At 43.4% G+C, this 144179-nt stretch overlaps 2 protein-coding genes and 1 long non-coding RNA gene across 4 annotated transcripts; 2 read left to right on the plus strand and 1 right to left on the minus strand.

The window, feature by feature from the left end:
- The first annotated feature begins 31094 nt into the window (after positions 1 to 31094).
- LOC120988534 lies at positions 31095 to 32596 on the plus strand. The gene is made up of 2 exons (XR_005776143.1): positions 31095 to 31400; positions 31901 to 32596. It is a non-coding gene; the product is annotated as an uncharacterized LOC120988534 (long non-coding RNA).
- A 1287-nt stretch (positions 32597 to 33883) lies between these two features.
- Positions 33884 to 100908, minus strand: PTPN11 (protein tyrosine phosphatase non-receptor type 11). 2 transcript variants are annotated; one of them, XM_040416046.1, is made up of 16 exons: positions 100775 to 100908; positions 90693 to 90815; positions 88240 to 88434; positions 85543 to 85735; positions 79449 to 79565; positions 78764 to 78877; positions 65602 to 65698; positions 63174 to 63253; positions 62913 to 63071; positions 61003 to 61134; positions 58311 to 58465; positions 57197 to 57264; positions 53863 to 54014; positions 48779 to 48903; positions 38387 to 38486; positions 33884 to 36040 (listed from the first exon to the last, which is right to left on the minus strand). In XM_040416046.1, the coding sequence occupies exons 1-15, from the start codon at positions 100786 to 100788 to the stop codon at positions 38417 to 38419; spliced, it is 1794 nt and encodes a 597-aa protein (XP_040271980.1). In that variant the 5' UTR covers positions 100789 to 100908; the 3' UTR covers positions 33884 to 36040; positions 38387 to 38416. The 2 variants fall into 2 exon arrangements, with proteins under 2 accessions (XP_040271980.1, XP_040271981.1); XM_040416047.1 differs by having other exon boundaries at positions 38382 to 38486.
- A 24-nt stretch (positions 100909 to 100932) lies between these two features.
- RPL6 (ribosomal protein L6) lies at positions 100933 to 106996 on the plus strand. The gene is made up of 7 exons (XM_040416048.1): positions 100933 to 100986; positions 102354 to 102662; positions 102738 to 102836; positions 102934 to 103077; positions 105429 to 105477; positions 105703 to 105887; positions 106798 to 106996. The coding sequence occupies exons 1-7, from the start codon at positions 100948 to 100950 to the stop codon at positions 106948 to 106950; spliced, it is 978 nt and encodes a 325-aa protein (XP_040271982.1). The 5' UTR covers positions 100933 to 100947; the 3' UTR covers positions 106951 to 106996.
- Positions 106997 to 144179: the final 37183 nt, after the last annotated feature.

Genomic DNA, 144179 nt, shown 5'->3' on the forward strand with positions numbered 1-144179 from the left:
TGAGAAAGAATTTCAGCAAATCCATGGATTACAGATTAGAACACTTTTTATGTTTTATTTCTGATGTGCGACTTTTTTAAAAGTTGCATTTTCACACCAGGCAACCACCTGGAGTACTTTAATGAACCATGGCAAAACCACATATTGGGCCAAAGTTAATAAAACTGAGCGACATCTTCACAGGCACAGATGCATTCAGCAACTCCAGTTAAAAAAATAGCCTCAAACATATCTACAATGATAAATAATGTTTATTCCACACCTGGATGAATTTTTGGTAGTAGTAGATTCGATGAAGCAGCTAAACATTCACCTAACAAAAGTCTGTTGTGTCTCCTCACTGAGGTGGAACATAAATTACAAAATGTTAAAATTTATTCCTTCGAGATCTTGCCTTTTTCTAGGGATGAACCTCAATTCTTCCTTCCAGACCTCATTTCTTTCCCTGACAAAACAAATCTTAATCAGAGAAAGATTCATGGATCTTTTTCTCTCACTCTATTTGATTCAGAACAGCAATGTCACTTCTGAGTCTGACAAACTAAAAAAAGGTCTTTCTTGGTCCTGCACTTAGGTTCTCAACATCACAACAGACACGAGACCTCTGGGGTAGGGGGCTCACTTAGGTTCTTCTCTCCTACTGGGGAAATGTTCAGAAACTCACGCAAGGGAATCCTCAAACTTGAAAGGACTTCCAACTGTCTTTCAAGTGCTCTCCATTAGACAGTGGACCCCTACATCAGGATTTATTCAATACAAATACAGTATCTTACATCAACAGACATAGGGGGATCAGGAAAGCTTCTGCATCCAGGCTTTGATCATTCATTTGGGAGAAACTCATTTTGTACTTTTTCACAAATATAATGTTTTATGTCAGGGAGTCATTTTTTTTTTTTATTCGCTGTCATCATGAAGTCAGAATTTTTATATAGAGGTTACAAGGCAAAAACCAGAAAATCCCTTAGACTCCACACCCCAGTTTAGCCTGTGCCAAGCTGACTGTGGATCAACCATTACAGCAGATTAGCAAATCATTATACATTGCCTGCCATTGACTAGTGATCGAAAAATACTGGTAATCAATACAGTACACCATATACACAACAGCAAAACAGATGCAGGCCAACATAAAGCCCAGGAGTAGTAAGCACAAATCTATTGGTGGTGCTTAGTGCATAAGGTTGAGCTGTAGATGAAAGGCATATCCCATGCAATTAAAAGGATATGGACACCTTTGTAAAAAAAAAAAAAATTGCACTAAATAATTTATTACGTGGAGAAAATCATTTCTCCAGTTGGTTGTATTTATCTTTCTTTTTTCGTTTTTGTTCTACAGCATGCTGTGCTTCCTATGCAGGTGACGGATTTTCTGTAACTCCTCCCGGCTCCACATGGGAGCGCGCAGTGTCTCTCTTTCTCCTAAACAGAATGGCTGAGGGTGCAGAGTGCTTGAACACGACACTCTGCTTGAAACAGCAGATATAACCCCTTCCATGCCATGGTCCTTAGGGACCACTGTATGGAAGGGGCTAACCATCGGGCTGCTGCTCTGCTGTGGCAGCAGCCTGATATTTCAAGGGTTAACCCCCTCCCCTCCACCTACTCCCTCCACCCTATAAACGCTGCCGGACACAACACAAACAAACTGCCCCCCACTTGTACTTTGTGGAGCGGGGATCGCGTGGTGAAGGCAGGAGCTAAAGGCAGGAGCCTGATCAGGCTAAGTGTAAATGTAAATACACTGCAGTACACTATACAGTGTACTGCAGTGTATTGTAATCCATCAGACCCGCTCAATCTTCAAGAACCAAGTGGGTCTGGGGCAAAAAAAAAAAGTGTAAAAAAAATTTGAAAAAAATTTATAAATTAAAAAAACTAACTTCTTCCTATATCCACACATATAATTAGTTAATAATGTAAAAAATAAAAAACAATAAACATGTTTGGTATCGCTGAGTCCATAACTATCTGATCTATAAAAGGATCACGTTACTTTTCCCGCACGGTGAACGTCGTAAAAATGTTTTCGTTTTTTTTAAACTGTGCCAAAATGCTATTTTTATCACCTTACATAAAAAAGTGTAATACAAAGCAATTTAAAAATAATCATATGTGCCCCAATATGGTACCAATCAAACTGTCATCTCATCTAGCAAAAAATGAGACGCTATGTACCTAAGACAATCGTCCAAATTTTTTTTAAAAATATGGCTTTCAGAAAGTAGAGACACAAAGTAAAAAAATTTTAAAAAAAAATGCTTTGTGTAAAACCAAAATAAATAAAAAATGCCCATATTGGGTATCGCCGCATCTGTAACAACCTGATCTATAAAAATATCACATGATCCAACCCGTCTGGCGAACGCCATAAAAATAAAACTGTGCAAAAAAAACCACATTTATCACCTTAAATAAAAATTTTTTAATTCTAAGTGATCAAAGTCATGTGCCCCAATATAGTACCAATCAAACCGTCATGTCATCCCGCAAAAAATGAGACCCTACTTAAGACAATCACCCAAAAAATAATAAATAAATGGCTTTCAGAAAATAGAGACACAAAAAGTTATATATATATTTTTTTTTTTATTCTATTATTTTGTTAAACCCCCCCCCCAAAAAAAAAAAAATAGACATATTAGGTATTGCCGCGACCATAATGACCCGCTCTATAAAAATATCACATGATCTATCCTGCCAGGTGAACATTGTAAAAAAATTTTAAATAAAACAGCAATTTTGTAAGGTATCTCTTTTTCTCAGGAGGTCGCAATCACAGACTTCTCCTCTGACAACATGGTTCAAGTCCAAAAGGTGCTTTATTTTGGCACTTCAGCACCATCACACACCTACCAGTAAACACAAAAATAAACACCTGCCCATCTGGGCTCTACCAATTACACGTGTTGTCTCTACCTCACCTATAGAGCGCCGTTCACACTAGGGTTGTTGCGGGTATCGAAATTTCGATACTCAATCGATACTTTTAACCGGAATTTCAATTTTTTCGATACTGGGCTGCACTGCTGCGCAGTCTAGTATCTCTGAACATGAGCGCGCTGGTGTCGGCGTGCTCATGTTCTCTCAGCAGCACAGGGGAAAAGGAAGCAGTCTCTCCCTCCGCCCTGTGCCGCTGCTGCTGCCACCAATGAGGAGAGAGGGGCAGAGGAGGAGCTGGTGCACTGTGCCACCAATGATAAGGACTTTTCCTGGGTCCGGACTTGGTTAAGTATTAGGCTACACAGAGCGGCGCCCAGAGATGTCCCAGCACTTACTATTATTCCTGGGCGCCGCTCCGTTCGCCCGCTGTGCACCTGTGCCCCATTACAGTCTCCTGCTCCATATGCTAATTACTATGGAGCAATGGGGAGGAGACATCAGCTTCTCTAGTGGGCATTCCTTCTCCCTGCGCTGTAGCGCTGTCCAATCGCAGCGCAGGGAGAAGGAACGACAACTAGAGAAGCTGATGTCTCCTCCCCATTGCTCCATAGTAATTAGCATATGGAGCAGGAGACAGTAATGGGGCACAGGCGCACACCGGGCGAACGGAGCGGTACCCAGGAATAATAGTAAGTGCTGGGAGATCTCTGGGCGCCGCCCTAATACTTAAAGTCCGGACCCATATAAGGTGGTCTTTAACCTTGAATACAGGAGGCAGGTGCCGGCAGCAGAATCGCATAGTCGGCACCCTGCCTCTGACAGGGAGCTGCGATCAGCAGCAGTTAACCCCTCAGGTGCGGCACCTGAGGGGTTAACTGCCGCTGATCTGCTGCTGGCCCCCGCTTCCTGTATTAAGGGGTAATTATCAGGCTTCCTCAGAAGGTTGTTTTATCCCTCCTTGATTACAGCAGCAGGCCTCACCTGCGATCACCTCCAGCAAAAGACAATACATGTAGTGGAAGGGTGTGGACTGGCAGATTCCACTACCAAACCTATCCCCCAGTACACATGAAATCCAGCCCAGAACAACATCTAGACAAAACTGTCTCAGCAAACTACACTTTGCCGAAACCACTGCAGCTTTCTGGATTTAAGTTATCTCACCCAGCTGAGGTATCTGGGTGAGATATACACGCCTCCCAGCACTTATACTGTATATATATATATATATATATATATATATATATATATTATATATATATATATATATATATATATATAAAAAAACCACTGGCAGCACCACCCTAAAGGAGTGTGGAAAAATAGACGGGTGCAATGTCCAAGTACGGCAAAAGGTGCTTACCCACTTATAGAAAATAAAAATCGGACTGCACTCCAAGCGTTTCTTCAGAGAAGTTTGTTTTTATTCACCCATATGGTGGCAAAAGCGACGTTTCGGCTCAAGCAAACTTCTCTGAAGAAACGCTTGGAGTGCAGTCCGATTTTTATTTTATATATATATATATATATATATATATATATATATACACACATACATACACACATACACACAACTACCTCTAGCAAAAGATTTATATACTGCAGGAGTAACCGTAATATTATATACAGTTGCAAGAAAAAGTACAAACCGGATTCCAAAAAAGTTGGGACACTATACAAATCGTGAATAAAAACTGAATGCAATGATGTGGAGGTGCCAACTTCTAATATTTTATTCAGAATAGAACATAAATCACGGAACAAAAGTTTAAACTGAGAAAATGTACCATTTTAAGGGAAAAATATGTTGAATCAGAATTTCATGATGTCAACAAATCCCCAAAAAGTTGGGACAAGGCCATTTTCCCCACTGTGTGGCATCTCCCCTTCTTCTTACAACACTCGACAGACGTCTGGGGACCGAGGAGACCAGTTTCTCAAGTTTAGAAATAGGAATGCTCTCCCATTCTTGTCTAATACAGGCCTCTAACTGTTCAATCGTCTTGGGCCTTCTTTGTTGCACCTTCCTCTTTATGATGCGCCAAATGTTCTCTATAGGTGAAAGATCTGGACTGCAGACTGGCCATTTCAGTACCCGGATCCTTCTCCTACGCAGCCATGATGTTGTGATTGATGCAGAATGTGGTCTGGCATTATCTTGTTGAAAAATGCAGTGTCTTCCCTGAAAGAGATGACGTCTGGATGGGAGCATATGTTGTTCTAGAACCTGAATATATTTTTCTGCATTGATGGTGCCTTTCCAGACATGCAAGCTGCCCATGCCACACGCACTCATGCAACCCCATACCATCAGAGATGCAGGCTTCTGAACTGAGCGTTGATAACAACTTGGGTTGTCCTTGTCCTCTTTGGTCCGGATGACATGGTGTCCCAGATTTCCAAAAAGAACTCTGAATCGTGACAGTCTTCCATTTTGCCACACTCCATTTTAAATGATCCCTGGCCCAGTTAAAACGCCTGAGCTTGTGGATCTTGCTTAGAAATGGCTTCTTCTTTGCACTGTAGAGTTTCAGCTGGCAACGGCGGATGGCACGGTGGATTGTGTTCACTGACAATGGTTTCTGGAAGTATTCCTGAGCCCATTCTGTGATTTCCTTTACAGTAGCATTCCTGTTTGTGGTGCAGTGTCGTTTAAGGGCCCGGAGATCACGGGCATCCAGTATGGTTTTACGGCCTTGACCCTTACGCACAGAGATTGTTCCAGATTCTCTGAATCTTTGGATGATGTTATGCACAGTTGATGATGATAGATGCAAAGTCTTTGCAATTTTTCGCTGGGTAACACCTTTCTGATATTGCTCCACTATCTTTCTGCGCAACATTGTGGGAATTGGTGATCCTCTACCCATCTTGGCTTCTGAGAGACACTGCCACTCTGAGAAGCTCTTTTTATACCCAATCATGTTGCCAATTGACCTAATTAGTGTTAATTGGTCTTCCAGCTCTTTGTTATGCTCAAATTTACTTTTTCCAGCCTCTTATTGCTACTTGTCCCAACTTTTTGGGGATTTGTTGACACCGTGAAAATCGGAATCAACGTATTTTTCCTTTAAAATGATACATTTACTCGGATTAAATGTTTGATCTTTCATCTACATTCTATTACAAATAAAATATTGACATTTGCCATCTCCACATCACTGCATTCAGATTTTATTCACAATTTGTTTAGTGTCCCAACTTTTTTGGAATCCGGTTTGTATGTGAACCCTTTGGAATGGTATGGATTTCTGCACAAATTGGTCATAAAATGTGATCTGATCTTCATCTAAGTCACAACGATAGACAATCACAGTCTGCTTAAACTAATAACACACAAATAATTAAATTTTACCATGTTTTTATTGAACACACCATGTAAACATTCACAGTGCAGGTGGAAAAAGTATGTGAACCCCTAGACTAATGACATCTCCAAGAGCTAATTGGAGTGAGGTGTCAGCCAACTGGAGTCCAATCAATGAGATGAGATTGGAGGTGTTGGTTACAGCTGCCCTGCCCTATAAAAAACACACACCAGTTCTGGGTTTGCTTTTCACAAGAAGCATTGCCTGATGTGAATGATGCCTCGCACAAAAGAGCTCTCAGAAGACCTACGATTAAGAATTGTTGACTTGTATAAAGCTGGAAAGGGTTATAAAAGTATCTCCAAAAGCCTTGCTGTTCATCAGTCCACGGTAAGACAAATTGTCTATAAATGGAGAAAGTTCAGCACTGCTGCTACTCTCCCTAGGAGTGGCCGTCCTATAAAGATTACTGCAAGAGCACAGCGCAGACTGCTCAATGAGGTGAAGAAGAATCCTAGAGTGTCAGCTAAATACTTACAAAAGTCTCTGGCATATGCTAACATCTCTGCTAGTGAATCTACGATACGTAAAACACTAAGCAAGAATGGATTTCATGGGAGGATACCACAGAGGAAGCCACTGCTGTCCAAAAAAAACATTGCTGCACGTTTACAGTTTGCACAAGAGCACCTGGATGTTCCACAGCAGTACTGGCAAAATATTCTGTGGACAGATGAAACCAAAGTTGAGTTGTTTGGAAGAAACACACAATACTATGTGTGGAGAAAAAGAGGCACAGCACACCAACATCAAAACCTCATCCCAACTGTGAAGTATGGTGGTGGGGGCATCATGGTTTGGGGCTGCTTTGCTGCGTCAGGGCCTGGACGGATTGCTATCATCGAAGGAAAAATGAATTCCCAAGTTTATCAAGACATTTTGCAGGAGAACTTAAGGCCATCTGTCCACCAGCTGAAGCTCAACAGAAGATGGGTGTTGCAACATGACAACGACCCAAAGCATAGAAGTAAATCAACAACAGAATGGCTTGAACAGAAGAAAATACGCCTTCTGGAGTGGCCCAGTCAGAGTCGTGACCTCAACCCGATTGAGATGCTGTGGCATGACCTCAAGAAAGCGATTCACACCAGACATCCCAAGAATATTGCTAAACTGAAACTGTTCTGTAAAGAGGAATGGTCAAGAATTACTCCTGACCGTTGTACACGTCTGATCTGCAACTACAGGAAACGTTTGGTTGAAGTTATTGCTGCCAAAGGAGGTTCAAGCAGTTATTAAATCCAAGGGTTCACATACTTTTTCCACCTGCACTGTGAATGTTTACATGGTGTGTTCAATAAAAACATGGCAACATTTAATTCTTTGTGTGTTATTAGTTTAAGCAGACTGTGATTGTCTATTGTTGTGACTTAGATGAAGATCAGATCACATTTTATGACCAATTTGTGCAGAAATCCATATAATTCCAAAGGGTTCACATACTTTTTCTTGCAACTGTATATATATATATATATATATATATATAAGTAGAAAATATGGGCAGCACTCCAAAAAGTAAAAAATACAGAAATCTTTATTTACCCCAGTGGGAAATGCGATGTTTCGGCTCTAGACAGGAGCCTTCCTCAAGCAGTGTACAGAGACAAAATGCCAAGAATATATTGCAACATACTCATTCATTAAAATTGGCAAAACATGTGCAATTAATTCATAGTGATTAATAACAATTCTCACAAAATATAAAATGCAGACATTTGACAATGTGATTCATATTGAATATAACCCATATTGTATATTTCCCTAGTGATACATTCATGACTGCATATAAGAAAAACTTCCATACAATATTAATTACGATAAATATCATGATCAGTGTCATGTGTGAATAATAATCAAAAAGTGCCAAGTGCTTACTAAGAGGTGTTGCGATAATAAAAGTCTGCAGCACTCCTTAAAAGATGAAAAAAAAATTCTATTTATTCACACATGTCATATAGCAACGTTTCGGTTCTCTCTCAGAACCTTTTTCAAGCCAAGTTGCACAATCCTTATGTCATAATGTATCATCTACAATGGCTCGAGTGTCGCCAGACACAAGGGTAGCAGCAATTTGTGCGCCATCCACTACATACCTCAGGTGATCATTCCTGAGGTCACTCTAAATTCTATGTTTAACCCTTTAGGTTTGAGTGTATCCAAGCGATGGATCCACCTCAATTCGCATTTTTTTTTTTAGGAGGGACACCCTGTCTCCCCCCCTCTTTGGCATGGCCACAAGATCAGGTATCATAAACCTAAGTTGCTGTTCTTTATGTTTTTACTCACTGAAGTGTTTAGATACCGGGAGGTCTTTCCTCTCATTTCTAATACTAAACCTGTGATTGTTTAAACGTGTCTTCACGTCTGTGGTTGTCGTCTGTTGCAGGCGTGGGGTGCAGGGCATGCGCGTGTTGCAGTGTTGGTCCGCCCTGGGTGCCGGGTTTGTGATGCGCTGCGATGCGATGGTGGCGCAGGCATAGTGAACAGGGAGACACGCCGAGTTGGGGGAACGCTCCATCTTTAATGTAGCGCTGTGAGAGCATGCTGCGAGATTGGCCTGCCTCTAACACCGAGTGATGACGCACAGTATGAGGGCAGTGCAGGCGCATTGTACAGAGAGACATGCCGAGATGGGGGAACGCTCCATCTGTGATATAGTGCTGTGAAAGCATAAGGTAACTGAATTTTATGGATTCCTGTGTTGCGGTTTTCTTACAGGTGTAAATTATGTTGGAGCAAGCCATGGATGTTTTAATCACTATTTGGGAAAACATGAGTATACAGTACATGAAGGCTTAGCACTATGAAATTGAAGACAATCACGAAAATGTGATACACTATACCTGAGGGGATCCGATGGTTGCTGCACTATGAATTGTCACAAGAGAATGAATTGTTTTGTATGGAGTTTTTATATGCACCAGTATGGAATTAAACCGGAAATTAGCACCGATTACTTCCTGAAATGTTCCTATATATGCACAGTCACTTTATTATGTGTTTCACTTGGCTTGATAATGGCTCTGTGAGAGAGCTGAAACGTTGCCTGTATGAACATGTGTTGAATAAATTTTGTATTTTTTCACTTTTTATCGAAGGAGCGCTGCGTTACATTTATTTGGATTGTGTTTGGATCCCAGGACCCAAGGGAAAACGCTGGCACCTGAATCATTTGCATCACTTGAAGTGAGGAGTGCTGCCCTGCCATCCTTTGGATATATATACACACACATATATATATATATATATATATATATATACACACACACTGCTCAAAAAAAAAAAGGGAACACAAAAATAACACATCCTAGATCTGAATTAATTAAAGATTCTTCTGAAATACTTTGTTCTTTACATAGTTGAATGTGCTGACAACAAAATCACACAAAAATTTAAAATGGAAATCAAATTTTTCAACCTATGGAGGTCTGGATTTGGAGTCACACTCAAAATTAAAGTGGAAAAACACACTACAGGCTGATCCAACTTTGATGTAATGTCCTTAAAACAAGTCAAAATGAGGCTCAGTAGTGTGTGTGGCCTCCATGTGCCTGTATGACCTCCCTACAACACCTGTGCATGCTCCTGATGAGGTGGCGGACGGTCTCCTGAGGGATCTCCTCCCAGACCTGGACTAAAGCATCTGCCAACTCCTGGACAGTCTGTGGTGCAACGTGACGTTGGTGGATAGAGCGAGACATGATGTCCCAGATGTGCTCAATTGGATTCAGGTCTGGGGAACGGGCGGACCAGTCCATAGCATCAATGCCTTCGTTTTGCAGGAACTGCTGACACACTCCAGCCACATGAAGTCTAGCATTGTCTTGCATTAGGAGGAACCCAGGGCCAACCGCACCAGCATATGGTCTCACAAGGGGTCTGAGGATCTCATCTCGGTACCTAATGGCAGTCAGGCTACCTCTGGCGAGCACATGGAAGGCTGTGCGGCCCTCCAAAGAAATGCCACCCCACACCATTACTGACCCAATGCCAAACCGGTCATGCTGGAGGATGTTGCAGGCAGCAGAAGGTTCTCCACGGCGTCTCCAGACTCTGTCACGTCTGTCACATGTGCTCAGTGTGAACCTGCTTTCATCTGTGAAGAGCACAGGGCGCTAGTGGCAAATTTACCAATCTTGGTGTTCTCTGGCAAATGCCAAACGTCCTGCACGGTGTAGGGCTGTAAGCACAACCCCCACCTGTGGACGTCGGGCCCTAATATCCCCCTCATGGAGTCTGTTTCTGACCTTTTGAGCAGACACATGCACATTTGTGGCCAGCTGGAGGTCATTTTGCAAGGCTCTGGCAGTGCTCCTCCTGTTCCTCCTTGCACAAAGGCGGAGGTAGCGGTCCTGCTGCTGGGTTGTTGCCCTCCTACGGCCTCCTCCACGTCTCCTGATGTACTGGCCTGTCTCCTAGTAGTGCCTCCATGCTCTGGACACTACGCTGACAGACACAGCAAACCTTCTTGCCACAGCTCGCATTGATGTGCCATCCTGGATAAGCTGCACTACCTGAGCCACTTGTGTGGGTTGTAGACTCTGTCTCATGCTACCACTAGAGTGAAAGCACTGCCAGCATTCAAAAGTGACCAAAACATCAGCCAGGAAGCATAGGAACTGAGAAATGGTCTGTGGTCACCACCTGCAGAACCACTCCTTTATTGGGGGTGTCTTGCTAATTGCCTATAATATCCACCTGTTGTCTATCCCATTTGCACAACAGCATGTGAAATTGATTGTCACTCAGTGTTGCTTCCTAAGTGGACAGTTTGATTTCACACAAGTGTGATTGACTTGGAGTTACATTGTGTTGTTTAAGTGTTCCCTTTATTTTTTTGAGCAGTGTGTGTATATATATATATATATATATATATATATATACACATACATACATACACATATACACACACATATACATACACATATATACATATACATATACACAATGGCAGCACAGCAGGAGGTGGAGGCCAATGTATCCGGCAACAAATCCAGGACAATGTAAAAAGAAAAACACTTTATTCATTCCTGTGGTCACAACTAGTGTTGAGCAAACTTGTTTTCAAGGTTCAGGTTATCTAAGAATTCTTAAAATTAGAATTTTGTGAAAAGGTTCAATATTCTAGGCTCAAAGTGTCACACTCTAGTCAGCTAATTAATCCATACCCCCTGAGCAAAGGGTACCTCAAAATTGAGGCTTTGGGGTTTCATAAGGTGTAAGCCATAATCATCCAAATTATAACAAATAAAGGCTTGGAATATCTCACTTTGCATGTAATGAGTATCGCATATGTTAGTTTTACCTTTTAAGTTACATTACTGAACTAAATAAACTTTGCACAATATTAAATTTTTTCGAGTTTCACCTGTATAGTCATTTTTTAAACTGGTGTAAAGCAGAACGGACTCCTCCTTTCATTTTTGACAGCTCCATCTGAAAATGAAGGTACCAGGGAAATTTGAACTCCTGACACCTGGTTTACAAGACCAGCGCTCTAACCCCTGAACTACGGAGCCATCTGCTGATAAGAAAGGAATCTCATTCACTTGTAGGTGAACCAGTCTCTAGAGCCTGCTGATGTAACGTGTGCTAGAGAGAAGCCCTTGTATATGTCAGCGGCTGAACACGGCGTGCCTCCATTATACACCAAGGAAACTTGTATCCAGTACTGGTGCCTGTATTACTGTCCATAATATATATATATATTTAATGTGTGAAGACAATGGTCTGTGGTGCCAGCGCTTGCTGTAAACATAATTTTACATTCTATTACTACGGCTAATGGAGTTTAGGCTAAAGGCTGACACCTGATGTCTGACCCCTGACAGCTGATGGAATTTAGGCTGAGGGCTGACACCTGATGTCTGACCCCTGACGGCTGATGGAGTTTGGGCTGAGGGCTGATGGAGGAGGTATTTTTTGACTGACTTCTGAGGAACGAGGGAGTTTTGGATGAGGAACGAGGGAGTTTTGTCTGACGTCTGAGGTAGGAGGGAGTTCGGGCTGACGGAGGAGGACTGATGGAGTTTTGCCTGACGGAGGAGGGAGTTGTGGATGATGTCTGAGGATGTCCTAATATGTATGCCGTACATGTGAAATTAACAGGAATGCTCACAGAGCCTCAGAAGAGATAAAAGCAGTAAGCAAAACTCATAGAAGAGCATTTCTGAGAGCACATGAAGCAAAGCTGATACCAGTAAACTAACAAGGGCAATTTTATTATGTGCTGCATTACGATAAGATATTGGGGTTTTTGATTTTTAGTGCACAAAAGGTGTCCATAGCCTTTAAGACAGGCACAGCACTCATTAAACTTGAGGTCTTGATTTTCAAACAATCCATGTCCAAACAAAATACACAGCAAGGGATAACAGCAGAGCTCCTTCTCTTAGATCCAGCACGACAGCTGATTCACATCACATCATAGGGCTTCATCCAGATGCCTGGTGTATTGGCTATAGATCATGTGAGGCACTTAGAGAAAGTGTTGTGTGATGCGAAATGGCCATTGTATTGGTTTAATTGGATGCAGCCCAGGTATTAACTATTTGCTGTGTATTCAATATGGATTGACTGAAAATAAAAACATGAATGTTTTTCTTTACTGCATGTGATGTGACATTGCTTTACATTGTTATACCGACAAGCACTTTATTAGATATGTACGGTAGATACCCATGTCATGCCTGGGGGTCTTTGTTTGGACCAAGTACATTAATGAGCCGACAATCTTAGATGTTGCGATAAGAATTTATTGCAGCATCTTAAAGGTTTAACCCTTTAAAGGGGCCTGCCATATTTCACCTTAACCTGTTTAGGACATAGGGCGTACCAGTACGCCCTGATGTCCCGGTACTTAAGGACACAGGGCATACTGGTACGTCCTATGTATTTCCGATCACCGCCTCTCAGCGGGCGGTGATCAGAACCCGGTGCCTGCTCAAACCATTGAGCAGGCACCTTGGGTAAATGCGCGGGGGGGGGGTCCCGTGACCCCCCGTGTCAGCGGTCAATTCAGATCAGCGGTTTGAGGCTTTTAAAAAAAATTGGTAAAAATTAGGAAAAGTAGACATATTAGGTATCGCCGCACGCGTATCAACCGGCTCTATAAACATATCACATGACCTAACCCCTCAGATGAACACCGTAAAAAATAAAAACTGTGCTAAATAAACAATTTTTTTGTCACCTTACATCACAAAAAGTACAACAGCAAGCAATCAAAAAGGCGTATGCCCACCAAACCAACCTAACCAATGCCTACCAATCTAACCGTCACCTCATCCCGTAAAAATGAGCCCCTACCTAAGACAATCGCCCAAAAAATAAAAAAAATATGGCTCAGAATATGGAGATACCGTATAAAACAAAAAAAATGGTGTAAAAAAGCCATTTTTTGTCACCTTACATCACAAAAAGTGTAATAGCAAGCGATCAAAAAGTCATACGCACCCCAAAATAGTGCCAAACAGTCATCTCATCCTGCAAAAATCATACCCTACCCAAGATAATCGCCCAAAAACTGAAAAAAACTATGGCTCTCAGACTATGGAGACACTAAAACATTGTTTCAAAAATGAAATCATTGTGTAAAACTTACATAAATAAATAAAAATTGTATACATATTAGGTATCGCCGCGTCCGTGACAACCTGGTCTATAAAAATACCACATGATCTAACCTGTCAGATGAATGTTGTAAATAACAAAAAATAAAAAAACAGTGCCAAAACAGCTATTTCTTGTTACCTTGTCTCACAAAAAGTGTAATATAGAGCAACCAAAAATCATATGTACCCTAAACTAGTACCAACAAAACTGCCACCCTATCCCGTAGTTTCTAAAATGGGGTCACTTTGTTGGAGTTTCTACTCTAGGGGTGCATCAGGGGGGCTTTAAATGGGACATGGTGTCAAAAAACCAGTCCAGCCTTCCAAAAAACGTATGGCATTACTTTCCTTCTGCGCCGTGCCGTGTGCCCGTACAGCGGTTTACGACCACATATGGGGTGTTTCTGTAAACTACAGAATCAGAGCCATAAATAGAGTTTTGTTTGGCTGTTAATCCTTGCTTTGTAACTGGAAAAAAAATAATAAAATGGAAAATCTGCCAAAAAAGTGAAATTTTGAAATTGTATCTCTATTTTCCATTAATTCTTGTGGAACACCTAAAGGGTTAACGACGTTTGTAAAAATCTGTTTTGAATACCTTCAGGGGTGTAGTTTCTAGAATGGGGTCATTTTTGGGTGGTTTCTATTATGTAAGCCTCACAAAGTGACTTCAGCCCTGAACTTCTAAAAAAACTTAAGCCTTTTAACGTCCCCCAAAAATAAAATGTCATTCCCAAAACTATCCTAACATGAAGTAGACATATGGGGAATGTAAAGTAATAAATATTTTTTGTAGGTATTACTATGTATTATGGAAGTAGAGAAATTGAAACTTTTTGTTTGGCAAATTTGGTATTTTTTTTATAAATAAAAATGATTTTTTTTTACTCCATTTTACCAGTGTCATGAAGTACAATATGTGACGAAAAAAGAGTCTCAGAATGGCCTGGATAAGTCAAAGCGTTTTAAAGTCATCACCACATAAAGTGAGACTGGTCAGATTTGCAAAAAATGGCCTGGTCCTTAAAGGGGTTAAGGACCAGACCATTTTTTGCAAATCTGACATGCGTTACTTTATGTGGTGATAACTTTAAAACGCTTTTACTTATCCAGGCCATTCTGAGATTATTTTCTCGGCACATATTATACTTCATGACAGTGGCAAAATGGAGTCCAAGTTTTTTTAATTCTTATTTATAAAAAAAAATACCAAATTTACCAAACATTGTAACACTGTCTTGTGTAGGGGCTTATTTTTTTTAGGAATGAGATGACTGTTTGATTGGTAATATTATAGGGTGCATATGACTTTTTGATCGCTTGCCATTACACTTTTTGTGATGTAAGGTGACAAAAAATGGCTTTTTTGACACCGTTTTTATTTTATTTTTTTATATGGTGTTCACTTGAGGGGTTAGGTCATGTGATATTTTTATAGAGCATGCTATTACGGACGCAGCAATACCTAATATGTCTACTTTTTTTATTTATGTAAGTTTTACACAATGATATAATTTTTGAAACCAAAAAAATCATGTTTTAGTGTCTCCATAGTCTGAGAGCCATAGTTTTTTCAGTTTTTGGGCGATTATCTTATGTAGGGTCTCATTTTTTGCGGGATGAGATGACGGTTTGATTGGCATATGGGGTGCATATGACTTCTTGATCTCTTGCTATTACACTTTTTGCGAAGTTTTTTTTTTTTTCTTACAGTATTCACCTAAGGGGTTAGATCATGTGATATTTTTATAGAGCAGGTTATTACAGATGCGGCGATACCTAATACAGTGGATCTAAAAAGTCTACACACCCCTGTTAAAATGTCAAGTTTCTGTGATTTAAAACAATAAAACAAATTATTTCAGAACTTTTTCCACCTTTAATGTGACCTATAAACTGTACAACTCAATTGAAAAACAAACTGAAATCTTTTAGGTGGAGGGAAGAAAACAATGTGGCTGCATAGAGGGAAGAAAAAAAATAAAAAAAATAAAATAATATGGTTGCAGTGCACACCCTTAGGCCTCATGCACACGACCGTTGTGTGCACCCGTGGCCGTTGTGCCGTTTTCCGTTTTTTTTCGCGGACCCATTGACTTTCAATGGGTCCGTGGAAAAATCGGAAAATGCACCGTTTTGCAGCCGCATCCGTGATCCGTGTTTCCTGGCCGTGAAAAAAATATGACCTGTCCTATTTTTTTCACGGCCAACGGTTCACGGACCCATTCAAGTCAATGGGTCCGTGAAAGAACACGGATGCACACAAGATTGGCATCCGTGTCCGTGATCCGTGGCCGTAGGTTAGTTTTTATACAGACGGATCCGAAGATCCGTCTGCATAAAGCTTTTTCAAAGCTGAGTTTTCACTTCGTGAAAACTCAGAACCGACAGTATATTCTAACACAGAAGCGTTCCCATGGTGATGGGGACGCTTCTAGTTAGAATACACTACAAACTGTGTACAAGACTGCCCCCTGCTGCCTGGCAGCCCCCGATCTCTTACAGGGGGCCGTGATCAGCACAATTAACCCCTTCAGGTGCGGCACCTGAAAGGGTTAATTGTACTATCATATCCCCCTGTAAGAGATCAGGGCTGCCAGGCAGCAGGGGGCAGACCCCCCCCCCCCCCTCCCCAGTTTGAATATCATTGGTGGCCAGTGCGGCCCCCCCCCCCTCCCTCTATTGTAATAATTCGTTGGTGGCACAGTGTGCGCCCCCCCCCCCCTTCCTCCCTCTATTGTAATAAATCGTTGGTGGCACAGTGTGCGCCCCCCATTCCCCCCCCCCCCCCTCTATAGCATTAACAATGTTGGTGGCCAGTGTGCAGCCTCCCATCTCCCCCCCCCCTCCCCCCCATCATCATTGGTGGCAGCGGAGTTCTGATCGGAGTCCCAGTTTAATCGCTGGGGCTCCGATCGGTAACCATGGCAACCAGGACGCTACTACAGTCCTCGTTGCCATGGTTACTTAGCAATAGTACAATAGTAGAAGATTAATACTTACCTGCTGCTGCGATGTTCGTGTCCGGCCGGGAGCTCCACCTACTGGTAAGTGACAGTGACAGGTCTGTGCGGCGCATTGCTAAATGAACCGTCACTTACCAGTAGGAGGAGCTCCCGGCCGGACACGAACATCACAGCTCCCAGGTAAGTATGAATCTTGTACTATTGCTAGTAACCCGCTGCCACCAATGATCGGGGGGGGGGGGGGGGGGCGCAAGATGGGAGGCCGCACACTGGCCACCAATGTTGTTAATGCTATAGAGGGAGGGGGGCCAATGATTGCCACCAACGATTTATTACAATAGAGGGAGGAAGGGGGGGGGGGAGGCGGGGGGGGGGGGGCCACACTGTGCCACCAACGAATTATTACAATAGAGGGAGGAAGGGGGGGGCGCACACTGTGCCACCAACGATTTATTACAATGGAGGAAGGGGGGGGGGGGCCGCACTGGCCACCAATGATATTCAAACTGGGGAGGGGGGGGGTCTGCCCCCTGCTGCCTGGCAGCCCTGATCTCTTACAGGGGGATATGATAGTACAATTAACCCCTTCAGGTGCGGCACCTGAGGGGTTAATTGTGCTGATCACGGCCCCCTGTAAGAGATCGGATGCTGCTAGGCAGCAGGGGGCAGTCATGTACACAGTTTGTAGTATATTCTAACTAGAAGCGTCCCCATCACCATGGGAACGCCTCTGTGTTAGAATATACTGTCGGAAATGAGGTTTCACGATCTAACTCATATCCGACAGTATATTCTAACATAGAGGCGTCCCCATGGTGATGGGGACGCTTCAAGTTAAAATATACCATCGGATTGGAGAAAACTCCGATCTGATGGTATAAAAGGGACTCCGGACTTTACATTGAAAGTCAATGGGGACGGATCCGTTTGAAATGGCACCATATTGTGTCAACGTCAAACGGATCCGTCCCCATTGACTTGCATTGTAATTCAGGACGGATCCGTTTGGCTCCGCACGGCCAGGCGGACACCAAAATGACTTTTTTTTCATGACCGTGGATCCGCCAAAAATCAAGGAAGACCCACGGACGAAAAAACGGTCACGGATCACGGACCTACGGACCCTGTTTTTGCGGACCGTGAAAAAAAACGTTCGTGTGCATGAGGCCTTAAACTAATACTTTGTTGAAGCACCTTTTGATTTTATTACAGCACTCAGTCTTTTTGGGTATGAGTCTATCAGCATGGCACATTTTGACTTGGCAAGATTTGCCCACTCTTCTTTGCAAAAACACTCCAAATCTGTCAGCTTGCGAGGGCATCTCCTGTGCACAGCCCTCTTCAGATCACCCCACAGATTTTAAATCGGATTCAGGTCTGGGCTCTGGCTGGGCCATTCCAAAACTTTAATCTTCTTCTGGTGAAGCCATTCCTTTGTTGATTTTGGATGTATGCTTTGGGTCATTGTCATGTTGAAAGATGAAGTTCCTCTTTCTAGCAGAAGCCTGAAGATTTCGTGCCAATATTGACTGTTCATAATTCCCTCTAGTTTAACTAAGGCCCCAGTTCCAGCTGAAGAAAAACAGCCCCAAAGCAGGATGCGGCCACCACCATGCTTCACTGTGGGTATGGTGTTCTTTTGGTGATGTGCAGTGTTGTTTTTGCGCCAATCATATCTTTTGGAATTATGGCCAAAAAGTTCAACCTTGGTTTCATCAGACCATAACACCTTTTCCCACATGCTTTTGGGAGACTTCAGATGTGTTTTTGCAAAATGTAGCCTGGCTTGGATGATTTTCTTCGTAAAAAAAGGCTTTCGTCTTGCCACTCTACCCCATTGCCCAGACATATGAAGAATACGGGAGATTGTTGTCACATGTACCACACAGCCAGTACTTGCCGGATATTCCTGCAGTTCCTTTAATGTTGCTGTAGGCCTCTTGGTAGCCTCCCAAACCAGTTTCTTCTTGTCTTTTCATCAATTTTTTGGAGGGACGTCCAGTTTTTGGTAATGTCACTGTTATTTTCTCCACTTGATGATGATGGTCTTCACTGTGTTCCATGGTATATCTAATGCCTTGGAAATTCTTTTGTACCCTTCTCCTGACTGATACCTTTTAACAATGAGATCCCTCTGATGCTTTGGAAGCTCTCTGTGGACCATGGCTTTTGCTGTGGGATGCGACTAAGAAAATCTCAGGAAAGACGAACTAGAGCAGCTATTTGGGGTTAATCAGAGGAACTTTAAATGATTGCAGGTGTATGCTGACTCCTATTTAACATGATTTTGAATGCGATTGCTTAATTCTGAACACAGCTACATCCCCGGGTGTGCACACTTATGCAACCACATTAGGTTTTCTTCCCTCCACCTAAAAGATTTCAGTTTGTTTTTCAATTGAGTTGTACAGTTTATAAGTCACATTAAAGGTGGAAAAAGTTCTGAAATGATTCATCTTTGCCTCATTTTTTTTACAGCACAGAAACCTGACATTTTAACAGGGGTGTGTAGACTTTTTATATCTAATATATGTCTACTTTATTTTTTTTATGTAAGTTTTACACAATGATATCCTTTTTGAAAAAAAATAAATCATGTTTTAGTGTCTCCATAGTCTGAGAGAAATAGTTTATTTTTGGGGCGATTGTCTTAGGTAGGGGCTAATTTTTTGCAGGGTGAGGTGACGATTAGATTGGTACTATTTTGGGGGGCATATGCCTTTTTGATTGCTTGGTGTTGCACTTTTAGTGATGTAAGGAGACAAAAAAAAAGTTGTTTTTTTAGCACAGTTTTTATTTTTTTGACGGTGTTCATCTGAGGGGTTAGTTCATGTGATGTGATGTCTACTTTTTTTATTTACATAAGTTTTACACAATAACAGCATTACAGTTTTACTGTCTCCATATTCTGAGCCAAATTTTTTTTTCTTTGTTGGGCAATTGTCTTTGGTAGGGGCTAATTTGCGGGATGAGGTGACTGTTAGATTGGTACTATTTTGGGGGGCATACGCCTTTTTGATCGCTTTGTGTTGCACTTTTAGTGATGTAAGGTGAAAAAAAAATGGTTTATTTAGCATTTTTTATTTTTTTACGGTGTTCGTCTGAAGGGTAAGGTCATGTGATATTTTTATAGAGCTAGTCGATACGGACGCGGTGATACCAAATATGTCTACTTTTCTTTTTTCCCCTTTTTTTTCTGAAAAATGTTCCCTTTATTTTGGCAAAAGGATATATTTTTTATTTTATTTTTTAAACTTAATTTTTTTTTTTTACTTTTTTTTTTACTTTATGTTTTGTCCCACTCTGGGACTTCAACTTTTAGGGGTCTGATCCCATTTACAATGCATGAAAATACTTCTGTATTGTGATGCATTGGCTGTAATACACTAATATACTTACAGCCTTCCTGCATGTAAGATCCAGGGGGCTGCCTTCCATGCCATCGGGTCACAGTCACAGCAGTGCGGGGACCCGATGGCTGCTTTCGCCCTGCACGGACATCGCACGTGCCGCCGTCAGCGTTGACCGCGGCTGTGCAGGGGTTAATGCGCAGGCATCAGTGATTTCACCGATGTCGGCACATGCAGCAGGGGTCCGGCTATCAGTGAATGCCGGACCCCTGCCACTGATCGGGTGGGCGCAGCTCCTGCACCCGCCCAATCACCTTGACGTACATGTATTTCTCTGGTCCTTAAGTCATGGCCAGAGATGACGTATATGTACGTCATGGGTCCTTACGGGGTTAATAGCGGAGATCCAAGGTTTCTCTGTTCCTGGCTGTTACAGGAGTCTGGCTGTAGACACTGTTCAGCCCCTCTACTAATAACACCAGCACAGCTTCTGTGAATGTGCAGTAACCATGACATACGTGTACGGCATAGTGCCTTAACTGAAGGCATTCCATGACATACCATACATGTATCTAATGGTCTGGCAAAGGACGTTTGGGGGGGGGGAAAAAAAAAAAAACACATGTCCATCAAGTTCAACCAAGTGATAGGAAAACACATGGATTAAGGGATGGGGAGTGGGTAAACTTTAGAACTTTATTTCTCCCTATTAATCCAGAGGAAAGTAATCCCCCCCCCCTTCTCAAAACGTGAGCCAATGTGCCCCAAAAATGGAAAAAAAACCAAACAGCTTTCCCTGCTGATCCCTTTTTATATACACTGCCCAACCCATGAGCCTACCAAGGAATGAACCACTTTTAATAACATACCTTAGTTCTGCGTTTCTCAACTGCGTTTGTCACCGCATTGTCACTGCGCCTCTTTGTCAGATTAGGTCCCACTCAAAGAGGCGACCTTGGCGTGGTGAGTGGGCTTATGCCTTTTGATCAAAATGTACACTAATGCCTCTTGTACAGCAGGCAGTATGGGGGGCTGTACACTTTAACATGGCACTGAGAAGCGAGCTCAATTAGATCTAAGCATAGCATTGTGGATGTGCGATCCAGTTCTGTTTTTCTCCCCTTAATACATTTCTCAACTACAGTCCTCAAGTATACCCAATAGGTCATGTATTGAGGATTCCCATAACATTGTAAAGGTTAATTGGTTCTAGTGTATTAGTCACTGCCATAGGTGTTCTCCCATTAGGAGATGTTGGAGGTGCCCGAGGACTGAACTTAATTAACATTGCACTAGCTTATAATGTTCTCCAGAATGTTTGTTTCTGCAGGGAGAAAAAAAAAGCTAAAAAAACACAGCGTGGCAAAGCAATGTCCATGAAGTGGGGTTGCTTTCATACCAGACAAGAATCACAAATCCCAGTATTTCTATATGTAAACTATTCTTTAATGTCACATTGTCTGACAATTATACATGGATTACATCATTTTCAATTAACGTGGTCAAAAAGGCAATCATCATCTTTTTCCTGTTTTAACAGTAAATGTAATAAACACGAAGCTTGTCATTATTAACATTTACACAATTCACATCAGATTGATGACATCTCAAATGTATTCCTTTTAAAGGATAGCAATAATCAATAAAATATTACAATTCAACTAATACTCTGGTACAATACTTCATAAGTCATAAAAAAAAATTCTTAAAGTTGGTGTATATGTATTTCAGTCAATTTTTTGTGACAGACCATTTTTCGTTTTTTAAGAGAGGTTATACAGATGTGGCCTTTAAGCATGTTGTTTTCTAGGACTGGATAAACTACATGGACATATTGTAGAGAAGCCCCAGTATGCAACATGCATCAAAAAGATGGCATAACATAACATAACACTAGAAAAACAAATCATCCTTCAGAGCCAAATCATCCATAATAAAATATTTGTATGATACTTTACATTGTCTTAAGGAAAATCATAGTACATAAGAGAAAAACTCCAAGTAAAGAATATGCCACCATTGAACAGCAAAGTCCAACTAAGGTTTTTGGAACTTAGAAACTGGAAAAGGAAAAACATTGGTGTCACAAAAAGTTTATCAAACATTATTCTCGGTTACTGGTTAAGATTAAGAGTAATTTTCTTGCATTTGTCTCGAGATAGTTTCAAGTAATAACCAATGCCTTAAAGGATTTCTGCCTCCATTTACAAGCTCATATTAATACCATACATACAGATAAGAGACACATATTGACCTACAGATGTATGGTTAATCTGTGACCTTTGAAGAAGTGCTTTCAGATAGATCTGCCGTCATTACATCAACTTTCTTAGGTTTCAGAATTTTTATAGGCATAGACCTGGGTACGTGTACAGATCTATGCTAATCTGCTATCCAGCTAAGGTCTACAAGAAATGAAATTCAATTCGTGTTAATGCAAAATCCAGTCAAAATGCAAAGGGCGTATTATCATCAAATTTTTGGGAACAAGCATTCGTAGGAGTGCGTGTTCCCGATAATTGTTTTGTACAATCGAGCAGCTGGGCTTGTTTTAGCAGGATGAATGATGCCTGCCGAAAATGAATAGAACAGAATGCAGGAGGAACAAATTGTTCCGCGCGCATTCTGTTTGCATGAGCCGGTGTAATGTTATATCATCAATCGACGCTCCATTGCCTGTACATCGGGCAGTGTTATACCGCCTTTAGAGTAGCCTAATCGACCACAAAAGTGATCAAAAGAGCTCAAGTGTTATATACATTATTTTTGTTCTGGAAATCAGTGGAGGTCCAAGATCTTCTCAAATGTATCTATTCAATATCAGGAGATCATTTTGATCAGTTTTTCCATTTGATTGCAGTTTTGAGATTTTGCAGTATGAAATCTGCCCTTCGTGATCTAAAACCCTTAAGATGCCTTAACACACTGTTATAATGTGTACAATTTAACTACTTTATTATGCCACTAACAAATCATCTCAACGTAAAAATAACCATAGACAGCCACTTTAGAATTTCACAGTTGTAAGTCACTGTGGGTAAATTAATTGTCTGATGGTCTGACAATTAAACCGCCGACATTGGTGCCTTGCCTACCAAGTCACTACGATTACAATATCAAGGAATCGGCACATGTAAACACACACACAATGCAATTCTTTCAAGACCCACAGTGACGAGTCACGCGAGCATAAATCCCTGAATGGTACACAACTGCTAAACTTGTAAAGGCACCCTTAGCGAAAAATATCACATAGTATGACAGCTTGCGGTCCTATAAAAAGAGGAACAACTGCAAGTTTTTAATGGTTAAGCAACAAATTTCAGCAAAAGTGTACTTTAGTAACAATGGAATTACCAAAACGGTGTACCCAATCTGTACACAAATAAATTTTACAATATGTATTGTAGAATTTTACCGAAAAGGTATTAAGTAATAAGGAAAGATAAAAGTCCAACAACACCAACTATAGACAAAAACAAAAATACAACTGGTCTTAGTTAAAGAGTTGTCCAAGTTATGTGAAAAACTTCCCAGTGTCCCTAAATGGGATAAAATAAGAAACACATACACACCACTTAAAGAGGACCTGTCACCAAAAAATGCAATGCAATCTGAAAGCAGGATGTTATAGAGCAGGAGGAGCTGAGCGGATTGATATATAGTTTTGTGGGAAAAGATTCAGTAAAACTTGTAATTTTTACTTTTACATCTGCAGCCCTGTGAAGAGCTATCGGTACAGGGAGGTGTTATCGGTGACTGTATGTACACTTATACACACAATGCTGTCAGTCACTAACACCGCCCTCCTGTACCGATTGGTTTTTCTACTTTCTCTGAACAGCTAAAGCGACTTTCACATTAGCGTTTTTTGCAGATCCGTCATGGATCTGCAAAAATGCTTCCGTTACTATAATACAACCTCATGCATCCGTCATGAACGGATCAGTCTTCTATAGCCATGACGGATCCGTCATGAACACTATTGAAAGTCAATGGGGGACGGATCCGTTTTCTATTGTGTCAGAGAAAACTGATCCGCCCTCTTTGACTTAGATTGTGTCCCAGGACGGATCCGTCTTGCTCCGCACCACATCGGGGACAGAAAAAAACCCGCAGGCAGCCTCCAGAGCTTAATAGTGACTGAACGGAGGCAAACTGATGCATTCTGAGCGGATCCTTTTCTATTCAGAATGCATTAGGGCAAAAGTGATCCGTTTTGGACCGCTTGTGAGAGCCCTGAACAGATCTCAGAAACTGAAAGCCAAAACGCTAGTGGGAAAGTAGCTAAAGATATTAATCTTTTCCCACAAAAATATACCTGTATATGAATCTGCTCAGCGCCTCCTGCTCTATAGCATGGCGCTTTCAGATTGCACTGTATTTTTTGGTGACAGGTTCTCTTTAACCTCCACTGTTTCTAGCCTGCAGCAGTGGCACAGCTGTATAAGGTAAGCGACCTCTGCAGCCAATCACGTGCCATATACAGCAACGTTAACACTACAGCTTGCAAACTGAAACCAGAGCTGAGGACCAGGGCAGCAGCAGTGGTGCTGGCAACAGTGGGGGACCAAGTGGTGACCATATATTCTTTTCGTTTATCGTATTCAGGAACAGAGGGGAGACTTTCATACAACTCCCTTTAAGAAGTAGTTTCACACAGTAACTATATTTTTCTGCCAGATTTTGCCTCAAACTATGGTCATGGAGGACAACTTGGCCAGTTGGTATAGCTGTCGCACTGCGCAACATTTAGAAATGCCACTTTCTTCAGGCACTCTCAGTGACAAGGAAGGTTCAACTTCCAAACCATGATTTCCTCAAATTACAGCAAAAAAAAAAGAAAATTAAAAAAAGAAAAAAAAAAGAAGAGAAAACACGAAGAAAAAAAAAAAAACATTTAACAGGCCAATTTCCACTTTAAACCAGAACACCTGACAGCAAGCTGTATGCAACCGCACACATGCTGCTTGTTTAGCCCGATTATAGGTATTCCTGCCTGCATTACATTTCAATTGAATTATGAAATCCAGATTGTAAGAAATCTTTAGCAACTACTATACCATTAAATATTTATATTCCCACAAAAAGTCCTGGCTGATTATACTGCGACAACTGTACAGTTTTCAGCTCCATTTATTAAATATCTTTGTGACTTCAAACCAATAGATATTGAAGCTTCAGTCAATATACGCCTCTACTGCCAACATTCATCACAGTCATCACTTCTAGGCACTGATGTTGCAGGGGGTTGGCCACATTCTGGTTACTATTGATAAATGCGTTTTAAGATGACTATACTCATTTAGCCTTTGTTGATCTTTTCTGTGCTGTTTGCTAGATTTAATAAGCCATGTCCCCTTGTTGAGCAAATGTTATTTGCTGTCCGCACAGAGGTCCTGTCTATAAGATGGCTGATGACAGACATATCAAGTGACCAGACATCCCTCAACCTAATGCACTGCACGTGAGCAGATGGCAGGTGCAGTGTATATGAACGGAGGAGATATCACATGGAGGTGATTTGCCTGGTCACATGACCCTCCATCAGCAGCCATCTTATGGACAGGACTTCCGTGTGATATACAGGGTGGGCCATTTATATGGATACACCTTAATAAAATGGAAATGGTTGGTGATATTAACTTCCTGTTTGTGGCACATTAGTATATGTGAGGGGGGAAACTTTTCAAGATGGGTGGTGACCATGGTGGCCATTTTGAAGTCGGCCATTTTGAATCAAACTTTTGTTTTTTCAATAGGAAGAGGGTCATGTGACACATCAAACTTATTGGGAATTTCACAAGAAAAACAATGATGTGCTTGGTTTTAACGTAACTTTATTCTTTCATGAGTTATTTACAAGTTTCTGACCACTTATAAAATGTTTTCAATGTGCTGCCCATTGTGTTGGATTGTCAATGCAACCCTCTTCTCCCACTCTTCACACACTGATAGCATCACCGCAGGAGAAATGCTAGCACAGGCTTCCAGTAGCCGTAGTTTCAGGTGCTGCACATCTCGTATCTTCACAGCATAGACGATTGCCTTCAGATGATACGAGATGTGCAGCACCTGAAACTACGGATACTGGAAGCCTGTGCTACCATTTTTCCTGCGGTGTTGCTATCAGTGTGTGAAGAGTGGTAGAAGAGGGTTGCATTGACAATCCAACACAATGGACAGCACATTGAACACATTTTATAAGTGGTCAGAAACTTGTAAATAACTCATGAAAGAATAAAGTTACGTTAAAAACAAGCACCATTGTTTTTCTTGTGAAATTCCCAATAAGTTTGATGTGTCACATGACCCTCTTCCTATTGAAAAAACAAAAGTTGGATTTAAAATGGCCGCCATGGTCACCACCCATCTTGAAAAGTTTCCCCGCCTCACATATACTAATGTGCCACAAACAGGAAGTTAATATCACCAACCATTCCCATTTTATTAAGGTGTATCCATATAAATGGCCCACCCTGTAGAAGAAATCCCAGCAGTTGTCGTGTCTTGAAAGTATGCTGTTTTTTTATTTTATTGCATCAAATCAAATCGATATGTCCTACACCCAGGACGCGTTTCGGCAAGCATGCCTTCATCAACAGGTGAAAATAAACTCAGACAATACAGGTATATATAATGAAAGAATGTGCCGCCTCTCATGACGTCTTGCCCATAGGGGCGGAACTAATTAATTAAACCCATTGGATCCATACATTGGACACTTTGTATCCAAGGGGCCTAAATAGGGACCATGAGATTATGCATATTTGTCCTTCTATACACAACTGAGTTAATCATGTGATGGGTTTAATTAATTAGCTCCGCCCCTATGGGCAAGACATCATGAGAGGCGGCACATTATTTCATTATATATACCTGTATTGTCTGAGTTTATTTTCACCTGTTGATGAAGGCATGCTTGCCGAAACGCGTCCTGGGTGTAGGACATATCGATTTGATGCAATAAAATAAAAAAACAGCATACTTTCAAGACACGACGACTGCTGGGATTTCTTGTATATTACTAGAGGAGATTGCTCCTATCCCGTGCAGCGTGCATTGGGTGAGTGCTGGCTGATTCAATTTTAGGACTTCCGTGTGGACAGCTCAAAAAATTTGGCCAAAAAAGGGGCATATCTTACAAAATACAGAATGGTAACCAGAAATTGGCCAAGCCCTTTAACATCACTGCCTATAAGTGATGACTGTCCCTTGGTGATATAGAAACCTTGGATGGACACTGCAGAGGCAGTGTGAAAAGAGCCTAACACAAACCAATGATTGATGAGGAAGACTCAAGTATAATTCTGGTTGGTCACAATAAGTAGGGAATGTGAACAGATCAGAATGTTTTCTGTGGATAATATCTTCAAGAACGCTTCTACTCTATAAAATACAATTTCTACATTAGGCTACTTTATTATGCAAAGTTATATAACAAAAGCATCAAAATGTATTCAAGGGACCCAAACAATGAAATTTGAGGTAATCTCTTGGGTTGGCAATCAGTGGTGAAATATCTGGCTCTCTTCATTCTTCTAGGCTATAAGCGGATGACAAATTCCTACAGAGCTCAACAAAGGAAAAAGGGAGACTTGGTTTTGTTTCAGACACTTTCCAACACACAAAAATGACAAGACGTAGTTGGTGGTCCTCATCTCCTGGAGTCTATTGCTCACATGCTGCGCAGAACACCATTCATTAGAAGAAAATAAGTTACCCTTCTGAGTAATGATTTCTGAACTATACAAATGCTATTTTCTTATTTATTTTTGGCGCTATGGGATCAGCCAAGTTGTCAAAGGACACTGTAACTGTGTAGAGAATGAGTAATATCGTGGATAAGGTTGTCATTTGCTGCCACAAGGTGGGCCATCATGGGGGTGGCAGCCATTGGCACAAGTATAGACCCATACTATGTCTACAGCTTTTTCGTTGGGCAAAGTGTAATTCAATACAGACAGTGACTGATCTAAAAGTATCTGCTTTTCTATATGGTGGTAAGGTATACTAGGGTTGTATAATTAACAATAATAATACTAATAACAACCCTGGATAAAACGGGTTCCATTTTTGGTCTGATCCAGCACTTCTTAAGGCATTTAATAGAGGGCTATCTTGAGGTCCAGTGGTGGACAGGACAGTGCACAGGCACAAACTCTTATGAAGAATAGACTCACCAGAACACGGTCTACCAAGGTTTCATTCACAGAAACAAAACATCCAAATGCTGCTAAATTGTCTCATTATCTAAAAGCCATTAAAAACAAAGCTGATGTTGAGAATTGGAAGTGCTTTTTATTAAGGTAACCCAAATAGATACATAATACTGTCTGGAATTATGTTTCGTATATGCCATTCATCTAAAAACCTATGCAACCCTTCATACAATAGAGAATAGTCTCTTCAAAAATCAATGCATGACATAATACTACAGTCATCTACCGGCATTTTCAAGTTATAGTCCACATACTGTACAACACAGAAACAAACAAAAAAAAAAAAAGAAAAGAAAAATCACCCCAAGTTCCAGCATATTTATTTTGCTGTGAACAGTAGATAGGATTGTAAAGGTTGAAATGGTGTTCATATAAAGCGATTCTAATTTCGGATTCAGTAGGCAAGTATTTGTGATCAATTACATGGAAAGATTTATAAATGACATACCTTTTCCAATTCAGTCACTGGTAAAAAAAAAAGGAAACTTAGGAAAAACAGTGCAACCAGAAGCCAACTTAAAGGGGCTGTCCAAGTTTTAGTTTATTATTTTAAATTCTTCTCCTCCCCACCCAACAGCAGATGTGAAGGCAACTATACTTACCTGCTCCTCACAGCTGGTCGGTTCAGCCTGATATTCCCAAGATGCATGTTACTGCTGGATTACGTGCCATTTGGTTTTTTAGGATGTCACTGCTGAGGCCAGTCATTGGCTGCAGCAGCACACATGATCCGGTCCATGCAGGACATTTAAATACGGGGGCTTAAAGGTGCAGTCAACACACCCTAGGACCCATCGAGCTTAAAGCAAGCGACAGAGAGCAGATGAGCCTAGTTCCCTTCACAAGCCCTCTGCTGAGTTGGGGGGGAGGAAGAGGGGGTTAAAAAATAAATAATAATAGTGGACAACCCCTTTAAATGCCAACTCCTTGTTTAGTTACAAAATCATCATACTGGCCAGTTTAGAAATATTAATTATTGAAGGCATATGTTAACCATTGAACAGAACTTTAAAGGAAGTGTCTGGCCTAGAAGAACCTATGTTACTAACGTGTGCTCCATTAATTGAAAAAAAATAAAATAAAATGTCCACCAGTTTCCCATTCCTATATGTATTGATGCCCCTGCTGTGAGGTATCCTGTATGGGGAAAAAATAAACGAACCAGCACCTCCACAATAAGTGAATATAAGAACAGCTGTATTCTACCCAGCCCATACTGCAGGCTCACAACCTGGGAGAGGCATGTGTAGGATGCAGCTTGGTACTACTTTGCCCAGATTGTAGGCTGTAAGCCCAGGAGAGGCATGTCAGAGTAGGACCCATCTGATTAGAAGCGACCTTGACGACCGGTAGATGGGCCCGAAATATTTTTGATCAATTATATTCGCAAAAAGCTTCTAGCTGCATTTGCAGTAAGTATGACCCCCAAGCATTTATTCTTTTAGTGTTTGCTTATATCTTTGCGCAATTGACTAGCAGAGTGCTGTTACCTGTAGTTCTACGTATCCAAGTGTGTTTTAGCCAAGGTAGCGTGCACCTGCGTTCTTATATTCACTTATTGTGGAGGTGCTGGTTCGTTTATTTTTTCCCCATTGTCACTGCCACTAGGGGAGTGGCTCCCCCTGGTGGTGAGATTGAACCGTGCACCACCAGCCCATTTACCATGTGCTTTTAATTAGATAGCTTGTACAGCTGTATTCTACCCAGCCCATACTGCAGGCTCACAACCTGGGAGAGGCATGTGTAGGATGCAGCTTGGTACTACTTTGCCCAGATTGTAGGCTGTAAGCCCAGGAGAGGCATGTCAGAGTAGGACCCATCTGATTAGAAGCGACCTTGACGACCGGTAGATGGGCCCGAAATATTTTTGATCAATTATATTCGCAAAAAGCTTCTAGCTGCATTTGCAGTAAGTATGACCCCCAAGCATTTATTCTTTTAGTGTTTGCTTATATCTTTGCGCAATTGACTAGCAGAGTGCTGTTACCTGTAGTTCTACGTATCCAAGTGTGTTTTAGCCAAGGTAGCGTGCACCTGCGTTCTTATATTCACTTATTGTGGAGGTGCTGGTTCGTTTATTTTTTCCCCATTGTCACTGCCACTAGGGGAGTGGCTCCCCCTGGTGGTGAGATTGAACCGTGCACCACCAGCCCATTTACCATGTGCTTTTAATTAGATAGCTTGTACAGCTGTATTCTACCCAGCCCATACTGCAGGCTCACAACCTGGGAGAGGCATGTGTAGGATGCAGCTTGGTACTACTTTGCCCAGATTGTAGGCTGTAAGCCCAGGAGAGGCATGTCAGAGTAGGACCCATCTGATTAGAAGCGACCTTGACGACCGGTAGATGGGCCCGAAATATTTTTGATCAATTATATTCGCAAAAAGCTTCTAGCTGCATTTGCAGTAAGTATGACCCCCAAGCATTTATTCTTTTAGTGTTTGCTTATATCTTTGCGCAATTGACTAGCAGAGTGCTGTTACCTGTAGTTCTACGTATCCAGGTATCCTGTATGGTCACTACTGTAAAGAATCGTCCAAGCATATGTGACCTTGGTCATGGGCCATACCACTTCATTGTCCTGCTAGGACTAGAAGAGGCCAAAAACAGGACCGTGGAGAACTATGTTGTAGTTTGTTTTCTTTATAGGGCGCATGTTAGGGCCACAGGGGTTGTCGGCTCCTAGGCCGGACAACCCATTTAATATTAACATTTAAATATTTGAATAAAAGGGTGAGCAACTATATAAATGCAATACATAACTGGTATTAATCCTGAGTATTAGGCTAGATCGACAGCTGCAGTAAAGCTATCTGGCAGGCTGTACCCGCAAAAGGGACAGCCTGTTGGATACTGCCGTTCATCGCCAGGCCCCATTGACTATAAGTGTCGGGTTTCGGTCAGACATAAAATGGTGGGTGCACCAGTTTTTGTCAAGCTCCCATTATAGTTAATGGCGTCTAGCGGTGAACGGCAGTATCCGGCTAGGCTTTACCTGTCAATCAACTGTCCTTTATGCCCAAGGGGCGTCCTTTGCGCCGCATTTGTGCCCAGCCGCGCCCCAACTGCCGGATCCTTAGACAGGCCCATCTCATTAGAATTCACTTTAATGGGCGGTATTTTCCTCTCCCCAACATTCGAAGATCCCGCGCATGCCCAATACGAAGTTACGGTCATCGGCCTCAATAGGGGACGCAGGAGTGATGTGATCCTGGCGAGTGAGGGTGTCGGGCGCATGCGCAAGATCTCGGAATGTCGAGGACAGGAAAATACCGCCCAGCGAAGTGAATTCTAATGAGATGGGCGTGTCTAAGGATCCGGCAGTTGGGGCGCAGCTGGGCACAAATGTGGTGCAAATAACGCCCCGTGGGCATAAAGGACAGTTGATTATAAAGATTATTTTTCACGTTTTACAATGCGCACAGGGATAATACTTATATGAATTGGACACTTATTACAAGACCTAGGAGGGCATATAAAGATCTAATTATGCTCAGAAGGCCTGACAGTGTCCCTTTAAAGTCTTCACTCATTTAGGACTGCAGTCACAGATCTGCTGTCTTCTGAGTTCACATACTCACACATCCATTCTGTGGAACACTCTGTACTAAGCTCGCTAGGCTGGTTGACTTGGTAGTATAGCATCTGCAGGCAGTGTACTGTAATTTGATGTATAAAAAAAAGTCTGTGTTCCAGTGGCAACCAGCAGAAAATTAAACACATCACTGGACCATAAAACAAGCTATAAATCATAGTACAAGTATTATATGTCGATTATATGACAACTATAAAAGAATGAGTGCGAGTGTAACTACCCTTCCGTTTTTGGACTAGTCTTAACTAAAATCAGGAGACACTTCTGATAAAGTACTATATACATTCACCCCAAACAAACAAAAAAAAATGGCATGTACAGGTCTCCTTAGCCACCAATATAGGTGTAAAAGTGAAGAAAAAGAACAAACTAAAATAACACAAGGTAGGTACCCTTACATGACATAGCAATAAAAAGTCATACAATTTTTTTATATTGTTCACCAACCTTTTGTTTTATCGTCTCCACTGCTATTTTTTGTAATTTGTATTTGTATTTTTTTTAAGCCAAGGACTTTTAAGGTTTTGGTCATTAAAGTAAGAACATAAATGTAGTACCTTAAAAAAAAACTGCTGTAAAATAATACATGACAAGAGTATGCCTGACAACTTGGTAGATGGAACTTCTCAGAGATATCCCTACAGCTAGGTCAGTACATACGGTATCTGCACATCTAACCACTCACTTAGTTGACAATCATTTGATGAACACAGTCCTCCATTATCTATTCAGCATCTAGCCGCTACTGTCCAAGATGCTGTATGATGTCACTAAAATATAACGCATAGATTACCCACAACTTTTTTTTTTTTTTTTTACTATAGCTATTCACAGCGAGCATACCTTTCTTTGACAAATCATTCCAGTGCATGGAAAGCAATGGAATTCATTTTTGGCAAAACTTGATTTAAATGCAGTCTGCTAACATCTGGGAAGTTTGACACAAAAGCAGTAAAATAGGAGAAAGAACCACTTTGTTTTGATAAAGAAGCAAATAATATTAAACCTCAATATTAAAATATAGTGCTTTTCAGTATGTTTATTAGCAGTTCTAGCTATAAAAATTATTTGGCATTTCAAGATCACACATGATTTTTGACTGTTTTGGAGGCCAAAGATTCAATGCTCTGATTATGCCCTGTCGCGATATCGATTTTGTCAAACATATTGGGAATTTGTACTAACTATTAGAAACAGACTGATAATGACAAAAAGGTTGACATTGCGCCCACTATTGGTTAATTGTGGCACTGCTTTCCTTAGGGCTGCAGTTTTGGTAGCTCATGTGTAACCATTGTCTAGCCCGGAGGAAGCAACAACTGAAGACACTTACTAATACAATAAAATACCTCAGTCAGGAGATTCGTGCTGCCTAAGAACATTTATGGGGTCATTTATCAAACTGGTGTAAAGTAGAACTGGCTTACTTGCCCATAGCAACCAATCAGATTCCTCCTTTCATTTTCCAAAAGGAGCAGTCAAAAATGAAAGGTGGAATCTGATTGGTTGCTATGGGCAACTAAGCCAGTTCTACTTTACACCAGTTTGATAAAGGCCCCCATTAGTTTACAAATGAGCCAGGAACTGGGAACAAACAGTCACTGGGCGGCTCCCCACCGACCTCTTTCTTCTAGCTTGACTTGATTGACAGGTATCTACCTATTTGTGTATAGGGATAGACCTGTAAATCAAGGCAGCCTGGCGGATAGAAACCAGCAAAGACCCGCCCCCTGACTCTTCTCCTCATTCCTGCCTCATTTAAAAAAAAAAAGGTTTTCTCTCAGTTTTCAGATTAAAACATAGATTTCTGTAATTATGTAGCATGTCGGAACTTCATGCTGCCCATGGTTTGGGAAGCATGAATCTCCTGATATGGTTCCTTTAAGGGAAAGAGTACATCCAATCAATAGAAACTAGTGAAACCACAGGGACATGAGCTAATATATATATAAACAAAAAACTAAAAACTGACCAAGCTGGTTCGTGCTCCTTTCCTCCAAAATACAGGTAATTGGGACATTTCAAACATTCAGTAAAATGGTTATGGCTTAAATCTTGTGAATATATAAAACCTGTGCTGCTACATCAAGGATGAGATTGCATAAATGATTACAATATAGAGAATATCAGTATAGTCTCTCTAGGACAAAATATCAACCATTTGCACAGTCATCACTGACACATTCACAATTTCCTTGGACTAAACTAGTGACGCTGAGTACAACAGATGGTTGATATTTTAAGGGAGTCCAAGTAAGACCCTTTGCTTGGCATTGGCAAAACAGCTACTGAAAATGAGCTTGGGCAGGACATGTAGACTACTGGGCTCAGATCCAGTGTGTTGCCGGCACGCTTCATCTAAAGAGCATAGAAAAAAAGGCAAAATGGCAAAACAAGCAGCAATGGCTGACAAAGAGACAGCACTCTATGAATAGGTTAGTTGAGGAGGTTCTTATTTTTAGAGGAGTTTGCCAAAAGGGACTGATAGACATACCAGAAATCTGTGATCTTACACCAATGAGAGGGTTGGGCTGTCAAAAACGGATTAAGCAAAAGCAGGCACCTTTGGCAAACACCTTAAAAAAAAAAACAAGAGCACAATGAAGCACCTATAGAAAAAAAATATATTTGCAAGAGTGCAATATCCATCACGTGGGGCCACAGTATGAAGGGCCTCACTTAAATACTTTCTGACTGAAGATAGACTGTGACTGTAAAGGCACTTTAAAGGGTTTGTACACCCCTGGGGGCTTTTCGGGCAGACCCCTTAGGATGGGCAGTCCTGTGGGGGGGGGAATAATAATTACCTGATCCCTGCCACTGGATTCCAGCTCCTTTGCTCCCTCCTGTTTGAGGCGGGTCACATAGCCAGTGTGGCGGAGACCCAATAACCTGACGCTTGGGGGGACACGTCACCACTGCAGCAGCCACTTAACCCTCATCAAACAGGACGTCGAAAAGGGGAGACCAAAGAGCTGCAACAGTGTGGAAGGAGCAAAAGAGTCGGAACCCAGTGTCAGGAAGCAAGTATGATTCCCCCCACATGTCCAGTCACATTGTGGGGCTGCCCGAAAGGCCCCCAGGGGTGAACAACCACTTTAAGAAAATGGTTAATGAAGGACCTGCTAAGGGAAAGGTGCATAACAGATGCTTTATGAGGAGCGGCCCTTACTACTGAAAATACTGCTTTTGCACAAGTCAATTTCCAGAAAAATGCTGATTTAAGTAGTGGGTAAGGTAAGGCCTTCCTTCCCACTGGTTAGTCAATCAGACGTGAGATAAATGGGCTTGACTGTCTAGCAGTCCAAAATGCAGGACAGGTTTGACATTTAACCATTTGTAAAGTGCATGTCAATGCTTTCACTGTATCTCTACACCTGGCATACCTGTGCTAAGATCAGTATATATAGAATGAGCATCAGTTTCATTATAATGACTACGTTACAATTGGCACTAGGCATAAACATTTTGTCCATAAAATACTCCTGTCGGGCTCCCTGACCTTCTAAGAAAGTCTTTCCTAAGTCGGGACATAAAAGGAAAGCACCATTATACTGTGTGAGTGCAGATATTCACATTTAAAGCATATCCACATTAGCTTGGGATCTATATGAATGACTACACAGTTATGGAGACAAAGCAGAAAATGTAAATGGCTAATGACAATGGTCACAGTCTGTACTGCGGAGAGAAATTGTTCCCACTCTAATGTAAGCATTCACCTTATTACTTCACGTTGCCAATGAATAAAGAGCACCCTGGAGGCACTCTAAGGAGAGGAAAGAACGGGACAGCTTCAAGACAGTCTTTTTGATGAGCTCTACAAGCCAAACTTGCCGAGATAAAGATGCTTCATTGAGAAGAGTGAACCAGTTCGAAACTTTTGTGATACAGAGAGGACTACGGTTTTCCAAAAGTTCTTGAACAGTTAAGAGATTTTGACTGTGCAGACATTTCAGACCAATTGTGTAAGTGGGCAAAGCCAGGTCTTACATGTCCCCATCCTTCTTCACATTCGTTTGCAGTTTCTCAAAATTAGATTCTGTAGCAAAAAAAGAACATGAACGAACACCATAAGAATAACATGCACCAATACGTCTAAGCATTTCTATACAAAAATACAGTGGAAGGGTTGAATGTGGTGAAATAATTTTGTTAGCGCACCATGTTCTCCTCAGCCGGCACAGTGGAGAAGGAGGGAGTCCCTCCCCACCAATAAGATAGTACTGAGGAGGAGGGGAGGCGCTGTGGCCACTGTGCCACCAATGAACATAATTAACCCGTTAATACAAATGTAAGTGGCGGGTGCCAGGCATATCACACAGCCGCTACCCAGCCTCAATGACAGAGCACGGCAATCCCGCCAAACTGCGGCACCTGAGGGGTTAATTGACGCGGTTCGGCGGGATTGCCGTGCCCTGTTATTGAGGCCAGGTGCCGGATGTGTGATATGGCTGGCACCAACCTCTTACATTTGTATTAACGGGTTATATTCATTGGTGGCAAAGTGCGCCACCCATTACCCCAGTATTATAATAACTGGTGGCAGTGGCCACAGGGTTCCCCCCCTCCTCCGTATATTCTTTGGTGGCAGTGGGCACAGGCTTCCCTCCCCACCTCCTCAGAAATTTCATTGGTGGCAGTGGCAGCTTCTGATCGGAGCCCCAGCAGTGTAATCTGGGCTACGATTGGTTACCATGGCAGGCAGGACGCTACTGAAGCCATCCATGGAAAGCTCCCTGCTGCTGTGTGCACAAAGTCCAGGGCAGAAGGAACAGTAAAAAATCCTATTCACCCTAATACATCTCTATTAGGTTGAACAGGACAAGGGCTCTAGCAATTAGGGTCCATTCACACGTTTGCAATTCTGTTCCGCATTTTGCAGAACGGAATTGCAGACCTATTAATTTCTATGGGGCTGCACGATGTGCTGCCCGGTTCCGGAATTGCGGATCCGCACTTTTGGGTCCGCAATCCCGTTCCCGAAAAAAATAGAACATGTCCTATTCTTGCCCGCGAGTGCCGGCGATGTGCGGTCCGCAAAATGCGGAACGCACATTGCCAGTGTCTGTGTTTTGCAGATCCGCAAAACACACACGCATATAAATGCGGAAAACACAGCTTTTTTGGCGTTTTATTTTATTTTTTTGCGTAGTATTGAGTATCACAATACTTTTTATGGTATCGAAATCGAATAAAAATTTTGGTATAGTGACAACCCTAGTCCAGAGATCTCCACGTTCACAGCTCTAAATGCTCTGCTAGATTTTCTTCAGCCTGGCAGCTCAGGGGGCATGTCCTTTCTGCTGCAGCTCTCTCCCTGTTAGGGTCCATTCACACATCAGTACGTGTTTTGAGGAACCGCAAAACACAGACTTCGGCAATGTGCGTTCCGCATTTTGCGGACCGCACATCACCGGTATGCTCATAGAAAATGCCTTTTCTTGTCCACAATTGTGGACAAGAATAGGTCATGTTCTATTTTTTTGAGGAACGGAAGTGCGGATCCGCAAGTGCGGGTCTGGAAGTGTGGATCCGCAAATGCAGAGGCGGTCAGCACATTCTGGCCCCGTTGAAAATGAATGGGTACGCACCTGTTCCGCAAAATTGCGGAACGGATGGGGACCCATTTTGCGGACATGTGAATGGGCCCTAACTGCCACAGCTTCTAACAGAACATATGGCTGGTGGCAGTTAAAGATTTAAACTGAGCACGTTCGACCAGCTCAGTGAGACGGACAAAAAAATAAGGAAAAGAACAAACAGAAGTGAGTTGGAGTAAGATGTGCTAAATTTATTAAGACGTTCAGACTTATTAGTAGATTGCATCTAGCAGTCTGTGCGCTAAAGAATGAAATATATGCCACATATGAGCTGGCCTAGACTTTAGCTATAATTTATAGTACATCTGTTGGACTGCAGGAGGCTATGCCCCCAACCTCGGTAAGTCAAACTACTTGTTTTCAAAATTGACGAGAGGTGTAAAATTGAAAAATCATAAATTTTTGTTAATTGCACAAAAGTTGCTACCTTTGCACACCAATGTATATTTGATAAATTCCATCCAAAATGTACAGTAACATTTTTTAATCCAGCACAATAGTGAGTATATACATAAGTGGCACAATAGGAGATAAAATGAGGGGCCAATAACAAAAATATGCAACAGTCACTTTTTTTTTTTTATCTTCTTTCATAGCAGTCTGGACTCCAATCTTGTATGTCTGGTCTTGAGACCCGACGGAAGCACTTTTGCGCTGGAAACGAATGTCTGATTTCCATAATTTCTGGATAAATGTTTGCCAGATATAAAGAACTCCACAGTAATATATTTATAAAATTTGGCACATTAAAAGAAAAGAAGTAAAAAGAAATGCCCCTACATTACCAGTCTGTGGTGGAGGCGCGGCGTTCCACTTCATCTGAAGCTTTTTTGCTGTTGCATAAGACCGACATTTTCATAGACTCTACCAGCATCTTCTCGCATGCTGTAACAGGAAAAACAGACATCCAGGTGGTTATCCAACCAAAAGAGACCGTATGATATACTACAGTCATACATTATGGCTGCGACAGACCTCTAGGGGCTGAAAATCATTCTGAAATTATGTTCGTAATTACCAGATTAAGCATCCACACATCATTTCAGGAGAGAGAAAAATCATCATCTCAAGCCCTATTCATATACAAGCTCTATGCTGATGGTGAAACATCGTCTGAAGTTATTGTAGTAATTAGCAAATCATGCAGGATATTACTGATTATATAGATAGGCCACACAAATGACAGACATTCAAAAAAAAAAAAGAAAGAAAAACATCCTCTTTGGTTCAAATTCTCTTAAACATTTAAACGGGAAAGTTCAAGCCAGTAGATGTAGCCATTTTAGTTTTAATTCTGAGAGTTGCTGAGATGAAAACACAGGAGCATTACTTCATTTCAAGGCAAATTAAGTCTCTGTTTAATCCCAAATGTCAAGGGATTCACCTAAATAGGCTACAGCAGCCTCTTGTACTAAGCCTGCGGTGTATATTGCCTCATACGGAGTTGATAAGCTTCTTTGTAATGTGAACGCTTTTAGATTCTGCTGTAGTAGTGAAGACACAGACGTCTAAAAGGGAACGTGTCATCAGAAAATGAGCTATTGTCCAAATCTATAATGGAAGAAAACACTCACAATGAACTGTGGTTCCGTAGAAATATGCTCTGCTTTTATTGAAGCTGCGGCCAATGTTGATGTTACGTTTCGGCCAATTACAGCCTTTAATCAAACTGGTGCCGCTACGAGGGAGAAATAAGGATAATCTTGCAATATGGTTATCAGCGCGCTCAATTGTAGGCGTGCGTCTGCACGGCAAGAGGAATGTCCAAATCAAGATTTTATGTTAAACATATTCTTTAAAGAATTTTTGCTGTTGTAAGGCTACTTTCACACCAGCGTTTTTGCTGGATCCAGCAAAAACGCTTCCGTTATGAACGGATCCGGTTGTATTATCTTTAACATTGCCAAGACACATCCATCAAACTCCATTGAAAGTCAATGGGTGACGGATCCGTTTTCTATCGTGTCCGAGAAAACAGATCCGTCCCCATTGACTTGCATTGTGGGTCATGACGGATCCATCTTGCTCCGCATCTCAGGATGGAAAGATATCCGCAGCATGCTGCGGTTTGCGGTCTGGTATGAGAACGGAATGCATTTTGGAGCATTCCATTCTGTTCAGTTATGTTTTGTCCCCATTTACAATGAATGGGGACAAAACGGAAGCGTTTTGTTCCAGTATTGAGACCCTATGAAGGATCTCAATACCGGAAAACATTAACGCTAGTGTGAAATTAGCCTTACTTCTTCAAAACCATTTTGTTTCACTATGTGGTTTTAATAATTAAAAAAAAATTATATATATATATATATAATCATTGCCTTTTTTTGCATTCTGAATGGAAAGAGATCCGTTCCGGATGCATCAGGATGCCATCCGTTCCGTGACCCGACACAGTACCGCTGCAAGCTGCGGTTTTGTGTCCGGCCATCGAAACGTAACAAACCGGATCAGTCACACTAAAAACAATGTAAGTCAATGGTGACGGATCCGGTTTGTTAGGAGCCTAAAAAACAGATCCGTCACCAAATGACTTTCAATGTATTTTGTGGCAGATCCGGTTTGTTCCGTTTCTATTTCAAACAACCGCATCCTAACGGAACGGATGCATACTGATGTGTAATCAAAACAATCTCAAAACTGCTGGATCTTCAAACCTGAAACCAAAATGCATATGTGAAAGGAGCCTTAATCTGATATAGAGGAAGTAAATTGTCCTGAATCTGGCCAAGAGGGTGTAGTAGTCTTCATGGTTTCATTTTCAATTCCTCTTGAAAACCCTACAGCAATGAAACTAATGTGAAACTAAAAATGTATTGTGTGTTGACTACATCTGTAAGAAAGATAGCTAAGTGACGGAAGTTGAGTCAAGTCAGCTTTAGCTGTCCATGCATGAGATAGCTGTTGGGCTTGTTCGGCCAACTGACCTCCACTATACACATTTGTGGTTGATTTGGCTAAGCGTGTATGTGTTCTGAATGAGGAAAAGGGAACTGAATAAACCACTGCCAGACACCTCCCAGCGAATAAAAAGATCAGGCGTTTTGAAATTCAACAGCCTGATCCTCTTCTCCCCTGACAACTGCCACTGGGGAAGAGTCAAAAGGCCCCCCTCATAAACACTAGATGATCTCCGATCTCATTAGCTTTAGTGGGTTCATCTGATATACACATAATGTGGATGACCAGTTTAATAGGTATGAAAATAAGCAATGGCGTAACTAGAATTCATAGGGCCCCAAAGCAAAATAATGGAAGAAAATTAAAACAGCAGCATAAGTAGCAATACTTAAAAGGTATGCATAACAGCACTATAAATCAGAAAACCCACATTATAGCAAAAAGCTGCCATATTTTTATTCCCCATGTAAATCAGAAGGGTTGATTTCATGTCTTTAAGGGTCCATTCACACGTCCGCAATTTCGTTCCGCATTTTGCAGAACGGAATTGCGGACCCATTCATTTCTATGGGGCAGCACGATGTGCTGCCCGGATCCGGAATTGCGGATCCGCACTTCCGGGTCCGCAATTCCTTTCCCGAAAAAAAAATAGAACATGTCCTAGGCAAGAATAGGCATTTTCTATTAAGTGCCGGCGATGTCCGGTCCGCAAAATGCGAAACGCACATCGCCGATGTCCATGTTTTGCGGATCCACGGATCCGCAAAACACACACGGACGTGTGAATGGACCCTGAGAGTATTTCTCTCTCTTTAAGACCAAAATAGTGCAGCTAACAGATACAACTCTTGGGAGTGTCGCGCCAAGAAAAAGCTCCCAAGACTGGATTTATCTAAGGATCGACGGTAAGTGACTTCCTTACTTCAGGATTCTTGCTTTATTCTTATAATCAATAGTTATTCATCACTTATTCACTATTGCTTTATTTGCATATTATCCCGAATAAAATCACTTTTGTTTTCACTGCATTTGGTGGTTACATTCCTTCTCTCTCGCTACTAGTGCTGCAAAGAGAACTCTATTAAATCGAGTAATTCGACACAAAAAAATCCTCAATGCAAATTTTTTGCATCGAGGATTCGTTTGTGTCACGTGACCACGGAGCGGGAGTGAACCAATTGCAGGAGTAGGCACTCTCCATACCAGTAGGACAATCTCTCAGGCAGCTGCTCCCAGCCAATCCCAGCGCTTCTCTCATATACACCTCATGTGAGAGCAGCCATAACAGGCCCGCTGATTGGTTAGTGGTAAGACAAATGCTGATTGGCTATAAGCGAATTGGGGGCAGCCGGGAAGTGTAGTGGTTTCAGGTTAGTGTGGCTTGCTGTACGTTACTGGGGCTGGTGACTACCTGCAGTGCATCACCCTGTGTGCTGTGTGGGCCCTAGCTGCTGTCATGGGGTTGTCACTGTTACTGCCTGAGGTGATGCTTTCTGTTTGCATCATACAATAAGCTAATGTTAAAGAAGCAACCTGTGGCCTTAAGTGCACTACAAAGCCCAGCAAGCCCTCAGCTATTTATGCCATGCAGACACTGAATAGATATTGTATTGGGGGGGGGGGGGGGGGGGATTGTTGCCCCTTGCAGTATAATATCACCATTTGGCGGTATAATGTCATCTTGATGGCACTGGGGTGGGGAAAGAGCTGAAGGCACTGGGGTGGGATGGGAGAGCTGAAGGCACTGGGGTGGGATAGTGGAGCTGAAGGCACTGGGGTGGGATAGTGGAGCTGAAGGCACTGGGGTGGGATAGTGGAGCTGAAGGCACTGGGGTGGGATAGTGGAGCTGAAGGCACGGGGGGGGGATAGTGGAGCTGAAGGCACTGGGGTGGGATAGTGGAGCTGAAGGCACTGGGGTGGGATAGTGGAGCTGAAGGCACTGGGGTGGGATAGTGGAGCTGAAGGCACTGGGGTGGGATAGTGGAGCTGAAGGCACTGGGGTGGGATAGTGGAGCGGAAGGCACTGGGGTGGGATAGTGGAGCTGAAGGCACTGGGGTGGGATAGTGGAGCTGAAGGCACTGGGGTGGGATAGTGGAGCTGAAGGCACTGGGGTGGGATAGTGGAGCTGAAGGCACTGGGGGGAACTGATGCACTTGGGCTGATCGCACAGGGGGGAACAAAAGGGTGTTGGGGTCTGATGAGTTTTTATAAAGGAAAACAGTCTATTAATTCAGTTTTTCTTATAGAGTACTCGATTAATCGTAAAAATTAATCGGTAGAATACTCGATTACAGAAATAATCGTTTACAGCAGCCCTACTCGCTACGCTTTTGAACTCACCTTGAAATGTCCTAGAAAAAGGTACAATGTTCTTGAACCTGACTGGGCCCCCTCAACCTCTGGGCCCCATAGCGAGTGCTATGGCCGCTATGGCTATAGTTACATCCCGGCAAATAAAGATGGTTAGGGTGTTTGCAGCCTTGAATGTAGATCCCAGGACAAAACAAGGAGACCTTTACTAGATATCACTCTTAACCATGCTGGATAAGCACCAGAATGAAAAATGCCAAATCCTTTAGATCACATTTTAGCACTGATGAGTGTGCTGCTCTACAGAAAATACTGAAATATTCAGAATATTGTACACTAGTAAAATGTCAAGTTAGCAAATGTGGCTTAACTGGTAGCAAAAGCTCAGATGAGAAGTTGTCATTACCAACGAGTGTTTTAAGCCTTGTATTAAAATCTGCATGTGTCCAGGGCTTTCACTATCACCAATCTGCCTTTTACCCCATTTGTATAACAGGAGGGGTGGAGGACAGTAAATCAATGTGTAGTACATACTTTTCTTTTCCAGACTGGCAGACATGTAAGGAAGCCGTCTCCTGGAATTGAGTGCAACTAATTCACAAAAAAGACGGAAAATGTAGTTTCGGGGCGAGTCAGGAAACTACAAGGGATCTTGTACATGCAATATTTTAGCTACTGCAGCTTATTCTAAGAATTTGGTCAAAAACCACATGAATCATTGTATCATTAGGATGGAAGAAATCCTTTTTCGACACCTTAGCATACCCCATCTGTTGCCGATACACCACAGTTTTTCCCTGCGTCTGTTTAGCATGATGCTTTTATTTTTTAAGAAAGTCAGTCTTTTTAGTCTGTGTGCTGAGAGTCCACCGATAAGCACACTAGAAAAGATAATAACCGGGTTCCTCCTCTGTTGCTTCCCAGCTGAAATAGAATCTATAAACTTCCTTTCTCCTATATCGGGCAAACACAAGTGGCCCATTTTCACAGTATGGTGCTCAAGCTAAAAATCATCTGAAAGGCTTTCTAGCCTTATTTCACATTCTTCAAGAGCACGACTGTGATACAATAGCATCTCATGCCATGCTGCATTCCAAAACCAGAGCTTCATAAAGACAACAGCAATAAAAGAAGGCATACAAAAGTAGAAGCTACTTTAACAATTATATTAGAGACTTACATAATTATCAATCCCATTTTCTTTTCAATTTATCTTCATTGCTTATATAGCAGGAGATAATTTGTTACACAGTTAGCAAGCTTTCTTACTGTGATATTATAAGGTAAGGTCCCTGTTAATATGTTCCTAAAGCGAGAACTATGTCTGAACATCATTACATAAAAATTTTAAAGGCTATGTACACCTCTGGGGGCATTTTTTACTATTATTGCACTTTTTTAAATTGGTCTTCATTACAAATATGGAGCCCTTCTTTCTGTACAGGGCTGAGAGCTCTAATACAGTGATCTGAATTTTCTCTCTGCTCTGTCAGCCGGCTAATCTGACAGGCTCCTTATCTCTGCTCTCTGACATTATAAACACTCATTATAGCTCAGTTCTTATGTTACCGATAAGAATGTGATTCGAATAAGTGTTTATGACCTATTAGTAAATTAAAAATAAGGGTTATTAGATGACCGACACAAAGTGAAAGCAAAAAGTACGATCCCCACAGCTAGACAAACCGTAAACCATTTGTGACAGAACGGCTATGAGCTGAGCGCTGCGATTGGCCAGCGCTACAGCATAGGAGAAGACGCCGGCAGGATCAAGTGGGTGGAGCCTAACTACTTACATACCGGAGGCTATACCGGGCGAACGGAGCGGCGCCCGGGGATAACAGTAAGTGCAGGGGGATCCCTGGGCGCCGCTCTACACCTCTGTATAGTTAGTTTAGAGGCTTTCCTCTGGTGAAAGGTCCTCTTTAACGTCATTGAGAATCTTTGGGATGTGCTGTAGAAGGCTTTCTGCAGCAGTCAGACTCTACCATCATCAATGCAAATCTTGGTGAAAAATTAATGCAACACTGGATGGAAATAAATCTTGTGACATTGCAGAAGCTTATCAAAACAATGCCACAGCATATGCGTGCCGTAGTCAAAGCTAAAGGCGGTCCAACTAAATATTTTTGGTGGCGACTTTTTTTTGGACGGGCAGTGTATAATGTTAAAAGCTATAGACATTTCTGGGGGCATTTATGGCTGAAAAGCATTTTTGCAATGGGGTTTTGTTAAAGATGTTGCGCCATTTGGACTCCTGCAGCATTTAGTTATCGCATTACACATAACATGCTGCAAAATTATCTTCACGGTGAAATTGATCAGAGGGTTCATCTGATGGCTCAGTCTCTATCATTGCTCTCTCCTGAAGGATATTTTAAGATTTATGACCAGTTGAAAGTTCGGACATAGCCAGGCTGGAGAACAAGTCATCGGACAGCCAATGAATGGCATTCTGCAGCTTGCCATGTACTGAGATATATAAAAAAGCTGCAGATGGCAAGTGGTACACGTTTTTCAATAAAACCAAGTACATACATTTAAGTAAATAAATATGCCTAAAAGGTGCCCATGTAGCCTTTATATCAATGAGCTGTCTTTGTAACTAAAAGAGGTGATGGATCCCTAAGAGCGAGGGACACACTCCGCTCCGGCTGCTAGATGAGTGTCCTGTAGACAGCCAACTATTAAAGGAGTATTCCCATCTTAACCATTCATGACCGAGATCAAAATATCTATAGTATCTATAGTATGTGGTGGCCAGGGATGGTCAGGATTACAAAACAGCTGAGCTGGCTGGGCTGCTCCGTTTGCATAAGCCCCATAGAAGAGTCACACAGCGAGCTACGCTATATCTGTAACTCGAGAGCCACATAAACAGCAGAGCCCACTGTGCTACGCAGTAACTGTAGTCAATCAGAGTCATGGAAATAACGTAGCCGTTTACGTAAACCCAGCCACTTCTAACCCCCACATAGGACAGATATCCCAATCTCAGTTATGATCAGTTGAGATGGGAATACTCCTTTAACTTAGAAGTACCTAAAATAGCATTTTAAAGTGGGTTTTCTAAACCAGGCAATTACATCAACCTTTAATAGTCAAGTTTGGTACTCCACATGCCCACTAGTTATACTTTCCTTATTTTGGTGAACTATTACAGGAACACAGTAAGGGTCGGGTGTCCATTAATATTGCCAACTGCAAATCAAGATGACATGTTACTGTTGTGTTCAGTAGTTGACTGCTGGAGTGAGAAACGTGCAATAGCCTGCCATCTTTTCACTAATCTACACTGGACCCCCTTGTCAATAAGCTACTGTTGCAGACATCACTGGGCATTTTGACACGGTCTTACCCCTGCTGACATGTCTGTATTAGTAAATAATTGTATTCCGCATTACATGACAATTCTAGTGCGTATTTATTATTCCTCTAAGAATTTTATAAATGAATTGAAAACTGGATGTTGACACCTGGGGATGGGTCCTTGCATTTTCTGACACTGCGCAGTCAATGGCAGCAGTGTAGGATTGTGCAGGGAGACACAACCTTTTGACAAGGGAAAAGGTAACATCCAGTTGATAATTTATTCATAATCTTGTAACAGGAAAAATCGAGGAGTGGCACAACACAGAGTTACAAGAAAACATGCTGCAGAATTGTTATTATGGGGAATGTAAGAAGTAGTGACTACAAACATGTCAGGAGAGGTGACATGTCCTCTTTAACAGTGTAAGGCTACTTTCACATTAGCGTTTTTTGGCGGATCCGTCATGGATCTGTAAAAACGCTTCCGTTACAATAATGTAACCGCATGCATCCATCATGAACGGATCCGGTTGGATTATGTCTTCTATAGCCGTGAAAGATTGTGTCAGAGAAAACGGATCAGTCCCCATTTACTTACATTGCGTGTCAGGACGGATCCGTCTTACTCCGCACCACATGGCGGACAGAAATACTGTGCAGGCAGCCTCCAGAGCAGAATGGTGACTGAACAGACAAACTGATGCATTCTGAGCGGATCCTTTTCCATTCAGAATGCATTAGGGCAAAACTGATCCAGAGCGTTAGTGTGAAAGTAGCCTAATCAGATTTTATGCAAGTAAGGATTAGAAAGTATCATTAGGATTTTAATTTAATCAATCCATTGTATATTTGATAGTTATTACCTTCTTATTATATTGACCTAGAGACCGAAGCTCCACTACTCTCATACTGCCAAGGAAGCATCTGCTCAGCCAACATACTTTGAAGAGGCTTTACCACCATAGAAAGATGATGCCATCACTTTCTGATCAGTGGGGGTTCGACTACTGGGGCCTTCACTGCTTCTCAGCCCGTTCCCAGTTTCTTCCTGTACAGTGATGCTCTCAGCCACCTGCTGTGCAGAGAATTGAAGCACAGCTCCATTAACTAGTAGAGTAGAGCGGTGCTACAGTTGCCTGCAAACTGGATGGCCAGGAACCCCTTTATGCAGAAAAAAAAATTGGCAAGAGGACCTAAGATCCTTTCATTGTCATGATCAGCAGGGGTCTTAACACCTTTAAAGATGGCGCCCACCCCGGAGCAAAGCAAGCGCCATAGCTGCATAGTGTGCCTGCCGTTTCATACAGCTGCAGCTAATGTACGCAATCGACGGTAATACCAACTGCAGATATTTAACCCCTCAGATGCCATGGTCAAATATGACCACGGCATCTGAGAGGATTAAAACCCAGAAGTAACGCCTCCCCCTGGCGGAGATCGGGGAAGACGTTCCTTTACAGCAATGAGCCCGAGTCTGAACTAGGCTTCCAGCCTCATTACGTATCTATTACAGTTCAGACCAGCAAGTGGCAGTACTGAACAGTAATAGTGATTTCTGCATGGCCACCATCCATTCATCTCTATAGGGCTGCCGAAAATAGCTGAGCTGGCTCGGCTATTTCTGACAGTCCTATAGAAATGAATGGGAGCGCACCACGCTTGCACAGCCACCGATATATCATTCACTTCAATGGGGCCAACGGAAATAGCCGAGCCCTCCTTCACTTTGCCAGCTCAGTTTACGAGATAGATAGAGGTGGGACCCACACCTATCAGACAATGGGGGCATATACTTGCACTATGCCCCCATTGTCTGAGATGGGAATACCCCTTTAATATGTTTATATGACAATTCAGTAGGCTAAGCCTAGTTTCACACTAGCCTTAAAACCATCTGGCTGGCTGTTCAGGGAGAGGAACAGCCGGCTGGAGTTCATCATAGCCGACAGAGCACCGGTTACATCGCTTTTTGTCTGGCCGAATCCCGGCATTTATGCTGGGAACCAGTTGGATCCCCGCCAGGTCCTATTATAGTCAATGGGCTCTGGCAGGGAAAAGCACTATGCCAGATATGATGAACTCCAGCAAGCTGTTCCTCTGCTGGATGGTTTTAACGCTAGTGTGAAACTAGCTTAAAGGGGTTGTCTCAGTTCGGCAAATGACATTTATTATGTATACAAACTTCATACAAGTTACTTACTAATGTATTGTGATTGTCCATATTGCCTCCTTTGCTGACTTGATTAAATTTTTCCATCACATTATACGCTGCTCGTTTCCATGGTTACGTCCACCCTACAATCCCAGCAGCGATGGTTGCGCTTGCTCACTATAGGAAAAGGCACCGGGCTCTCTGGTAGCTGGGACCGTGGAAGTGCGCATAGGCCGGCACCTTTTCCTACAGGGTACAAGAACGGTCACCACTGCTGGATTACAGGGTGGTCATAACCATGGAAACAAGCAGTGTATAACGTGATGGAAAAATGAGTAAAGTCAGCAAAGGAGGCAATATGGACAATACCAATACATTAGTAAGAGCCTTGTATTCACTTTCTTTACATGATAAATGCTATGTGCTGAAGTGAGACAACCCCTTTAAGAACATATAGCCTAGTAAGCAATGCACACATATACATACACAGCTTAACTTACTCTGGAAGTGTAGGCGTTGGTAATGGTGTAGGGGTACAGGGTGGTAGTGGGCTCTGATCCCCCGCTGTCTGCTCTGAGAGGGAGTATTTTATATTTGTGTACTCGTGTCCTTTTCTCTTACTTTTCTGAAAAGAAAAAATATATATATATTTCCATGAAATATAAAATTGCTTTGAGCAAATACTCACTGTTCTTCAAACATAACCCCAGCCCCCGTATTTGCAGGATTCCATCATCACTTTATATTAGATTAAAGCTACAGTTGGTTTGTTTCAAGAGATAAGGCCCTGGGTGACTGGATGGGAGTTTAGGATGTGATTTTAATGTGAACATTTTGGGCCAGGGATCCCCCTATCTTTAGTGAAATGATGCATGTAGCCAGGGTTTATCTTTACTTACTTGCACAAGGAGATCCAGTATAAGCCCTGCATACAGGCACAAGATGCAGACTGAATGAAACCCAAGTATAAAAGGGCTTATTTAACCAAGCTCATTCCCCCTCTAACCGATGCAGCTTATTTGGGACTTTTGCTATTTTCAGGCATAATTTATTTTAACATAGAAGAAGCCACAATAGGGCTTGTATTTGCTGTGCGGTTGCATTTTTCATGGCACCAAGTTGAGGTATATATAATGTAGTGAAAAATGTTTATTTTGGATGGGGGTGATCGGGGATAAAAAAACAAAACATTTTTGGCATCTTGTTTTTGAGTTTTGTTCTTACGGCATTCAGACTGTGGATCAGTGTGATTACGATGATATCAATTTGCATAGGTTTTATTCTTGTTTTACTACGTTTGCACAATTACAAAACAGCCTTAATGGAGCAGTGCAAGAGCTTGTTTTTTGGCGGGATGAGTTGACGTTTGCATTAGATTAGACAATTGTGTGGTTCATGCAACTTTTTGATCTCTTTTTGTTCATTTTTTGGGAGGTGGAATAAACAAGAAACAGCAATTATGGCATTTTTAGGTTATTTAACAGTTCAAGTTTACTAACACGATCATTTTATAGTTAAAGTGGTTACGGACATGGCGATACCAATTATGTACAAATTTTCTTTTTATTCTTGAGCATTTTTATTGGTGAAAAGGATTTTTCATTATTATCTCATTTATTTAAATTTTTTAATATTTGGAAACTTTTTTACTTTTAATTTTAGTCTTCCTTGCTCACATAATACAATGCCAACCCTTTGTACTTTAGCTTAACGCTGACAAACATTCTATTAGGCAGTGCGTCTGGCAAGGCCTAATAGATGTACTGAGATGACATGAAAACCCAATGGGGGCCGGATGAGGTCACAAAGGGAGCCCACTGCTTCTGTCCTAACCACTTAGATACCGCACTTGGCATTAATCAATGCAAGTGGTTAAACATCCATTGGTGTTATCTCTGGTGGTGTGACTATAATAATGCTGGCACCTGCAAGTATGATGCGGGCACAGCTTTTGTGTCTATAACCACCATTCCATACTATTACATCATGGAAACTATATACAGTCAGGTCCATAAATATTGGGACATCGACAGAATTCTAACATTTTTGGCTCTATACACCACCACAATGGATTTGAAATAAAATGAACAAGATATGCTTTACCTGCAGACTGTCAGCTTTAATTTGAGGGTATTTACATCCAAATCAGGTGAACGGTGTAGGAATTACAACAGTTTGCATATATGCCTCCCACTTGTTAAGGGACCAAAAGTAATGGGACAATTGGCTTCTCAGCTGTTCCATGGCCAGGTGTGTGTTATTCCCTCATTATCCCAATTACAATGAGCAGATAAAAGGTCCAGAGTTCATGTCAAATGTGCTATTTGCATTTGGAATCTGTTGCTGTCAACTCTCAAGATGAGATCCAAAGAGCTGTCACTATCAGTGAAGCAAGCCATTATTAGGCTGAAAAAACAAAACAAACCCATCAGAGAGATAGCAAAAACATTAGGCGTGGCCAAAACAACTGTTTGGAACATTCTTAAAAAGAAGGAACGCACCAATGAGCTCAGCAACACCAAAAGACCCGGAGGACCACGGAAAACAACTGTGGTGGATGACCGAAGAATTCTTTCCCTGGTGAAGAAAACACCCTTCACAACAGTTGGCCAGATCAAGAACACTCTCCAGGAGGTAGGTGTATGTGTGTCAAAGTCAACAATCAAGAGAAGACTTCACCAGAGTAAATACAGAGGATTCACCACAAGATGTAAACCATTGCTGAGCCTCAAAAACAGGAAGGCCAGATTAGAGTTTGCCAAACGACATCTAAAAAAGCCTTCACAGTTCTGGAACAACATCCTATGGACAGATGAGACCAAGATCAACTTGTACCAGAGTGATGGGAAGAGAAGTGTATGGAGAATGAAAGGAACTGCTCATGATCCTAAGCATACCACCTCATCAGTGAAGCATGGTGGTTGTAGTGTCATGGCGTGGGCATGTATGGCTGCCAATGGAACTGGTTCTCTTGTATTGATGATGTGACTGCTGACAAAAGCAGCAGGATGAATTCTGAAGTGTTTTGGGCAATATTATCTGCTTATATTCAGCCAAATGCTTCATAACTCATTGGACGGCGCTTCACAGTGCAGATGGACAATGACCCAAAGCATACTGCAAAAGCATTCAAAGAGTTTTTTAAGGGAAAGAAGTGGAATATTATACAATGGCCAAGTCAATCACCTGAGCTGAATCCGATTGAGCATGCATTTCACTTGCTGAAGACAAAACTGAAGGGAAAATGCCCCAAGGAACTGAAGACAGTTGCAGTAGAGGCCTGGCAGAGCATCACAAGGGATGAAACCTAGCTTCTGGTGATGTCTATGCGTTCCAGACTTCAGGCTGTAATTGACTGCAAAGGATTTGCAACCAAGTATTAAAAAGCGAAAGTTTGATTTATGATTATTATGTCCCATTACTTTTGGTTCCTTAACAAGTGGGAGGCACATATCCAAACTATTGTAATTCCTACACCGTTCACCTGATTTGGATGTAAATGCCCTCAAATTAAAGCTGACAGTCTGCAGTTAAAGCTCATCTTGTTCGTTTCATTTCAAATCCATTGTGGTGGTGTATAGAGCCAAAAATGTTAGAATTGTGTCGATGTCCCAATATTTATGGACCTGACTGTAGTTCCTGCGAATCCATTTGACACAGTAGTACATTCACTGAGCATTAAACACTGTTCTTAGGGCAACATAAGGCAATGGTATTAATTCCAGCTCTGCCTCTGTTGAGTATATATGATGTAGTTTCTGAAATAATACCATTTACTAGCTGCAGTGTTCACATTGCGCTGTGAGGAAGCAGTCCTTGAATTGAGGAGCTTTGGGAATAACTACGCCCCCAGTGCTTGACAACTACCTCCCTTACTTTGAATATGAAGATTATCAGCTGGAGGTGGACGGAGCTATTCCTGAGGCTCCTAAATACCAAGACTACTTCCTTCCAGCTGAAGCTAAGAAACAGTACAAAGTGTTTAGAAACATTATAGACGCACATTACAGAGACAAGTGCTAGAATCAGCGTGCCGCAGTCAGAGTTGTGGTTTCTGAGAAAGGTGGTCACATTTTCTCTTGAAAGGGATTGCCTGGTTTCAGAAGTTAAAACCCCTGGGATCCGCATGAAATAAAGAACTGAAGCAGTGGTGTGGGATCTGTGAAGTAAGTACTTACCTGTTCTTTATTTTAGGCAGATCCTGGGGAATATTGACATATAAGTTGGCAATCCTAAAGGCAGGTTTAGACGGGCTGATGGAGCAGCCAATTGTCAGTTCATCAGTGAAGAACACGCCGTTTAACATACATCTCTTCCAGCTAGGGGGCCATTTAGTAAAGTCTTAAAATGGTTTTCCAAGACTTCAGAACTGATGACCTATCATCAGGATGGGTCATCAGTATGTGATCAGTGGGGGTCCAACACCCGGGGGCCCCGCCAATCAGAAGTTTGAGAAAGTGCCCGCGCTCCAATGTACGACCATGCTTTCTAAGCACAGCCCCGTACGTTGTATAGCGGCTGTGCTTGGTATCGCACCCAGAGGATAGGTCATCAGTTCTAAGGTCTCGGAAAACCCCTTTAAATGCCATAATTTAAGGTGGATGCCAAATTAATTTTAAATGTAAACTAAAAAGCATGAAATGTGTTACATAAAATGCTACAGAAGATCAATTTGCCCTTTAAATTCCTAGATGACACTAAATTCACCCTTCTGGAAGAGGCTTTCACATCTAGCAATGATAGTTTACTGTAGGAAGTACTGATGAGAATAATATATTTCTATATAAAGCCTATAAAGTTCATATATCTAGTAATTGGCTACTGGCTTGTCACTTAAAGGGGTTGAGCTACTAATATAAATGTATCCCGTCCAACAGATATCATTGTTAGATCCCTTTCCCCATTTTCAAACGTTATTAGCCTACCATTGCAACCTGTGGCAAATCAGTTGGTTACGTCCTGCATTGGAGCCTTACATTGTAGGATGTAGGAAGCCTCATTGGTAAGATCAAGGGGAATGGTTAGTGTCACAAGATCTGCTGATGTCAGGACCCATCTCACTGCCCTAAGGCATGATGGGACAGCAGTCACATGACAAACCAGAAAGTAAGATTCAAGCATGGGGGATTAGAGAAAACTGCAGATAAAGTGAACTTGGAAGAAAAAACAAAAAAAAACAAGGAGGAATGGGAGCTAGAGTAATTGATGAAAATACACTTTAGCGTTAAAAGTCGTTTATGGCCTGTAAGGATACAGGATTTTAGTGGTTAACTACACTGTCCAACATATCACTGCACTGGAAATTAGTCAGCTCAACCTGTGAGATCAAAAAGCTGATTCAGCTGATAAAATGGTTCATAGCTACAAATGAGAGATGACTAAGTTTCCAGCAGTAAAGACAGAACTCAGCGCCTCACTGGAGTTAGGTAAGTGGCCATTAATTTAAAAGTGCGGAACAAAAAGTTACCAAGATCTCCCAGAGATGGTACCCAGTCTTCGTATAAAATCTCTCAAACATACCGTAGTTAAATACATTTGCATTAGTGATATACAGTGAAAGTACACAAACAGCGATATAACATACCTGCTCCTCTTCGATTCTGCGTTGTAAAGTTTCTATGTAATGCTGTACAGCCATGTATATAAACCTGTATTGTGCTTCTGTCTGAACCATTCCTGATCTCTGGGATCTTACCATCTGAATAGTTTTGGGTACATCAATATCACAATCAACACCTAAAAAGAGATCAATAAATAAAAATCATCTGAAATAAAAGGGGCAACCTGAACAGATCAACCACGGCTCTAAGAGCCACTAAGGCTACATTCACACTAAGGAAACAACTAAGCAATGCTGGGTCTCACTGACTTAGAACGGCCCTTGCTGTGCCCTTCATTGTTTCCCATGGATGAACAGTCCTGCGTGCATTTATGCTGGACCTCATTGCGGTCAATGGGGATCCAGTGGTGAAGTAGAGGATGGTCGAGTAAGATCAGACAGGCTGCTCTGTGCCCCAATGGCCTGCTGGATCTCCTAATGGAGATGTGAACGAGGTGTAGGAGGTTAGGCCTTGCTAAAGGGGTATTCCCATCTGGGACATTTATAGGATATCACTAGGCTATCTCCTGAACAGGACTCTGAAGTGAAGAAAGAGTAAGCGCAGCCGCCCTCTATACACAGCTCTGGGACTTCCAAAAAACAGCCAAGAGCAGATGAATGGAGGAGTGACCTCTCTTGTATAACGTACTCTCTTTTTACTGCTCTGAAACTTCCAAAAATAGTTGAGCGTGCTCTCTCAGCTCCTATAGCAATGAATGGAAAGGATGCGGCACGTAGGTGGTGGATTTCGTTCACTTCAGGGCCCCATTCTGTGGACAGGATCTGCACCTTTCTGTGCCATATGCCATAAATGTCCCAGATGGAGCAGAAACTACGTTGGTTTAAACAGATGTTCTGGTTTTAGGCAATTAACTTTTCAGCTTTCCATTGTGCTTCAATTCCTCACCATTTTCGGGATTCCCTTTTGTTACTGCATATAACATTCCTGATATATGTTCTATACAAAACTAATCCTGTTCACAGAGGAGGTGTAGAGAATTATTTCCAGTGTAGTCAATGCTCTGAACTCTACATCCTGCGCTCTCGACAGTTTGCTCTGTTCATGTAGGTAAAATCGATCAGGACATAAGATTTGAGCTGCTGATTATGGCATATCCACGGATTGTTCCATAGATAGATGCAGGTAAAACCCAAAAACGTGGGAATACCCCTTTAACTGATAATTTCCTAACTGGATACAATTGTAGGAAAGGGTCTGTACAGTTTTGCAGGTCCTTGACACAAAATGTTTTCATTCATTAATGTAAAATAATTCATTTGGAATAAGGGGACTTTTTTTAAAGCTCCACTTTTAGGCCTCATGCACACGACCGTTGTGTGTTTTGCAGTCCGCAAATTGGGGAGCCGCAAAACATGGAATGCGTCCGTGTGTGTTCCGCAATTTGCTGAACGGCGCGGACAGCCATTGATATAACTGCCTATTCTTGTCCGCAAAATGAACAAGAATAGTACAGGTTATATTATTTTTTTTGCGGACCACGGAACAGAGCATCTTTTGCGGCCCCATTGAAGTGAATAGGTCCGCATCCAAGCCACAAAAACTGCGGCTCGGATGCGGACCAAAGCAACGGTCGTGTGCATGAGGCCTTACCTACATATAGATTAATATAAGGTTCCTATCACACAGCACAGAGACTATTCAGTCATCATTTTCATTCTCCAACAGTAGAGCATTCTGGGTAGGGGTTATCAGTTCTACATGCTACTTTTTAAGGCTACCTGCACACGTTGAGGTTTACGCACTTTTTTCTGTACAGATTCTTGTGCAGAAAAACCACAAAGTAATAAAATATAGGCAAAGTGTATGAGATTACGGACCTGCTGTACGGATTCTGAAATCTGCAGCATGTCAATTGTTTGCACAGTTTTTTTGGTGTGGATTTCACCCAAACACCACAAGTAACACCTGCAGATTTTGTTGCAGATACACATGGAAATTTGTGCCGAATATCTTTTTATAAGCCTGCATCCATGTGCAGGTACCATAAGTGGCATAGGGGTCTCCCTAGCATGAAGCGAATTAGGTGCATGTCTCAGCATAGTTTATCAAATGAAATCTCACGGAGCGGCCCGAGAATAGTGACCCCTAATGCCACACTCCAACTTAAATGTACGGCAAAAGTAGTGCTAAAATAAGTGGTAAATGTTCACTCCATACATATTCTGCTGTGCAGAATAAAATATTGCAGTCCACTCCATTATAGGGCTGTCCATCGCCTATGGCTCTCCCATCGCCTATACATACAAGCTCTGCTTGGGTCTTAAATGGTAAAAGGGCAGAAACCTCCCAATCCTCCTCTCCCCTGACATCTGCTTTGAGTAGAAGATGAGACCCCCATACACATTAGATAACTGACCAATCCCTGCAAATCAGCAGGTTCAGTTAAAATTAATCTAAGCCTGACTTACGAGAGTCGTCTGTATGTATTATCCCACCAGCGAGTCACATTTTAAACCAACTGGCTCCTTCAGTCGCTCAGCACAATGGCAATGATCAATCTAATTCGGCTGACCATGCCATACACACGTCATTTTACAACCTGGCCAATCACATTTTTGCAGACAGAAGTGTCCCATTAGCCATCATGAACAATCATTTGCGCTTTTTTTTCAAATGATGGTAGGTCAAAATGGCCAGAATCAGAAACCAGATTAAGGGGGTCATTTATTTGCGTTTTAGACGCCGGTCTTAATAAGCCCTTGCGCTGCCGGTGGATCCGCCGAAGTTATGAAGAGGCGCCGGCCTCTACATAACTTCGGCACATCCACCACCAGTCTAAATGTAAGACAGCTTCCTTGCTGGCTTAAATGTAGACCATTTCCAACACCTAAAACTCCAGCGGGGAAAAGTCGCAATCTGCGACAGACATACATACATGCACCAGAAAACTGGTGTATATCTAATCATAAATGACCCCCTAAGTGTTCAGGGAAATTCACTACTGCAGTTGGTACTATGAAGACTTCAGAGAGCAGTAAATGGTTCAGGTACTACAGGGATTTGTGCTAGTCCTAAACTAGGGGAACATGGGATATAAGGCATTGGAATTATCTTCAATAGAATGATGTGCCTGGAAGAACACTTAATCTGTTTTATTTGACTGCCATTCAACACTGACAAATCTGACAATGCATCTTGTCAGTTTGCTTTCCCGGGAAAGGGTTAAATGACGATGAAAGAAATCAGCTCTTCAAGATAGCAATGAATGCACAATACCCTCATATCTCTAGAACCATATGCTGAAGCCGCTAGTCCAAATTCCTGGTAGTGGCAGATAACGGCAAATTCCATACCTACCTTTCTCTCGGATGACATCGATGAGAATATCAATCACAATAAAAGTGCCTGTACGTCCTATTCCTGCACTGTTAATAAAGAAAACGACAGCGCGGTGAGCAAAAGACAGTCCCAAAGTATGAAAACACAGACTTTATTGTGTAGGCTGAATAGCATGGCATTCCAGTTGGCAGCATATAAATACACATTTATTACAGAGGATATGCCAAAATGATAGTCTGCCTCTACCGCACTAGGAAATATATGACAGGTACAATGCTGGCGGAGAATTACCTCCAGCCAACACGGGAGCAGCCAGAGTCCGATGTTCTCCCCGTCACATGTCCACAATTCATCACCCTGAGCGTATATCAAGTAAATGTAGCTGAAGAATACTGACCCAGAAAAAAAACTGGAAACGCTTACAGCTAGGCACATCTTATTCAGCGCTCAGATTGCTTTATGTACTACATCAGACCTATCTACTTAGTGTTGAGCGAAATGAGCTTTGGATGCTTCATCCGAAGTCGATTCGTTCAAAATTTCGGAATAATACTGTACGGAGATCCGTCTCTATACAGTATCAGAATGTATGGGCTCCGATGAGCCGAAGTTAGTTATTCACGAAGTCGCGCTTGACTTGGTTCAATAACTTCGGTAATTGATTTTTAAAGTGCAAAACCACTTGAGAAATTTAAACCGAACTACTACTTCTTATACAGGTCATACAAGATTAGAAAAGCATGACTGCTTCCTGCACCACGCAGGCTGAATGGTACTGCAGCTCATCTTCATTCACATCTACAATACCAGTCACCACCCATGGACGGCTGTGGCGCTGTTTCTGGAAGAAAGAAGCCATGTTTTTTTATAAACCTGTACACAACCTCTATTGTTGAGCGAACTTGTGTTTTAAGTTTGGCGTCTAAAGTTCGGGTTCGGGTTATCGAAGAATCGCGTTATGGATTCTAAATTCAGTTATGGTCCGTGGTAGCGGAATCCATAACGCAATAACTTCGATAACCCGAACCCGAACTTTAGACGCCGATCTTAAAACACAAGTTTGCTGAACACTACCTCTGAGCTATGCTTTGTTTCAATAAGAAAAGGAGGAATAGGTTAAGAAGCTAGTTACCTGCAATGCACTACTACAGGCCCTGGTTCAGGTATACTATCCTGCTTGTGATGAACTTCTTCTAAAAAGTCCAGGACACCCCCAGGATCTGTAGGTACTCCGTGATCTGGCCAGGTTTTGAAATGGTATTGCCATACAGTTCTTTCAGTGTTACCCTGGAGTATAAAAAGCAATAATACACTGAGAAGATTGGATTACCATACACACAAGAGAGCTCTCTCCTGATCTTCATTATCCTTATTTCCTCCAATACCAGCCATTGAGGGAGAGTGTCAGGAGACCCCATACACAATAGATGGTCGGCTGAACCTGCCAAAATCTATGGGTTTAACTCACATATGTCTAGTGTGTATTGCTAGCTTAAAGGGGTTCTCGGGGAATTTTTTTTTTTTTTTTTTGCAAGTGCCCCCAGTCTTCCTCCGTAACCAGAAGATTAAAACCTATCTGCTCCTCCGTGCTGGCTCCTGCATGTCCATGTTCTGGTCTCCGGACTGTTCACATCTGCCGCTGCACAGACATGGTCACATAATAACTGAGCTTCAGCTGTGATGTGCTGCTTGTGGCCATGACACCGCTGAAGCCAGTTATTGGGACCGGAACATGGTCAAGCAGGAGGCAGCACAGAGGACCAGAGCGGTGGGGTCAGAGGAGTATTAATCTTCTCTTTGGAGTAGGGTTGTACCGGGTATCGAATTAACAATACCCAATCGATACTTTTGTACCGGTATTGATTCGATAGCCAGATTTGCCATTTACCAATACTAGGCTGCGCAGTAGCGTAGCCCAATATCACAGAACATGGCACGCGCTGCTCTCAGCGCGCTCCATGTTCTCCTCAGCAGCACAGGGGAGAGGGAGTCACTCCCCCACCCCCCTGTGCTGCTGACGCTGCCACCAATGAGGAGAGAGAGGGGCAGAGGAGAGGAGGGCCTGTGGCCACTGCGCCACCAATGGATGATATGATGATAACTAATCCATTAATACAAATACAGGAGGCAGGTGCCGGTGGCAGAAGCACATAGCCGGCACCCGACCTCTATGACAGGGAGCTGCGATCAGCGGCAGTTAACCCCTCAGGGTTAAGCCAAAAATCTAACTTTTATAATATGCTAATTAGCCTCTAGGAGCAGGGGGGGGGGGGCGTTGTTCCTGCTCCTAGAGGCTCCGTTCTCCCACCTTTGACGCCTCCCTCCAAGTCCTGATTGACAGGGCCAGGCAGCGCTCGCATCCGTCTGGTAGCCCTGTGTTCTGGTGAAATCTCGCGCTGGCGCAGGCGCGGTGAGGAAGCTGGCAGCCTGCGAGTGTCTTTCCCAAACCGCGCCTGCGCCGAATGCTGAACTGCGCAAGATTTAACCAGAGAACGGAGCCTCTAGGAGCAGGAACAACGCCCCCCCCCCCCCACCCACCCACCCACCTGCTCCTAGAGGCTAATTAGCATATTATAAAAGTTAGATTTCTGGTGTAACAGGGGCATAGATAAAAGTAGGACTAGGCTAGTTAGGTTTAACTGACATTAGCACATTGCTAATGTCAGCTAGCTTAATAGGGTTAAATCTGGTGACAGAAACCCTTTGAGTATAAACCCCCATTCCCAATTTTACATATAAAATATATAAACAATAAATAAACAAAACATATCGCCACTTCTGAAAAGTACAAACTATTAAAAAATATCTCCTATGCGGTGAACGCCGTAACAAAAAAAAAAAAAACTGCACAATTCGCAATTTTTTGGTCACCTTGTCCCCCCCCAAAATAGGATAGGACTGTTCCATTATGGGCCAGACTGTCCATAAAATGCGGAATGCACGCTGCTTTTTTAGCGTTTTTTTTTTCCGCGTGGTATCGAATGGTATCGAGTATTGCAATACTTTTTTATGGTATCGAAATCGAATCAAAATTTTGCTATCGTGACAACCCTACTTTGAAGAGGCAGGCTGCAGGCATTAGATAAAAAGTCATTATTACCAAAAATGTGTATCTGATACCACCTAATGTGTATCTGAGGTTTGACCGACATTGCTTGGCCTATGTTGGGGAACACATGGATCAGCATTACGAATTTTAACATGCCCAATCCTGTGCTCTCAGAGGAGGTAATCTCCTGCCATTTCACAGCACATACACATTCGGCCGTACTGAGCGCTCAGGTGTATGAGCAGGCTAGGAGGAACAGCTGTTGGCCGACAGCTATTAAAGTGTATGGCCACCATAAAGCAGAATGGCGTTTTTTTTACTTATAAAATAAGCATCTAAAAGTAACTGCCTATGCAGAATGGTTCTCCTCTGAGTGGCACATGGCTAAAAAGCTTCACTTTAGTTTTTTTAGCCTCCACAGGAACTTGAAATTCTACTACACGCAGGAGTCTGGCTGGAGGGGTCTGAAGAGTTACTTTCGAATTCAAGCATGAATATAGAATTAGATGTAATTTTCTTTCACATGCCCCCAATACCAGTGTTTTGCACCAGGATACAAAGGACCCTGTTTAGGAGGTTCGATGGAGGCAGTAGAAGCAGGACAGAGGTCCCTTTTACAACGGTATAGGTAAAAGGGTTCAACAACAGACCTTTTTTCACAGGTTCTCCAATGGTAAAAGGGTCCGTAATTACTACCTTATTCTGTACTTATGCAAAAATGAGGCTTGACAAACTGCATCTATGATACAATAATCAAGAAAATAGCAATACTTACTTGCCCTACTTTTGAAAGTTTCAGCTCTCTTAATATGTAGTCATGTGCTGGTGTTTCTTTGACATTTCTCACCCGCATGACTCCATACTCCTTAAGTGCATGCTCCTCGGGCCAATACTTCACACATTTACTCTGAAAATACATAACCCAGCATTAAATTTCATCCTCGCCACAAAGACTGAGATTTACATCACTTTCTGGATATCAGTTCCTCTAAATGTCTTTTTAGATCAAGAGGGGAATCTGTTTTTGATGGCAAGAATATCTTGGTCTGCTATCCTTACCCCAAAAGATCATGGCTCCGTTAAAGGGGTTGTCTCGTTAGCTCTAGAACGCATTCCCCTGATCTCCCCCCAGGAAAGCCGTGGTCAGCCAAGCATTTACCATAGCATTACACGAAGGCTTTTTAGCATTACCAAGATGGCTTAACTCCACCAGAAGGCAAGCCACCAATACAAAGCAACTATATCATCATCATCTGGCTCAAAGAGGGCACCCTGACAGGAAGATCCACCACCACATGATGTCCAAATACCATAAAAAGGCATATGGACAGAGGTCTCCTTTATCAGACAAACCCTTTATAGGAATAGACCAGAATTTTACAACTGATGGTTTGTATTCAGGTAGGTCATCAATATCTTATTGCCAAATGGTGTGATACCCCAATCCCTGCTAATGAGCCGTTCCCTAGTATTATCAGTGGTGGAAATGAACAGCTCCAGCCATTGTGTAGTGGAAGGAGCTGGTAACTGCAGTGCTGCTCCCACTGAAGAGAATGAGAGCAGCACTGCAGTAGGTGCTCCATCCAATATAATGGAAAAGCTGTGTAGTTCCAGCGCCAAAACAGCTGATTGGAGGGAATCGGCCATGAATAGTAAATTCCTGGACAACCCCTTTACGAACAGAAACCGTGGACATCGCCTTACATTCCTCATGTTTAGAGTGAAACTTCAAAATAAGCACAATCGATCGGGACAAAAACGGAACTATTTCAATATAGAAATCTCTTGCACTTTATTGCCAAAGGAAACTAGCTCTATAACAAAGTGTGCAAAAACTTTTTCTGAATACCTACTTATCTAGAAAGTAGTCTCAAATTCAATTATACATTAAAGAGGACATGTCACCGCCCCTGACATGCCCGTTTTAAAAGTTTCATGCATTCCCCATATAATAACAATTCTGGAGACTCTATTCTTATGGCTCTATGTTGTGCCATTACTTTATTATTCCTGCTAGAAGTTATGAATGAATTGCTAGCAGTTTGCAGTAAGGGTACAGAGGGGAGGTAACCAGTTGGGGGGGTGTCCCTGCACAGACTGAAAATGACAGCACTGATTGGATAGAGTGAGTCTGTGCAGGTACACCCCCCAACTGGTTACCACCCCTCTGTACCCTTACTGCAGACTGCTAGTAATTCATTCATAACTCCTAGCAGGAATAATAAAAGGAAAGGCACAACAAAGAATAGATGTTCCAGAATGGTTTTTACATGGGGTGGGACATGCACCTATCTCTACAACAGGCAACCAAAAGGGAAGAGCATACCGTGCATGCAAAATGGGCTCTCCACTGATTTCTATGGGGGTTCCAAAAATAGCCATGCAAGCGCGCTTGGCTATTTTCGAAACTTCCATAGAAATGAATGGAGAGGGCACCGCTCATACACATCCACTGCTTTATTCACTACTATGGGATTGCTGGAGATAGCCGAGCCAGAAATGACTGTAGAGAGGCTGACATTGGTGGAATATTGCTAGAATACACCGCCTATGTCTCAGAAGAGACAATCAAGACAAAAAAAAAAAAAAAAGACACATGCTAATCCATGAGGGATATTTTTCCATCTCTATTGTGCTAAAAGTGCCAGACTCAGCAATGGATTCAGACTCCTACGTTAGACTCACCTTGCCTCGTTCTACCTCCTTAGTGGTCATGACAATAACTCTGGAGTTTTCTTGAAAAACCATTCTCCAGAAATCATTCACCGTATTTTGGAGGCAGCCCTGAGTAGCAATATAACGCTTCTTGGGTTTTGAATTGTTGCATTTTGTTTCAAATTCAGGCTGCAGAATAAAATATGGAATAAGTACATTTTATAAATTACACATTTAAAAAAACAAACCAAAAAAAAAAACATGCATTTTTTATGAAGGGTTAAGACTCACCATTATGGTATTGGCATTGATGTAATCCGAAACCTGTTCATTAGGGTCCCCATCATGAAGGATAACTCTTGTGTGGTCGACTGTATGAAAAGATAATACGCCATATTGTTTATTTCTAACAATAGATACAATGAAAGTGGGAAAACACAGCCTCAGTTCACACGCTAAGGTGTAGCCCATTTCAGAATTCTATTAAGGCACGTAAAGATGCAAAACACACCTTACGCCACGCCCCCTTCCCGCTAAGCTTCACTCCCTTTTTGAGCAAGACAGTGTTGTAACGCTAGTTGCGCCAAATTGCACGAATTGGATCCACTTTTTAGACAGATTCTAGGCACAGACACAATAGAAAATCTAGTACATTTTACATAGGACTGCATGTTAAAGGGCTTTCAAGGATAACATATTTTTTGCCTTCACTATAAAGGCTATGGACATCTTTTGCATTGTAAATATTTTGGGCTACATTTTTTTCCCCAATAGATCTTTATAAAGATTAGGCCTCCTTCACACGGACATCGATCAGTGGTTTCCATCAGTGTTTGGCTACATGCACACGACCGTATGAGTTTTGCGGTCCGCAAAAAAAACAGGATGACGTTCATTGTAACAATGCCTAAAACGGACAAGAATAGGACATGTTCTATTTTTTTTGCGGGGCTACGGAACGGACATACTGATGCGGACAGCACACTGTGTGCTGTCCGCATTTTTTGCGGACCCATTGAAATGAATGGGTCCACATCCTATCCGCAAAAAGAATGGAACGGACACAGAAACAAACATTCGTGTGCATGTAGTCTTTGTGAGCCAAATCTTTCCATTACACCTTATTTCTGTGTAGGCTTCACTTCTGGTTTTCGCTCACAATCACTGATGGAAATCACTGACAAACACTGACTGTGTGAAGGGTTACAGATCGAGCAGTCAGAGTCGCTCCTCTGAGGCGGTCAGTATTGTATGTGAAAAGATGCAGGTTGCAGGGGACAAAAGACCAATTGGGCTAAAATGTTTTAGCCCAAACTACAATGTAATAATAACGGCTATTGACATCTTTTAATGCATTTTTTTATTTTTTTATTATTTCACTGTAGTGACCATTTTACAAGAAAAATCTAATAACTTTCAAATCCAATAATTAAAAAAAATAAAAATAAAATGTCCCCTTTAAATATTTCTGATAACCTTGAAGCTGCGGGTACACCTGTAAATGCCACCCTCTCATTCATGCCCTTGTCACGTGGCTGCTTCATCCATGTCACTGCGTAGTGTGAGATCTATTACTATTAGCCATCATGTGAAATAGTCAGGTGGCTGTTGCATTTGTTAAACAATTGTTTTGCACAAGAACATTAGTACAAAAGTTTGTGCGAACGCGCACTCGTCAAAGTGCTTGTAAAATATGCACATTTTGCGGCAAACTCTAATGTATATGTTTTTTCTGTCCTTCGTGGGCATACCCTAAGGTGGATAGCAATCATAAAAAAGTGGACTTTCTAATGCATCTTATTTTTTCCTAAATCCCTCTCCACCTCATTGAAACCGATTGGGGATCAGAACCTGCTGATTTGTATTTTAGGCTAGGTAAGTAGGTATTCAGAAAAAGTTTTTGCACAATAAGTCGCGCGACATTTTGTTGCACTAATGTCGCGAGACAATTTTTATAATGGCAGTCTATGGTGTCGCACTGCAACATGCGACATGCTGCGACTGCAACGCAACAGTCGCAGAAAAATCCATCTCGAATGGATTTTCTGCGACTGTTGCGTCGCAGTCGCAGCATGTCGCATGTTGCAGTGCGACACCATAGACTGCCATTATAAAAATTGTCACGCGACATTAGTGCAACAAAATGTCGCACGACAAATGTCGTCGTGTAGACCAAGCCTAAAAAGGGACCTGCCACCACTCCTAGCATGTCTGTTTTGGTAACCAGTTGCATTCCCCATGTAATAATTCTGGAGCAGCTTTTCATATAACTATGTTGCTCCATTCCTCCGTTTTTGTTACTAGAATTTTATTAATGAATCTGCAACTGGGCGTTACCAGTGGTCTGACACTGTACAGTTAGTGCTGCCAGAGAGAAACCGTGCAGGGACACTCCCACTGGCAATGCCAAGATGCAGATTTATTAAAGGGGATATCCCATGAAAAATTACTCGGCAAAGAGTAGAGAATTTCAAATGAAGTATTATTACAAAGTACAGGCAATAAAAATATCATTAGGTTTTTTGTGCATTACATTTTCTTATCTGATGGCGCCTCCTGCTGGTCCACCTTCTCCTGCCCCTAGTGGTGGACCAACCTACTTAGTAACATCCCAGCACCCTTCCTCCTTACCAATTTCGTTATCCCATAGAGAAGCAGGTGAAGCGTTGCTAAAACCTACAGAGCAGAGAGAGTCAAAATCGCCGTGCCATGTACTTACAAGGTAAGATATTCTTATAGCGGTTTTTATTCTTGTTTTCAGGCCTTTGCCCCTCTTTACGACTGTATAGCAGTTTGCATTCCTGCTGCTGCAAAGTCTGGGAAAAGAAAAAGTAATACATTCAATTCATTTCCTTGGAAGGAACATAGAAACATTAATCTCTGCCATTTAAATCAGCTCTTTTAGGCTTTCTCCCAACCAGATGCAGCTACATCCCCCAGACTGAGCAATTACCTGTCAGTCAGCGTTACAATCAGGTCTGCTGGCAACACCTTCCTAAAATATACACCCCTCTTGTGCAGCACTGATTTCCACATGGAGATGCAGGGGCGGAAATAACCCGAGCACCTCATTATCCGCTGCACCATCCTTTTCACCGCCCAGAGAAATATATTTTAGTAGCCTCATAGAAAGTAATGCACTTTATTTGCGGATGCCAAAATGGTGTTCTAAAATATTAATGCAAAAAGCCAAAAACAGAGCAGAACTAACTTTCTAGAGTCCCCTAGCACTATACATGGTGATGGGAGCACAATGTAACATATGTACTGGTTTGCATGAAGGATACTTTTAAAGGTGTTCCATCCACGTGATGAATGATCACACAGCATGGAGAAAGCTTCAGATTGTATTTGGCACGGGATCAGACAAGACAGAAAAGTTTCACCAAGTGCTCAAGGTCTGGATGCCCCTTTAATACACTCATTAATCCACCAGTGAATTTGGATCCTTAAAGGGAACCTGTCACATTGAAAATGGAGTCTGAGTTGCAGGCAGCATGTTCTAGAGCAGGAGGAGCTGAGCAGATTGATATCTAGGTTTATGGGAAAAGATTCCGTATATCTTGTTATTTATTCATTTATATCCATGTTCATTCTAGGCTTTGAAGTTCAGGAGACGGCCCTATCAGTGATTGGCAGCTATCTGTGTATACAGTCAGAGGGAAGGCTGTCAGTCACTGATAGGGCCGTCTCCTGGACTTCAAAGCTGAGATACAGCAGGAATTGTATTATATAAATTACAAGTTTTACTGAATCTTTTTCCCACAAGACTATATATCAATCTGCTCAGCTCCTCCTGCTCTATAATATGGTGCCTGTAGCTCAGACACCATGTTGAACATGATAGGTTCCCTTTAATGAAGTTACATCTCTAGAACACGGGTCCATGCTGATTTATAATGCTGTTAGGTAGGTCCCATTATAAGAGCAGGATTCAGAAAGGGAAATCTGGCTCCCACATGGAGAAAATCTGGCTCCCACATAAAACTGCCTAACACACAAACATATTCAGTTAACACCCTCCGACAGACAAAGCAGAAGCTCAGTGCAAACATGTTCTAGCAAATTTCTCATTAAAATTGTACTGGACTGGGAAACAGGAACTCCCTGTGTATTTAGGCTAGGGTACTAATCGCTAGGGGCCCTTTCATACTTGCGTTCTTTTCTTCCGGCATAGAGTTCCGTCGTCGGGGCTCTATGCCGGAAGAATCCTACTCTGGATTATCCCCATGCATTCTGAATGGAGAGAAATCTGAATGGATGCCTTTAGTTCCGGAACGAACATTTTTTGGCCGGAGAAAATACCGCAGCATGCTGCGCTTTTTGCTCCGGCCAAAAATCCGGAACACTTGCCGCAAGGCCGGATCCGGAATTAATGCCCATTGAAAGGCATTAATCCGGATCCGGCCTTAAGCTAAACGTCGTTTCGGCGCATTGCCGGATCCGACGTTTAGCTTTTTCTGAATGGTTACCATGGCTGCCAGGACGCTAAAGTCCTGGCAGCCATGGTAAAGTGTAGTGGGGAGCGGGGGAGCAGTATACTTACCGTCCGTGCGGCTCCCCGGGGCGCTCCAGAGTGACGTCAGGGCGCCCCACGCTCATGGATGACGTGATCGCATGGACACGTCATCCATGCGCATGGGGCGCTCTGACGTCATTCTGGAGCGCCCCGGGAGCCGCACGGACTGTAAGTATACTGCTCCCCTGCTCCCCACTACTACTATGGCAACCAGGACTTTAATAGCGTCCTGGGTGCCATAGTAACACTGAACGCATTTTGAAGACGGATCCGTCTTCAAATGCTTTCAGTTCACTTGCGTTTTTCCGGATCCGGACAACGCAAGTGTGAAAGAGCCCTAACACTGGATACGAGAGGCCCTGCCCACAAAACAAGAGTTTATTAATAGGATGAATATAATTTTGAGATTAGAAAAGGGAGTATACACTAAACGAAAATGTCCAAATAAGTTTCTATCTTTATGGCAGGGGTGGGTTAAGTCAGCGCAACTAGCATCTCAGGCATTCGTTCAAGACTGTATACGGGGACAAATGTCTTTCTTACACTCCCTCTCCAAGGGAACCATATACAGTGGGATGCGAAAGTTTGGGCAACCTTGTTAATCGTCATGATTTTCCTGTATAAATCGTTGGTTGTTACGATAAAAAATGTCAGTTAAATATATCATATAGGAGACACACACAGTGATATTTGAGAAGTGAAATGAAGTTTATTGGATTTACAGAAAGTGTGCTATAATTGTTTAAACAAAATTAGGCAGGTGCATAAATTTGGGCACTGTTGTCATTTTATTGATTCCAAAACCTTTAGAACTAATTATTGGAACTCAAATTGGCTTGGTAAGCTCAGTGACCCCTGACCTACATACACAGGTGAATCCAATTATGAGAAAGAGTATTTAAGGGGGTCAATTGTAAGTTTCCCTCCTCTTAATTTTCTCTGAAGAGTAGCAACATGGGGGTCTCAAAACAACTCTCAAATGACCTGAAGACAAAGATTGTTCACCATCATGGTTTAGGGGAAGGATACAGAAAGCTGTCTCAGAGATTTCAGCTGTCTGTTTCCACAGTAAGGAACATATTGAGGAAATGGAAGACCACAGGCTCAGTTCAAGTTAAGGCTCGAAGTGGCAGACCAAGAAAAATCTCGGATAGACAGAAGCGACGAATGGTGAGAACAGTCCGAGTCAACCCACAGACCAGCACCAAAGACCTACAACATCATCTTGCTGCAGATGGAGTCACTGTGCATCGTTCAACCATTCGGGGCACTTTACACAAGGAGATGCTGTATGCGAGAGTGATGCACAGGAAGCCTTTTCTTCGCCCACAGCACAGGTGGGCTAAAGCACATTTGGACAAGCCTGCTTAATTTTGGAATAAGGTGCTGTGGACTGATGAAACTAAAATTTAGCTATTTGGCCATAACAAGGGGCGTTATGCATGGAGGAAAAAGAACACAGCATTCCAAGAAAAACACCTGCTACCTACAGTAAAATATGGTGGTGGTTCCACCATGCTGTGGGGCTGTGTGGCCAGTGCAGGGACTGGGAATCTTGTCAAAGTTGAGGGACGCATGGATTCCACTCAGTATCAGCAGATTCTGGAGACCAATGTCCAGGAATCAGTGACAAAGCTGAAGCTGCGCCGGGGCTGGATCTTTCAACAAGACAACGACCCTAAACACTGCTCAAAATCCACTAAGGCATTTATGCAGAGGAACAAGTACAACGTTCTGGAATGGCCATCTCAGTCCCCAGACCTGAATATAATTGAAAATCTGTGGTGTGACTTAAAGAGAGCTATCCATGCTCGGAAGCCATCAAACCTGAATGAACTAAAGATGTTTTGTAAAGAGGAATGGTCCAAAATACCTTCAACCAGAATCCAGACTCTCATTGGAACCTACAGGAAGCGTTTAGAGGCTGTAATTTCTGCAAAAGGAGGATCTACGAAATATTGATTTCATTTATTTTTTGTGGTGCCCAAATTTATGCACCTGCCTAATTTTGTTTAAGCAATTATAGCACACTTTCTGTAAATCCAATAAACTTCATTTCACTTCTCAAATATCACTGTGAGTGTCTCCTATATGATATATTTAACTGACATTTTTTATCGTAACAACCAACGATTTATACAGGAAAATCATGACGATTAACAAGGTTGCCCAAACTTTTGCATCCCACTGTAGTTACCGTATAATGTTTGAAAGGTTGGCCTATTGTAGATAGACGGAACCGTTTTGGTGCCCAATTGTATAACTATTCTTAAATATACAGATACGGATGTCTCTCTGCTCAAGTTGGGTTGGGGTGGGGGGGCAGGGTGTTATTGAGTCATTTCATACAAGTTACAATATTCAATTACTTAAACATTGTAATACCCATATGAATCTTGACTTCCCATAATTGTCATGGGTGTCTGCGTACACCAATATTTTTGTAAGTTGATTTACTTATGTCCGACTATACAAAAAACTACGGACTCCTTGATGATATTCATATGATGATGTTTATTTCAAAGAAAAAGTAAACTGATTTAAAAAAATAATAATAATGTACTGGAATCTAATGAATGTTAAAAACAAAAACAAAAAAATCTGTTCTGTTCATCAAGTCTCCCATCAGTCTGTACACTCTACCCCAGTGCACCAATGTATAGTCCCATTTCCTAGCTACCAAGGTCACAAACTAAGGCCTCTTTCACACAGGGTTTGCGGATTGGGGCCAGATGCGTTCAGGGAAAATAGTGAGATTTTGACACTAAAACAAGTCAGTTTTCACTGCGATTGTGTTCCACGTTTGCGTTTTTTCCGCGCGGGTGCAAAACATTGTAATGCGTTTTGCACGCGCGTGAAAAAAATCTGCATGTTTGGTACCCAGACCCGAACCCAGACTTCTTCACAGAAGTTCGGGTTTGGGTTAGGTGTTGTGTAGATTGTATTATTTTCCCTTATAACATGGTTATAAGGGAAAATAATAGCATTCTGAATACAGAATTCATAGTACAATAGGGCTGGAGGGGTTAAAAAAAAAAAATATAATAATTTAACTCACCTTAATCCACTTGTTCGCGCAGCCCATCATCTCTTCTGTCTTCTTCTTTGAGGAATAGGACCTTTGATGACGTCACTACGCTCATCACATGGTTCGTCACATGATCCATCACCATGTTATAAGGGAAAATAATAAAGATCGGGTCCCCATCCCGATCGTCTCCTAGCAACCGTGCGTGAAAATCGCACCGCATCCGCACTTGATTGCGGATTCTTGCAATTTTCACGCAGCCCCATTCACTTCTATAGGTCCTGCATTGCGTGAAAAGCGCAGAATATAGAACATACGTGAAAATCACTGCTCGTGTGCACAGCCCCATAAAAATGAATGGGTCAGGATTCAGTGCGGGTGCAATGCGTTCACCTCACGCATTGCGCCCGCGCGGAATACTTGCTCGTGTGAAAGAGGCCTAAAGGAAAATGGTTCCTGGGCACAGATGTAGGATCTCTAACCCACTAATAAAGTAAAACCAGCCACAGACAGATATCTATTATGCTTAACAATTTCCGTCCGGCAACCTTTTGCAAGAGAATCAGCACAAAACTTGATATGCGGTGAGGATTTTACATCTAAGGCATGTCAATCTATGCTGATCTCTGCTGCAGATGTCGTCCTTTGCAATGCAGAGGGTGAAATCATCGGCAATCTGGCAGCATTACAGCGAGGAGGTGGTGGATTTTGCGGCTGCTGAATACCAGTAGACCCTTTGTATGTGGTCATGTCCTTTTACCTCTTTGCAAGGAATACACTTCAGTATATATGAAGGCTATGGGAAACAAAAACCTGTATTTTCACGAGATGCATTAGGAACCCACAATGAAACGTCTCCTATCTTCCATATAGACATCTTAACTGTGGGCATATTGTGGGAGTAGCAGACCTGTGCTGAGGCAATGTCACGTAACATGAGGCTAAAAGCGATTCAGTCACATATACAGTACTCTGTAATCACGGAGGATCGGGACCAGCAGCACAGGAACCCCACAGATTCAGCGATGAGGTTATTTGATAAACTTTATTTTCACTCCCTTTAATTTAAAGGGGTTATCCAAGACAAAAAAATAAAAGCCACAATGCCCTGGTCTGTGACACTGTGCATACTTACCTGGTCCCCAACGCTGGTTTCGTCTCTGATCGCTCCACGGCCGTCTTAACCTTGCCTGCGGAAATCAACATTCGTGGAAGGGAGGCTTGAGGTGTCTTCTTGATTTCCTCATTCATTGCTCGTGTGTAGTGTTCTTTCTACAACTAATTACAATCTTCTTTCGAGTAAATGGCTTCACCTCCTGGTAAATTGAAGCCCTTTACATAAAAGTCATTACGTGACCTCCCCGCATCCATATATTTACTTTCAGTGGAAGGTATAATTAATGGGAATTAGCGGTGCTTACAAGCCAGGCAAAGAGATGCATAGGCCATCTGTTTGCAGTTGTTAATTCGGCATTAAATAGAGTCATGGTCATTTAGGTCTAGCCTTTCTACGCCAAAAGTTCTCATTATGCAGCACTATACCTTCCTCAGACACTGCAGCATGAGGCACTAGAACACAGGCAATGCGGTTCTCTTACAGACAGAATGCTGCAATGCCACAATAAAAAGGGCTAAAATCAAACTAGAACCATACAATTAAACATCTGTGCAAAATAATTCAGCAAATGCAAACCCCATCTTTTTAACATTTTCCACTGCTTTCTGTCTGCACCGATCAAGTTACTTATAGCCAAATGTATAAAACCCGTTATTAACCGCGTCGCAGTGAACGGTCAGACTATAACTGTCTATTCATCACCGATGCAATCTTGCGTTCCCGCCGGTTCGTAAACCAGGCTCACTGCATCCCATTTGTGAAATAAACAATGGTTGCAAATATAATCATTTATCCAAAATAAACAGTATATCTGCCACGACTTCCCCTGCTGAAGTGGCGCGTGATAAAACAGCAAGAGTTACTTACTGTATTGTTGGGACTGGCTACTTTTTGGTCATTGGCACAGCGGGAAAGGGTATTATTTATGACCTTTTTACTTTTTTGTTGCTACCGGAAATGTCTATCTTAGGGAACTTTCACACTAGCGTTTTTGTTTTCGGGTATTGAGTTCCGTCACAGGAGCTCAATACCGGAAAAAAACGGATCAGTTTTATCCTAATGCATTCTGAATGGAGAGCATTCCGTTCAGTACGCATCAGCTCAGTCCCTTTTACGTTTTTTGGACGGTAAAAATACCGCAGCATGCTGAAGTTTTCTCTCCGGCCAAAAATACTGAACACTTGCCGGAATGCCGGATCCGGCATTAATTTACATTGAAGTGAATTATTCTGGCAAAACGGATCCGGATTTTCAGTCTGCGCAGACCTTTAAAAATGCAAAAAAAAATATAATAATACCGGATCCGTTTTTCCCGATGACACCGGAGAGACTGATCCAGTATTTCAATGCATTTGCCAGACGGATCCGCATCTGGATCCGTCTGACAAATGCCATCAGTTTGTGTCCGGATTGACGGAACTGCCTGCCGGAATCCTCTGCCGCAAGTATATATAGACCACCTGGTCAAGTTAAAGAACTAGATGATCTACTAGTTGAAGAAATAGCTAAAATGACAATGAAAGGAGAAGTTATCATTATGGGAGATTTCAATCTTCCAGATATAAACTGGAAAACCAAAATAGCAAGTTCTACCAGGAGTACAGATATTCTAAATTCCCTACTGGGGTTATCTCTACAACAAGTGGTTGAGGAGCCAACCCGGAGGGAGGCCATTTTGGATTTGGTATTCACAAATGGGGATTCGGTATATGATGTCATTGTAGGCGAAATCTTGGGATCTAGTGATCACCAGTCAGTGTGGTTTAATATAAGAACTGTGAAAGAGTCCCACCACACAAAAACAAAAGTTTTAGATTTTAGAAAAACAGACTTTTCAAAAATGAAATTAGTCATAAATGAGTCCTTATCAGACTGGAACGGATTACATGGAGTCCAGGAGAAATGGGACTACTTAAAAGGTGCACTATTGAAGGCAACAGAAAATTGCATTAGACTTGTCAGTAAAAGCAAAAAAAGGAAGAGACCACTGTGGTACTCAGCAGAAGTGGCCCAAATCATTAAAAATAAAAAGCTAGCATTCTGGAATTATAAAAAAAAACAGAGCAATGAAGATAAGGAAATCTACAAGATTAGGCAGAGAGAGGCCAAGCAAGTTATAAGAACTTCTAAAGCGCAGGCAGAAGAAAAACTAGCTCAGTCTATGAAAAAAGGGGATAAGACATTCTTCAGATATATAAATGAAAAAAGGAAATTAAAACAAGGAATAACTAAATTAAAAACAAAGGACGGAAGGTATGTAGAAGAGAATAAAGGGCTAGCCGACTGCCTTAATGAATACTTCTGTTCAGTTTTTACAAAAGAAAAAGGAGAAGGACCTCCACTAGAAAGGATGACTAATAAATCATTTGATGCATGTATCTTTACAGAGGAAGATGTTCTAAGTTTGCTGTCTAAGGTGAAGACAAATAAGTCACAGGGGCCTGATGAAATACACCCAAAATTATTAAAAGAGCTTAGTGGTGAGCTGGCAAAACCGCTAACAGATTTATTTAACCAATCATTAGTAACAGGAGTCGTCCCGGAAGATTGGAAATTGGCAAATGTCGTGCCCATTCACAAGAAAGGTAGTAGGGAGGAATCGAGCAACTATAGACCAGTGAGTCTGACATCAATAGTAGGCAAATTAATGGAAACCCTATTAAAGGATAGGATTGTGGAACATCTAAAATCCCATGGATTGCAAGATGAAAAACAACATGGGTTTACTTCAGGGAGATCATGTCAAACAAATCTTATAGATTTTTTTGACTGGGTGACTAAAATAATAGACGGTGGAGGTGCAGTAGACATCGCATATCTAGATTTTAGTAAGGCTTTTGACACTGTCCCACATAGAAGACTTATCAATAAACTGCAGTCATTGAGCATGGACTCCCATATTGTTGAGTGGATTAGGCAGTGGCTGAGTGACAGACAACAGAGGGTTGTAGTCAATGGAGAACATTCAAAACAAGGTCATGTTACCAGTGGGGTTCCACAGGGATCTGTACTGGGACCAATTTTGTTTAATATCTTCATAAGTGATATTGCAAAAGGCCTCGATGGGAAGGTGTGTCTTTTTGCTGATGAAACAAAGATATGTAACAGGGTTGATGTTCCTGGAGGGAAACGCCAAATGGAAAAGGATTTAGGAAAGCTAGAAGAATGGTCAGAACTCTGGCAACTGAAATTTAATGTGGATAAGTGCAAGATAATGCACCTAGGGCGTAAAAACCCAAGGGCAGAATATAGAATATTTGACACAGTCCTGACCTCAGTATCTGAGGAAAGGGATTTAGGAGTAATTATTTCAGAAGACTTAAAGGTGGGAAGACAATGTAATAGGGCAGCACGAAATGCCAGCAGAATGCTTGGATGTATAGGGAGAGGTATAAGCAGTAGAAAGAGTGAAGTGCTTATGCCGCTGTACAGAACACTGGTGAGACCTCACTTGGAGTATTGTGCGCAGTACTGGAGGCCATATCTCCAGAAGGATATAGATACTCTAGAGAGTTCAGAGAAGAGCTACTAAACTAGTACATGGATTGCAGGATAAAACTTACCAGGAAAGGTTAAAAGGACCTTAATATGTATAGCTTGGAAGAAAGAAGAGACAGAGGGGATATGATAGAAACTTTTAAATACATAAAGGGAATCAACTCGGTAAAGGAGGAGAGCATATTTAAAAGAAGAAAAACTACCACAAGAGGACACAGTTTTAAATTAGAGAACAAAGGCTTAAAAGTAATATAAGGAAGTATTACTTTACTGAGAGAGTAGTGGATGCATGGAATAGCCTTCCTGCAGAAGTGGTAGCTGCAAATACAGTGAAGGAGTTTAAGCGTGCATGGGATAGGCATATGGCTATCCTTCATATAAGATAGGGCCAGGGGCTATCCATAGTATTCAGATATATTGGGCAGACTAGATGGGCCAAATGGTTCTTATCTGCCGACACATTCTATGTTTCTATGTTTCTATAAGCATGAAAGTACCCTTACCAAGCCATAGTAGGACACCATTATTTTCCTGTAATGGTGCTCCTTCTTATCCTGCGCAGTGTGACGGCACATGCGCAGTCTTGCTCTCTTCTCTTGCATAGGCTGAACGGTGATGGACCATGTGATGTGACGTCACCACAGGTCCTTTAGCCGGCAGCTCATGATTAAAGAAGTAAGGAGATCGGCAACTATGCCATCAAGAGGAGAAGGTGAGTTAATTATTTTTTTATTTTTAAACCCTCAATTGACCACCTACTAAGCATTCTGTATTAAAGAATGCTATTATTTTCCCTTATACCCATGTTATAAGGGAAAATAATTACATCTATACAACTTTGAACCCAAACCTGAACTTCAGTGAAGAAGTTCGGGTCTGGGTACCACAGTCAGTTTTTTATCACGCACGTGCAAAACGCATTGCACCCGCGCGATAAAAACTGAACAACGGAACGCAATCACAGTCAAAACTGACTGCAATTGGCTACCTACTCTCGTGGGTTTGCCGCAATACACCCGGGACGCATCCTGAACAAATCCGTCACGCCCGTGTGAACCCAGCCTATAGAGCATGCTGCAATTTTCACGCAATGCATAAGTGATGCATGAAAATCACCGCTCATGTGCACAGCCCCATTGAAATGAATGGGTCCAGATTCAGTGCGTTCACCTCACACATTGCACCCGTGTGGAAATCTCGCCCGTGTGAACTCAGCCTTATACTACTGCTATATCAGACCTGGAGATAGTCGGGCAGATCATAGCTTACAAGCATTCGAAGGAATGCGAGTTAGCGATGATCTGCCTGTGTAATGTTTTTTTCCCCCTCCCTTATTTAACCAGTAATAAAAAGCTATAGCTTTACTATATTGATAGTAGTGTTTTTTATGCTTAGGAACCTAAAACATATTAATGCTTTATTGACAAAACAAGGTAGTGGCCACAGCACTCGTCCAGAAGGCTTTTAGGGGTGCACGTCTCACGGATGATCTTCCTCCACCTGGGGATCTTGATATATATTTTTTAATGTATTGGAGACACGCAGTAATCCACACATGGCCAGACACCATTGCAGCCTGAATAAGGGCACCCACACAAGGGCCCGAAATATTGCACTGATGTAGACTATGTACCACTTGTGTTGAAATGAATGAATAAAATTATCTATTTTCAAAAATACTTTACTGGCGTGCTGTCTCCAATACATTCAAAAATGGTTTATTCACAGGCACAATATATTATTATAAAGAAATCAGAAATATGGGTTAGCTTTTTAAGCATAAAAACATTATTCTCAATATGATAAGGCTAAAGCCTTTTATTATAGGTTAAATGAGAGAGAGAGAGAGAGAGAGAGAGAGAGAGAGAGAGAGAGAGAGAGAGAGAGAGAGAGAGAGAGAGAGAGAGAGAGAGAGAGAGAGAGAGAGAGAGAGAGAGAGAGAGAGAGAGAGAGAGAGAGAGAGAAAATATCTGAAGACAAAAATCTCAATTTAAACGTGGGATCTTTACATGCAAGGCCGACCACTTACCACTAAGCTATAGCATTACCACATACAGAAAGATGGTTTTTCTAGACTTAGGATGCTAATATATATTACTAGTTCCTGTACAATCACATATTGTGCTTGTGAATAAAGTAGTAATATGTACATTTCTAAATATCCAGTAAGTGGTGTACATGCTAGGATACAGCTCTGCTGCCTGCTGATGTCTAGCCCTGTCAATCAAGGGGAGGGGGAGTGTACAGAGCACAATGGGCAGTACAAAAGTAGTGCTGCAAGGATGTCATCCATATTTTCTGCACTCTTAACCCTTTAGTGACCACGCATACGTGTTTTTACGGCAGTCACTAAGGGGGCCTTAGGCTGGGCAGCCGCTTTTTTACAGCGGCCCAGGCTACGCGCTGCAGGGGTCCTCCCGCGGCCCTGCTCTAACAGCCAGGACCGGCAGGAGTGCCGATCCGGACTGTTTAACACTTTACATGCCGCGGGCAATGGTGCCCGCCGCATATAAAGTGCTGACAGAGGGAGAGGACTCCCTCTGTCTCCCATTGGAACCCTGAAAATGCGATTGCGGGTTGCCAATGTGTGTGAGGGCTGCCTGGGGTCGGATGTAGGCCCCAGAGCAGCCTTCAGTAATATCCAGTAGGCTGCGCCTCTCTGGCGCAGCCTGCTGGTCAATGTTTGAATAGCATTGCCATTAAAATGCAATGCACTATAGGGATAGTGCATTGCATTTTAAAAGCAATAAAAAAAGCTGTCTGTTAAAGACCCCTTGTGGGACTATTAAGTGGTAAAAAAAAAAGTAAAACAAATAAAAATCATTTATTCAATAAAAAACATTCTAATAAAAAAAAGTACGCTTTTTTTTTCCATTGAAAATACACTTTTTAATGAAAAAAATAAGTAAAAATATTCTTCCCCATATGTTTAGTATGGCCGCGTCCGTAACGACCCTGACTACATAAATATCATGTAAATTATGCCCTACCGTGAACGTCGTAAAAATAAAAAAATAAAGACAGAATTGATCATTTATTCTTAGTTGCCACCGAAAAATCGTAATAAAAAGCGATCAAAAAGCACAATTTACTCCAAAATGATACCAATGAAAAATACAAATTGTCCCGCAAAAATCAAGCCCTCACAAAACTCCATAGAAAGAAAAATAAAAATGTTATAGGTCTTGGGAAGCGGCAATGCAAAAACATTTTTTTCTTTTAAAAAAAAAAAAAAAAAAGGGGTTTTATTGAAAAAAAAAAAAAAAAGAGTAAAATGTAAAAAAAAAAAATATGTATTTGGTATCACTGTAATCATACTGACCCAGAGAATAAAGATATTATGTTATTTATACCGAAAAATGAACGCCGTTTGCTGTTTTTCCCATCTCCCTCCCAGAAAGAGTTAATAAAAGTTAATCAGAAAGTTATGTGTACCCCAAAATGGCGCCAATAAAAACTATAACTTGTCCCACAAAAAAACAACCTGTCATAAAGCTATATAGACGGAAAAATAAAAACGTTATAGCTCGATGAAAAAAAGGAGAAAAATGCTTGGTCAGTAAGGCCCAAAACAGGCTAGTCACTAAGGGGTTAAGCTGCACCAGCAAGACTGAATAGATAACTAACTAGAAGTACTAAAGAATAGTTCCTCGTCCAAAAAGGCTACCTGAATAATCATAGTACCAGAAATAAATGGGAAAGTTTATTATCAGCCATACCTCAAACTCTTCCCAAAAGCCCTGCTTGAATTTATCCGCAGTTTCAGCAGGTTTACTTAGCTCCTTCACTCGACTCTCAATTTCTGCTGCATTTATACGTGTTGTATTCAAAGGCTGAAATAAAGCAATACGAAAGGGTTACTACATGCACTGAAATTGTAACACTGGCCAACTTCTTTTCCCTACACAAGATTTTCTCCATCTTGCCTTTTAGGCTACTTTCACACTGGCGTTTTCGTTTCAATTTCTGAGATCCGTTCAGGGCACTGACAAGCGGTCCAAAACTGATCAGTTTTGCCCTAATGCATTCTGAATGGAGAAGGATCCGCTCAGAAGGCATCAGTTTGGCCTCCGTTCCGTCTCCATTTCGCTCTGAAGGCTGCTTGCAGCGTTTTGGTGTCCGTCTGACGAAACTGAGCCAAACGGATCCGTCCTGACACACAATGTAAGTCAATGGGGACGGATCAGTTTTCACTGACACAATATGACACAGTAGAAAACGGATTCGTCCCCCATAGACTTTCAATGATGTTCAAGACAGATCCGTCTTGGCTATGTTAAAGATACTGAACGGATGCAGACGGTTGTATTATCTGAACGGATGCGTTTGTGCAGATCCATGACGGATCCGCACCAAACGCGAGTGTCAAGTAGCCTTATTTATCCATCCATATTTCTTTTGTACCTGTTTGAGTTGCAGAACTGTTCCAAGTGTTTCAACCATTGGGTTCTTCTTATAATGTTCCACCAGATCTGTCAAAGAATCAAATTTCTCTCCACCACCGACATCATATTTGAGATCCTGAAAAAAAAAAACGATTTTTGGAATTGGAGGGCTACGTTCTCTCATTTCTTGTTGTAACATGTAGGGCCGATTTGCTATCCTTTTCCAATGTCTTTTTTTTTATTATATATTTTTTTCAAATGGATAAGTTAAAGGGATTGTCCTGACCCCAGGAAACCTTGTAAAACAACAAAAAAAACCTGCTCGCCTTTACAAAGCAGTTCCATTGCAGCACTGAGGCTCCCATCCTGTCGACTGGAAGTGGTAATGTGGAGCCATTCATTGGCCTCAGCGGTGACGTGTGCAGAGTCTCAGCACTGCTGAGGTCGGCAAGTGGCTGCAGCAGTCCACATGAACATAGATTGAATGTCATCACTTCTGGTCTGCCAGATATAGGAGCCTCAGTCAGAAGTGGAACACAGCGGTGAATGGGTTCCTTTCTTTTCTGTTTTTTTTTTAAACTCATTTTTTATATGGCTAAGGGTCCATTCACACATCTGTAGAATGGGTCCGTATCCGTACAGCAAATTGTGGAAGGGGTGCAGGCCCATTCATTCTCTATGGGGCAGAAATGGATGCGAACAGCACACAGTGTGCTGTCCGCATCCGCATTTCTGGAGCACGCCCCCGATCTTCCGGTCCGCGGCTCCGAAAAAATAAAAAATAGAACATGTCCTATTCTTGTCCACAATTGCGGACAAGAATAGGCAGTTCTATGAGGGTGGCGGCCGGGTGTATTGTGGATCCGCAATACACTACAGACGTGTGAATGGACCCTTAGAGGGGTGTCAGACAAACCCTTTAACATACCCATAAATTTCCGTGCGGCTTCAGTCATGATTAAAACGTCAATTTGTCTTCAATTGACAAGTATCAGTCACAATTCTTTTTGCAATGGGACAGACAATTGAAAACGGTCTCATTTTTCTGTCCTGTTGGTCAATAGGATCCTGACAGATTTTACACTATCCTGCTTGATGTCCCAAAAAACAAACAAAAAAAAAAAAAAAACAGGACTTTAAAAAAGACTTGGTGTGAACCTAGCCTAAACTGATTAAAAAGCTATTGGCAAATTGATTCCAGCTTCCATCAATAGCAATACAGATTATGATAGATCATATAAAAAATAACGGAACCGATGAAGACTGATATAAACTGGAGGCCTTCTGCATCGGTTAGCGTGACCTAGAAATCAGAAAGTGGAATCATAATTCATAACCACCTTCTAGCTGACCCCATGTAAAAAGCACTTGGGCAGAACGTAGACTTAGATCCGATCAGTTGTGTCCACAACAAAGAACTGAGGGCACAATCATTTCCTATAGTCAAAAGCCGGGGGAAAACCAAGGAAACCTTATCCTAGTACATCCATGATAAAGGACATTACAGCTGCCCTTCAGGTAGGAGCCCTTATTACCTCGTTCCACATGGGTAGCAGAGTCCTCAGGTCAGGTGGGTATAACCAAGATAACAGGTAACCCAGTAAACAAGTCCCAAGACCCATTTAGCCTCGTTCCTCTGCCCTACAGTCCATCATTTTTCTTTTGTAGCCAAGGAATATATGAACACGTCAATGCAATGCTATCAGCAAGTATACAAATTGAAGACCTTCCGCTGTGTTAATTCATCTTTGCAGCATGGGATCCTTACTCAGGATTGAATTCTTTAGGACTTGCCAACTCGACTATGGAGCATGACAGACAGAACTAGGGCATCGGAATAATTCTAGACGCAGAAATCTCTGCTGACGTCCTCATTACCAGCATACCTCAAGGACAAAATATACAAGTGTTTACTGGAAATGGCTCGGCATTTTCCATCTGATTAGATAGAATTGTTTTGCAGCTTCTTATTAAATCGTAATGAATGCCAGGGTTGTGAGCAGAGTCTCTCATACAAGCAGGATGAAAGCCGTCCGATTCCTAGCGGATCCATAGAATAAAGGAATGAAGCAGTAAGGCACTTCTACACAGCAAAGGAAAAAGGTGAAACGCGCTTCGTTATATACAGTATATGGCCACAAGCAATAGCTCACTCTGTAGTAGGACACCGACAGTAAGGGTCCATTCACACATCCGTGTGTGGTTTGCGGATCCACAAAACACGGACAGCGGCAATGTGCATTCCGCATTTTGTGGACCACACATCGCCGGCACTAATAGAATATGCCTATTCTTGTCCGCAATTGCGGACAAGAATAGGAGATGTTCTATTTTTTTTTTTCGGGAACGGAATTGCGGACCCGGAATGAATGGGTCCGCAATTCCGTTCCGCAAAATGAGGAACTAAATTGCGGATGTGTGAATGGGGCCAAAGAAGCATCTCCTTCTTCCAAGAGTCTCAATCTATATATCACCAGCTTAAAGCTACTTTCACACTCGCGTTTGGTTCGGATCAGTCATGGATCTGCACAGACGGATCCGATCAGATGATACAAACGTCTGCATCCGTTCAGAACGGATCCGTTTGTATTAACATAGCCAAGACGGATCCGTCTTGAACACCATTGAAAGTCAATGGTGGACAGATCAGTTTTCTATTACGTCATAGAAAACGGATCCGCCCCCATTGACTTACATTGTGTGTCAGAACTTACATTGTGGCTCAGTTTCGTCAGACGGACACCAAAACGCTGCAAGCAGCGTTTTGGTGTCCGCCTCCAAGGCGGAATGGAGACGGAACGGAGGCAAACTGATGCATTCTGAGCGGATCCTTTTCCATTCAGAATGCATTAGGGCAAAACTGATCTGTTTTGGCCGCTTGTGAGAGCCCTGAACGGACCTCACAAACGGAAAGCCAAAACGCCAGTGTGAAAGAGGCCTAAGGCCTCTTTCACACTGGCGAGTTTTCCGCGCGGGTGCAATGCGGGAGGTGAACGCATTGCACCCGCACTGAATCCGGACCCATTCATTTCTATGGGGCTGTTCAGATGAGCGGTGATTTTCACGCATCACTTATGCGTTGCGTGAAAATCGCAGCATGTTCTATATTGGATGGAGACCCGATCATTATTATTTTCCCTTATAACATGGTTATAAAGGGAAAATAATAGCATTCTGAATACAGAATGCAAAGTAAAATAGCACTGGAGGGGTTAAAAAAAAATTAAAAAAAAATTTAACTCACCTTTATCCACTTGCTCGCGTAGCCCAGCATCTCCTTGTGTCTCCTTTGATGAAGGACCTGTGATGACGTCACTCCGGTCATCACATGGTACGTCACATGATCTTTTACCATGGTGATTCACCATGGTAAAAGATCATGTGACGTACCTTGTGATGACCGGAGTGACGTCATCACAGGTCCTTCATCAAAGGAGACACAAGGAGATGCCGGGCTACGCAAGCAAGTGGATTAAGGTGAGTTAAATGATTTTTTTTTTTTTTTTTTTAACCCCTCCAGTGCTATTTTACTTTGCATTCTGTATTCAGAATGCTATTATTTTCCCTTATAACCATGTTATAAGGGAAAATAATACAATCCACAGAACACCGATCCCAAGCCCGAACTTCTGTGAAGAAGTTCGGGTTTGGGTACCAAACACGCACGATTTTCTCACGCGAGTGCAAAACGCATTACAATGTTTTGCACTCGTGCAGAAAAATCGCGGGTGTTCCCGCAACGCACCCGCACATTTTTCCGCAACACCTGTGTGAAAGGGGCCTAAGGCTGTATTACACTGGCAGATTTTCTGCCAGACGATGTAACGTTCGTTAGCCATAATCTGGCAGTGTAAGGCTACTTTCACACTTGCGTTAGAAGCGGATCCGTCTGGTGTCCGCTCCTATAATGCAAACGCTTGCATCCGTTCAGAACGGATCCGTTTGCATAACCATTAATAAAAAAAAGAAAAAAAAATTTTATTTTTATTTTTTTTTTTGTTCATGATAATGCAAACGGATCAGTTCAGACTTTACATTGAAAGTCAATGGGGGACGGATCCGTTTGAAAATTGAGCCATACTGTGTCATCTTCAAACGGATCCGTCCCCATTGACTTCCATTATAAGTCTGGACGGATCCGCTCGCCTCCGCACGGCCAGGCGGACACCCGAACGCTGCAAGCAGCGTTCAGGTGTCCGCTCACTGAGCGGAGCGGAGGCTGAACGCTGGCAGACGGATGCATTCTCAGTGGATCCGCCTCCACTGAGAATGCATCAGGGCTGGACGGCTGCGTTCGGGACCGCTCGTGAGCCCCTTCAAACGGTGCGCACGAGCGGACACCTGAACGCAGGTGTGAAAGTAGCCTTATACTGCCGCCAATTACCTAATGAACAAGCAAACACTCATTCATCGGTCAATCATGGCAATGGCATAACGATTGCTCCTCCCTATGTTGTGGAGGAGATCACTGGATGTAATAGCAGCGGTCTCTTCCGCTAGCGAGCAGGCGATTGGCAGAAAGGAACGCTTCCTTTGCGACAATCGCCTGTATGATTGCTAGGTCTCTGTTCACATTTAGTTTTATGCTTCTGTCAGAGGTATATGTTCAGAGTATTCTTCTCTACTTCTCTTTAGCACGTCTCTCTGTACAGGAAAGTGTAGCGGGCAGCACTTGTCCTATACAGTGCGGGAGAAAGGGTATGCCAGCACACATCTACCCATATGGCGTATACTGGGTGCATGGGGACCTATGGATACCTTTGGCACATGGAGCTTTCCTAGGCCTGCTCCAAAACAGTCTTAGGGATTCATACAACCTGGAGACTCTCCGATATTTCAAACCCCTCAGCATACAGAATAGGACAGGCGTCAGCGACCACAAGCACTCCAGCTGTTATGAAACTACAACTCTCGGCATGCTCCATTCTCTTCTATGGAACTTCTGAGCAGGTGTGCATACTGGGAGTTGTTGTCTAAAGACTGGAATGTCAGAGAAGGCTAATCTCTGGACTAAGGCCTTACTCTTGGTCAGATTTTCCATCCACAATGAACAGTTTGGTGAAAAACAGCTAACACGTGGATAGCTCTCCTGTACACTCCATTTCCTTTATCACTCCCATACTTTAATGGATGATTCTAATCTGCAAAAACGGAGCATGTACAGAGGGTCTCGCATGAGACACATGCATCCATGAAAATAAACTGATGTGAAGACTGAATTGCCCCATTGACGTGGCCAATGCGCTGTCCATTTTTAAAACCCATGGGAGAGAATAAAGGCTGTCTGAGTAAGAACCAAAGCACCCTAGGGCTGAGGCAGCATGCACACAGTTGTGTATCCGGCTATTCCAGATATGGTGAAGTCCGGCAGTCTGTTCCTCTGCCAGAGTTCACAACGCATATGTGAACTTAGTCTAAAACGGTCATAGAAAATGCAGATCGTAATATCCCTAGTGATTGGAACTTGCTGGTCACTGTAAAGCTGGTCATACACGACACAGGGGCTTGTTAGGTGGACAATTAGGACTCCTGACTCCATCATAACCATGCTGAGGATGCCCGTTTACATCAGTGGGGGCTTGGAAAATAAGTTGCTACCAACTTCTCTGGAACATCAACCCTGTTACAAATCTTTGTGTCATCCGCAAAAAGACACACCTTACCATCGAGGCCTTCTGCAATTTCGCTGATAAAGATATTAAACAATATGGGTCCCAGAACAGATCCCTGAGGTACCCCACTGGTAACAAGACCATGGTCTGAATATACTCCATTGACTACAACCCTCTGTTGCCTGTCCCTCAGCCACTGCCTAATCCAGGCCTAATAGGACTCCAATGATGATGGGGATTCCTATGTAGGTAGAGACTTTGATGTATGGTTTCCACCTGAAATGTTTACATTTTGGCCATTGCTCTTGTCAAAATGAGTGTGTCCCTACCCAGGGAAAGGGAGACATCCATACACAACGTGATAGTGGCAGCACTGAATGGACAATGCCATAGTCTGTAGGGACACACTCCCAACGCTAAGGCTCAGTTTCAATCTAGTTGTAAATTTGTAATCGGAATAACACCCCTGGTGCACATAATAAATAAAAATGAATGACTTACCTGGCACCGTATCATGACATGTGTCACCTTAGACTTGCCGTCATTGTTCTCTCCTTTGTCATCACCTGTGCGAACAGACAAGACAAAATCTCCAGGGTGACTCTGGCTTTCACGCACCAGAAAGCTTCCATGCTTGCCCTTCTCAGTTAGCAACTTTTCGGCCTCCTTCCCTGAGAGATGACCGTGAAACCACCTAAACGCCAAACAGAAGAGGAACTTATGGTCTGATGCGCAAAAGGTTCAAGGATGTTCTATCTATCACTTCTAGATCAATCGACGATTACATGAAAAGTGAGGGACGGGTATTGGTCACATTAACCCTTTAATGACCAAGTAGTTGTGGCCCTAAATGACCAGACGATGTTTAGCGATTTTGCGCATGTGGTGTTTTAACAATTATATTATTTTTTTTTACTACAAAAATCATGAGGCTTTTTTTGGTGACATATAGGGCTGTTTTTATTACATTTTTATACAGCTGTAATGTAGTCTAGTAATTTAGTAATGTGTATGCAAAGTTAAAAGAAAATTTTGTTTTTTTTATTCATATTTTTCAAAGTTGCATTGAAGTATTAGAACAGGTTCAGCCGTTCTGAAATATGATATGTACAGCTATGACAATTGCCTTTATTATACACACAGTTGAGGCACAGGATTATGACCACCAGCTAATAACCAGAGATAGGCTACTTTCACACTTGCGCTTTCCCTTTCCGCTATTGAGATCCGTCATAGGATCTCAATAGCGGGGGAAAACGCTTCAGTTTTGTCCCCATTCATTGTCAATGGGGACAAACCTGAACTGAAGGGAACAGAGTGCACCAGAATGCATTCCATTCAGTTTCATTGCGTTCCTATCGCAGACAGAATAACGTCGCAAGCAGCGTTTTTCTGTCCGCTATGTGGTGCGGAGCAAGACGGATCCATCATGACTCAATGTAAGTCAATAGTGCTGGATGCGTTTTATCCGACACAAAAGAAAACGGATCCGTCCACCATTGACTTACACTGGTTTTAAAGACAAATTCGTCATGTCTATTTTAAAGATAATACAACCGGATCCGTTCATAACATATGCAGACAGTTGTATTATCATGACATATGTGAACGTAGCCTAACCGTCGTTACCGAGAGTGACTCAATTAGGTCCGGGTAGGTGTCACAGGTATCTGGAGCCATGCTGACTGCAGTGCATCCCACAGCGGCTGGGGAAGAAACCAAAGAGCGATCTAGGTGGTCCCACAGATGCTCAATTGGGTTCAAGTATAGGGAACTAAGGGGCCAGGGTAGTAATTTGAAGTCTTGCTCATGCAATGTCGGACATGTCTAGCCATGTGACATGTCGTATTGTCATGCTGGAAGATCCCATCCGCCCCAGGGAAGACAATCAGCATGTATAAGTGTACGTGATCTGCAAGGATGGATTCATACCAAATCAGTTGAGAGTACTTTCCCCAGAGAATTCTTAAGACCATAATGCTGCCACCACCAGCTTTTGTTTTTCCAGCAATGGTTGTGGGGTGTTTGTTCTCTGATGTTTCTCGTCTGACACACCAACGTCCATCCATTCAATGAAGCAGAAAAACATGAAGACAACCCTTTGCCAACCAGTGGAAGTCTGAATCAGTTACTGACATGAAAATTAAAGCATTTTCTGCCAATGAGGTGCAGTGACCGTCTGCGTCAGAGCTCCATACTCAGAGTTCGCTCAACTTTTGTTTGAGACGCACATCTGGTAGCCCCCTGGTTCATTCTGGTGGTGAGCTACTCCACTGTGGGGTGTCAGTCCGCCCTCGCACACCTTCTTAGCCAATGGCCACCTCTCAGGTTCCACGTCGTTTTTTTAAAATGGTGCCATTTGGCCACTTATCATACATTTTCACCACAGCAGCACATGAACAGTTCACAAACTGTGCAATTTCAGAAATACTGCCAATAATCATCCCATTTTACAACTCTGATAAATCGCCCCCATGACACGTAACTTCCTTCATGACCTATAGGCTGCCGACGTCAAAAGTAGGAAGTGGTCCGAATAATGTGACTCGACTGTGTATATAAACACACACACACACACACACACACACACACATATATATATATAGATAGAGGGAGAGAGAGATGCATGTATACATATTATTTAACAGTTTTCCACTGTAACTGGGGCAGGTACAGGGGCCCTGTCATTAGTCACCGGCAGAGCAGATTTGGGCCTGTCCCCAGAAATTACATGATTGACAGGTCCAATAGAGGGGGTGCCACCTCTATTCACTACACTGCACTCAATGAGTGCTATGCAGACTGGAACAAAAAAAAATTATAAAAAATAAAAGTGTCATCATTTATAAATTGCTTCTTTCTTCTCATTGGGATCCCCAGCTGTCTCTCATTGTGGGAGAGCTTCAAACCTGTGCTATATATTTACAATGCTGTAGGTTTAAAGGCCAGTACTATGAGCCATACATGTACAATATGTGGTCCAAAACTGTAGATTTCACTATTAGTAAAAAAAAGAACAACTGTTGAAACCTATGGACATATACACCTAATGAAATGGGATTTGTGTCGTCCCCACATTTACTCCTTGGACTGTATCCCATATGGCACGATATGGTTTGCCTCTGCCATGCGCATCTAATGACAGGTTTTGGTAGTCGGTACAGAACACGGGCATTTATGTAACTGACGTAGACTCACCTCTCTGACGTGGGATCAGCACAGTTTAGAGGATATTTCAGCTCAATAACATCCCCATTTTTTTCCTTCAGTTGTCCATGGTGTTCCATGTAATACTGAACCAACTCAGCGAGAGTGGCAAATTTTTCCCCTCCATACAAATCATAGTAATCACCGGTGTTCTGGATCTTAATGTGCGTCACTGCTCCATTCCTCCTACAATGAGAAGTAAGACAATCATCAATGTACTGTACATCGGGCCTAACACAGAAGACTGCGTACAATAGAACTAGTAGCCGTCGGCTAGTACATCCTTACATGCATGCAACTAAAATATTCTAGTTTTAGATTATGTTGCTTTGCACCAACTACCTTGTGCAAAATACCATACAATTAGGCCACTGCTACTAAGGGGTTAATATGGAGTACAGAAGAAATGCTTAAAGAGGACCATTCATGGGTTTATATATAAGTAGTAACTGGTATGCTTACCAGATAGGGCGGCCCCTACAGATGCCAGCACTTTTTTTTTTTTTTTTTTCAAAATTCCCCTCCGTTCCAGCGCTGTGTCCCCCGCTGTTTTTCGGGCCCAGTATGTTCATTTAGAGTATCGGTACATGGAGGAGACAGCAGGGTTTCCTTCTCCCCAATTGCAGCGTCAAAGCCAGGGAGAAAAATAGCTCACCTTCCCCCTGGCTGTGACGCTCCCCTCTGCGATTGCACCAAGCTACAGTCAGGGAGAAGGAGACGCGGGGCGCGAAAAACTGCGGGGCACACAGGGATATTTAAAAAAAAAAAAAAAAGTGCTGGCATCTGTAAGGGCCGCCCTATCTGGTAAGAATACCAGTTTCCAACATACTGTATAAACCCATGAAAAGTCCTCTTTAAAGCTGGGGCTACATGTCAAACAATATCCCATCAAACGACTGTCAATGGTGCTGTAATGCGACACCCTTCGACTGATGGATTTTGTGTCGCAAGTCGCACACGACTTTTACTCCATTGACTTTAAAGGGTTATTCCCATCTCAGACATTGGTGGCATACTGCTACGATATGCTGCCAATGTCAGATAGGAGTGTGTCTCAGAGGTCGGAACAATACCCATCTCCAGAACAGGCTCCCAAAAGTGAAGGAGCGCACACCACGCATGCACAGCCACCACTTTTCACCTGTATGCCAGTTTACAAAGAAAACATGGATATTTTCAGAACTTCCATAGAAGTGAATAGAGGGTGCTGCGCTTGCAGTGTTCTATCCTTCACTTTCGGGAGCCAGTTCAGGAGATAGGAAAGGGTCTAAGGGGTGGGAACAATACCGATCGGACATTGGGGGGCATATCCTAGCAATATTCCACCAATGTCTGAGATGGACATACCCTTTTAAAGTAAATCGCATGTGTACGGCTGAAATTAAGAGTTTGCGCGACAGCAAGTCACTGCAAAGTCGTGCAACTTGTTGTCACATGACTACTTTAAAACTGTGATTTTGCTGAAAAAAAACACAACCGTATCGCATGCGACTTACATTAAAGGGCTATACCCATCTCAGACATTGGTGGCATATCGCTAGAGTATGCCACCAATGTCAGATAGCTGTGGGTCCCACCTCTGGGAACTGGCTTCCCAGACTAAAGTGGTTGCATCATGAAGACAATCACTTGTGTTAAATGGAAGCCAGATGACCACCACAGATCCAGGTTCTCTAGCCCTCCGAGATCAGCTGCCGTCACAGAGGGAACCCAATTCTTGCAATACATTTCACTGCAGGGGCCAAGATATGGAGAATGTGCGTCTTCCTCAGACAACCCCCTTTAGAGCGTACCTCCCGTTCTACAAGAAACATTTTTACTGACTCCAGTATTAGAAAGCACAGCACCACGTTGTCTTTTACTGCCAAGTGCAGCAAGCAAACACTCTGCAGAATCATACCCTACAAGCAGAACTTGTGCAACTGGAGGTATACTAATAGGATTTCACCCACTAACATCATTTATCACCTACCCACAGTATAAGTGATAAATGTAGGATCGCCTGGGGTGGGGAATCTGGCCACAAAAACAGGGGTCCCTCGTCACTTTGTGAATGACGTGGGAGAACACATGGGCGACCACCGCTCCATTCACTTGGAGATAGCCAAACAAAGTACTTGCTAGTCCCATACAGAATGGGGGGCCACATATGCATTACGGCTCCTTTCACATAGGGGAAAATGGGATCCCCGTTCACAGGATCAGTAGGGGTCTAGCCCCACCGCTTCTGGGAATAGGTGAAGAATGTGGTTCATGCCCCAGAGCCCTTAGGATACTGTGATACATCTAATATCACATTTTACTTTGCTGGAAACATGTTCTTATGTGACTGATAACAAAAGCCTCCAGTAAAGGTTTCCAATAATCGTCAATCCTCCTGCTAATTTCAGACACTGAAGTCATGTAAAACATCTTATCACATTCACAGATGACAAACGCCTTACCTCACAGAGAGTGTGAAATCACCAGGGTTACTCTTACTGGGCCGAGCCAAAAAGCTACCATCCACGCCACGGGTCAGCAGAAGATTCTCTGCCTCCACACCTGTGATATTGGGGTGGAACCATCTGTAGCAGAAGGAAATGCAAGAGAATTCATTACAATGGGTCTGAAGTGGTGTGAAAAGGTAGGAAGGTAACAAATAAAAATAAAAAAGTAAACAAAAAGTTATGTCTTACAGGAAACTCGCATCTGTACAGAATTCCCAAACCATAAAAATCAGGCACTATTCATTCTCAAACCCCAATGAAGCATCCTTCAACGAGTGAATGTGAGGCTTGAAATGTAAAGAGGACCTGTCCCCTCTCCTAACATGTCAGTTTCAGAAACTACTTCCATCCCCCATGTAATAACAATTCTGAAGCATCTATTTGTGACGGCATGTTGTGCCATTCCTGTATTATTGCCGCCAGCAGTCTGCAGTAAAGGTACTGCTGGGTGTTACCAGTAGTGGGTGTGTCTTACTCTGTCCAATCAGTGCAGGGACACAGGGACAAGTACTTCCTACAACAGACGTGTCTGGAGAGGTGACAGGTCCTCTCTAAAGAGTAACTGAACTTTTGTATACATTTTTGTTTAGATGTCCCTAATGACCTAATAACACTTTTTGTAATATAATTTATTCATGTATTTTTAATACACTTTTCCCTCCCTAAAGTGCACGTTTCCCTGTGCGCTTAAAATGGCCTTTTCAGTACATCGCTGACTTCTCAGCAGTGTAAGCAGTAAACATTTTAGCAATGAGGACGCAGCACAGTAAGTAGGTGTAGGAGCGCATATTGCTGCTCCTGCCTGTGCCCCCCGTAGGCTTACTAAATCCTGGCATAGCACATGGGTACCTGTAACCATGTAAGTTCTTAGCTTAGGGAAGCAGGCAGAAGCAGGGGCTGCTCCGCTCAGCTAATCCTGACTACCCATGTGCTATGCCAGGTATTAGTAAGCCTTTCGGGGGCATGAGCAGCAATGTGTGCTCCTGCCCGTACTCACTGCGCTGCGGCCCCATTGTGAAAATGTGTATTTCATACACAGCTGAGAAGTCAGCGGTCTATGGAAAAGTAGTATGGGGAGACATTGTTAGTGTAAACTAAGCCAACAAACAGATGGCCTAAACTAGACTACACAGTCTAAAGATTTATCATCCAGTATCAACCACTGTGATAAATGTCACATTTTCAGACAGTCCATGGTTACTCTGACCACAATTTTTTCAGAATTAGTAAATGGGGGCCACTGACTCTTCCTTCCAGCAGATAAAGGGGTTTTCCAAGATCTTGATACTGATGACCCAATCCTCTGGATAGGTTATCAGTATCTGATCGGTGGGGGTCCAACATCCAGGATCCCCGCCAATCAGCTGCTTGAGAAGGCACCGGCGCTCCTGTGAGCTCCGCGGCCTTCTCCCTGCTTACCAAGCACAGAGCCGTAAGTTGTGTAGCGGATGTGCTTGGTATTGCTCTCACTTCTATGGGGTCGAGCACAAAACCAAGGCACACCTGCTATACAATGTACGGTGCTGTGCTTGGCAAGCTGCGAGAAGGCAGGGGTCGGACCCCCACAGATCACATACTGATGACCTATCTTGAGGACAGGTTATCAGTCTCAAAATCTCGGAATCCCCTTTAAGGTGCCTATACACATTAGATAGCTGTTGGCCGAATGCTCTATTCCTCCTGACTCTCTCAGACATGTGGAGTGGAGCCTGCATGTGTTCTAAACAGGGAGAGAAGAATAAGTCGCTGACAGGCACCTCTGCCGCCACAAAATCCAACCCTTCTTCCCTCCTGCAATAGTCCCATGTTGTACCATAGATAAGAAATATTGACATCGAACTAGTATAAGAAAAATGGTCTGTAAGCCCCACTTGGAGACAGTGACTGATGGGAACGGGGTACAGCACTGCCGAATATTAGTACTAAATAACAGGAAATGTATGAAGTGAAATGTGCTGTGGCAAATGGAGCTACACAATAGTGAATAAGCATAGATACTTAGCTCCCTCTTGTGGTGAAATGTTGCAGTGTCGCTATCGTTTCACAAAGGAGAGCATATCAATGACAGAGCACAGAAAACTTCCAAGAGGAACACCTAGTATTTCGGGAGTAGTGTGGTTTCACTCACACACCACGTTTTTTATGAAAAATGCCCTGCAGTTTTTTGAGCGAAAGCCAAAAGTGGATTCAGCAAGGAGCAGCATAAGGACTCATGAACAAGACCACATTTTTCTTCAGTGTCCCATCTGAATTTTTTTTTTACAGATGGCTCACTGACCCATTCATTTCTATGGGGCGATGCACGTCCAATCACTTTACACATTTGTGTGTCCATTCTGTAAATTATAAAGCAGGTCCTGGCACTGCGCAGCTTCGCGGATCAATTTCACCCATTCAAGTCAAAGGCTTTGCTAAAATTATGGCTAGCCTGTGAAAATCTAGTCATTTACTCTCCTTTCTCCCAACCAATTTCTTTTTTTTTTTTTGGTGGACCATGAAATATGGAAGACGTATGGATGCAATACTGCTGCAAAATACAGACAAGCGGAACTAACTAGAACACAATATGCAAGTCAAAACGGACACTATTAACTCATAGCTTTATATTTCCTATTCCTTTTCAACCCAATTCTGGCCTTGGCTTAAAAAAACAAAACAAAAAAAAAAACTGCATTGGAAACTGAAGATGAAGTTCAAAAACAAAACCCTTCTTATAATGTTACAATAAAAATGCGAAAAAAAAGGTGACTTTTTTTTGTCACACAAATGGATATTTTTCTTTAATAAGACCAAAAAACTGCCACTAAAAACTTGAGAGAAGGAAACGCTCAAATGTGGTAGAAATGCTGCAAATCTGCAATGGATTTCTGTTTGGAAAATACACAGTACCACAAAAGTAGATGCAAAAATTTTAAAAAAAATAAATCTCACCCACACGCTACATCTCTGTCCACATATATACACATTCTTCATACTCAAGCTAGTGTAGATAAAGAAGTCAAAAAAATAAAATAATTTAGAAACCATTAGTAAATGTCCAACCAGACTATCTCAAAGGCCATGGACACTTGGAGCCAGTTTTCATCTTTATGACTGATTTACATATACTTTAGGTTAATAAACATTTATGTGTTAAGTTTTTTTATTTAAAAAAAACGAATTGCCCCATTGGGCTTCTACAGCATCTATGTTTCACACGTCCTCGAAGCTGCAGAAAGCTGCTCATGACAAATCCATCAGACAGCTTGTTCTCCGGCTCCCGGCACAGTACAGAGAGAACTGGGATAAACCACAGGGCACATATAGTAAGGCCCCTTTCACACGGGCGATATTTCCGTGCGGGTGCAATGCGTGAGGTGAACGCATTCCACCCGCACTGAATCCGGACCCATTCATTTCTATGGGGCTGTGCACATGAGCGGTGATTTTCACGCATCACTTGTGCGTTGAGTGAAAATCGCAGCATGCTCTATTTTGTGTGTTTTTCACGCAACGCAGGCCCCATAGAAGTGAATGGGGCTGCGTGAAAATCGCAAGCAAGTGTGGATGCGGTGCGATTTTTACGCACAGTTGCTAGGAGATGATCGGGATGGGGACCCGATCATTATTATTTTCCCTTATAACATGGTTATAAGGAAAAATAATAGCATTCTTCATACAGACTGCTAAGTAAAATAGGGCTGGAGGGGTTAAAAAAAAAACGAAAAAATAATTTAACTCACCTCATCCACTTGTTCGTGCAGCCTGGCTTCTCTTCTGTCTTCTTCTTTGATGTCCCGGAGGAAAAGGACCTGTGGTGACGTCACTGCACTCATCACATAATCAATCACCATTGTGGATGGATCATGTGACGGACCATGTGATGACCGCAGTGACGTCACCACAGGTCCTTTTCCTCAAAGAAGAAGAAAGAAGAGAAGCCGGGCTGCGCGAACAAGTGGATTAAGGTGAGTTAAATTATTTTTTATTAACCCCTCCAGCCCTATTGTACTATGCATTCTGTATTAAGAATGCTATTATTTTCCCTTATAACCATGTTATAAGGGAAAATAATAAAATCTACACAACACCGAACCCAAACCCGAACTTCTGTGAAGAAGTTCGGGTACCAAACATGCCGATTTTTCTCATGCACGTGCAGAACGCATTAAAATGTTTTGCACTCACGCGGAAAAATCGCGCATTTTCCCACGACGCACCCACATCTTATCCGGCCCAAATCCATGACACATGTGTGAAAGAGGCCTTAGGGACTTGTGACGCTTTTAGACGTAAAAAGTGTTGCAATTCCCCTTTTGTGACCGCCCGAGCGACAATATTGTATTGCATGGTCGGTTTTGCGCCGTGTATGATAGGGATGTGGGCACGTTGGGGCCTTGGCAGGGCTGGCACTCCAGCCTTGGCGAATTTACTTATATTAGGGTGGATTCACATCATGTTTTTTCCCATCCGTTTAATGTATACAAAAATCATATAGGTTGAAGGAATGCCTCAGGCTGATGCCATACAGTGACGTCCGTTCTCCATAGTAAAAAAAAAAAAAAAGTATACTTTTTTTTACTGGAATGTGCAGGATACAAGAACGGCAATTGCGGACAAGAATAGGACATGTTCTATTTTTTTCCGGAGCCGCGGCGTAGAAGATTGGCGGCGCGCTCCAGAAATGCAGATGCGGAGAGCACATAGTGTGCTCTCCGTATCCATTCCATCCCCAAAGAGAATGAATGGGTCCGCGCTGTTCCGCAATTTGCGGAATGGATACGGACCCATTATTACGGATGTGTGAATGGAGCCTTAGGCGTAAATGTTAGCTAAACTGTACTAGTACGCAGTATTTACTCCAGAAGCATGGACTGCCACAGATGAGTCAAATTTATGATGAGGCGCACACCTAGTCATAAATGACATGCATCTAAGGGCAGTGCAGAGGGGGAACTAAGACCGGCGTGAAAAGCCGATCTTAGTAAATCTGCCCCCATGTGTTGGGGCTAGACTGCGATCTTGGCCATGACACCCGTTGCACGACCAAAGATGGCTGTGTAGAAGAGCAGCTATTGAATGGGGATGCAGCACAACCGTGAGCCCAGAATGTAGATTCTAGGGTTGTGGTAACTCAAGTTCAATGGATGCACTGCTACACAGCAATCTCATACTGCAACCAAAATCGCCAGCGTAAGGAGGTTTTCCGACTACCTCAGGCTATGTTCACATGATTAAAATCTGCGCAGAAAACAGCTGGTTTCCATCATGGAATCTCCTATCAAAACGCCTCCAACAGCCTTCCATGAAAAAAGCCACTATGTGAGCACAGTAGTTTTTTTCCGCCACCAAATAAGAAATCTGACACCAAAATGACCTGCTTTCAGCTACTGATTTTTCGCCCACTGATTCCGCTGTGCGAACTTAACCCTTAGGGTAAAAAGACAATGGGGGGATTTTTCAAAACGGAGGTAAAGGAAAATTGGCTTAGTTGCCCACTCACATACCACCTTTCATTTTCCAGAGCAACTTTGGAAAATGAAAGGGGGAATCTGATTGGTTGCTATGGCCAACTAAGCCAATTCTACTTCACACACATTTGATAAATCTCCCACCAAACTGTTGCTGTCACGGTTTCTGCTGGTCTCAGTTTACAAGTTGCCACCAATGAGGTGCCATATGGGCACATGACCACCACATGCATGTAGTACTTCAAAAATAAACACCGGAGAGGACAATAGGAGCGATTCTACAGTTTTATAATTGCATGTAATTAAAAATACAGCATAGCCACCGAATTATTCAATTAAATGTATCTGTATAGCGCCACCTGCTGTGTTTTTTTTCTTATTTCTTTGTCCTGCTCACTGAGATGGCCGCACATGCTCAGCTTTATCCTTCAACTGCCTCCGGAGCGGTGATAGGTAGAGCTGAGACACGCCCCCTTAGCTGCAGCAGAAATGACACTCCCCTTGATATAAATCTAGCAGAGCAATGAATGGGGAGATTTCTGGATCCATGTGCGGTACAGGGCTGGTTCTAGATTTGTAAGAAACAGATTGTCATGTATGATGTCCGATTTTTTACATCGGTCATGGGATAACCCCTTTAACACACACTGGCCTAGATTTACTAATGTGTCTGTGCCTACAATATGTATAAAAAGTGGGGAACACGGGCATAATTTTGGCAAAACTAACAGTCCTAAATTTTTCTTCCGGATTTGCTCGACAAGGAGGTGGGGCTCAGTGGGAAGGGGTGTGGCCTAAAAGGTGACATTTTGGGTCAAAATTATGCCACGATTCTGGCATAAAATTCTGTCTTAGGGCTCATGCACATGAATGTATGTACCGTATTTTTTGCCCCATCAAACGCACTCCCCCCCCAAAGTGAGGGAAAAATGCCCCTGTGTCTTATGGGGCTAATACTAATGAGCGATTCCATTATGGAAGCGCTCATTAGTACCGGAGGACCAGGAAGTGGTGAAGGCTCTGTACTCACCACTTCCTGGTCCTCGGCTGCCAGCGTGGGTGTGCACAGCGTGAGGGCGCTCTGTGACCTCACGCTGTGTGTGTTATTTTGTGATCTAAGGCTGAATTATGGCTGGGGGCTGCTCACATATGGCTAGGGGCTAAGTACATATGGCTAGGGGCTGATTATATGACTATATGATGGGGGTCTCATCTGAGGTTTGATTGGGGGTCTTCTTTATATTGTGCTTTGATCTGAGGTCTGATTGGGGGTCATTCACATTAGGGTCTGATCCGAGATCTTATTAACATTGGGGATCTGATTGGGGCTGTGAGCTGAGGTCTAATTAACATTGGGGGTCTGACTGCTGATCTGAGGTCTAATGAAAAAAAAATGTTTTTTATTATTGTCCTCTAAAACCTAGGTGCGTCTTATAGGGCGAAAGAAACTGTATTTTCGGTCTGCAAAAAAATGACGGATCCACAAAAAATATGGATGATGTCTGTGTGCATTCCGTGTTTTGCAGAACGGAACAGCTGGCCCCTAACAGAACAGTCCTATCCTTGTCCGTAATGCGGACAATAATAGGACATGTTCTATTATTTTGCGGAACGGACACACGGAAATGGAATGCACACTGAGTAACTTCTGTTTTTTGTTTGCAAACCCATTGAAATGAATGGTTACGCATACGGTCCGCAAAAAAAAGGGAACACACATGGAAAAGGAGATTTTTGTATAACTTACCAGTAAAATCTCTTTCTCGCCCATATTCATTGGGGGACACAGGAACTGTGGGTATAGCTATGTCCTCTAGGAGGCGTTGACACTAGATAAAGCTGTTAGCTCCTCCCCTGGCAGCTATACCCCCTCCAGCCTGGAGAGAGCGCTTCAGTTTGTGTACAAGCAGTAGGAGAAGCAAGCCAACCAAAGAGAAAACATGGCACACCAACCGTGCCAAAAGACCCAACTGGGTTCTAACCAGCAACTGCCACAACTGTGGCCGGACAACAAATACTGGGTAGGTGCTGTGTTCCCCAATGAAGAGCGAGAAAGAGATTTTACTGGTAAGTTATAAAAAAATCTCCTTTTCTCGCCCATAATCATTGGGGGACACAGGAACCATGGGACGTCCGAAAGCAGTCCACCGGGAGGGAAAAACCACAGACCCATGGAAGCAAGCGTCCCTGCTGGCATCTAAGAAATTGCCGTCTGTAAGATCATGCGGCCCAGGGCAGCGTCCGCCGATGCATACGTATGCACCTGGTAAGATTTTGTGAATGTGTGTAAGGGGGACCAGTAGCCGCCTTACACAACTGTGCAGCCGAAGCGCGATTCCTCCGAGCCCAAGAAGCGCCCACCGCTCTAGTGGAGCTAGAAGTGACACCTAAGGGCGGAACTCTGCTCCGGGTGCGGTATGCTTCAGCATTTGCAGACCGAAACTATCGTGCAATTGCCACCTTGGAGGCCGCCCACCCCTTTCGAGGACCCTCCGGAATGACAAAGGGGATCCGTACGGCGGAAGGGACCGTAGGCTGCTAAATAGAGCTTCAGAGCTCTGACAACATCCAAATGGTGTAACTCCTTTTCCTTAGGGTGTGAAGGAGATGGACACAGTGAGGGAAGGACAAGTTTCTCGTTAAAATTAAAGTCAGAGACCACCTTTGGAAGAAAGGAAGGGACAGGCCGTGAACCACCTTGTCCCTATGAATAACCAGGAAGGGTTCTCTGCAGAGAGCGCCGCCAACTCAGACACCGTCTGACGAAAGTGATAGCGACCAGAAAGAACTACCTTCCAGGACGGAGTAGGAGAGAATCTCCCGCCAGAGCTCCAGGAGAAGCCAGGAGTGTTGGGAGGCCTAAATTCAGATCCCAAGGCGGTAAAGGAGGACGGTACGGAGTAACCGTATGTGCCACTCCCTGAAAAAAGGTCCTTACCGCTTCCTGGTCCTATGGGGCCTGCGCTGCGTGAAAAGCGCAGAATATAGAACATGCAGCGATTTTCACACAACGCACAAGTGATGCATGAAAAACATCACTCATGTACACAGCCCCATTGAAATGAATGGGTCCGGATTCAGTGCGGGTGCAATGCGTTCACCTCACGCATTGCACCCGCGCGGAATACTCGCCCGTGTGAAAGAGGCCTTAATGTTTCTGTTCAGCAAAATAAAATAATGCGGATTTACCACAAATTCACACAATGCCAAAATCCACTGGGTATCCCACAGCAGAAACCACTGCGGCTTCTTTTGTGGTTTTTCATTTTGAATGCAGTGGTCCCGCTCTCAGTTTAGCTCCAATGAATGGCGCTAAACCATGATCCCGCTACAGCTTTCCGAGGTGTCTGCGTGGTAACCCCACCAAGAATGGACACGTACATTCCTGGTCCAGTCTGAAACGCGGCATGTGAAAAATCCTCAACCGTGTGAACTGCAACCCGGCTTTCATTGAAAACCGGTGTTAGCACCAAATCCACGCCAAAACCCTGTTGTGTGAACTTAATGAGGTTTACCTATTTTGGCTGCTGAACCATGGTAAAGCATGCCAGCATGCCTTTAGGCCCCATGTACACGATGTATATTATGCGCCAATTTTTGTGAAGACAAATATGCAACGTAAAAGCTTCCCGTCACTAACAACAAGCAGACATCCTAAAAATGGGGATCAACTGAACCACAAAGTATAATAAAGTGTTACTTAACATTTTATTCTACAGAGAAGCAAATAGCATTTATCATGTAGAGAAAGTTAATACAAGGCACTTACCAATGTATTGTGATTATCTATATTGCCTCCTTTGCTGGCTTGATCCATTTTTCCATCACATTATACAAGGCTCGATATGAGATGGCCGGGACGGGAGCTGCTGCGCATGCGTACCTATGTATGGTCCTGGCCACCAGAGTCTCGGGCATTTTTCCCTATATTGTGCAAGCACGACCACCGCCGCAGGATACAACCAGTGCATAATGTGATGGAAAAAAAAGAATCAAGCCAGCAAAGGAGGCAATATGGACAATCATTATACATTAGTAAGCGCCTTTTATTAAAGGGGTTGTCCGGCTATATATATTGGATGACCTATCCTCAGATTCGACACCTTGCAGCACTCCATGTGAGCGCAGCTTCGTGTTCATTATGCTCAGATGAATGGAGCACGCGCTTGTAGTTACACTATACGCCACTCCACAGGAGGTGATGCGTAGTGTTAAAGGGGTTATCCAAGACTAAAAAATGCCCCCCACAAACAATATACTTACCTGGTCCCTGCACCGCTGGGGGGGGAGCAGCCAATGTTAGGCAGGGACGGGGATGAGCCTCCCTAGCGTCACCCATCTGATAAAAATCAATAAGCAAAACTGAGATGAGGACATTGGAGGAGGAGACCTGAGTGATGGGAATCAGAGTGGTTGCTAAGGACATGCTGGCCCGGCTGTCAGACAATGAATCCCTAGCAACCAGACTGTCAGCCAGGACTGCACAGTAGTAGGTCAGCAGTCACACTGGACGCTGCGGTATTGATCAGCCTTGGCTGGGGAAGGTCTGTGAGCACAGAGGAGAGTGCAGGGCTCTGGCAGTCTCACCTCCTGGATGTCATTGTATGAGCTCGGCTGCAGGCTGTCTCCTGTACACCGGGGCCTCCAGCACTCACTGGGCTCCGCTCAACACCGCTTCAGTCAGCAATCCGCTGCAAATCAGATGAAGGCCTCCAGCAGTCCTAGCAGCAGCTCCACCACCACCACCCGGGCGGCCACCAATGACGTCATCACACCGCGCCACGACACACAGCCCTCCGGTAAGTTTAGCTGAATCCCCGAAGTAAGCGACGAGCAACGCCACAAAGGCTGTCTGTACGTAGAGTGACCGCTAGGACTAGACTACTACAAGCAGCGGAAACCGTCAGCATGAAGTGGGGGGGAAAACAAAAAAAACCACCGAGCGCCCGTATACTCGTCTTCCTTCCGATTACGGAATAGACTCGACTAGTCCTACCAAAGCATTTACAAAATGAGATGGTTCAAATGAACTAATTCTACCGGCACCGTCGCGGAAACGTGACGTCAAAGACGGGAGGCTAGCCGAGTAGAGCGTAGAACTACATCTCCCAGAACCCCCTGCGGCGGAAGTGACGTCGCGCGGCGGGTTCTTATACTTGCATTGCCCGGATGTTAATCCTTTTTCCTTTCAGCCAAGGTAGGAATGGCGGATGTCGTTTAGCTAGAGCCGGGCCCGGCTAGTTTATCCGTTGTAATCCTGCTCGGGGCGGATCTGCTCACCCTGGTGGGTTAGTGAGGGGTGTTGTGAATAGCTTGCCCTGTGCTATGGAGGCGTTATTACAGTGACTGCGCCCGTTTTGGGTGAGCAGTGGCGGTTTGAGATGCCCGGCCCGGTGCTCGAGTTGTCATGTTTGTGTCGCTGGTCTGCCGCGGCCCTGAGCCTGCGTGGTCCTGTGTAGCGGGTGTCCGTGTGAAGTAGCAGCACATGTGCAGATCGGTGTCCATACTACCACTGTGTGGGGCTGATGGGAGTTTTAATATGTATATATTTTTTCCGAATTAAAGATGATCCCGCAGAGAGTATTGGAGCTCCATCCATTCTTGGGTCATGTGGCTGTTGGCGGTCTTTGTCAAGTGAAAGCCACTGTAGGCTACCTGCACATGTTGCTGATGACTGCTGCAGCCAATCGCTGGCCATAGCAGTGACCTGCTCCTCTTGCATCACTGCTGGCTCTGCAGGTCCTGCTCATGTCAGCATAGGTAATGCTACAGCTGTGACCAGCTGTTCGCTTCTGCGGTCATGTGACCCACGCTAAAATGGCTGTTGATGTTTGGGGAAGCCGGGACCTGCAGACCTGGCTGGGCAGTGACGGAACCAGAATTCGGTGTCCAGGACCAGATGAGTTTGACTACCACTGTGGGTCCAGCCATGCTGGAGGGTCTGAAGAAAAGCTTGCCAAAGGCAAAAAGACCCTTTAAGGGTAATTTCCACTCTTGTTTTTTGTCTGGCACTGTGATAACTTAGTTTTATAGTCATAGTGAGTCTGAATATTTGAGCCCAGAGTTAGAAACGGTGGGGATTTTTCAGGTAGTCATACCAGGGTGCCCATGAGCATTGCTTTGACATGTTCTCTGTCTATGGCTTACTTTTATTCTGCTTTTACAGATGGCAGGAGAGAAGCCTGAGAAGAAGGCGGCAGGAGCAAAGGCTGAAAAGAAGGCTGCCGGAGAGAAGGTGGAGAAGAAGCCTGAGAAGAAGGCAGCAGGAGAGAAGCCTGAGAAGAAGGCAGCAGCAGAGAAGGCGCCGGGAGAGCAGGCTGTGAAGGCGCCAGGAGAGCAGGCTGAGAAGAAGGTCCGAAAACATCATGCCAGTCGCAACCCAGTACTGGCCCGTGGAATTGGGAGGTATTCCCGATCTGCAATGTTTGCAAGGAAGGCGATGTACAAGCGCAAGTACGCAGCCCCTGTAACTAAGGTAAGTACTCGTGTTGCGGTTTAATACGCACGGTCATTTATTCCTCATGTAATATTGATCATTTGGCTACTTCAGATTGAGAAGAAGAAGCGGGAGAAGCCCAAAACAACCGTGACTAAGACAGTTGGTGGGGATAAGAACGGCGGCACACGTGTGGTTAAGCTCCGTAAAATGGTAAGTGTTCATACTGGTCCCATGCACTTTAATAAGAGCCCTGCCTGTAAGAAGTCCTGTTGACTTGGCTTTACCTATTTGGTTTCACCTTTTCTAGCCACGTTACTATCCCACTGAAGATGTTCCTCGCAAGCTGCTCAGCCACGGCAAAAAGCCCTTCAGCCAGCACAAGCGCAATCTGCGCGCCAGCATCACTCCTGGAACTGTGCTGATCCTTCTCGATGGACGTCACAGGGGAAAGGCAAGTACCTGCTTGGACATGGGCAGACAGAAAATAGGAACTTGGAAGTGATGATAAATTGGCAATGAAGTCAAGTGCCCATAAAATGTCATGTTAGTGTTAGCAATGGACTACGTTTTTTTTGCCAATAATAACCTTCATATGAGGTTTGGGCAGTGAGCGGTCCGACTGCATGTACTTGGCCTGAGTGATTCATCACACAGGTCTTTGGTTGTAGCTGCTTTTCCTCATTCGTCAATATACATGGATTGGTATCGTTCTGTATGACATATAAAAGCATCCAAGTGATCTGGAAAAATCTAGGTGTGTGATGTTGAAGGCTTTCAGAATCCAGAATTTTGCAGGCAGCATGTTGTAGAGGAGGAGGAGCTGAGCAGATAGATGCATAGCTTTGTGGAAACTTGTAATTTATACATCAATACTTCTGCTCTTTCAGATTTCATTTTTCACAGAGGTTTTATTAGTCACTGATGGCATTCTGTGTAAGGCCTCTTTCAGATGAGCGTGTCCTGTGTGGTAATCGCGCTCTAATACTTATTTTTCTCTGCTCATTCTGACTTAAGTTGTACACGGGGGAGATGTTATCAGTGATTAATGGCCTCTCTGTAAAGGGTGTATTAGACACTCTGATCAGGCAGACTATTGTCGGGAGGGAAGCATTCTCTCCCGACAACAATCGTCTGCTCGCTTGCTGAGGGGACCACTGCTATTACATGCAGCGATCTCCTCAGCAACATGGGGAGGAGCGATCATTATACAATCGCTCGTCCCCATGATGTACAGTGGGTAGCCGCTGGCAAATCCTGATCTTTCAGCATGCCGAAAGATCTGGATTGCCTGATGAACGGATGCAGTGTAACACGCTTCCCATGCAGCAACCATTGTAGAATTGGCTGGCTAAGCAAGGCATCTACTCGGCAAATTGGCTTTTTTGCCAGGCACCTACATTCGAGGAGTGGTTGTCAATGAATGCTTTGTGTGGGAGAAAAATGACTAAAACCTGGCAAATGTTCCCCATATATCCCTGCAGTTAGTGATGTGGAGTTGTCACATCTTGCTGTTACTATGGTGAGATGAGACTAAAGTCTGTATTACATTGGCAATTGTCGGGCCAGTCATCGCTAACGAGCGTTCATATGAACACGCTTATTAGTGATCTGGCAGTGTAATACTGCCTCTGATTGGCCGATGGATGAGTTTGCTCGTTCGTTTGGCAATCCAAATCTTTTGACGGGTTTAAAAAAAAAATATATAAAAAAAAATTGTTTGCCGGCAGCCGATTGTGCTGTCTACTCACAATTTGCTGCCTGCAAATAACTGGACAGCGGGGGGATGAGCGATGGTATAATCTCTCCTCCCCAGGCTGTGGAGGAGATTGCTGCATGTAATGACAGTGGTCTCCTCTGCTAGCGAGCAGGCGATTGCCGGGAAGGAAAGCTTCCTTCCCGACCATCTCCGGCAGGATCTGGCTGTCTAATACAGTCTTTAATCTCGACCACTAGGCGGCTGGGAGACGGCAAAATGGCCGGCGCTCACTGTTTCAGTAGCTCCCATTGCTGTGCATGACCGCTGCGGAAAAAGGATAGCACAGAAAGCTATGCTGATTCCTTAACTCAGAAACAACATAGCTTACTGGGCTACCGGTTTCTATAGCTCCTATGAACTGCAATGCGAGCTGTTGAAACAGCAAGTGCCAGACCTCTCCACTGTTCTCCAGCCACCTAGTGGGCAGGACTGGGTCTCATCTCACTTTAGTCATTGTGAAATGAGACAACCCCATTAACTGTAACAGAGTTGTAGATGGTGGTATTGAATGTTTATGGTAACTGCGCATTTTAAGGACTCGTTCATACGCTGTATCATCTGGTCATGTTAGCATGCCGCAGCACTAAGTAGCTGACTAATAGTTGGACAATGTGGCACATCTAGGGTTTCTACACTTCAGACCTGCTAGTTGAGGGGATGAGGCTTAGTGGGAAGTGGGCAGAGCGTCACAGGGAAGTAGGTGGAGCCTAAAATGCACCTGAGATTTTGACACCATTTCGGTGTAAAAATCTGTAGAGTAACCTTGCCTATAATTGGTGTAGTCGGAGGTGTCTATCCCTGCACCAGATTTATCATCCTGCCTGAGCCCCTGTGATTAATCTGATGCAGGTCTTGACAGCCCATTTAAGCTTACACCATCTTTACGATTAAATCTGGACCAGAGTTCTCTGGATTCAGCATATCTTAAGAAATTGGAACTCTGTGTTTGCAGTGTAGCAATAGGAATATTTTTGTAATGCACAGTATTCATATTTTCTAGAAGCCTCTTTCTAAATTTAGAGTCTAAATATGTTTTTCGTTTGCAGCGTGTTGTCTTCCTGAAACAGCTTCAGACTGGACTCCTTTTGGTAACAGGTAAATGTCAACCTGCACGTTTTAAATGTTGATCCTTTTCCCCCCCCCCCCACATTCATTTTGGAGTCTGATTAAATTCATATAGGACTGAATGTAGTAGGAACTCTGATAAGAGGCATTTTTGAGTGGGCTGATAGATCTGCTAAAGTATATTTTATTGGCCTGCTATTATTTGCATCCCATGTTTTTTTGTTCCATAACGTAAATCTGTCTATCATGTATTAGGCCCTCTGGTCATCAACAGAGTTCCTCTTAGAAGAGCTCACCAGAAATTTGTCATTGCCACATCCACCAAAGTTGATATCTCAAAAGTCAAGATCCCGAAACACCTAACTGACACATACTTCAAGAAGAAGAAGCTGCGTAAACCCAAGCATCAGGAGGGAGAGATCTTTGACACAGAGAAGGAAGTAAGTAGCTGCCTTTTGGGGATCTAATCAAAGCTTCCTTTTCAGTCTATGGTAATTTCAATATAATGTCTAAGCGACCGTTTCATAGAATTAGAAACAGTAAGTGTTGGACCCTATGAAAGGTGTTGATTAGCTTGATGATTTTCTGTTCTCACAAGGATCATTTCAGATCTCCATCTGAGTAACATCTGTCACAGATCAAATAAGTGCGGCCAAAAAGCTTGGACCACCACTAATTTCCAGAACAAAAGTGTTGCACTTAGGTTTCCTTGACTGCAACTATAATGCCTCACTTCGTGTAAAGTGCTATTGATTTGCAAGCCCATTGCTTGGAATGGTAAGGTTTCCGGTAATCAAACTCAAAGGAACAAGCTTTTTGGAAAAAGGCATCCATGTGAGCCCAGAATTCAAGCCCAATACCAGCAGGATCTTACATGTGTCCTAAAGGTCAAAGCATTTGAGTGTTCCCGCTATAAAGTGTATTTGTGACTTAGTCCCCTTTCAGACGAGCAAGTTCCACGCATCGGACTTGCAGTGTGAGTATGCGGCAGCACCAGTCACGACCGGCTATGTGACAGTCGGGTTGCGTAGCATGATATTGATTTATGATGCTATATACCATTACAGTTCTAGAATATATTGGATAACACTATTATGTCAGTTTTATGCAATACTTGTGCTGCTCTCAGGATGACTGTACTGTGGATAAGGGGATAATTATATAACTTGAGACTTGCCTATTCAGAATACTATTGGTTTTCATTATTTTTGCTGCTTCAGACTTTATGGGGCTATGAATAAATCCATAGTTAATTAATCTAAATCATTAAGTTGTTTAAGCCTCCATTTTAGCGTTCAGACTACAAGAATACCTTCTGAACTAGTATGTGACTCTTCATTTCCTCCCTAGAAATACGAAGTCACACAACAGCGCAAAGCAGACCAGAAGTTTGTTGACTCACAGCTCCTGACTTTCATCAAGAAAGAGCCCCAACTTCGTGGATACCTGCGCTCAGCGTTTTCTCTGTCAAATGGAATGTATCCACATAAACTGGTCTTCTAAAAAAAAAACTTCAGTGCGTTATTAAAAAAAATATATAAATCTTTTACTTGAGTTTTGTGTTTTTTGAAGATCTCTTTTGCATCATGGCGTTTTTCCTTGCTCTGCTGTCATATGATGGGAGCAATTATACTAATCAAGGTGGTCCTGTATATACTACGTCATTGCCATAGTAAAATAACAATGCTGTTGAAACGCCCAGATTTAAAGGGAACTTGTCAGCTAAAGAAGCTCCATAAATCGCCAATATTACACTACAGATGTTCTCATGTTTCTAAAGTTGTTGGTGTTTTTTTTTTTTTTCTGTGCTCTCTGATGAACCTAATCACACAAAAAAACTTATCCCCTGCATGCAGTATGTAAATGAAGTTCTTGAAGACAAGGGGACAGTGGCTTTCTAGCGTGCAGTCCAGCTCCCTGCCCCTTCACATTTGATTTATGGCCTCCTTTAATTTCATGTAGGAATCCAGCTTGAAATTTCACGCATTCAATGTATTGTTGGGATATTGGCGCCTGCACATTGTTCCCCACTGCTCTGCACTTGTCTTAATCAGCTCAGCGCAAGTACAGGCTCAAATGAGCGTGCCACAAAATAATGCGTGTTCCTGGTCCTGTTAGTGACCTATGCATGGCATTGTTTTGTGTCGCGCTGGTGCATGGTTTTTTCTCACATTGATGATCTATCCTCATGATAGGTCATCAATTTCGGATCAGCATTGGTCTGACTCCTAGCACCCCTGCTGATCAGCTGTTTACAAGTCACGGTTTACCTGCTTGCTATTGACATTGTAACAAAGCAGTGTCATTACAACTGCTCTGTCCTATTCACTTGACTAGTTGTAGTTACACCGCTGCAATGTTGACTGCAAGCAGGTAAACAGTGAAGAAAGGCGCACAAGCGCCGTGATCTCTTAATACAGCTGATCTGATATTGTTTACCTATATTGAGGATAGGTCATCAGTAAGAGATGACCAGACTTTCCTGACATCCGCCGTACATGGAGCTCGGGGAAAGCGCACTGTTCTAACAATGAGCTGGAGCTTGTACTAAGGGCTCTTTCACACCTGCGTTATTGTCTTCCGGCATAGAGTTCCGTCGTCGGGGCTCTATGCCGGAAGAATCCTGATCAGGATTATCCTAATGCATTCTGAATGGAGAGTAATCCGTTCAGGATGCATCAGGATGTCTTCAGTTCCGGTACGGAACGTTTGTTGGCCGGAGAAAATACCGCAGCATGCTGCGCTTTTTGCTCCGGCCAAAAATCCGGAACACTTGCCGCAAGGCCGGATCCGGAATTAATGCCCATTGGAAGGCATTGATCCGGATCCGGCCTTAAGCTAAACGTCGTTTCGGCGCATTGCCGGAGCCGACATTTAGCTTTTTCTGAGTGGTTACCATGGCTGCCGGGACGCTAAAGTCCTGACAGCCATGGTAAGTGTAGTGGGGAGCGGGGGAGCAGTGTACTTACCGTCCGTGCGGCTCCCCGGGCGCTCCAGAGTGACGTCAGGGCGCCCCAAGCGCATGGATCACGTGATCCATGTGATCACGTCATCCATGCGCATGGGGCGCTCTGACGTCATTCTGGAGCGCCCCGGGAGCAGCACGGACTGTAAGTATACCGCTCCCCACTACTACTATGGCAACCAGGACTTTAATAGCGTCCTGGGTGCCATAGTAACACTGAAAGCATTTGGAAGACGGTTCCGTCTTCAAATGCTTTCAGTACACTTGCGTTTTTCCGGATCCGGCAGGCACCTCCGGCAACGGAAGTGCATGCCGGATCCCAACAACGCAAGTGTGAAAGAGGCCTTAGCTTACAGGCTCATTAGTATATCCCAGTTCAGTGCTGCTCTGAACTGGAATATACTGAGCCTGTAAGCCTAGCCTATCATAATTTTCTGTAGGGAATAATGGAGCAAATTCCATTGTTCTGTACAAGTTGCAAATCAGATTGTAAGTTATAGACCTAACAAAGTAGGAAAAAAAGTGTAGAAATTCTAATCACTCCCCTTTCCCAAAAAGAAAAAAAGGCATTGCCATGTGCAAAACCACCTGTACTATTAAAATATAAAAAAAAAACTCAGGTTTTCCCTCGTACATCTCCTTAGATCTAACTCTTAAAGTTATAGGCATCAGGATAAGGCAATGAAGGAACTTTTTTAAAAATATTTTATATCCCCCCCCCCCCCCAGTATTAAAGAGGACCTTTCACCGATTCTTACCCTATGAACTAAGTATACAGACATGTGGAGCGGCGCCCGGGGATCTCACTGCACTTACTATTATCCCCGGGCGCCGCTCCGTTCTCCTGCTATGCCCTCCGGTATCTCCGTTCCCTAAGTTATGGTAGGCGGAGTCTGCCCTAGCGCTGGCCAATTGCATTGCAGAGCTCACAGCCTGGGAGAAAATAACCTCCCAGGCTGTGAGCTCTGCGCTGCGATTGGCCAGCGCTAGGGCAGACTCCGCCTACCATAACTTAGGGACTGGTATCTCCGCCTACTATAACTTAGTGAGCGGAGATACCGGAGGGCATAGCAGGAGAACGGAGCGGCGCCCGGGGATAATAGTAAGTGCAGTGAGATCCCCGGGCGCCGCTCTACATATCTGTATAGTTAGTTCATAGGGTAAGAATCGGTGAAAGGTCCTCTTTAAAGCACAAGAAAAACTATACATGCAGTATGTGCGATCGCCAGATTTGACCTGGAGAATGAAGAGCACAAGTCAATTTTACTGCCCTGTGAGCACCATAGAACAAAAAACTCCACCCTATTTTGAATTCTTTATTTCCCCTGCTTCATACTACATCCTATGCAATATTAAACGGTGGCATTAGAAAGTACAGTTTGTCCTGCAAAAAAACAAGCCCTCGGATGGCTATGTGAACAGCAAAATAAAAAGGTTATGGCTCTGAGAAGGCAGGAAGTGAAAAATTGAAAATTGCTTTGTTAGGAAAGGGTTAAGAGTGTCAATAGAGGGCCTGAATAAGGCTCCATTCATACGTCCGTGGTGAATTGCGGATCCGCAACACACACCCCCGACACCCCTAAAGAAATGCCTATTCTTGTCCGCAAGCTGCGGACAAGAATAGGACATGTTCTACCTTTTGCGGACCCGAAGATCGGGGCCGCGCTCCGCAGAGCATCCATTCCGTCCCCATAGAAAATGAATGGGTCCGCACCCGTTCCACAAAATTGCGCAACGGATGCGGACCCATTTGCGGACGTGTGAATGGAGCCTTAAGGGTACTTTCACACTACTATTTATTATTTTCCAGTATTGAGTTCTGTCCTAGGGGCTCAATACCGAAAAAGAACTGATCAGTTTTATCCTAATACATTCTGAATGGAGAGCAATCCATTCAGTTCAGTCACTCTTGCGGTATTTGGCCGGAATTCCAGAACAAATGGCTTTATTTTCCATTGAAATGCATTAATGCCGGATCTGGCACCAAGTGTTTTGGCAAAACGGCATGCGCAGACCTTTTAAAAATGCAAAAAATAAATAAATACTGGATCTGTTTTTCCGTGTGACACCGGAGAGACTGATCTGGTGTTTCAATGCATTTGTTAGACTGATCAGGATCCGTCTACAAATGCTATCCGTTTGCACACGGATTTCCGCATCCGGCAGGCAGTTCCGGCGAAGGAACTGCCTGCCGGATATTCACAACGCAAGTGTGAAAGTACCCTAAGTGTGAAAAAATAGCTGGGGGAAGGAAGGCAGGCATGAACTGCTCCTGCCTCCCAAAAACTGCTAGGCCCCAGATTAGGGGACTACATTGTGCAGCTTCCCCAGCTATTTGCTCAGGCCCAGGTACTCCTGAGGTAAACACTTCTGGCCAGGAAAAGAAAGCATGAACTTTAGGGCTCATGCACACTAATGTTTTTCTCGCCCATTTACATTGGGGGACACAGGATCCGTGGGTATAGCTATGTCCTCTAGGAGGCGTTGACACTAGTAAAAGCTGGATAGCGCCTCCCCTGGCAGCTATACCCCCTCCAGCCTGGAGATGGAGCTTCAGTTTTTTTCTAGTGTCAATAGCAGGGAAGCTCCAGAAGATTTTTTTTTTTGTTTATTTTCCTTCTTTCAGGTGGGAAACAGTGGTCGCCTCGCCTCCCTGTTCTCCCGGGGGGAGCACGCCAGCGTTGGTCCGCCATGATGCCCCCTCCCCCATAAGAAGACAAGGTGGACCAGGGCAGCCTCGCTCCCCTGCATCCCGCCAGTCAAGGGGTCACCTAGGTCCGCCAAAGAGAAGACCCTCCCGCCATGCCAGACTCCTGCCACTCCGGTGCCAGCTGCTGAGGAGGCGACCCTGCTGGAGAAGGTGACCTTATAGGCCCACTTAGGGAGGAGGAAGATGAGGTGAGTACACAGGATTAGGTAAGTATCCCCACTCTCCCTCTGTGGTGGCATTTTTGTATAGGCCCAGTGGGACTCTGCAGAATCTTGAGTTCAAATCCTGGTTAAAACTTGCGCACAAAACAGGCACCTGCCTTTATTTATAGCTCCAGACTCCCTCTCGCTCCCCTCTGGGCCGACTGCTCTCGGGCACTAGGGGATTAATGGCTTCCGGGCAGGTGCATGGCGGAGGACCATGCGCAGGGCTTATTTCTGATGGGCGCGCTGCCTTCCCGGCCACGGCTCCCACCGGATTCCACCAGAAGCGCCGCTCTGGAGGTGGTTAACGCCAGCCGCTGCAGCATTGCCCTGCGCTGTTTCTGGTCTATCAGTGGAGCAAACCAGAGTGTATTGACAGTGAGAGCTCGCCAGCATGCGCTCTCGCTCGGGGTCCCTCTCGGCCGTCCGCAACATGCTTGGACCTGACCATCCCCGCTGCGAACCGGGGGCATGCATCGGCGGACAAACAGGGAAGGGAGCGGAGAGGCTCCCCCTATGTAGGATCGCTAGTGTCAGGGCACTAGGGGGTTAATAACAGGGCAAATTCTTCCCACCACTCACCCCCCCCCCCCCCCTCCCTGTTCAAGATCAGGATGGAGGGTATTTCGACTATCCTAGTCGCCCTGGGGATTGGCCGTCGCACGTGGTACGCCGACCTCTTCTTCTAGGGGACGTCCTGGTCACTGTCACTCAGAGATGTCCTTCCTTCGCAGAGTCCGGTCTTCCATTAGTATTTTAGTAGTGTTGAGCGAACTTCTGTTTTAAGTTTGGCGTCTAAAGTTCGGCTTCCGGTTAGCGGAGAATCCCGATATGAATTCCGTTGTGGTCCGTGGTAGCGGAATCAATAATGGCCGATTATTGATTCCGCTACCACGGACCACAACGGAATTCGGAATCCATATCCGGATTCTCCGCTAACCGGAAGCCGAACTTAAAACAGAAGTCTGCTCAACACTATATTTTAGGTCTCATGGTTTGCCGGCGTGGCTATTAAGACCGCCATTCTATGCAAAGAGAATTTTTTCGGCGGATGTCATCCGCAAGCCTGCATCGTCCAGGATTTTTTCAGGACCTGGAGGTCCTTCCTGGATTTCTGTGGAAGCTGAACTGTTCTGCCACTTGGTTTTTCTCCACACGGTCCTGTCCTACAATCCGGGTTGGACCTTGGTCTGGCTGGCCCATAGTTCGTGCAGAGTCAGGCGTCGTCGCCTGCTATCCTTTTCCAGCGCTCTCAGGTTCCCTGGGGCCTGTAAGGACCTTCTTCAGGGAGTAGCTCATACGGTTCCTCTGTACCGTCCTCCCTTACCGCCTTGGAATCTGAGTTTAGTCCTCTCAGCGCTCCAGGCTCTCCCTGGAGCACTTGTGGGAGTTTTCTCTCCGACTCCTGTCCTGGAAGGTAGTTTTTCTGGTCGCTATTGCTTCCATCAGACGGGTGTCTGAGTTGGCGGCGCTCTCTGCAGAGAACTATTCCTGGTTCTTCATAGGGTCAAGGTGGTTTGCTGGCCTGTCCCTTCTTTTCTTCCAAAAGGGGTCTCTGACTTCCATATTAACGAGGAAATTGTCCTTTCCTTACTGTGCCCATCTCCTTCACCTTAAGGAAACAGAGTTACACTATTGGACGTTGTCAGAGCTCTGAAAATCTATTTAGCAGCCTCCGTTCCCATCCGCCGTAAGGATCCCCTTTTTGTCATTCCGGGGGGTCCTCGAAGGGGATTGGCGGCTTCCAAGGTGGCAATCACACCCCGAATTTGGTCTACAATTGCTGAAGCATACCGCGCCCGAGGCAGCGTTCCGACCTTAGGTGTCACGCCTTACTCCACCAGAGCGGTGGGCGCATCTTGGGCTCGGAGGAATCGCACTTCGGCTGCTCAGTTGTGTAAGGCGGCTACTTGGCCCTCCTTACACACATTCACAAATTTTACCAGGTGCATACTTATGCATCGGCGGACGCTGCCTTAGGCCGCATGGTCTTCCTGGTGGCAGTTTCTTAGATGCCTGCCGGGACTCTTGCTTCCATGGTTCTGTGGTTTTTCCCTCCCTGTGGACTGGTTTTGGACGTCACACGGTTCCTATGTCCCCCAATAAATATGGGCGAGAAAAGGAGATTTTTGTTTAGCTTACCAGTAAAATCTCTTTTCTCGCTCTTCATTGGGGGACACAGCACCCACCCAATTTTGTTGTTCGACCACAGTTGACCAGTTGCTGGTTTGAACCCCGTTGGGTCCTTTTGCCATGGTTGGTGTTTCATGTTTTTTCTTTGGTTGGCTTGCTTCTCCTACTGCTTGTACACAAACTGAAGCTCTCTCTCCAGGCTGGAGGAGGTATAGCTGCTAGGGGAGGAGCTAACAGCTTTTACTAGTGTCAACGCCTCCTAGAGGACATAGCTATACCCACGGTTCCTGTGTCCCCCAATGAAGAGCGAGAAAGAGATTTTACTGGTAAGTTATACAAAAATCTCCTTTTTGCTTTCCGTATACTGGCCGTATTTTGATTCCGTATACAGAACCATTCATTTCAATGGGTCCGCAAAAGATGCCGACAGCACTCTGTGTGCTGTCCGCATCTGTTGCTGCATTCCGTTGCCCCCCAAAAATTATGAGGCATGTCCTAGTCTTGTCCGTTTTGTGGACAAGAATAGGCATTTCTATAATGGGCCTCCTGTTCCGTTCCGCAAATTGCGGATGGCACACGGGCGGCATCCGTTTTTTGCGGACCGCAAAAAATGGCACGTTCCTGTGCATGAGCCCTTAGAGGCAGGAGCCATCCAAGCACTGTAGCTTCTGGCTGCCACTTTAACACGTCAGACCTGGGAAGCTGCGGTGTGGATGTGCTGCCAAGAAAAGCGCTTTACTGGGCCAGAGAAGAATTATCCTGGGTGGCTAGCACATAGGAGGCTGCCCACCCTTCCTTCACCAGAGAAATCCTTCCCTGACAAGGATAGGACCATCTCAAATGCTGAGGGGAAGGAAACCTCTGAAGTCCTTGAGAATGAGGGCTAGCAGAGTTGGGACATGGAGGGAGAAAAAGCGCTGGGCCAGGTAATATTTTCCCCTCGCCTGTGACAGCACCCATGGAGAGGCCGCCTCCTACTCCTCAGGACAGGAACCAGAAACCACTTTAAAAGAGGGACCACCCTCTCCACCCCCAGTTCTGTTTTCTGTCCTAAGGGGACAGGAGGGAATTTGGAAATCGTCAGGATACCAGGAGCTGCGGAAGCCCCAGTTGTTTAACGTGTGTATGGAGGGCTTACCCGTGCGACGTAAGTCTCCGTTAGGAGCTGCTGCTAAGTCTGGGCCTCTTTCTCCCTCCGCTCCTCTGCCTGGGGGGTGCTTTTTTCTTAATGGGTGTCTGCGGCCGTGTCGCATGTTCAGCTGTCAGCACCTTGCCTGTTACCAGGGGGAGCGGCGTGCGCAGGAACGCCGCTGGGCAGTGATGTAGTTCGGGTGCAACAGTAGAGGGAAGCACAGCTGTAAGCCGGAAGTGGGGGGAGCCGGTATGTGCGCCCGGGTAAGAAAAGCTCAGCCAGCTCACTGCCTGCCGGTGGCCAAAATAGCTAAAAAAAAGCTGCGCTCCCCTTTGAGGATTTGGATCCTCTAAATAAAGGACCCAATGGATAGAAGGGCAGACATTTATTTAAATATAAATTGGGAATCCTCGGCGGCGGCCTTTAAAGGGGTTGTCCGGGTTCACCCCGGCAGCCCCCCTGACTTAAGCATCGGAGCAGTTCATGCTCCGATGCTCTCCTTTGCCCTGCGCTAAATCGCGTAGGGCTAAGGCATTTTTTGGAATTCCGGTGACGTACCGGGGCTCTCTATGGGGGCTGCCAGGAAGCCCGGTGACGTCACCGGCACTGATGGGTGGGATTTAGCGCTGCCCTAGCCAGTAAAACGGCTAGGGCAGCGCTAAAGCCTGCCCATCAGAGCCGGTGATGTCACCGAACACACTGCCGGGCAGAAGTTTCCGCCCAGCAGAGTGTTATTGAAAACAAAAGAGACCTGGCCCTGCGCGATTTAGCATCGGGCAAGGGAGCGCATCGGAGCATGAGATGCTGCCTGGGTGAAAATAAGGGTATGTCCGGGTTCAGCTCTTAACCCGGACAACCCCTTTAAGCCTGCTATTGCCGCTACTTCGATAGCTAGATCCCTTAAGGCATGGAAGAAGGAGTTGGAGGATCACATTAAAGGGGGTACCCCTAGGGAGCAGTTATCTTCTTTTCCTACTTTTTATAATGCCCTAGATTTATGGCCGATTCCCTAAGATTATCGGCCAGGGCCTCCGCCTTATCCAACTCTGTTCATAGAGCTATCTGGTTAAAAAAAACTGGTACAGGGATGCTAGTTCTAAAGCTAAGCTTTGTGCTATTCCGTGTCAGGTGGAATTCTTATTTATCCCGGTCCTCGACGATCTTCTTGAGAAGGCCTCTGATAAGAAAAAGGGCTTTCCTTCCACCAATCGGCAGTCCCCTAAAAAATCTTACCGTCCCAGGTTTAACAGAGATGTTTTTAGGGGAAGAGAAAGGTCTAGACCAGGCATGCTCAACCTGCGGCCCTCCAGCTGTTGTGAAACTACAACTCCCATTATTCCCGGACATCCTACAGCTATCAGCCTACAGAAGGGCATGGTGGGAGTTGTAGTTTTACAACAGCTGGAGGGCCGCAGGTTGAGCATCTCTGGTCTAGACAATATACAGGAGCAGCAAAAAAGTCAAAGGTTTTTTTTTTTTTTTTACGGGGCAGAGGCCTCAAAGAAGCAGCCCCAATGACCCCAGGCCTCCAGTGGGCGGTCGTCTGTCTCACTTCTCAGGTCAGTGGCAAAAAATTTCCAACAGCCCATGGATAAATGCAGTTATAAAAGAGGGCTTAAAATTACAATTTCAGAAGCTGCCAGCAGAGAGATTCATGTTGACGGACTATAGTTCAGACCCGCCCAAAACAGGCAGCCATAATTTCAGAGGTTTATTCCCTATTAGCAAAACGTATTGGTGGAGGTTCCAAAGCAGGAAGAGGCAAGAGTATTTTACTCAAATCTTTTTCTTGTAAAAAAAAAAACAAATGGTTCTTTTCGTTCAATAATAAACTTAAAATGTCTGAACCCATTATTTGGTGTATGTGAAATTTCGGATGGAATCCATCAAGTCAGCAGTGAGCTATCTCTTTCCAGATTGTTACATGGCCACAGTGGATCTCAGAGATGCATATTATCATGTTCCTATCCATCCCCACCAGCAAAAGTTATTGAAAGTAGCAGTTCTAAATCACAGAAATATAGTGGCAAATATGTTCACACCATAGTTAGTCTAGTGGTAGGACCCTTGCCATGCTAAGAGACCGTGTCGTGGTGCATGATGGGCTCCGATGTGTTCCTGACAGGAATATATTGGCAAAAGTCTCAGCTTTTAATATCTGCTTGTATGACTAGCTAGTATAGTCAGTGGCATATCCGTTTGGTGCATTTTCTTCTGTGATTTATATAATTATATTTTCATCCGCACAATGCTCCGTTTTGTGTAGGATGCCTTTGTGGTGCATGTGGACCGCGCCGGCATCCTCCATTGTACGCATTTTTTGCTGGGGATGGTCGTTTGCTGCGGTCCACATGCGGTGGGACTGCTCCCCTAATGAGAAACACACTACAGTGTTTGGGGTTTGAGCAGTTCCCCCATATTTGCCACTATATTTCTGTGATTTTGTTTTATATGTATTGAATGTGCCTTCACCTGGCATTAAACATTCTATTGCACCTGGTAGCCTCCATCACACGGTCTGATATGGGTGTGGCTTACAGTCTTGCTTTATTCACATTGCATTAGTTGTCCTGCTATGCGGTTGTGTGGAAGCTTGGCTGTGAGCTGGATTTCATCACCTTCAGACCGTGTTCACACCATAGTTAGCGTAGTGGTAGGACCCTTGCCATGCTGAGAGACCGTGACGTGGTGCATGATGGGCTCCGATGTGTTCCTGACAGGAATATATTGGCAAAAGTCTCAGCTTTTAATAATACAATTAATATCTGCTTGTATGACTAGCTAGTATAGTCAGTGGCATATCCGTTTGGTGCATTTTTTTCTGTGATTTATTGAGTAGCAATTCTACTAGAGAACGGGATTCTGCATGCTCAACTTCAGGCCCTTCCCTTTGGACTGTCTCAGGCCCCAAGGGTTTTTACGAAGGTCATTGGGGAGATGATATCTCATGTGAGGGAGAAGGAATTAGTGATTATTTCCTATCTAGATGATTTTCTTCACCTCGTCCAGTCAGGTCACAACTTGGAAGAACAGATTACCTGGTTGAGAGGTTCTGGACAAACTAGGTATGGAGATAAACATAGAAACGTCCAGTTTGTACCCAAGTCAAAAGTTGTATGATCCTAGATTCAAGATCCCAGAGGTGTCTGTTGCCCTTACACAAGGCTCTGCTGATCTCTTCAATGATTCAGAACCGGCAGGTAGTTTCCCTGAGGGAGGCCATGTCGGTGCTGGGGCTCATGACTGCTGCAATTCTGGGAGTGGAGTGGGCCCAGTACCACTCAAGGCCCCTACAGCTTCAGATTCTGGAGGTTTGGGACAGACTCCCTCTCTCTGGATCAGGAGTTTCAGCTATCATCCCAGATGTTGTTTTCTCTGGAGTGGTGGATGAATCTGCAGAATCTACAGAGGGGAGTTCCCTGGCACAGAGATGCAGTCCTCTCTTTGACCACGGATGCCAACCCCTTCGGTTGGGGAGCCCATATAGAGTCTCTGCTACTGCAGGGGACCTGGGACTTCGATTCTCGTGCCCAGTCTCAACATTTCGGAAAACTGAATGCTATCAGATTAGCGTTAACTTAGAGTCTTCCGATGATCAGGGGCAGAAATGTCAGGATCTATTCAGACAACATGACAACATGACAGCAGTTGCCTATATCAACAAACAGGATGATACCAGAGCTCCGAGTCTGATGGCCCTAAGCTACCAGATTTTCAGACTAGCGGAAGATTCTCTCATCTCTTTCTGCTGTGCATCTAAAAGGGGTAAACAACATAGAAGCAGATTTCCTCAGCCGTCATTATCTATGCCAGGGCGAATGGTCCCTAGATCAGGGGGTTTTCAACAAAATATTGGCCTTATGGGACGTCCCGAAAATAGACCTCTTTACAACCAGGTCAAACAGAAATTTTGGGGGGTTCTTTTCTCTGTCGCCGAGGGCTGTAGACGCATTAGCTCAGTCCTGGGGAAGGGGTTTTCTTTATGCCTTTCCCCCCTCTGAAGCTGTTGCCAAGAGTCCTCAAAAAGACCAGGGAGGATTGTGCTACGGTTATAGTGATAGCCCCCTTTTGGCCAAAAAGGGTGTGGTTTTCAGAGCTTCGCAGAATGTCAATTGCCACCCCCTGGGTTCTTCCAGTGTTCTGGGGACTTCTAGCTCAGGGACCAATCCTTCACCCAGAAGTGGAGAGTCTTCATCTGACTGCCTGGCAATTGAGAGGGAGGAGGAGGTTATCACTACTCTGTTGGCGAGTTGTAAAAAGGTCACTTCTGAGATTTATTTAAGAATTTGGAGGGCTTTCTGAAGATTTGCCAACAGACCAGTGAATGTTCTAGAGGCTCCAGATATTCCTCTTGTGCTAGATATCTTGCAGGAAGGTTGGAGGAAAAAACGTAGGTCTAGCACTTTAAAGGTGCCGATCTCAGCCTTAAGTGCCTTATTTAAATTGGCGGGGCATCCCTGGGTGAAGAGATTCATCACTGCAGTTTCTAAGTTATCCCCAGTTTGCAGAAATAGGATCCCTCCTTGGGATTTAAACTTACTACTTTCAGCCCTGACATCAGATCCTTTTGAGCCGATAGCCAGCATTTCCCCTAAGATGCTCTCCCTAAAGCTGGCTTTCCTCCTAGCGATTACCTCTGCTAGAAGAGTTAGTGAGATTGCTGCTTTTTCCATTGACCAGCCTTACTTAAAAATCTTGGAGGATAGGGTGGTTATTTCTCCTGATCCTTCTTTTTTGCCAAAGGTGTCTTCCTCTTTTTACCGTTCCCAAGAGATAGTTCTTCCCTCCTTCTGTGCTTCTCCATAAAAATGAGAAAGAATCGGAGTTCCATTGTTTAGATGTGAGGAGATGTTTAATTAAGTATCTGCAGGTCACACAGCCCTGGAGGTCCTCCTCCCGTTTGTTGATTTCCTTTCAGGATGTTAAGAAGGACTCTGCTGCATCTTCCCAGACTGTCGCTAGATGGATAAGGCAAGCTATTTACTTAGCATATTCATCCAAGGGAGCTGTTCCATCATCGGGGTTCAGGGCTCACTCTACTAGATCAGTCTCTACTTCCTTGGCAGAGAGGGCCTCCGCTTTTATAGAGCAGATTTGTAGGGCTGCCATCTGGAGTTCCCTGCATACTTTTTTTAAGCACTATAGACTTCAGCTACCTTCTAATGAAGGCCTGAGTTTTGGCCGTAAGGTACTTCAGGCTGTTGTCCCACCCTAAATAAATCTTGCCTAAATCTCCATGGGTGCTGTCATAGGCGAGGGGGAAAAATGAGATTACACTTACCGGTAATCGGTTTTCTTTGAGCCAATGACAGCACCTGGCTAATTCCCTTCACAAAAAAAAAATTATGTCTTATGTGTCTTAGTTCTTGGAAAAGGACTGGAGGTGGAGAGGGGGGTCCCTCTTTTAAATTGGTTTCTGGTTCCTGTCCTGAGGAGTAGGAGGCAGTCTCTCCATGGGTGCTGTCATAGGCTCAAAGAATACCAATTACCGGTAAGTATAATCTAATTTTTCTGAAATCTTCTGCCCCAGATCCATCTGCGTCTCCTCCTTTAGCGTGCTGCCCTTTAGGGAGGGTGGCTACGTTAGACAGGGGAGCTTGCGTGAGAGGTGACACGACTGCTTGTGGCGAATAGTAGATTTATGATCTTCCTTTCCTCATTGTCTACTTGGAGGCAGATCCCAAACAGCACCTGGATTTGTAGCTAAAGACGATACAGTTCAAGTCCATAGCAGACCAGGTTTCTCAATCATGACACCACTGCAAATGAAGGCAATGCTAACTGGCTGTCAAAGGCAGGACTCATAATGGGTGCCATCCTGCTTTTCTCAGTCCAATGATGCGTCCCCCTTCCAAAGTCTGTCAACTGGTCAATGTGTCTTTAAGTGCGGCGTAGAGGCATGTCTAGCCATCAAAGATCTCTCACAAAAGGGGTACACTATCCAAAAGTAGTGTCTGGGAGCCTTATTGCAGGGGAAACAGTTTTATGCCCTCTTGTGATAAGACCCAATGTCTAATCGGACCACATCTAACAGTTTTGAAAAGTGTCTAAAAAAAGGGTGCTGCAGATCAGCCACTGTTAAAGGGGTTGTCTGTTTTTTTTCTATTGCTGACCTATCCGCAGCATAGGTAATCAATATCAGATCAGCGGGGGGCTGACTCCTGTCACCTCTTGCACATGAACGTTGTGCATCCATTCCGTGCATTGGGGACCGCAATTTGCAGTCATCAATGCACGGGCAGCAGCCGGGACGGATCGAGACCCATTCAACTTAAATGGGTTGGTGAACCGTCCGCACCGCAAAAAAATAGAACAAGTTCTATTTTTTTGCGGTGCGGAGGCACGGACAGAAACACCATGGAAGCACTCTGTACTGCTTCCGTGGGGTTCCGTATCTCCGTGATTGTGGACCTATTCAAGTGAATGGGTCTGCATCTGTGATGCAGAGTGCACACGGGCTGGTGCTCGTGTATTGCGGACCTGCCGTATGCGGGCACACAACGTTCGTATGCAAGAGGCCTAATAGTGAAGTTACTGGACCAAAATGTTGATAGTCCCGAGTCCTTGCCTTCTTCATATCATTATAGTATATCACAAGAACTGTGGAAGATGGAGTACAATTTTGAAACAATACAGTAACATGATGGACAGGAATACTTTGTGAAGTTTCATTTTCCATTCTATGTTGGTTAAAAAAAAGTTACCTCAACTTCTGAAAGGCACGATTTTTCAGGGGTTCAATAGGAAAACTTTATATAGAAGGTAGAACATGATCTGTGATATCAGATCTCTCTATGTCAGTGACGACAAAGAAACATCATAGTGGGTCTGACATTGTCTACTTAGGTCTTTTTCAGGTCATGACAACTGAAGAAAAGAAGTAAACAAATATTTGACTCCAACTCATCAATGAGTGGCTGTGAATCTCAGGTGACGTGGGGTCATCACTATCCTTATTTTCCTTATGTAGACTGCTGAGACAGTAAAATGCTGTTTATCCATACCTTTATGTTTTTTTGCATTTTCTTATCAAGCCAGGCGTGTGATTTATCAGATTGAAAAGGGTTAGGCCTCATTCACATGTCTATGAGGACATTCGTGAGAAGATGGTCAGTGGTTCATCCATGAAGATGTCCGTGAAGAATCCGTGTTTGGCCCGTGTGACATTTGTATTACATGGACACTGTTAGGGTGAAAATTAATTTCCAGATCATCTACTAGCAACGATCCATGAAAACCCTGGACCAAAGACAGATGGCATCCATGTTGTGTCCCTGGCATTCACAGACCCATAGACCATAACGTGTGTGTAAGGGATCTGTAATCACAGACAAAAATAGGCCATGCTTCCGTTGTGTCACCGCTGACCCACAGTCCATTGAAAATCACGGATGTGTGAATACACACATTAATACATGTGTTAGCGACCTAAAATGTTACTCTCCTGTGTAATGTTCAGCTTTTATTTTCCTTTTTTTCCTCACATTATGGCTTCATGTACAGTCTTTGGTAGCCCCAAACAACAGATCCACAAAACACAGATACCGGCCATGTGCATCCCACACTTTACTGTCTTGCACTTGTAATAGAGCTCTATTAGGGTGAATAGGACTACACACTCTCCATGCTGCCCTGGGCCTAGTACACACATCAGCAGGGAGATTACCATGGCAGCCAGGGCTTCAGTAGCATCCTGGCTGCCATGATAACCGATTTCACTGTTGTGGCTGGATCAGAAGCTGCCACCAATGAAGATACTGAGGAGGAGGGGACCCTGTGTCCATTGCACCACCAATGAATATACTGAGGAGGGGGGAGGGTACCCTGTGGCCATGGCCACCAATGACTATAATACTTGGGGGGGGGGGCACCGTGCCACTAATGATTACATACCCGGCACCTGACCTCAATGACAGGGCTCGGCGATCCTGAGGGGTTGACAGGGATCGCAGCGCCCTGTCATTGAGGCCGGGTATGTGATACCACCGGCACCCGCAGCCTACATTTGTATTTAGGAGTAAATTATATTCATTGGTGGCACAGTGGCCACAGCCCCTCCCCTCCTCCTCATTATTATGTCCTCATTGGTGGCCAGCGGCACCCACGTCACAGTATGGAGGGACTCTCTCCTTCTCCACCGTGCACACTGAGAGCGGCGCGCACCATGCTCTATAACAGATAGCAGTAGCACAGCCTAGTATCGTAAAATAGCAAATTCCGGTATCGTATCGATCCAGGTACAAAAGTATCGGTTGGGTATCAAAAATTCGATACCCGATGTAACCCTAACTTGTAATAATGTCTATTTTTGTCGACAAAACAGACAAGAGTAGGATATGCTATACCTTTTTTTTTGTGGGACGGACAAACACATGCAGACAGCACACGGATGATATCCGTGTGCTATGTGTATATTCAGTAGCCCCATAGAAATAATTGGGTTCGATCCGCAAGAAAGGTGAATGACGCCTAACTGGAACTTCTGTGTTCCTTTTAAATAGGCAGGAAGCAGCTCATCAAGTACCTGCAACCCCGGAAGTGCATTGCAAACCCCTTCCTGCATAGAAAATAGTCCGACACACACACAGTACCAGTGATCTCCCTAATTAATGGTATGGTATGGAATGCACTATGGTATGGAATGCAATTTCCTTCTCTGCTGTCTAGATAGAGGTAAAGCTGTACACTCACCTAAAGAATTATTAGGAACACCATACTAATACGGTGTTGGACCCCCTTTTGCCTTCAGAACTGCCTTAATTCTACGTGGCATTGATTCAACAAGGTGCTGATAGCATTCTTTAGAAATGTTGGCCCATATTGATAGGATAGCATCTTGCAGTTGATGGAGATTTGAGGGATGCACATCCAGGGCACGAAGCTCCCGTTCCACCACATCCCAAAGATGCTCTATTGGGTTGAGATCTGGTGACTGTGGGGGCCATTTTAGTACAGTGAACTCATTGTCATGTTCAAGAAACCAATTTGAAATGATTCGAGCTTTGTGACATGGTGCATTATCCTGCTGGAAGTAGCCATCAGATGATGGATACATGTTCTCATTCTGTTTACGCCAAATTCGGACTCTACCATTTGAATGTCTCAACAGAAATCGAGACTCATCAGACCAGGCAACATTTTTCCAGTCTTCAACAGTCCAATTTTGGTGAGCTCGTGCAAATTGTAGCCTCTTTTTCCTATTTGTAGTGGAGATGAGTGGTACCCGGTGGGGTCTTCTGCTGTTGTAGCCCATCCGCCTCAAGGTTGTGCGTGTTGTGGCTTCACAAATGCTTTGCTGCATACCTCGGTTGTAACGAGTGGTTATTTCAGTCAACGTTGCTCTTCTATCAGCTTGAATCAGTCGGCCCATTCTCCTCTGACCTCTAGCATCCACAAGGCATTTTCGCCCACAGGACTGCCGCATACTGGATGTTTTTCCTTTTTCACACCATTCTTTGTAAACCCTAGAAATGGTTGTGCGTGAAAATCCCAGTAACTGAGCAGATTGTGAAATACTCAGACCGGCTTGTCTGGCACCAACAACCATGCCACGCTCAAAATTGCTTAAATCACCTTTCTTTCCCATTCTGACATTCAGTTTGGAGTTCAAGAGATTGTCTTGACCAGGACCACACCCCTAAATGCATTGAAGCAACTGCCATGTGATTGGTTGACTAGATAATTGCATTAATGAGAAATAGAACAGGTGTTCCTAATAATTCTTTAGGTGAGTGTATATATATATATATACACTGCTCAAAAAAATAAAGGGAACACAAAAATAACACATCCTAGATCTGAATTAATTAAATATTCTTCTGAAATACTATGTTCTTTACATAGTTGAATGTGCTGACAACAAAATCACACCAAAAAAAAAAATGGAAATCAAATTTTTTAACCCATGGAGGTCTGGATTTGGAGTCACTCTCAAAATTAAAGTGGAAAAACACACTACAGGCTGATCCAACTTTGATGTAATGTCCTTAAAACAAGTCACAATGAGGCTCAGTAGTGTGTGTGGCCTCCACGTGCCTGTATGACCTCCCTACAACACCTGTGCATGCTCCTGATGAGGTGGCGGACGGTCTCCTGAGGGATCTCCTCCCAGACCTGGACTAAAGCATCTGACAACTCCTGGACAGTCTGTGGTGCAACGTGACGTTGGTGGATAGAGCGAGACGTGATGTCCCAGATGTGCTCAATTGGATTCAGGTCTGGGGAACGGGCGGGCCAGTCAATAGCATCAATGCCTTTGTCTTGCAGGAACTGCTGACACACTCCAGCCACATGAGGTCTAGCATTGTCTTGCATTAGAAGGAACCCAGGGCCAACCGCACCAGCATATGGTCTCACAAGGGGTCTGAGGATCTCATCTCGGTACCTAATGGCAGTCAGGCTACCTCTGGCGATCACATGGAGGGCTGTGCAGCCCTCCAAAGAAATGCCACCCCCCACCATTACTGACCTAATGCCAAACCGGTCATGCTGGAGGATGTTGCAGGCAGCAGAACGTTCTCCACGGCGTCTCCAGACTCTGTCACGTCTGTCACATGTGCTCAGTGTGAACCTGCTTTCATCTGTGAAGAGCACGGCGCCAGTGGCGAATTTGCCAATCTTGGTGTTTTCTGGCAAATGCCAAACGTCCTGCACGGTGTTGGGCTGTAAGCACAACCCCCACCTGTGGACGTCGGGCCCTCATATCACCCTCATGGAGTCTGTTTCTGACCGTTTGAGCAGACACATGCACATTTGTGGCCTGCTGGAGGTCATTTTGCAGGGCTCTGGCAGTGCTCCTCCTGTTCCTCCTTGCACAAAGGCGGAGGTAGCGGTCCTGCTGCTGGGTTGTTGCCCTCCTATGGCCTCCTCCACGTCTCCTGATGTACTGGCCTGTCTCCTGGTAGTGCCTCCATGCTCTGGACACTACGCTGACAGACACAGCAAACCTTGCCACAGCTCGCATTGATGTGCCATCCTGGATAAGCTGCACTACCTGAGCCACTTGTGTGGGTTGTAGACTCCGTCTCATGCTACCACTAGAGTGAAAGCACCGGCAGCATTCAAAAGTGACCAAAACATCAGCCAGGAAGCATAGGAACTGAGAAGTGGTCAGGTCACCACCTGCAGAACCACTCCTTTATTGGGGGTGTCTTGCTAATTGCCTATAATTTCGACCTGTTGTCTATCCCATTTGCACAACAGCATGGGAAATTGATTGTCACTCAGTGTTGCTTCCTAAGTGGACAGTTTGATTTCACAGAAGTGTTATTGACTTGGAGTTACATTGTGTTGTTTAAGTGTTCCCTTTATTTTTTTGAGCAGTGTATATATATATATGTCTACCCAATATATGCACTTCCCTCTACAGTCCTTGAAATACTACTGAAACTTGAAATATGTTTATTGTATGCTAAGGATAAGCCTGTTTTATTGGAATTCTGTATGGATGGTCGTCTGGTGTATGTGGATGTTCCTCTGCAGGAAAACAAGTTTGCCTGCTTTGCGAGCCGGGCGCTATGATGGCAGCTTGATCTCAGTGCTCCTGACTGACGCTGCTGCTTCCATCGCACTGCCAAGCTTTTACAGCCCAGAAAATGGTCAAATCAACCTGAGACAGAACGGAGATACGCCAGAGTACACCAAGAAGTGATAAGGGGCAATCGGACATGGATAAATACCTTAAGAAAAGGGGAGCCTCTCCGGTGAGCAGAGGCAAGATGATGCTGAGTGCCGCAAAAACATCGATGGTGGGAGATGAATCGGATGGTGAGACCTCCTGCACTATGTCGGAAGGGCTGGGTGAAGCAGAGGAATTGCCACTCTCTCTTTTTCAAAAAAGTCTTATATAAGGCTCTGTCACCTCTACAAAGAGACATTGCAGACATTAAAACTGAAATAAAGCAAGTGGGGCAGAGAGTTGCAGCCAGGGGCATTGCTAGGTTAAAACATTCGGGGCCTGGGCCCCTGATGTTTTGTCCCAGGCCCCCAATTTCCTGCCTGCCTGCTAGATACAACTGTATTGCCATCCTCAGGACAGCAATACAATTGAATCTAATACACTGGAAGATCTGACGGACCTGTGGTGACATCACAGGTCATGTGACCAGCAAAACAGGCAGTGGTTGAGAAGTACCTGCATGATGTCACCATCATGTGAACAGTGCAGAAGAGGACGGCAGTGAAGAGGAGAAGTCCTGGGGGAAGAAGCTGTGGTGAGATCTGCTACATGAGGAGAGGTAAGTGAAGGGAGACCCAGAGCAATGCTGGAAGTTGTGGTTATTTAACTGGGACTGAATGTTAGGGATGAAGGGAGGGATGTTATTTACATGGGACTGTATGTTTATGGCGGCTGTGGGAGGGAGTGATGTTATTTACATGGGACTGAATGTTGAGGGAGTGATGTTATTTACATGGGACTGAATGTTGAGGGAGCAATGTTATTTACATGGGACTGTATGTTGAAGGTGGCTGGTGGGGGGGATTGATGTTATTTACATGGGACTGAATGTTGAGGGAGTGATGTTTACATGAGATTGCATGTTGGAGGCGGCTGGGGAGCAGGTGATGTTATTTACATGGGACTATGTTTTGGAGGGGGCTGGAGAGATGGTGTGATGTTATTTACATGGGACTCTATGGCGGAGAGAGGGAAATAGTGTTATTTACATGGAACTGTATGTTGGAGGGGCTGAAGGGAGGGGAGTGATGTTATTTACATAGGACTGTATTTTGGAGGGGGCAGGAGAGATGGTGTGATGTTATTTATATGGGCCTGTATGGTGGACAGAGGAATATAATTACAGGGGGCATTATAAATACTGGGGGCACTTCAGGGTGACTATTATAAGAGTAGGGGGCAGCATAAATACTGGGGGCACTGTTGGGGAATTATAAATCCAGAGGACATTAGGTGTTCTTATTACTACTGGGGGCTCTATAGGAGGGACATATAGATCTGCCTTATTTCTACTAAGAGCACTATGGGGGGCCTTATTACTACTAAGGGGTCTGTAGGGCACTCATATTTCTTCAGGATAGTATTTGGGGGTATTGGGAAGCAAAGCGAGCAGCAGAATAACACTGTGGGGACTCCAGGTTGGGGGATGATGATAGAAAAATTAGGAAGCTAAGATGTCCGTGTGTTACATGGATCATGTGACGGACCATGTTCCTCACAGAACAAGACAAAAGAGATGCCAGCTGCGCGAACAGGTGGATTAAGGTGAGTTAAATTTTATTTTATTTTTTTAACCCCTCCAGCCCTATTGAACTATTATCACCTACACAGCTCAGAGAGCAACCACACAGAGAGTAATTTTAATTAATTATTCTTTATTGGATATCCAACATGATAGATGGTATATCAATTAAAAAACATATACAAAAGACAGTACATACTGGGAACAGATTGGTACTGTACATTTAAGGGAGTGTAAGCCTGGATGCCGCCCACAACAAGCGGAGACTGCAGGAGATAAGGGGGGAAAAAAACACTGTTTAAAGTGCAAGTGCAATAAATACCTACTGACCCTGGTCTGAAGCAGCCGCCCGACGATCGTTTCGCAAAGTGCTTCCTCTTGTGGGCGGCATCCAGGCTTACACTCCCTTAAATGTTTGGAGTGTTGGTGTATGTATGCTCTGGATGCCTCTATTGCTATATGTGCCCCACCTAGCTGATACTGCGCTACTGTGTACGGGGGGATACTAGTCCCTTTTTGGTTTGGAGCTTACTCTGTTTTTATACATTTATTGTAACACCAATCTGTTCCCAGTATGTACTGTCTTTTGTATATGTTTTTTAATTGATATACCATCTATCATGTTGGATATCCAATAAAGAATAATTAATTAAAATTACTCTCTGTGTGGTTGCTCTCTGAGCTGTGTAGGTGATAATACGAATAACTCCATGCGAGATATTTATGATATAGTTGTTTTTTTTGGTGCTTCACCCTATTGAACTATGCATTCTGTATTCAGAATGCTATTATTTTCCCTTATAACCATGTTATAAGGGAAAATAATACAATCTACACAACCTTGAACCCAAACCTGAACTTCTATGAAGAAGTTCGGGTCTGGGTACCACATTCAGCTTTTTATCACGTGTGTGCAAAACGCTTTGCACCCGCGCAATAAAACCTGAACAACGGAACACAATTGCAGTCAAAACTGACTGCAATTCTCTCTCTAGAGGGATGGAAAAAGGAGGGAATAGTAACGGTGGCGGATTTGCTCAATTTGAAGGATCTTGACTCCTTTGAAAATCTGCAAAAAAGGTTCAAAATACACAAAAATGACTTTTATAAGTATTTGAGAGTTCGCCACCTCTTAGCCACAAATCCTACGCTAATGGTTCATTCACATGCGGAACTCCTGTGCCAATGGAACTTGACACAACCCAAGTGGAAGGGAATCCGCCCTCTATATACATTCTTAGGCAAGAAAAACTCCTTTGTAAAAACCACACCCATTATCTCATGGGAACAGGATCTTGGCCGTAGCATCCCCCCAGCGCAGTGGTCCACAGCTATCACATATGCAACTAAACGACTGAAATGTGTATCTCACCTTGAAGCATACTCGAAAACTCTACTCAGATGGTACTTTACCCCTCTGAAATTGAGCCGCATTTATCCTGGCTTGGAGCCACTGTGCTGGAGGGGATGTGGGGGCAAAGGGTCCCTTATACACATATTATGGTGCTGTCCTTTGTTAAAAGATTTATGGGCTGGCATCTTCCAGCTAGTGTCAAAGGTAACGGGCCGTGAGCTAAAAAGTGACCCAGCTTTGGCCTTGCTCTTTATTAACATTACAGAGATGCCATATGATTTTAGGACCATTGCCATGCACTTATTCCTAGCCACAAAATTGGCTATAACTAGGAACTGGAAAAGTTCAACAATTCCGACCAAACAGGAAATCATCAACTCAGTGGACACTACTAGGTCTTTTGAAAAAATGTTAGCACACAAAAACTTTGCGGTACGCAAATTTGAAAGGGAGTGGGCACAGTGGAGTGGTAACTCCAGTGATCAATAGATTGTCTCTAACAACCTATAAACATAAAGGGTATTCACATAGTCAATACTTGCTTGCATTAATTTATGTTTTTGATGTACATTCGGAAGCCTCGATATTCTACACAGAGTCTGCCTCTCTGCCTTTTCTTTATTTCTTTTCTCGTTTCTCCGTTCATTTCTCCATGTTTATTCTGTAAGATATGGTCATTGGATTGTACTGACGCTATACCAACCTATTGTACAGATGTAATCTTTGGAGTACATGATTCCATCTGATACATGCGAACAACGCATATTAATGTAATATAATATAACCCGTTGCACGGGTGATATGTACGATCCGTCTGATCACTGTATTTTTTGGATTTATGAAAAAATTCTCAATAAAGATATATTGAAAGATAAAACTGACTGCCATTGCGTACCTACTCGTGCGGGTTTGCAGCAACGCATCCGGACCTTATCCGGACACGCTCGTGTGAAAGAGGCCTAAGAGTCGCAAAATCTTTACAAATGCTAAAATACAAATACTACGCACATGGGGATAAAGGAAACAGAATAATGTCACAACTTCTCAAAAAAAGACAAGAGAAAACATTTATCTCTGCAATCCGCACTATAGGTCCACATAGGGTAACCACCACCTTTGATTGCCAAAGCCTTTCAAGAATATTATACTAAATTATACAAAATTGCCAATAGCTCATCTACCTCAAATAACACGCCCGAGTCAAACTCATCATTAATTTTCTCCTTTTTGGAATCTATCAATGCCCCTAAGTTGTCTAGTGAAGAGAGAGATTCTCTCCTTCTCCCTCTAACGGCCGCTGAAATTGAAAAAGTACTAAATTCAATACCCTCTGTTAAGAGCCTGTGACCCGATGGTTTGCCGATCATATATTACAAAAAGTTTAGAGCCCTCCTAATTCCCTGTTTTCTCGAAGCGTGCAATTCCCTTCTTCTTGGCACACCTCTACCAACACAGACATTGAGAGCGCATAAAGAAGGTAAGGACCCAGAGGACTGTGGCAACTATAGGCCGATTTTTCTTTTAAATTGCGATCTTAAATGGTGGGCAAAACTTCTTGCACATCGAATAGCTCGATTTTTGCCAGGTCTGATAGACCCTGAGCAGGTGGGGTTTGTGCCAGGAAGAGAGGGAAAGCATAACGTCTGGAGAGTAACGCATGCAATTTATGCAGCTAAACACAAGAAAATACCTCACTTGCTACTAGGAACGGACACCGAAAAGGCATTTGATAGGGTGAAATGGGAGTTCATGAGAGCAACTTTGATGAAATTTTGCTTTTCCCTACAATTTATAGAAGCCATCTTTTCCCTATATACTCAGCCTTCTGCTCAAGTATTGATAAATGGTACACTTGCAGACCCTTTTCCAATCACGAACGGAACGTGTCAGGGTTGCCCCTTACCCCATTCACTGTTTATTTTATGTATGGAAACCCTTTTACTTAAAATAAGACAGACAGAACGGATCCGGGGTCTTACCTTGGGTCAATTCACGCATTAAAACTGCAGCGTTTGCGGATGATTTACTACTATTGATCTCCTTCTCTCCCCGAAATAATGCACACTTTTGACATAAATGGAAAAGTGTCGAATTTCAAAATAGACTATTCTAAATCAGAAGCCTTAAATATATCTGTGCACTCTAAACATCTCCCCAAGATAAAAGCCTCGTCCCCGTTTAAATGGCCTACATCCACTATTAAATATTTAGGAATAACGATGACAATAGATCCCACACGTCTCTATCACCTTAATTATAAGCCTCTTTTAAAAAAAAATTAAACGTATTTCAACTCCCTACAGATTCCTTACATATCCTGGTTTGGTAGGAAGAATCTTCCCTCCACATTTGTTCTTTCCAAGATTCTATATATTTTACAATCCCTCCCGATAAAGATACCGAACAGGTTTTTCATAGATTTCAAAACATTGTTCACTACTTTTCTATGGAAAAGTAAGAGACCAAGACTCGCATACTGTTATCTAACACAAAAGAAAGGTAGGGGTGGAATTTCTCTACCAGACCTTAGTTTATATTACAGATCCATACAGTTGTCTAGGTGAGCCCTGTTAGCTAATGATAAAGTGGTTACACCTTATCTAGATATTGAAAGGCACCTAATTGGACCATATCTTCACACTTGTTTGTGGATGAATGTATTACCTGTCCAAGCCAACAGGGTAATAGGTGAAATGACCAGAGGAATGATTGGGGTCTGCCGTAAAACCTTACTTTTTCCTCAATCTAACGGGGGACTCTCTAAATTGGCCCCACTAGCTTTCTAGATAAAAAATGCAGAGGGTAGTTGGTGGCAGAAATTGAAGGATGTAAAGATAGCGTCCTTACTGGACAATAACAATGTCCCGTCAATTTCTGTTACATACTACATATAATATGGGTTTGCCCCTCCCCATGCACAAATTAGATTTTACTCACACCTTTCGTAAGGTGAACTCAGACATTTCCTTACCTCTTCCAGACCCATCATGGCTAGAAAACTTAACACTATTTCCTACGCCCCCAAAGAGATTGATCTCCTTAATTTACAAGAACCTATTAGAATATAGAGCACCGACCAAACCTTATTATATTTTACAATGGGAAAGGGACCTAGGCAGGTCCTTTTCGAAAGATGAAACTGAATATATCATGGCACATGCCTGTGGCTTCTCTAGATGCGTACGTCTTCATGAAAACTCTTTCAAGGTTATAACGAGAAGGTATAAGACACCGGATTTTCTTTTCATGATGGGGTTCACAACCAATGACAAGTGCTCGAGGTGTGGGAAGGATAGAGGTTCAATGTTAGATATATGGTGGGTTTGTCCTTTGATTGAACAGTTCTGGAAGGAGGTAGAAAAAACTATAAACAAGATATGTTCCTTGAATATTGTGTTAACTCCAGAGTTGGTTCTTCTATGTTTGCCTCATTTAACATTCAAACCATCCAAAGATAATCTCCCCACACATATGCTAGCCGCAGCTAAACTCTTTATTGCAATGAAATGGAGAGATCCCCTACCCCCATCTATGGAGGTTTGAAAAAATAAGATACAACAAATTAATAGAATGGAAGAACTGGCATGATGGGAAAACAATAACAGGAAACTTTACCTGAAAACTTGGCAGCCATGGATGAATGCACTTCCACAGGTGGTCTAAAGACTTCAATTCAAAGGAAGGTTCTTTTTATTTTTAATTCTATCTTTATTTTTCACTTCTTTGTTTTGTCATATTTCTCCTCAATTCCTGACCAGGACGTCATGTCTCCCGGTAATAAATATCAAGATGTGGGATTTAAATGGGTAATGTAGAGAAAATCCATGGGGCTATGAGAATATGCTGACTATAATCTATAAGATTGCCTGGGGGTATTGGGGGGTTCCGCCACGGATCGGTGCTACAGAGTTTTCTCTTTTCTATTCTTTTCTTTTTTCTCATAGTTTATGTTTTATTTATTTTTTCAAAAATATTTTATTGGATTTTACATTTTAATAAATACCATTCAGTGAGTCTAAAGGTATCCACCAGCTGTTCCCTCTCGCTATCTGTGCAATAACAGATAATAAAAGATTTCCATTTTTTGCAAAAACGCTTTGTCTGTTTTTCTTTATCCTTGGTCGCTAGCAACTGTTCTATCCATAATATTTTTTTTACGGTCAAAACCACTTGGTTAGAATTCGGGAGGCGTGGAAGTAGCCAATTACCCAATATGCATTTCTTTGCCGCCATGATAATTGTATGTGCTATGGGAGGTAGATGGTTGGCTCCGCCTGTAGCCGAGCTAGGCCTCCCGCTGCATGAATAGAACAATGCCATTTTGCAGTCTATGGGACACATAAAATTGCTTGATCTTTTAATTATTGCATGAATGTCGACCCAAAAGGCCTTCAATTGAGTGCAGCTCCACAACCCATGGTACAAATCAGACTTTTGTTCTTGACATTTTGGGCACTGCGTCTGCCTGTGTGACATATGGATTGATGGTGGCAAATTGAATGCATAAATTGCCCGATGCATGATTTTCAATTGGGTTTCCCTCCAATTTTCAGATATGACATGCTTTCTAAAGTCCATCCACCCATCTACTATCTCTCTTCCCACATCTTCTTCATCCAACTGCTTTGCTCAGCTTTTACACTGCGTGCAGAATTATTAGGCAAATGAGTATTTTGACCACATCATCCTCTTTATGCATGTTTGTCTTACTCCAAGCTGTATAGGCTCGAAAGCCTACTACCAATTAAGCATATTAGGTGATGTGCATCTCTGTAATGAGAAGGGGTGTGGTCTAATGACATCAACACCCTATATTAGGTGTGCATAATTATTAGGCAACTTCCTTTCCTTTGGCAAAATGGGTCAAAAGAAGGACTTGACAGGCTCAGAAAAGTCAAAAATAGTGAGATATCTTGCAGAGGGATGCAGCACTCTTAAAATTGCAAAGCTTCTGAAGCGTGATCATCGAACAATCAAGCGTTTCATTCAAAATAGTCAACAGGGTCGCAAGAAGCGTGTGGAAAAACCAAGGCGCAAAATAACTGCCCATGAACTGAGAAAAGTCAAGCGTGCAGCTGCCAAGATGCCACTTGCCACCAGTTTGGCCATATTTCAGAGCTGCAACATCACTGGACTGCCCAAAAGCACAAGGTGTGCAATACTCAGAGACATGGCCAAGGTAAGAAAGGCTGAAAGACGACCACCACTGAACAAGACACACAAGCTGAAACGTCAAGACTGGGCCAAGAAATATCTCAAGACTGATTTTTCTAAGGTTTTATGGACTGATGAAATGAGAGTGAGTCTTGATGGGCCAGATGGATGGGCCCGTGGCTGGATTGGTAAAGGGCAGAGAGCTCCAGTCCGACTCAGACGCCAGCAAGGTGGAGGTGGAGTACTGGTTTGGGCTGGTATCATCAAAGATGAGCTTGTGGGGCCTTTTCGGGTTGAGGATGGAGTCAAGCTCAACTCCCAGTCCTACTGCCAGTTTCTGGAAGACACCTTCTTCAAGCAGTGGTACAGGAAAAAGTCTACATCCTTCAAGAAAAACATGATTTTCATGCAGGACAATGCTCCATCACACGCGTCCAAGTACTCCACAGCGTGGCTGGCAAGAAAGGGTATAAAAGAAGAAAATCTAATGACATGGCCTCCTTGTTCACCTGATCTGAACCCCATTGAGAACCTGTGGTCCATCATCAAATGTGAGATTTACAAGGAGGGAAAACAGTACACCTCTCTGAACAGTGTCTGGGAGGCTGTGGTTGATGCTGCACGCAATGTTGATGGTGAACAGATCAAAACACTGACAGAATCCATGGATGGCAGGCATTTTAGGTGTCCTTGCAAAGAAAGGTGGCTATATTGGTCTCTGATTTGTTTTTGTTTTGTTTTTGAATGTCAGAAATGTATATTTGTGAATGTTGAGATGTTATATTGGTTTCACTGGTAAAAATAAATAATTGAAATGGGTATATATTTGTTTTTTGTTAAGTTGCCTAATAATTATGCACAGTAATAGTCACCTGCACACACAGATATCCCCCTAAAATAGCTAAAACTAAAAAAAACTAAAAACTACTTCCAAAAATATTCAGCTTTGATATTAATGAGTTTTTTGGGTTCATTGAGAACATGGTTGTTGTTCAATAATAAAATTAATCCTCAAAAATACAACTTGCCTAATAATTCTGCACTCCCTGTATATATGGAGTGGATGGTAGGGGTGGGCGATATGGCCTAAAATCTATAATGCGATATTATTTTTAAGCATGTGCCATATGCGATATATACTTTTTTTTTTTTTTACTTTTTATTTAATAACTATTAGCCACCTTGTCCTATTCACCCTAATAGAGCTCTATTAGGGTGAATAGGACTTCATACTCTCCCTGCTGCCCTGTGCATAGTGCACACAGCAGCAGGGAGCTGACTATGGCAGCCAGGGCTTGAGTAGCATCCTGGCTGCCATGGTAACCGATCGGAGCCCCGCGATTACACTGCTGGGGCTCCAATCAGAAGCTTCCACCCTGGGGCCACTGTCACCAATGATTTAATCGTTTGGAGGGGGGGGCGCAATTAATATAATACTTAAAAGAGGGGGAGTAGAAGGGAGGGGCTGTGGCCACTGCGCCACCAATGAATATAGTTAATATGCCTCAATACAAATGTAGCCTGCATGTGCCGGCAATATCCCATACCTGGCCACTATTACTGCGCACCGTGATCCGCCGCAATTAACCCCTCAGGACCTGAGGGGTTAATTGCAGCGGATCACGGCGTGCAAGTAATAGAGGCCAGGTATGGGATATGGCAAGCACATGCAGGCTACGTTTGTATTCAGGCATATTAACTATATTGATTGGTGGCGCAGTGGCCACAGTCCCTCCCCTACTCCTCCTCTCTGTTCTCATTGGTGGCGCAGTGGCCACAGTCCCTCCCCTCCTCCTCCTCCTCTTAGTCTGTTCTCATTGGTGGTCAGCAGCAGCTGCCCACAGTGGGGAGGGAGGGACTCTCTCATTCTCCACTGTGCCGGCTCAGGAGAACATGGTGCGTGCCGAGAGTGGCACTGCGATATGGCGATATAAACGAAATCTCTATCGTTAGCCAAATTTATATTGTTTATATCGCATATCATCTATATCGCCCACCCCTAGTGGATGGTCCCCCAAAGTAGCTTGGATCTAACAAAGGAATATAAATCTGAGATGGAGTATCTATTATTGGAAGCAAGGAGAGTATCAAAAGCATTTAGAGGGGCTTCTCTGGCAATATATAACAATTTTGTCCTACAGTAGTGCGTTATTTGCCGGTAAGGGAAGTATTGGGGTCCCTGAAGATTAAATTTTGCACTTATTTCTTCTAGTGTTAGCCATCTTGGTTCCTTATCATAAATCAAGTTCCCTACTTTGTTTATTCCCTTTTCTTTCCAGCTTTGGAACAAGCGACTCGTATTTCCCTCCTGGAATTCTGGCGAACCCCACAAGGGGAGATGTTTAGAACATGAATAAGAAAGATTAAATAGTTTACGTGCTACTTTCCACGTAATGAGCGTATCTCTGAAAAGGATAGAACGTTTTATCATTTGCGGGAGGTTGGAAAACTTAGAATGTACCAAGGCCATCAGGTCCCATGAAGTACCCATATCTTTTTCTAGTGATAGATTTGAATAGTAATTAGTATTTCTTTTCCAATCCAAAATATGATGCAATAAACAAGCAATATTATAACCCCTTATATTAGGAAAATTTACTCCACCGTCTGTTTTTGCTCTCATAAGTTTGTCTAGGGCTATTCTGGGTCTCCGTCCTGCCCAAATAAATGAGACAAAATGTGAGTTTAGTGCAGTAATATCTTTGTGTTTAATTAATACTGTTATCGTTTGTAAGGGGTACAAAAGTCTGGCAAAGCATGACATCTTGACTAAGTGACATCTCCCCACCAGGTTGAGAGGAAGATTTGCCCACCTTCTTAGGTCGGAAAATTTCCTTTCTAGCAGAGGTTTGAAGTTCTGATTGTATAGAGAGACGGGAAGTCTGCCTATCTTTATCCCTCGATATTTAATATGGTCACTTGGGGGCGCTATTCCATAAGTTTTGTGTAGTAAGTTATGTCTGCCTGTATTTCCGTTTAAATCTAACAGTTCACATTTGGATAGATTCACCTTATATCCTGAATATGTACCAAATTCTGTCAATGCAGAAAATATTTTTGGGATGTGTGTGATCGCGTCATCTAAAAAAAAAATAATATCGTCAGCAAACTGTGCCAACCTAACCTCTTGATCTCTCATTTTAATACCTCTGAATAGATCTGAGGTTTGAAGATATCGGGATAAGGGTTCAATAGCTAAATTGAATAACAAGGGTGATAAGGGGCGTCCCTGTATGGTACCCTTTTGTAAATCGAAGGGCGGTGACAAGTATCCACCAGTGTGAACCCTTGCCTGGGGGTGCCTGTAAATATGGCTAAGTAATTTTCGAAAGGGGCCTTCAAATCCCATCTTGTCCAACACTGACCCCAGCCAGCTCCATCTGACGTTATCAAAAGCTTTCTCTGCATCCAACGTCAGCAAAGCTGGAGTCTCTCCCTGATGGGGCCAGTGTTGAACTCTGTCCAGAACCGCCAGAACCGTTCGCATATTCGTCACAGCTGCTCTACCCTGAGTGAACCCCACCTGCACAAGGCTTATTAGTGAAGGCATAAAGGATCCCAATCTGTCAGCCATAATCTTTGACAGAATCTTTGCATCCACATTTATTAGTGAGATAGGTCGATAGGAGCCTGGATGTAACTCATTTTTACCCGACTTGAGCAGGAGTTTTATTTAAGCTAAGGAGACTGACTGTGGGAGACCACCATCTCCCAAGGCAGAATTAAACATTGAAGTTAGAGTGTTCCCTATTTACTCTTTTAAAATTTTATAAAATTCCCCCGTCAGCCCATCTGGGCCCGGTGCCTTGCATGACTTTTGCACCCCAATGGCATCTAACACCTCCCTTTCCGTCACTGGGGAATTCAAGAGAGCCAGCTGTTCGCTTGATACCTGAGGAATGTGTATCTGGTCTAATATTGTAGTTTGCGGTATGGGGTAATTTGTATCAGCATATAGGTTTTTGTAAAAATCACCTAGGATTCTATTTATACTCTGGGGGTCTGTGGTTATATTACCCTTTTCATCAGTTAACGCCCCTATATGAGTCACAGGAGGTTTATCTTTAGAAAGGCTTGCTAGTAATTTTCCCGATTTATTGCCATGTAAAGGATGGCCTCCCATTCTTTTCTATAGAAATTCTCTTTCTCTGCTGCTCACCGGTTAAAGACTTGTTGGGCCTCTTTCCAATCTTGGAGGTGAGCAGCTGAAGGGGATCTCACATAATTGGCATATGCGCAACCTAATTTCTGGCTAGTCTCTTTGCACTTAGTCCACATTTCTTTTTTCCTGCCCACTACATAAGAAATGATTTTGCCCCTTAGGACCGCCTTTGCAGTGTCCCAGAATAAGTTAACATTTTCTCTATGACCCATATTTTCCATGTCGTATTCCCCCCACCAACCTCTCAAAAGTGAGGCAAAATTCTCATCTCTGGCTAAATGAGATGGAAACCTCCATAAAATATCACTGCCCTTTCTTTGAGTCTCTGCCATTGTCAGTACTAATGGGGCATGATCAGAAATAACTATATCTTTCAGTTCTGATGAGATGACCCTGGATAGAAGGGTGTTTTGTACCAGCATATAGTAAATCCTGGACCAGGTGCCATGAGCATGTGAGAGAAACGAGTATTCCCTTTCCTCTGGATGCAGGTATCTCCATGTGTCTACCAGCCTTGTGGACTCTATAAATGTAATGAAAAAAATCAATGATACTGCGCTCTAACTTCTATGGATCGCAAGACCTAATACCCCTACCTCCTAGTTTAAAAGCACTCCACAAACTCAGTAGACTATGCGTTACCTGGTGGATGGGCTTCATATATCACGGGGTGCGGTGGGTGATCCTCGGATCTTGCAGGCACAGGTCGGGTGCTAATAGAACGCAGAGTCGCGCCCCGGTATATTTTCGTGTCTCATCTTGCTAATATGTTTATGCGACAAAGGGTCTCGGCTCCTGTCAATGTCCTGATTCACTACGGAATTAAAATCACCACCAATTAATTTTATTCTTGCTGTCTGAGTGGTCACCTGAGTTTCTAGTTTAAAAAAAGAATTCCTTATTGTCGCTATTTGGCACATAGACATTGAACAATTCTAATAGGCCACATGGTGTTTCAATGGTCATGTGTAGTAAGCGGCCATCCCCATCAGGTGTTACAGCCAATACCTTATGTGGAAGAGATTTGTGGATTAAGATAAGCACTCCAGCAGATCCACCCTGCGCTGGAGAGCCATAAACGGAATCTACCCATAGTTTACACATATATTTCCATTCCTCTTCTCCTAGATGAGATTCCTGTAACAATGCAACGTCTGCTCTTAATCTCTTCAAATGGCGGAGAACCATCATCCGCTTCTCTGGGGAGCGGAGTCCCTTAACGTTCCAAGTGACTATACGCATTATTAGTTATAAAGACAAAGATATACATAAGCAGAGAAACCTTACATATATAGCACTTCCCTCTTGTGTCATCCCTAACGTAGAATCTGTCTTTACTGGTAGTGAAATATATAGCCAGCATTTCTACAATAACAACATGCTCCCAGTACTTATCAGTCCACTGTTAGGGTAGCATAGCGGTTCGGCCTATGAGGTCTCTGTCTCTTAGGGGATTATCTGGCTTCTGCGGCCTGCGGTCCTTTCTCCTGAATTTTTCTCCATTCAGTCAATCTACTCTCCGCAGCAATAGGTGTCTGAGTGGCATGATGAGGACTACCCCTGTCCCCATCTTGGCATAGGGTTGGCGAGTGTCTCTTGTTTAAGTTGCTGGTCGTGTCGATCTCTTTCCCAGATATCCAGCCTTGGGCCTCGGCATACTCCCGCGCTTCCACTGGTGATTTGAAGATACACGGAGCTTCACCTGCAATTTGGATCCTCAATGTCGCAGGATACTGTAGTTGGAATTTTATCTTCTTTGCGTATAGCGTGGAGCAAATCATGCTGTATTCTCTTCTTCGTTTTGCCACCTCTGTGGAATAGTCCACAAAAATCAACAGCTTTTCCCCATGTAGTACCAGGGGAGAGTTTCTGGAACGGAATGCTCTTAGGATTTCTTCTTTATGGTTTAAGTCAAGGAACTTGACTATAACTTGCCGGGGTCTATTTGCCTGAGCTGATGGCATACTTGTTTGCTTTCGAAGCACAGATTGGGCAGGTCCCACACGGTAAGCTCTTTCCACTCTCTTAAGGCCCGTCAGACCTAGGCCCGTGGGGTCTCTGCTTCACAGAAGTCCTGTAATTGCGAAGGTTTCATGGATTCAGGAACCCCTAAGATTCGCAAGTTGTTCCTGCGCGACCTATTTTCCAGGTCTTCCATGCGATCACGCAGTATAGTGTTTTCGCGCGAGATCACTCCCAATTTATTGTATGCCCCTGTGGCTTCTTCTTCCAGAGCTACAATTCTTTGCTTCATTTGTTTCAGTCTAGAAGAATGAGATTCAACTTCAGCACGTATCTCCTGAAGTGAGGCTGACACCACCATAATGAGTAAGTCTTTGATGTCTGGGGCCAGATGTTTAGCTACTTCAATAGCTAATTTCTTATAGTCCATCAAGGTCCCCAGGCTGCCAGTAGATATCAGTCCCTTCACTTCCACAAACAAGTCTGGAGAATGGGCTTCCTTCTCATATATATTCGCGTTATTTTCACAATTTTCGCATTGTTCACGATTTTCTCGATGTTCCCGCTTTTTCTTGACTTGCACGATTTTTGTGATGTTTGCGATTTTCTCGATGGTCACAATTTTCTTGATGTACACTATTTTCGTGATGTTCACGATTTTCTCAAAGTTCGCGATTTTCTTGATGCGCCCAATTTTCATGGCGTTCGCGATTTTCTTGATGCTCACAATTTTTGTGATGTTCGCAAATTTCTTGGCGTTCGCGTTCTTCCGGCGCCATGTTGCCTTCACCTCTGTCTGGGCACTCTTGCATGTGCGCCGGCTTACCGCTGCTCCGGAGCAAATATCTCTCCATGGAGGAACGTCTGGGGCAGGTAGGGAACGTGAAGCCACTACTTGCGAGTGCCAGCTGACAGCTTTATATGCAGTTATGTGCTGTTCTGGGGAGAGGTTGGAGCTCCTCACTACACCACCTTACATCCCAGCGCCGGAACCAGAAGTCGTTTATGTTTTATTAAGAACAGTTTCATCATTGCTGAGATGCAAACAATGGGCATACACAGACTATACAGCCTACCTGCTTATGTTACTTAGCCATGATATATATTTGCAAAGGAAAGGTAATATTTCTACCATCCTATTGAAAATAACCTTTTTTACTACCACTAGGGTGGGTTAGTGGATTGTGATTGCGTGATATTGAAGAATGTAGATTATATAGTCATCTTTATCTCTATTAAGATAAAACTGTCCATCTAAGCAAGATGATTGTAACATGTATATTGCACATTTGTATATCTGATTAATCTTCTGTTTGTTGACTTATTCAATAAAAAGAGATTACATTAAAAAAAGTTTACCTGCTTTGCTGTGCAAAGGCTTGAAAAGTTGTCAGATGGTGAGCTAACGCAAATGAAAGCTTGACAGTTTTGAGCCATGGAACTCTGGCCATGGAAGAGGGTGGTTTGCGGTGCTCTGGGTAGTCTGACACTGAAGCTTTCATAAGGTATACTGGCTTGTTTGCTAAGTCTTTTGTGCTGTCCACACAGAGGTCTTATCCATAAAATGGCTGCAGATGGAGGGTCATGTGACCATACAAATTACTTCCATGTGTTGTCTCTGTTCAAATACACTGCCCCTGCCATCTGCACTTGCACTGTTGGGAGTTTAGTGCAGGGGCAGTGTGTTGGAATAGAGGAGGTTGAGTGATGTGTTTGGTTACATGACCCTCCATCAACGGCCATCTTATGGACAGGACTTCTAATTGGACAACAGAGAAGTTTTGCCTAACAAGGGGACATGACATGAAATATAGCAAACAGTACAGAATGTCTACAAAGTCTATGTTAGTAAGTGTAACATAGTCATCCTACCTACACATTGGTCACAAGTAGCCAGAAAGTGGCTAACCCCTTTAATATTTTCTTACTGCATCACAGTGCCTGCTGGTAGCCTAATTTTATAAAGCACAAACAACCCTATTATGTGCTAAGAGACAAAATGAAAAGTATTTTTTTAAACTAAAATGTATAATGAAAAATAATGAATCTGTTATAATTTACACTCACCTAAAGAATTATTAGGAACACCTGTTCTATTTCTCATTAATGGAATTATCTAGTCAACCAATCACATGGCAGTTGCTTCAATGCATTTAGGGGGGTGCTCCTGGTCAAGACAATCTCCTGAACTCCAAACTGAATGTCAGAATGGGAAAGAAAGGTGATTTAAGCAATTTTGAGCGTGGCATGGACGTTGGTGCCAGACAGGCTGGTCTGAGTATTTCACAATCTGCTCAGTTACTGGGATTTTCACGCAAAACCATTTCTAGGGTTTACAAAGAATGGTGTGAAAAGGAAAAAACATCCAGTATGTGGCAGTCCTGTGGGCGAAAATGCCTTGTGGATGCTAGAGGTCAGAGGAGAATGGGCCGACTGATTCAAGCTGATAGAAGAGCAACGTTGACTGAAATAACCACTCGTTACAACCGAGGTATGCAGCAAAGCATTTGTGAAGCCACAACACGCACAACCTTGAGGCGGATGGGCTAAAACAGCAGAAGACCCCACCGGGTACCACTCATCTCCACTACAAATAGGAAAAAGAGGCTACAATTTGCACGAGCTCACCAAAATTGGACTGTTGAAGACTGGAAAAATGTTGCCTGGTCTGATGAGTCTCGATTTCTGTTGAGACATTCAAATGGTAGAGTCCGAATTTGGCGTAAACAGAATGAGAACATGTATCCATCCTCTGATGGCTACTTCCAGCAGGATAATGCACCATGTCACAAAGCTCGAATCATTTCAAATTGGTTTCTTGAACATGACAATGAGTTCACTGTACTAAAATGGCCCCCACAGTCACCAGATCTCAACCCAATAGAGCATCTTTGGGATGTGGTGGAACGGGAGCTTCGTGCCCTGGATGTGCATCCCTCAAATCTCCATCAACTGCAAGATGCTATCCTATCAATATGGGCCAACATTTCTAAAGAATGCTATCAGCACCTTGTTGAATCAATGCCACGTAGAATTAAGGCAGTTCTGAAGGCAAAAGGGGGTCCAACACCGTATTAGTATGGTGTTCCTAATAATTCTTTAGGTGAGTGTATGTGTCAATTCTAAAGCATTTTTAAGATCTCTGTTGTTATCATTGAATTGAAACATTCATTGTTCGCATTCAGACCTGTCCTTACCTGGTCCTGCTCTCACATCTACTGGGAAAGATCAGTACATTTAGCTGCTATGTTTGCTCCCAATAGGCTGCTTAGACTAATATATTGATTACATTGAATGCACAACTCTCTGGATAGATTAGTGCTATAACTGATGCCAATCCCTATATTCAAGTAAAGAAATATATAAATTGTATATATAGCATATAATTGTATATATACATGTACCGTATATATTTTTTATTATTACTATTAGTATTATTATTAGTAAAGGCAGTCATACACGTGAGGATTGTCAAATGCTTATCTTATTGTAACAGAAAACACTTGTGATGTTCTGGTCATTTATAGACCGTTTTCTAACTATTGGATTGCTGAAGAGTAAAAATAAATTCACGCGCAAGGGAAAATGTGACACTAATCATATCAGCAGTATTAATATTTACTCTTTACAGATCCGATGGTTTGACAAGGGTCTAATTGACTGAAACATCACAGGGTGCTTTCTGTGGATGGTCTACAATAAAACTAAGATTCTCATGTATCCAGAGAACTGTTTATTATATGAATAGTCTGATACAT

Source organism: Bufo bufo, chromosome 2 (assembly GCF_905171765.1).
Source record: "Bufo bufo chromosome 2, aBufBuf1.1, whole genome shotgun sequence".
Classification (NCBI taxonomy): domain Eukaryota; kingdom Metazoa; phylum Chordata; class Amphibia; order Anura; family Bufonidae; genus Bufo; species Bufo bufo.

Excerpts from the sequence above, each read along its gene's own strand:
- PTPN11 (XM_040416046.1), bottom strand. Across the intron at positions 79,566-85,542 it reads ATGTCATGATACGGTGCCAG|GATCTCAAATATGATGTCGG; the intron begins GTAAGTCATTCA and ends TTTTTTTTTCAG. Across the intron at positions 63,254-65,601 it reads CTATAAGAATATCTTACCTT|TCGACCACACAAGAGTTATC; the intron begins GTAAGTACATGG and ends CTTTTCATACAG.
- RPL6 (XM_040416048.1), top strand. The coding sequence starts at position 100,948 with ATGACGTCATCACACCGCGCCACGACACACAGCCCTCCG. Across the intron at positions 105,478-105,702 it reads TGGACTCCTTTTGGTAACAG|GCCCTCTGGTCATCAACAGA; the intron begins GTAAATGTCAAC and ends ATCATGTATTAG. Across the intron at positions 105,888-106,797 it reads TCTTTGACACAGAGAAGGAA|AAATACGAAGTCACACAACA; the intron begins GTAAGTAGCTGC and ends TTTCCTCCCTAG.